We start from the raw sequence: 131538 nt of genomic DNA, 5'->3' as shown, positions 1-131538 counted from the left end.
ATCAAGTCTGGAGTGTGGCCAGGGTGAAATGGAATAGAGGTGCAAGGTCTTGAAAATGAAGCTTGCAAATTAATGCAGGGGAAGTGCAGCAGACGGCAGGTGGAGATGTGGGATAGACGATGAAGTTCAGTTTTTCAAAAACTGAACACCATAGAGGAGTAGAGAGGCTCAGGGGAAGAGTCCTGTGAGTGAACCACATTTCCACTTTCTCTAGGAGTCTGTCTTTTCCACTACACCGTGAACTCCTTGAACAATCAGGGCTTTTATTCTGTTCCTACTTTGTGCTCAAAATTCAGATAGACTGAATATCTACTTCTGCTGGCATTGTTCCCTAGTTCACAGTATCACAAAACCCCTTAAGATGGGGTTCATTTTATAGATGAAACCTAGAAAGTGTATTGTTCAACATCACACAGCCAGGGCGTGTATGATCAAAAGCCGGTGATTCTGCTGGAACCCACCATTGTCTCATTTTGAACCTCCCCAGGCATCTCCAGTTCATGAAGTCCAAAGTTTAACTGGTCATCTCTACTGTTTCGCCCAAACGTGCGTCTTCTAAGTTTTGTTTCTTACTGAATGGTGCCACCATCCACCCAGAGGTCCACACGAGAAATCGGGGAGTCTTGGGGCGCCTGGGTGGCTCAGTAGGTTGAGCATGTGACTCTTGGTTTCAGCTCAGGTCGTGTGATCTCTCTCAAGATAAACAAATAAACTTAAAAAAAAATTTAAAAATACAGTTTTCAGAAAAAGGTAAAATGATGACAGTCATGCTGCTAAAGAAACATTTATTCTGACGACAGTTGTTCAAATGGTAAGGAAGACTTTTTTCAGGACCATTGTGATAAGCGTAAAGACTATCCCAGTCAGAGAGGTTGGGTTCCACTCTGAGTACAATAAGGACAAGGGGCTATTTAGAGCCAATGAGAAGTATGAGAGGGTCAGTGGATGGAAAATTACATCGAGGATAAGGAGATCCTGGCTAAACTGACTTAGCAGGGCTCTTGCTGAAAGTGGCTGGTGGTCCAAGGATGAGGCCTATTTGAAAAGAAACCTCAGAGGAGCCCGTCTGAAGTTTGGTCGAGGAGAGTCTTTGTCAATATCTACATAAAAATGAACACGTGTGAAAGATGTTATTTAACTCACGAGGGAACTGGCAGATGGTATAGCTAGTTTAAAAGAAAATCTGAAGAACAGACATTTACAGATCAAGAGTACAGAATTGAATATGACAATGGAGGCGAAAACTGTTTGCTTGTTTGTTTGTTTTGTGTGATGTGGGGAATAGGGGGTTAATTGAACCTGATATTGGGACAAAATTTGCATGTCGGATCAGTTACCTACAGAGTTGTAAAATAGTTCCCATGGAAACAGAATCTCGTAAGGCAGCAGCAGGATCGTCACTTCTGGGAAGTGTTTCCCGAGTCTCTACGTGAGAATGGGTTGCAATTTCTGGGCAATCGTGTTTATCACACTATATTGTTTATATCCTTCCCTTCCTCCCATACACGCTCATGAACTTTTTGAGGCAGACATCGTGACTTATTCCAAGTTTCCTGGCTCTGAACAGCAGCTTCTTAGGAACATAACATGCTAAGAGGGTAGTGGAAGCCGCAAGATAAACATATTGGGTACTAATGGAGCGTCCATTTTATTCTAATATCTGGGAAAACGCAGTTTTACATTGAAGCTGGCGCTTCCCTCTTCACTCAATGTTTCCTTGTTTTATTAACTAACCGTTTTCTATTTCAAGGTCGCGGGACACCCTGGGGATACAAAAATGCGCCTGAGCAGTCGCAACGAGATACCCCGAGCAAGCAACAATTGTGAGACTAAATGGCACTAAGTGGCAGGGGCACCACGGACACGCCGGGAAGGGGCTGGCCCGCCGTGACAGGTCTTGGGGCGCGCCAGAAACTGTCGCACTGGCCTCTGGGTCAGGCTCGGCCCGGCAAGAGAGCCCTGGTGGGAGCTGATGTCTTCCCAGTCTGAGGGGTGGGAAATGGCATCCGGGCCGGAGCGCGTCCAGGAAGGAGAGCCCCCCGCCGGCTCTCGGAGCGCCCCAGCCCCGCCCGCCTGCGCTCGGGCCTCTGTCGTCCTCTGTCCCCCTCCGTCTCGGGCGCCCCGCCCGCCAGGCCCCGCCCCGTGACGCCAGGCCCCGCCCCGTGACGCCAGGCCCCGCCCCGCGGCGCCCGCTTCCAAGATGGCGGCGGCGATGCCTGCCAGGCAGTCCGGGTGGCGGTGACGACGGGAAGCTGGAGAGCAGGTATGTGGGCTGGGGGTGATGGGGCGAGAGGCCCGGGAGAAAGGTTCGGGCGACTGGCGCGTTGAGAAGTTTTGGGCAAAGGCTGGAGACCAGCTTGAGCGGGGGGGGGGGGGGGAAAGCGTCCCAGGTGGACGTTCGGACAGAGGCCGGTGGGCTCACGTTGCAAATGCAAGAGGAGGTTGGGGTGGGATGGGGGTGCGCGGAAAGAACCGGTCTGTGACCCTCTGCAGCGCGCTGGCCACGCCCCTTCGGTGAGCCGGGCCAGGTATCCCCGACAGGTTCTGCCCAGCCCTCCCTCTCCCTGCCTCACTTTTAGCCGTAACCCTCCTCCCCACCCCCGCTAGGACGGGGATGGGGTAGAAAAGGTAGAGGAGGCCACCCCCACCCTCCTCCCCGCCGCGCTCCGGGGCTGTTTGCTTGCAGCTCCCAGGTGGTCACGCTGCCTGCACCTGCGGAGCTAGCTCCCAGGCACGTGAAGAACGGAAAGGAGCCTGTTTCCTACTCCGCCCTTGGTCCTCCTGAGGCCACTCCACAATCCTGTCGTGACTGCCTCACCCCTTGGCGAAAATAATGGCTCCATTAGCTGCCTTGTCCCTACTCCCCAAACAGGTTGGTCCTGTTGGGGTGGGGTATGGTTAAGTAAGCGTGAACCCGACCCTCTAGGCAGCCGGGGCAGAGGCCAGGGACCTACGATCTCTGGCTTTCTCCCCTTGTCTTTCCAACCGCTTTCCCTCACTTCCCAGTTTCACCCTGATGTTGAGCTCTGCCCCTCTGGGTGGGTGGTTATCCTTGACCACTTGTGTTACAGCTGGCCCCAGGATCGCTGTTGGAGTGTCGGATGGAGCCCTTCTCTGTCCTCTGTGACATTTCCAATTTTAGATAATGCCTCACATCTCTGCCCCGCCGGGACCCCCCGAAGCTCCCATGATCCCGAAGAAGACGGCTTGAACCTAGGTGAGTCTGTCCCCCTCTAAAATTGGAAGGGAGGTTCTCTGGGGACTCCTTTGAAAGGGACATGGGACCTGAATGATGTAAGCATTCTTGGGGGTGGGGACCGAGAGTAGTTGGCTGAGTGGTTTGGGGAGGAGGTGGAGGAGAGTGAAACTTGGGCTGGAAATGGCAGGTGGTAGGGCTGCTGGCGGTTACATTCTGTTTCTTTCTCGTGCCTGACCGTTCACCTGTGTGCTCCCTTCTGCGACTTTGTTCTTTGTCTCTTCTTCCTCTTAACTCGCGGCGCCGCCTTCATTCTTTTAAAATTTTCTTTTTTTGAACGTTTATTTATTTTTGAGACAGAGAGAGACAGAGCATGAACGGGGGAGGGGCAGAGAGAGAGGGAGACACAGAATCGGAAACAGGCTCCAGGCTCTGAGCCATCAGCCCAGAGCCCGACGCGGGGCTCGAACTCACGGACCGCGAGATCGTGACCTGGCTGAAGTCGGACGCTTAACCGACTGCGCCACCCAGGCGCCCCACCGCCTTCATTCTTAACTGAGGATCTCTCTGCTGGCTTGCTTGTTGCCTGCCTGCCCCCCAGAACTCTCCTCTCTCCCTCCTCAGACCTCACCCCAGGATGTTGCGGAGGCTGCTGGAGCGGCCCTGCACACTGGCCCTGCTTGTGGGCTCCCAGCTGGCTGTCATGATGTACCTGTCCCTGGGGGGCTTCCGAAGCCTCAGTGCCCTATTTGGCCGAGAGCAGGGGCCGACATTTGACTATTCTCATCCCCATGATGTCTACAGTAACCTCAGTCACCTACCTGGGGCCCCTGTTGCCCCAGGGGGTCCTCCAGCTCCTCAAGGTCTGCCCTACTGTCCAGAACGATCTCCTCTCTTAGGTGAGTGCAGAAAGGAGGAGGAAGTAAAGGGAAGGCCAAGGTGTGGGGACAGGGCTAGGGCGGCAGGAGTGGGGCTTGGATGATGTTAAAGTACCTGAAAGGTGGGCTGAGGTTGACGTGGAGCCCGTTCTGAATTTGGAATTTAGATTGGGCTCCTGGGTTGAGCCACAACTTTCCATCGCCTGGCCATTGTCGTGCTCTCCCTGCCTTGGGCTGGGAATTGCTTCCTTTGTAGATGAGCTCTGGTTTAGTTAGTTGCAAGTCCTGTGTTCTCCATCTTCTAACGGTAGCCTCCAGCCTAGCGAGGCAGGAGAGAGGGAGCGTGAAAAGAGGCAGGCCGGGTGGAGAGCCTGTACCTTCCACACTTTGTAAAGCTGTCCCAGTGACGGCATACACGAGGCTTGTGAGGTTTCTAACGAGCCCTCGGGAAAGCTGAGCCCCGGCACCAGGCTGCCGGGGCCAGAGGCGCTCCCAGGCCTGGGGGTCCTTTTCTCATCGCCCCTCGAATCCCTGACCTTGCCGTTCTCTCCCCGCAGTGGGTCCTGTGTCCGTGTCCTTTAGCCCAGTGCCGTCCCTGGCGGAGATTGTGGAGAGGAATCCCCGGGTGGAGCCGGGGGGTCGGTACCGCCCCGCAGGGTGTGAGCCCCGCTCCCGAACCGCCATCATTGTGCCCCACCGTGCCCGGGAGCACCACCTGCGCCTGCTTCTCTACCACCTGCACCCCTTCCTGCAGCGCCAACAGCTCGCCTACGGCATCTACGTCATCCACCAGGTACCCGGGCCCCGCCCGGCTCTCTCTGTGACGGAGCCTCGGGTCCCTGCCCCCCCACTCCCACGTAGTAGGTCCCTGGAACAGTTCTGAGGGGGTCAGACCGTTGAAGGTGGGGAAAGACGCAGCACTGCTCGGCCAGCTTGTCCGCCCCGTAACTCCCCCGGTTCTGTTTAGGGTGTTGTTCCCACGGTCTTCCGTGATCTCTTCCTTCGTTGAACTTGCAATGGTGCAAGTTTGGCACCGGCCAGACCCGGACTAAAGTTAGTTCTGCCATTTGTCCCACACGTGACCTTGAACAAGTTTCTTAACCCCCTAAAATGAGGCAAAGAGTGAAAACTAATAGACACCTGTTTTCCGTGGCTATTGGTTGTCAGGATGAAAATGCTAGACAGCGGCACGTAAGTATCAGACACATGCTGATGCTCAACAAGTATCTGCTGAACGAAAAATGAACGTTTGTCTTTCTCTCCATTCTGCTCGCCACCCTCCCTTCACCCGCCTTTGATCTCCCTCCTTTCATTTTTGTACTTGGGCCCCTCTTCTCCATGCTGCCTACAGACACGGTCTGCTTCTCCTCCATTACCTTCCAGGCTGGCAATGGGACCTTTAACAGGGCCAAGCTGCTGAACGTTGGGGTGCGGGAGGCCCTGCGTGACGAGGAATGGGACTGCCTGTTCCTGCACGACGTGGACCTGCTGCCTGAGAACGACCACAATCTGTATGTGTGTGACCCCCGGGGACCCCGGCACGTCGCCGTCGCCATGAACAAGTTCGGATACAGGTATAGAGGGCACGAGAGGGCGCGGGGAAGTAGGGAACCCCACCGTCCACTGGGGGCAGAGCCAAGGGGATGTGGGTGGGGATGTCTCCCCAAAAGACTTGTGGAATCCAGGCACCTTTCTCTCCCTAGCCTCCCGTACCCCCAGTACTTTGGAGGAGTCTCGGCGCTCACTCCTGACCAGTACCTGAAGATGAATGGCTTCCCCAATGAATACTGGGGCTGGGGCGGTGAGGACGACGACATTGCTACCAGGTCAGACTTCCTGCCACCACTCCCTACCCCCACCTCAGCCTGGGGGCCTGTCCTCGGAGAGCACGCCTGACTCTAGCGAGCCGGACCCACACCGTGCCCATTCTTCTCAGCTTTTTCAGTCCACCCGGGTCAGGCTTTGCGTGCGGGTCTCCATTCTGTCGTCCCCCGGTCTCCTAGATCCTGATGAGTTATGTTTCTGGGAGAGACGATGAGATCAAGAGGCTACAGTATCACGGGATTCCTTCCAGAGTCGGAAGCGGGCCTAGCGACACTTCAGTCCTGCCTGCCGCCAGGCTTGCATCCAGACCACTTCCGGTGGGGCAGGGGAGGAGGGGCTCTGCTCCATAGAGCCCAGAACCACTTTGTTGGTTGGAGTCCGTGTCACTGGCACGGTGCCAGCTCATTTTTAGCCTGTGAAATGCTTTGACCTTCAGCCTCAGCTGACCCAGTTTCCTATCTGTGGCGTGAGGATTTGGGCTTGCTGTGCTAGACCCGTTGCGTCCCCTCCCCGCCTTGGCCCCTCCGGGACGAGCTCTCTGAATTCTTGTCCTCTGTATGTGTGTGAAGGACCCAGCAGTTTCTAAACGTACGTGTGCTTTCAGTACCTTCCCAGGCCATCTTCAGGTCTTGCTTCTGTGTGTCCCAGATGGGGTTTGTTTCCCTCCAGGTCCTGATTATTTGGTTCCGTTCTTTTCCTAATGACGGGGACAGGTGGAGGGGTCGGGGTGAGGGAGTTGAGGCAGCTCGGCCGCCGTTCTAGGTAAGAGTTGCCGAGCTTGGGTCCGCGACTCTCGGTCTTGCCCTGTCCTTTTGATCAGATGGCTCCTCTCCCTGCCCTTCCTGGACTGCCAGGGCGCTTCCCGTTAGCCACGTAGAGAGCAAAGGTGGGACCCGTTGTTTAACGAGGCCCCAGGGTTTGGATGCACTGGCACCAGCCCCAGGCTTTGGATACATCCAGCTTCTACGTTCTCTTGTGCCACTTCCTTCTTTCTCTTTGACTTTCTCTCTTCTTCCAGTACGTGGCACTTTTTTGCCTAACCGGTGAGAGTGGCTCTCTGTGTACAGAAACACGTAATCGCTTCCTTGCTGGCCGGACGTAGCTCCTGTTGGCCTGTCCGGAGCTTTCCTCCACTCCGGATCCTCCACGGTGCCCTCACTTTTCCCATAGGGTACGTCTGGCTGGGATGAAGATCTCGCGCCCCCCGACATCAGTGGGGCACTATAAGATGGTGAAGCACCGAGGAGACAAGGGAAATGAGGAAAACCCCCACAGGTAGGGAGGACCGCCCGCGAATGGTGACTGGGCCCTCAGGGTTCTGCATCCCAGCCAGGAAACGCCTAGAGGTCCCTAAGTCCCCGGCTGTTTCTCTCTGGGCCTTAGTTCTCCAACCTCTGACCCTCAGATTTGACCTCCTGGTCCGTACCCAGAATTCTTGGACACAAGATGGGATGAACTCACTGACATACCGACTGCTGGCTCGAGAGCTGGGCCCTCTCTATACCAACATCACAGCAGACATTGGAACTGACCCTCGGGGTCCCCGGACTCCCTCCGGGCCCCGTTACCCACCTGGTTCCTCCCAGGCCTTCCGCCAAGAGATGCTGCAGCGCCGGCCCCCAGCCAGGCCTGGCCCTCTGCCTACTGCCAACCACACAGCCCCCCAGGGCTCACACTGACTCCTTCCTGCCCACCTCAATCATGAAACTGAATCCGAGGGGTCGCATTCTCCCCGCCCTCGGCTCCTCACTGCTCTCAGAGGGGACGTGGGGGAACTGAACTCCAGTGCTGGGCTGGAGGCAAGGGCCTCTCCTCACTGCTGGACTGGAGCTGGGCTCCTTTAGACCTGGGGGTCCCTCTTTCTAGGGTCGCCTGCCAGGGCTTATGACTGTGAATCCTCGATGTCATGATTTTATGTGATGACTCCTGAGAGTCCCCGGCCCCAGGGGTAAGAGCAGGGCTGGACCCCAAGTCCCTTCCTCTTCCAGGAGAGAAGAGTGATCCGGCTTTTCCTGGGACCTCTGTGAATATTTATTCTATTTATGGTTCCGAGGAAGTAATGTTTGGTGAAGGAAACCCCTCCCTGGGTACTTTTCTGCCAGTGCTGGAGTAGCTTCCTCTTCTGGACCTGGCGCGGGGGGCTGGGATTTTGATATATTTTCTAATAAAGGACTTTGTCTTGCCTCTGCTCCTGCTTGCTGCATCCCAGGCACCTCGTGCCTATCTTTGCGACCTGCCCCCTGCCGCCTCGTGCCTGTAGGTGACAGAACAACCAGATCCAGCCAAGCTCCAGCAACTTTTATTTTCGTGGGTCAAGAACTGCCACCAGCGGGGCCAGGAGGAGGTGGGAGTTGGGGATCAGCTGTCCGGTTCCGAGCCCAGGACCCGGGCTGCTGCCTGGCGTCCGCTCTCTATACAGTCGTTGACGGCAACCCCCTCATAGGAGGCTCCGGCCAGAGTCAAGGGCAGCCTCTGAGAAGCCAAGAATTGCGTAGCTGCCTCTGGAAAGAAAAGATGAAAGGATGGTTAGAGCTGGGGGTCTGGTCTCCTTGCCCTCCTCAGCACACTCGCTCTCCCAACTCACCCAGTTTCTGCCAGTGGCCTAGTGTATACTGGGGGATGCAGTTCTGGGGAGAGAAGAGGGGATACGGGGAAATTTTTGCTGCTGATGTCCAAGCCCAGGTAGACGGTGACAAATCCACCGCTTCCTGCCTTCGGTGGGAGTCGAGGAGCGTTTGCTCAACTCACCTTGTGTAGATGGACCAAGCAGTGGCTGGGTGGCTCTTTCAGTCCTAACTGGGTGGCAGCTGCTTCCTGGGCCTGTTGTTGGAGCAGCTCCGGAGATAAGACGGCTCCCCTGGCTGCCAGCGTCTGTAACCAGGACCCTCCCAGCATCACCTAGGGAGAGGATATGGCACTGAGCAGCCTGGCCTGCGCTGGGCACGGAGGAGCCCTCTGGAAACCCCCGCCAAGCAAAGCTGTCGCTTCTCACAGTCACTCGGAGGCCAGGGGGGCTTCCGTCCTGCTCAGGGAAAGCAACCGAGTCATACACAATTCCCAGGACGCCTGGGTCTTCTGAGGATGGCACCAAATGTCCGAATCCCTGGGGCGAGGAGAAGACCGGGTCAGGAAGGAGAGGTTCTGGTGGAGCCCATGCCTCTTGTTCCTCTGTGTCACAACAGCTACCTGCACAGGCAGACGGGCTCCTCGGTACTGCAGGTTCACTACAGCCACAGACACCGCAGTGATGGCGCTCAGGGCCCGGGCCAGAGGCGCAGCCTCCGCAGGGAGCAGCTTGCCGAGCACTGGGGGGAGAGCAGGTGGAGGCCCGCGTCAGGAGGCCTTCCCACCAGTCTCGCCCACCCTCCCCGGGGTTAGACCCCCACAGGGATGACCAGTTCGGGGGCACAGGATGGTCCCATGGGTCCCGGAAGCTAAACTTTGCCTCACTCCCGCCGGGGAAGGGGACGGTGGCTACCTCGTTACCTGAAGCTGGAACAGCACTAATAACGTGGTCAGCATCCAGACTGCTGTCCCCTAGAGACACCTGACGGGATGAAAACATTTGAGGGACGGAGAGAATGGGAATGTTGCCCCACTTTCCCAGGCACCAAACGGGCAGGAGAGACGGAGTGCTGACCCAGGATGAAGAGACTGTGCGATCAGCACAGAACCCCCGGCCCCCCCTCCCCCCACCCCGTTACTCCAGGAAGCAGACCAGACAAGCCAGTGTGGCCTCTGAGATGTGTAATGGAGCTGGGCTGGCCCTTCCCCTATCTAAGCCACTTACAAGCACTACTTCTGTCTAGAGTTGGATCAAGCAGATCTCGGAGAAAGCTCTACAAATAAAGTCTAAGACCCTGGGGTGGCCCGTACTTAAACAGCATCTAGGAAAACCACGAATAACTAGTCTGGCCCACCCCGGCCTGGTTAAAACATAGAGGCAAAGATGGAAACTCTAATTAGACACACATTCCACACCAGGGGCCTCTCCTACCTTCCAGCGCCTGTCTGCCTGGAGGCTGAGCCCACAGACGGGCTGGCCTCTGAGAATACGGACTCCTCTACTAGTCAGGTGGGTGTTAAGGGCTTGGGGCAACGTTTCCAGCCCTCCTCGGAGGGACCACTGGCTCCAGCGCTCGGCTCGGGCCTGGCTAATGAGTGCGGAGTCTGGCTGCGGGCTCTGCCCTGCACAGGAGGAGGCAGGGAAGAATCATTAAAACAGCACCCTGGCCTCCAGTCCCTTACTCTGGCGGTCCTTAATATCTTCACCCCTTGAACCAATCCCCACTCACCTGCTCCCAGCAGCAGCCCCAGTAAAACGGAACGATGGGTTTGCTCGGCTTGGAAGAGACTGGGAAAGCAGGACCTGACGCTGAGCTCTCGGCTGTTGCCTGCAAACACTCCTCGGCAGAGGCTGTCCATGGCTAGAGACGCCACCTTAAGGGTGAGACCAGGATTGAGAGGCCAAGGAAGAAGCCGCACAGCCTACTTCCCACTGGCCCTGCTAGGTAGGGAACAGGGGTGGGGTAGGGTTTCGGTTGGGGAGCAGCCGGGCTATAGCAAAACAATGGGAAGCAACGGAGGGCATCCACTCCCGACTGTTCTGAGGACTACTGGATGTGAAGAGAAGGGGGCATCCCTAAGCCCTACAGAAGAGCCCCCCTAGGTGGCAGGTATGAGTGGAGGGCTCTGCAGCTGGTTAGGAGGGGAGGGGTTTCGGGGCCTCTGGGGCCACGTTACCTCGGGTCCAAGGCGGCGCTGGGCAAAACTGTGCACAGTCTCATCAGGGTCTTTGCCCCTGGGCGCGGTCAACTCCCTCAGCCCAGCCCAAAACAGAGGTTTGGAGAAGGGCGGTGAAGGGCGGAAGAGCCCCCTGCACTGAGGAAGGCATAGTCATTTCCATGCATCTGGCTCCTCTTGCCGGGAGGGCTGACAGACTGGGAGATGCAGTCGTGGAAGGGGTGAGAGCCAGGCGGGCAGGGGTGCAGTAAGGAGGTGACAGGCGTTACCTGAGGCCGGAGGGCAGCGCATGCAGGGCGCCACCTACGTACAGGAACCTGTTCTTGGCAGCTGGATGGTCTCCCCGGACAGGCAACACTTCTGAGTCCAAGCCAAGCTCAGAAACCTGCTCTCCACACATCCTCAGGAAGAGGAGAAACTAAGGAAAGGACTGGCCCACCAATGCTCCCTCCCAAGCCTGTCCTCTAGTGAAGGGCCCTCCGCAAGCCCTCCTAGGCATTCCATAGCCTTCTCACCAGGAGCAGGGTCCGGGCCCCCAGCGCTCCCGCCGGCCGAATTCCTCGAGGTCCAAGTTCAAAGATAGCACCACCTGGCCCTCGGACTGAGCGGATCCAGCCTCCCAGACGCTCGCTGGCCTCCACCAGGACCACCTGGGAACAAGAGGGCGGCACGGCCTACATAGCCTCGGGGTAAATGGTCTGCAGGGGAAGAGGGCAGCGCACTCCCTTTTGCTGGAAACGGGAGGAGGGTATTAAAGCAGCCTCCCTCTGGCGCGACGGGGCACTCACCTTGGGGGGACAGGGGGCCCGGCTCAGGTGGTAACTGGCGGCCAAGCCGCTGATGCCTCCTCCCAGCACGACCACGGTCCGGCCCATTAGGAAACCTGGGCGTAGCCTGGGTAGGGGGCGCGGTGGGGGAGGGGGATCGGACAGGCTGACGGGGCTGCACCTGCTCTGCGGCAGCCCCCCAGGTTCCACGTTCCACCCCCGGTCCGGGCCACTGCTCCAGGGGAAACCCGCAGAGCCCGCGGACGGGGTGGGGCCGGTGAGGTCCCCGCCCAGGGCCCAGGACCCACCCGCGAGAGGGCCGAGGGAGCTGGAGGGAGAGGTCTCCGGGTTCCCCGGCCGGCGCCCGGCGTGGAGGCGGATAAGGACCCCGCCCGCGCTATCTGCCAGCGCAGGGTTCGTGGCGCCGTGAGGGGCCCCAGGCCCGCGGCTCCGGCGCGGCCGCTCCGGCCGCCCCCTTCGGGCCCTCAGACTCCGCGTCCACTCCCTCCCGCCTCCGGATTGGCGGGCCCTGGGAGGCCCCGGATCACGCCCACCAATGAGAGCACAGAGCCGGAGGTGGCTTCCCCCCCCCCCGCCCGTGCCCCGCCCCGCGGAGGCCGGCCCTGCGTGCGGCTGCGGCGCCGGGCGGCGGTTAACTGCTTAGGTGCCAGTTGGAGAGGGCGGTCGGTCGGGCCCTGCCCTCCCCCGGGGCTGCGGCGGCGAGGGCTGGAGCCCGGTCAGCGGGCCCCGGCTCAGGCTTCCCAGGCCCGGCGACGGTGACAGCCCAGAGGCGGGGGGGATGGGAGAGAGGCGAGCGTTGGGTGCAGGGAGAGCGGACAGGGACACGGGCCGCTCCGTGGGGAGGAGGCTCCGTAAACAGCTCCTTGATGTTAGCAACAGCCCGGGCCTACGGGAGCCGGGGCCGCCCGGCAACGCGCCCCGTGTTTGTCAACAGGGGTCCTCGGGTGCCTCGCCCTCGAGGGGCAGCCCCGTTCCGGGCAGAAGACGGCGCCCTGAGCTTGCACTGGCTTCCCCGTAGCTTCACGAGTCGCAGGTGTGCCTTCCCTCTCTGCCCCCACGTTGGCACCCGCGTGTCCGGGTCCGGCACCCCCACCACCGCCCGAGAGCGCCCCCGTCTGTCCAGAGAAGGAACTGGGTCCCAGGGGGACTCCCGTTCCGCCGGTTCTCTTATCTGCCCCCTAAGCACAAATACAGAGAAGGACATCACTTTTTCTTAATAAATTTATTCACAAAAAGTGAGGTTGTAGAGGGTCTGGGGGCTGTACACGGGCAGGGACCTGGGCAGCTCTGTACATGGGGCTGGGAGACGAGGGAGCCTCCAGGTGGAAGGGTACTTCTTAATAAAAAAAATAATGGGAGCTACAACCACCGCCTCCCCCCTCCCCGATTAAAAAGACACAAAAATAGACGTCTCTGAGGTAAATGGGGAGCCTGGGGCTTAAGGGTGTTGAAAGGGCGTCACAGGTGCCAGGGCGTAAAGGGGGTGTCACAGGCACCGGGGTGGCTCCTGCATCAGTTGGTAGAACAGCACGTAGCCCTCACTGGACGCCACCTGGTTTTCACTGACAGGGGAGACACTGGGAGGAGGGGAGAGGGCACGGGGCTTGTGACCGCTCCTGGGTCTTCCCTCCTCCCCACAAGATCAACCTGGGGCATCTAGGAAGAGCACCCTGCCCTTCTGGGGCTTCACATGGGGGACAGGGGAGCGGCGGTGGGGATGGGGCAGGAATGGGGGGGGGCGGGTCTCACCGAGAATCATTGTAGACGTGCCAGCCAGTCTGGCACCGGCACAGGGCCGTGTAGTGGCCGTAGTGGACGCTGCCCGAGTGGTTGCAAAGGGCATACAGCTGATAGATGGGGCTTCCTGTAGGGTGAGAGTCGACCACGTTCCAGGGCCAGAGCTGGGCCCGTTCCGCCCGCTCTCCCTCCCCTTCAGAGGAGCTCTTCAGGACCTTCCCTTCCAGACTTACCGGCTTTGTCACTGGCAAAGTCCCCTAGGCTCAGTCGCTGCAGCGGGAAGTCTACACCTACTGAACTTTTCTTGATGGAGCCTCGGGAGGCAGAGAATCGATTAAGATCTAAGCCCTGGTCAAGGAGCATGTGCGTGGCGGGGGGGGGGGGGGGGGGGCAGAGGGCATTTGAAGGGGACTGAATGCTGTCCATTCCCCTCCGGGAGCAGGGCAGGAAAAGGCGGAGTGGCAGGCTTTTCCTAAGGAAAACTCGACTGCCAAACGTCCAGCCTCGGCAGACATGGAAAATGAGGGGGGCCAACCGGATGGGACAAATAAGAATTTGAAGATTAGGATACGGAGCACGAGGATTCGGGGGAATCTTTGTACTGTCAACTTTTTGGTACTTCGTGTTTTCTGCCGACATCGATCACACACCTGAATGAATGTCAAATAACGTCATGTTAATGTGCTCCGCCCCTCAGCCGGCTTTTCCGACACCTTAACTCACAAATTTACCACGCTTCCCATTACTCCCTTCTCCCCGGGGCCACTCCCCTGCGCCCTAGGATTCCTAGGCCGTATCTGAGAGCCCAACACAAACCCAGACATACAAATATTATGCCCGTATCAAAGCATCATGCGACCCCTTGTACTCAGATGGGCCCCCTCCCCAGGCCTCCCACCCTTACTGTATCCCTTGTGGAACCCCACATACTGGAGCATTCTCTGACTCCAGCTCTTCTTCCTTGGTGAAAAGGTTGAAACAATCCCGCAGAGATACCTTGCCCCCGGCAAATCCTTTCTGGGGGGGGGGGGTGGGAGGGAAACAGGAATGAAAGGTCAGCATGTTCTGGATTTGCTTCTCCAACTCATCTCCATCAATCCAGGCTTCAGTGCTTCTCCAGACACCCACAGGGTTCCCTCCCACGCTCTGGGGGTGGGCAGGGACGGGTCACAGAACCCACGTCCCATCCAACCCTGGAATCCTCCGGACTCCCACCTTGGGGATGGGCAGGGACAGGTCACAAAAAACCTCGAAGGTCGTGGAGCGATACCCACAGGCCTGGCACTTGAGACAACTTTTCAACTGGCCCACAAACAGGTCTAGACAGAAGCGAAGAGGCGGGACAGACAGTCATTCTGGGATGCCAGAGGTGCTCCCTTGGCCCCTCCTCTCTTCCCACCCCTCTTCCTGACCCTTCTTTTCCTAACCCCCTCGCCCCTCGTCCGCATTTTCACCCTCTAGCCTCGCTCCCACACCCCTTCATGGTATCGGTCTTTCTCCCAAGCCTGCACCCCTCCCCCACGCTGATTTGCCCGCCTGGCTTTGCCCGGTTCCGTACCCACAATCTTGCTGTCTTCTCGCTCCAGGTAACGCTTCCACATTAGGTTGGCTCGGTCATCATCACTGCCACAGGTCAAGGGAAGCGAGGAGCACCCATGAGACGGCGGGGACACCGGGGGCCCCCCAACACCACGGAAAGGACTCACGCAGCCCTGCACCCCACCCACCCCCAGCTCCTTCTCTACATTTCAAAGAAGCGTCAAAGGAGTAGGTCAAAGGAGTTAGGAGGCTCAGACGGCTTTCCGGGGAAATCCAAGGTGAGGGAAAGGAAGGGAATACGGAAGGACGGGGAAAGAACAGCTGTCTTCACCTGGCTTGAAACTCTTTAGGTCCCTGGTTGTAAATTATCCCCTCTGCCTCAACCCAGGGCCATCCCAGCACCGCCCTCTGCCTCCAGCCCTCCCTCCCTCCTCCGACCTCTTCGCTGCTTCTCAAACCAGCTTCCAGGCTAAGCGGTTCCCTGGACCCTACATCCTCCATCTGGACTAGCCCAGTTCTGTGTGGGGTGAAGGCTGCCAAGCGTGTACGGGAAGGTGAAGGAGGGAGAGTGACCTCACCTCAGCTCCGGTTCTTCTAGCAGAGCCCCCCCGCGGCGGGGCTGAGAGGCAGCTGCACCACTGGCCAAGATTGGTGCAGCCCGGCGGCCGCGTCGGTTGATTTCGAGGTGCAGCCGCTCCATGAGGAGCTTCAGGAACTCTTGGGCATCCTGCTGGCTGCGGCCAGAAACAGGGTGTGGGCCACCGACCCCCACCTGGTCCCCAGACACGACCCCCCGCCCGCACGTCGGTCCCCACTTCTCGGATGAAGGACATCCGAGGGCCCCGAACAACGCTGCCAGGGCCCCTGCTCGGCCCAGAGAGGAGCCTCCTCCCCTCCGGCTCTCCCACCTGTATCCAGAGAAGGAGGGAACGTATTTCTGGAAGACAGCTCGGAATCGGGTGGGATTCACAGCTTCACAGGAGTCAGGATGCCACAGGGCACCGATCACATCCGCAAAGGCTGTCGGGGCAGGCGTGGGGAGACCAAGGTTAGTGACTAGAAGAGGCGGGCCAGGGGTGGCTCAGAGGGTGGAGAACCACCTCTAGGGAAGCAGGCAGCAGGAAAAACAGATGGCCAGATGCAACGGTCGTCGGGGCCACCGGGACCGGCAGGCGGACCCAGAGGTAGGGGAGAGGACCCGGAAAGGGGGGAGCAAGAGGTGTCGCCCTACCTTCAGTGAGCTCTTGCGCTCGACCCCCTCCAGGCACCTCTTGCCGGAAGTCCCTCCGCAGACAGAAGTCCCGAAGAGGCCGAGTGCTGCTCAAACACTGTAGCACTGCATTCAGGAAGCACTGGGAGGCGCGAGAGACACGGCCATCATTGCTGCAGACCGCTGACCTGACGCCTAGAAGGGCTTCGGTGCGCTCCTTCCCCACCTCCCCCAGGTCGGCCCCCCGCCACCCCCACCCCGCACCATTTCTCATTCCCGTTAGGGAGGAAGGACAGGAGGCTGGCTCTCACCGTGTTCCCCAGGTTTCGCAGGCCAACGTGACCAGAGCCCAGGAGCAGTGTGTGATGAGCCTGGAAGGTCAGAGTGGAGTCAGCGGTTTCCCATCTATCCCGCCCAGCCCTCCGACCTTTCAACAGCGTGCCGCCCACCGCTTCCCCACCCCTGCACTGCGCCCCCAAGCTCCACCCTCTTCCCCCCACCGGGTACTGGGGGCTCCCCTACCTCACTGGCCATGAGCATGTAAGCCCATCGCAGCTGAGCGCAGCACCGACTCGGCCGGGGCTGTCCCACCTGCTCCCCACTCACTCGCCTGCCCAGCTGGCCGGCGCTGCAGCTCCTGGGGCAGCTCCCGAAGCACGGGCATGGCTGCCCAGCCGCTCCCCATGCCCACCTTAGGCTTCCCCCGCTCCCGCCCCCCCGGGGCCCCTTCCTGAGCCCTCTCCTGATGGGTACAACTGCAGTCAACCTGGCTCGCTTAGCTTGGGAAATGGACAACCACCCTAACTCAGATGCTCTGAGCCCGCCCCTCTTCGGCTCCAGAGATTAATTAGGCCCAGGCAGCACCCTAGGAGAGAGGCAGAAGCAAAGGAGAGTAAGGGCCCGGGGACCGGGGATGTGGAGGAGAATTGCAAATGGTTGGGCTAATTCTCTGGGGACTGGAATGGCACACCGTGCCGGGGACTCACAGACGACCCCGAAAAAAAGGCCTGCGCGGCTCGAGGGTACTTAAGGAAAGGAGAGGAGAGTCCCAGCTGCTGCAATGAGGGACTGGGAAAGGAACTCGGGGGAAAGAGGGAAAGGAAAGCCACCCGATGGCAAGAAAGCCGGAGGCACAGAGGACCACGGGCCACAGGCACGGAAGGGCCACGGGTGCCGGACAAGTCCTCACCATTTTGTCATCGGAGTAGAAAGACTCAGAGGGCCGGGCCGATATGACGTGAAAGGAGCCATGGGAAGTAGGGGGCTCCGTCCGTATACTGAGCAAGGTTGGGGGGCCGGGAAAGCCCCCGAGGCGGCGGAGAGAAGCGCTGCGTCTCAAAGCCGGTGGCTCAGGCCGGAGCGCCAGGCGGCTCAGCGCAGCCCCGAGCTCCCCAGCGCCACGGTGCCCTCCCAGGGCAATCCCCATGGGCCGCAAGTCCCCACTGCTCACAGACTTGGAACGGGCTAGGTTGGTCCTGGAAGGGAGAGGCAGAGCCACGGTGGTCGGGGGTGGTGAGCCAGGCAGGGGAACTCCATGATCTGCCCGAAGGGGTCCTCTGGGACGAGGGCCTGAGGTCCGACCCCGTCCCAGCTCCAGTTTCTTGAGCCGTTCCTCAGGGGGCCCCGGCCGGGGAGGCAGAGGTCTTAACATGGGGTTCGGCCCAGGGGCTGGGTTTCGGCGCTCCTGGCTTCGGGCCCGTGGGGCAAACGGTAGCTTGGATCCCACTCGGGGCTGGACATTAACAGGTGGCTCTCGGGTCCGGCCCAGGCGGTGCTCAGAGGCCTGGGGCATTGTGGACACCACAGGCTGGACCTGGGAGGAGAAGAGAGGGTCAGTATTTGCATGTGGACGGAGGTGGGAACCTAGGTTACCACACGAGCTTCTACATACTCCACAGGCAGGAACCCCGTCTGTCATGTCAGTCACTGTATCCCCAGCACCTCGCATCGTATTGGGCACAAAGTAAATACTCTGTATCCGATGAGTAAGTGAATGAATGACAGCAGCCCCCCGCGTTGGCTCTTTCTGTATTCCCCGTCCCCTTCCTGCAGAACACAGCTTGACTGAAAAGCCAAGGATAGTCTCGATCTCGGCGGTCTTTATGATCTAAACGCTCATGACGAGGGCCCCCATACCCGGCTAGTCAACGGGAGGTGCCCTGGGTCACTTAGAACCTCTGGACAAACGAGGGTGTGGATGTAAGGAAAACAGCCCCAAAGACAGCGTCCCACCCTCAAACCCCTGCCTGCCCTCCGGGCTGCACTGAAGCGGACTGAATGGGTGCCTGGCGAATCACTCCCTCCCCCACCTCTGAGCTGCAACGAGGTGTTGGGGCTCAGGGGCAGTGGCGGGGAGGGAGGTCGAACAAGACCCTCATCTCCGCACCTCTCCCACCACCGCAGGGCTTCAGCCGGGTCCGCCCCCCTCGAGGGCAGAAAGGCCGAGGCCGCTGATTGGCTACGGGGTCCGGCGGCGTAGTCCCTGCGGTCCACGGATGCTGTCCCTCCAGCCCGGATCCCCCAGGCCTGCTGGGCCCCCCGCGCCCTGCCTTTGTGGAGGGCGTCCTTTCGGGTCTGGAGCGGTCTTCCCGCGGCCCCCCACCCCCACGCCATAGCGCCCCGGCCCGTACCTGTCCCCCGGTGAGGCGACGGGGGAGGCCAGCCGGGGCCAAGCCCCAGCTCAGGGCCACCCCCTACTACCCCCGTGCAGCCCCCCGGAGGGCCGGGCTGCAGCTTTAGCTGCAGCTGTTGCCCAGATCTCTCCCGCCGCAGGGGCCGCCGCCATCTTTGTTGGTCCCGCCCGGCCACCGGCCACCGGCTTCACCGCCTCTCACGGCGCCTGCGCACCCACACTCGGAATCCACCCACCTCCTTCCTCGGCGCTTGCGTGAACCCGCCCCCTTGGCTCCGCCGCCGCCACCATGGAAACGCAGCCAACTTTAGGACCGCCGGTTCCCAGATCTGCTTTGAATGGTTTTTAAACCGTCTCTCCAAGTCCCTGCAGCCGTAAGGGTCCTGTGACCATAGGGATGAAGATCCGAGGGTCGTAGTATGGCCCCCAGGCTTGCAGACAGATCCTTGCCGGGGAGCCCGGGTGCCAGCGTGGGAAGCTGCGATGCTTGGGTCCGGCCCGCAGACCGGTGGAGAAGCATCCAGCACTCCACACAGGGATGGGAAGATCCCTGGAGGGCGGGGAACGCTGGTCCTGCAAAACCATTCCTCAGGCATCTTGCAGACCAAAGCAGTAGGCACCCCGCTAAAGGACACCAGCAGATCTCTGCAAGCAGATCTCAGCAGGAGGGAGAGCAGTCGAGATTTCCTTTCATTTCCCAGCTCCTCACCACAGCACCCCCCATCTACCCCTCCCTCCACACCAAGGTCGTTGTACATGTGCCTTGGGTCTCAGCCGGCTCACCGTCTCTTCACAGTCACCAAAGAGAACCACGGGTCATCAGAGGAAGCAGCTTTTATTGCTGAGTTATCTCCAGAGACCAAAAAGACTATGCACCCACTTTGCAGCCTGCTTCCCATCCTTCCTGGATCTCACATTGTTCCACCTGGGGAAGGGATATGAATTGCCTTGGGTTTCCAAAGCCCCCGTCTTTCCCCTCCCTGTGTAGCCTGAGAAATTCAGTGGCGATTGCGTTGTTTATTTTTTTTTTTCAGCAATGCCTGATGCAGCTACTTAGTAACAATTATGGGTGGAGGGGCTTGGGGGGGGAAGCAGGTGGATGAGTAGGAGTGAGGCACAGAAACAGGAACAGCACATAGCCCGTCAAAGGTCCCTCTGTCCTGCCCCAGTGGCTTGATCCTTCATGGGTTGCCTTTCTCTTTATGCTGAATCACGCCCTTCTGAATCAGATCGGGGATTTCCACTGCCAGCCATGGACCCAGCTGCAACACAAGGGAGACCCTGTGAGATTACTACCACCGAGTCAGTGCCTCTTGTCCCATCAGAAGCTCCTTCCTAGACAGATTTTTATGAGCGTGCCCACGGAAAACACTGTTATTCCCTGTTTACTCTCAGTTACTTTTCTTACATTGCTCAGTGCCTAATTTCCTCTCCCTCCCCTAATATGCCAAATATCCCAAACTTACCCCCAGAGCCATGAGATGAGCTAGTCCAAACTTGGGCACGTTCCTGGCCCACAAAGGCTTAAAGTGATCAGTCAGGCATATTTTGCCACCCCTATGAGAGGGACAGGAGGAAGAAGGTGTTGACATGCGAGGTTTACCATAAAGCATAGCAGCCTCTTGGAAGCACAAGATGATAGCCAGTGATCAGAATTAGGCCCAAGGTTAGCGGAGTACTTTGCCCAGGTGCGGTAGAGGGGAGCCTGGAGGCCTTCTAGGCGCTAGGACAATTGTTGTCTCCCAGAGGTCTTCCCTAAGGCCTCTTAGACCTTTTCCCATCTCCTTTTGAGTCCTACCTGTACATCTTTGCTGTTTTTCCATCCAGTTCAGGGACTGCAATTTCTGGAGCAGTAGTGGGGTATGTGATAGGAATCTGGAGGAAATATAAGGCCTTAATGACACAAGCATCGGGATAGAAAGGAACTAATCCAATCACACGTATCTCTTGGTTGAACTGAAATGTGCGACAAACCCCCCAAGCAGCATGCCGACGCAGGGATGCTGGACATGGAGAGGAGTAGCTGTCCTCTATGCTTGCTCCAATCCTTAGCGTTTCCCTCCCATTTTGAAAGTTTTCTCTGGTTCCTCCAAGAAAGGTTAGCTTGTTAACAGCCACCTAATCCCTCCCCTTCCACTAACTTCCATATTTCCCATTCCATCAGACTCACGTCAAACTCAATGTCAAACTCATATTTGAGCAGGTCATGGATGTACCAGCATTTTCCAAACCACCTGTAACAAAGACCAAACCTCAGTCCAATCTGCCCATTCTTCTCATGCTCAAATAACATCTTCTTGGCTTAGGTGATCAGCCTGGGAGACTCATGGGATGGGAACTGGGGCACTCTGGACTGTGGGCGGGAGACAGCTAACAGGAGGCAGGGAAGGCCTGGCAGTGGGCTTTGGGACATTAAAGTGCTCAAGCCATGTAAGATTCCCACTCCCCCAAACGATCAAGAGGGTCTGCCTACCGAGTCCCTTCCTTGTTGGACTCCAGTCGGAACCAATCATTGTCGGCATTCTTGTTGTTCTCCACGTACTAAAAGCAGAGAGTGAGGTCTTTGAGGAGGGAGTTGAGGCCAAGGGCAGTCCTCTTCCCTCAACAGAAAAGTGTGTGGTTACTTTCTTAGTGTGTACCCAACTTTTTTTTTTTTTAAAGCTCATTTATTTTGAGAGAGCATGCACACAAGTGGGGGAGGAGGAGGGATAAAGGCAGAGAGAGAGAGAGAGAGAGAGAGAGAGAGAAAATCCCAAGCAGGCTCCTCGCCAACAGCGCAGAGCCTGACTCGGACTGCATCCCATGAATCATGAGATCGTGACCTGAGTCAGAAGCTTAACCAACTGAACCACCCAGGTGCCCCTGTAAGTTGAAATGTTTACTTTCCCTTCACAGACACCTCAAACTCGGCATTTCCCCCTGGTCCTTCAGGCCATTTCTTCACTGCACCAATTTCGATGACCGCATTTACTCAGTCATGCAAACCAAACCCTGGGAATCATCCTTGACCTTCTCTCTCCTCTCCTCTCCCCAGACCTTCACGATGTCCTGCTGATTTGACCCTTTGAAGGTTCTTCAAATCTACCTCTTCTCTCTATCCTAACTATACCTATCCAGCTTAGATCATCACCTTTCTTTCGCCTGGATTAATGACAGCCTCCTAAATTTGCTTCCTCCCTTCAATCTCATCTCTTTCAATTCCATTTTCCTCTCCACTGCCATTGTGATTGACCTAACCCCAATCTGACCATGCCATCCCTCAGCTTAAAATACTGTAAAGGTATCCCAGTGCCTACAACAGAAATTTCAAGAGCTCAAGCCGATCTCTCAAGCCTTGTCTACCATTCCCCGCCATAAGCTTGATGCTTTAGCAACTCTGAACTGCTTCCATTTCTGTTTCTTCATAGGCATCGTGCCCTTTCTAGCTTCTATGCTTTTGCTCATGCTGTTTCTTTTCCCGTGAACATCTTTCTCTTATCCTCATGTTGATCAGATTAACTTATGTTTACCCTTTCAGGCTCAGCTCAAGCACTGCCTCTTCGAGGAGAAGCCCTCCCGGACAAGACCCAAGCTGGATTAGGTATCTCACCTTCTGCTCTCAAAACATCCTAGCAATCTTTCCCTCCCCCTCTCCCGCCCCTTAACGAATTGTAATGATTTGTTTCTATCCATCTCAGCAGGCTCCAGCTTATTCGGCTTTGGATCCCGTTCCTAGGTGCTAGGTTACAATAAATGTGGTGGGGTTTTGTTTGTTTGTTTGTTTGTTTGTTTGTTTGTTTGTTTTTTAGCGAATAACGTGCTGCTGCCCTTAGAAACAGAGGCCACGGCAAGGAAGACAAACTTTCTTCCTTTTCCACAGAAGGGAGATGAGCAGGGAAGATAGCTCATTCCTGACTGTGAGTTTCACTCCTCAACTCTTGGCAACTAACGCCTGAATTTTCAGCCTTAGCCTGTGCCTCCCTCAGGAAGAGTGAAGGAAGGAGGAGAGCGATGAGCCAGGGACTTGGAGCTCCAGGAATCCCTTTTGACTGCCTCCCCTCCATCCAGGAGGGACACGTCACCTTCCGGGGAGGCGTATCCCTAAGACAACTGCTGCTTTGGCCCCGCCTGGGCTCCCAAGCTGAGTTTCCTTTGCCCCCTCCCCACCATACCCTCCTAAGCCCCCCCAGCCCCACAATCGTCCAGTTTCTCTGAATTTGGGACTTAAACTTTATAACCGGAAGCGGCTTCCACACGGAGCGTATTCCCAAGGACACCCGATTACCCGCAACCCTTCGGCGACGCGGTCGGCCGCAGAAGCACAACTAACCCGGATAAGAGACTGATATTCCTCTTTGAGTCGCTGCACCCACAACTCACGATCTCGAGGTCCGGCGTTAGTCTTCAGCACCGGGATCTCAGACACCACACGCCGGGTAGCCTCGTCCGCCATCTTGGACGAGGGCGCCAGAGAAACGCGGAAGTGGTACTGCCTGCAGTTTACACTCAGGGGGCCGCCATCTTTACTGTGGGAAGATGGGCTGTTGGGCTGCCTTCGGACTTCTTTGAGTGCGGTCTTTATTTTCTTGTAACGAAGACAAATTTGTCACCTGGTCACTTGCTTGTGGGTGCAACGGAAAAAAGAGAACGTAACGGATTGCTTCTTAATATGGTACCTATTATTTAAAAAACCCGCAGATTGCTCAAAGGGTGACTTCCGCTCATGCTCAGAGAAGGAGTTTCAGAAAACTCGGCCGCCTTCCCAAACTTGGGAGAGTTGTTAGAATTTCAGGCTGGTGTAGGCACTGTGCGGGGCACTGTCTTCCTGAAACGCGCTGTTCACGTGTTTGGATAAGCTTCCTTAGCTTCCATGTAGTTCGGTTCAGGTAGCAGGGGCAAAGCAGTCATCCAACAGGAGGATATTGAACTCGTGATAATGATTGGAAACCATGGGGAATCAAAGTATACACACCCTCGGTCCTGAAGAATTAACACAATCGAATTAGAGAATTCTTAATAAGTGCCCAAGCAGTTTAAAGATCGCAGGAAAACTTGCCTTAGTCTAGCCTAGACATTTTTTGATCTGGATTTAAATCACCCAGGAAGGATTCTGGTGCATGGCACACAGTAGGTATCTGGTCATACTTTTGCAGAATTTTGTATCTTCCTGTTGGCTTTTCAACCCAAACACAATTTTGGCTTTAATTTACATATCATGTTTACTCCCTTAATCAGCCTGTGGCAGTAATTTTGAATCAGATTCGTCAAATTGTATAGTCCATTTACAAAGCTATATCTTAATTATAAGCATGCTATATCTTCATTTCTAATGGCTGTAACTTCCAGTACAATGTTGAATAAAAGTTTTGAGGGCATTCATCCCTGTCTTGTGATTTTAGGAGGAAAAGCATTGGCTTTTTTCATTATGATGTTAGCTGTAAGCTCTTCATAGATGGCCCTTTATCAGGTTAAGAAAGTTCCCTTCTATTGTGGTGTTGAGGGTTTTTTATCATGAATGGATGTTGGATTTTTTCCAAATGCTTTTTTTGTATGTGTTCATTAGGATGATAATGTGGTTTTTGTCTTTTTTTAGCATGCCATATATTTCTTTCTTTTTTAAAAAAAACATTACATATTGGATAAAGCTAAGTCAAAGCCTTGCAATACCTTACTAGCAACCTCTCTTCTCTGGGAAGTAAAGATGTATTCCCTTTTGGGTGTAGGGACTGTGGAGTGGTACAGATTACAGAGATTAGGAATGAGTCTTTGCAATTTAATTGTCATATGACTTTGGTGATGGGGTGAGGGGACGATGGGGAAATGTAGGTTAAATGGTGCAAACTTTCTAATAAAAGGAATAAATTCCAAGGATCTAATGTACAGCATGATAACTATAGTTGATGATATGGTATCGTATATTTATTTGAAAGTTGTTGAGAGTAGATCTTAAGCATTCCCACTACACACACATACACATACACACACACACACACAAAGAATTAACTATGTGAGTCAACTATGTGAAGCATGTGTTCATTATCTTGATCTTGATAATCATTCCACAATGTATATGTATTTATAATCATCATGTGTATATGTTTATGATAGATATACATGCATGTATATCAAATCATCACTTTAAATATATACAAAAATATTTGTTAGTTACTCCTCAATACAGTTGGGGGGAAAAGATTTTGGAGAGTAATTGTGCAAACAGTATTTTCTCACGTGCAAAAGGAGGATAGTAGGGTGCCTGGATGGCTCAGTTTAACCTGCAACTCTTGATTTCAGCTCAGGTCACAACCTTGCAGTTTGTGAGATTGAGCCCTGCATCCCAGCTCCTGCTGAGAGAAGCCTGCTTGGGATTCTCTCTTTCCTCTCTCTGCCCCATTCTCAGTCTCTCAAACAAATAAACTGAAAAAAAAAAAAAGCTTTATTGGTTGTTGTTGTTGTTTTTACAGTTCTGTTGCTATGTTTTATTAAGTGTTTATTTATTTTTGAGAGAGAGAGAGAGAGAGGGAGAAAAAACACACACAAGCAGGGGAGGGGCAGAGAGAGAGACACAGAATTTGAAGCAGAGCCCGACAAGGGGCTCAAACTCATGAACTGTGAGATCATGACTTGAGCCACAGTCAGATGCTTAACCAACTGAGCCATCCAGGTGCCCCTGAAGAAAAAATGTTTTAAAAGGAGGATAGTAATGCTTATAGGGTTGTAACTATAAATGCAATGTCTCTTTGTTCATTCATTCATTCATTCATTCACATAATAGGCTTTCAGGATGAAATTCAGATTAAATATATAGCAGTAATTTTCAAACCTTCTGTAGTAGCAGAGCCAAATTTACAAACAAAATCTTAAGTTGGAATCTCAAAATACAAAAACGATCAATGCAGACCTGCCCTCTCTCAACTGCAGCCAGACCTCTAGTCCTTAGAATACTTCCCCTATGTTAAGGACTCATCACACTTTGTTAATTGTTTAATTGTCTTAAAAGACTGGAAGTTCAAGGTAGGGACTGTGTGTCTATCTGGTTCGTTGCTGTATTTCTAAAATGTAATAATGTACTGTAGCGCCTGTCACAAAGTAGGTGCTCAATCAGTATTTTTAAAAATAAATGAAAATCTGGGACATCTGGCTGGCTAAGTCAGAAGAGCATGTGACTCTTGATCTTGGGGTTATAAGTTTGAGTCCCATGTTGGGTGTAGAGATTTCTTAATAAATAAATATTTTAAAAATAAATAAAATGAATGAAAATCTTAGTGGGTAAGGTAAGCACTAAAAAAGCTGTCTTTTAAAATCTGAATCTTGGGGCGCCTGGGTGGCGCAGTCGGTTAAGCGTCCGACTTCAGCCAGGTCACGATCTCGCGGTCCGTGAGTTCGAGCCCCGCGTCGGGCTCTGGGCTGATGGCTCGGAGCCTGGAGCCTGTTTCCGATTCTGTGTCTCCCTCTCTCGCTGCCCCTCCCCCGTTCATGCTCTGTCTCTCTCTGTCCCAAAAATAAATAAACGTTGGAAAGTACAAAGAGCCATCCCTATTGTAGGCATAGTTGCAACTCTGTAGGGTTTATTTACTTTTGTGAAATATTTATTTTTAAATTATGGACTTACGCTCATTCTTGCTTTGTGTAATTCTGATAAGTGATGAGAAGCTAGGACCTAGAAAACTGAGAGAAGAGTATGCAGGCCTGAACTTCTTTTTTCAAAGGAAGAACTCATTCATGAGCAAATGTTTATGGAGTCCCTATTACTTCCAGGCACTGGGAATACAGTCATGTACAAGGCAGGCAGAGTCCTTGTCCTCATGGAAATGACCCTAAAACAGCTATAAAAAAGAATTGATCAGGATTGATTGGATAATTCAAGTCTAGAACATTCACTGATGTGAGACCATTATTTTGATGGGATAGTACAGTTGGGTATATAGGGGAGGCCCCAAAAGTAGTTGAAAGTCCCATTGTCAGCCATCATAGGAAAAGGTAGCTCCCGGACGGAAGGAGAAATAGACCACGGATTAGAGAAGAAATTGAAAGTTTTCCCTGCTCTGGTCTTTATGGGGTTGGTCCAGACTCCAATATGCTGGAAGACACCTCAAAATGGTGAAGGGAATGCTGGCTCTATTAGAGGGAGGGAGCCATCCTAAAGAGGATACGTGCAGATGGGCAGCCAATTTTGGAAATTTTCCTGTTATTGCCTAGCAAAGAATTATCATAAATTATAACATTGTCTCCGTTATGCCGTGGGGATAACATTGTCTCCGTTATGCCGTGGGAAAAATCGGGTCGCACTTAGAAGCACTTGGTAAAGAGAACCGTAACAACTAACGTTTATATAGTGCTCACTATGTGCTAGGCACTGTCCTAAGCATTTTGCAAAATCAACTCCCTTACATCTGGCCACAACCTCAAGGCAGGTACTCTCATTGTCCTCATTTACATTGGAAGAAAGTGAGGCACAGTCAGCCTCCATGAAAGAAAGCCTTGGGGCGCCTGGGTGGCTCAGTCAGTCCTACTCTTAATTTCAGCTCAGGTCACGATCTCACGATTTGTAAAAGCGAGCCCCGAGTTAGGCTTTGTGCTGACAGTGCAGAGCCTGCTTGGAGTTCTCTCTCTCCTCTCTCTCTCTCTCTGCCCCTACCCCCACTTGCACACGCTCACTTTCTCTCTCTTTCTCTCTTTCAAAATAAATAAACTTTGAAAAAGGAAGGAAGGACGGAAGGAAGGAAGGAAGGAAGGAAGGAAGGAAGGAAGGAAGGAAGAAAAGAAAGAAAGAAGGGAAGGAAGGAAGAAAAAGAAAAGAAAGCCCTATATTACATAGCCAGTAAATGGTAAAGCTGGAATTCAATCCTGCTCAGTCTGCATACAGAGAGTCTGGTGGGTCTGAACTAAGCACTTCAGAACTGCAGGAACACGTATAAGACCACCAACCTCTTCCCTGGAACGGGCTGACGTGCGTGTGGACCCCCCTGAGGTGTGCATAGGAACTTTGGAACTGTGGACTCTGAGTTTCACTATTAATGTGACTTCCCTTCTACCTACCAGCTGGGAAGATCTGGGGGCGCCAGAGGAATTGGTTAGCAGAGATGAGAAGACCTCTTTTCATTGGGGAGGAGAAACTAATATGCAGACAATTACCATCAAAAAAAGTCTCTGTTCCCCAGGTGTACAAAGTACTGTCTAAGCGACAATGCCTGAGAGAACAGGGTAAGGCTGATGGCCTTTGAACCCCAACTCTTAGGATGAATCCCCTGGATGTGCAGGCGAGGAGAGAGCAGGGGAGGTATGGCGTTCTAGGCAGACCGAGAGCACCAGTAAGGCAGGAAGCCACAAGGAAAGATCATTATTTATCACGGAAGGGGGAGAATGCTCGTAGGAACCATTAATATTATATTAATTCTATGCGATATGCTATATGAAAATAGTTATGAGACAAACATCAGAACACAAAATTTTATATACCTGGAGTTCAAAAATATTTGCTTTTGAATAGCTAATCCATGCACCTGCACAGAATTCAAAAGGTACAAAAGCATGTAGAGTCAAACGTTAAGTCTCCCTCTTACCTCATTCCTTGGCAGCTTAGTTCCCTTCTCTAGGGGCCCTCTCCTCCAGCTAGTTATATATGTTATTATAACATATAATAATATATAATAATCTATTATAATATATAATAATTATTAATATAATGCATATACAACTATCTCATTTTTCTTTTCCTTCTCTCTCCCCCTCTTCTTCTTTAGGAAATACCCCCATGGTAGGGATTCGCCATAACTTCTCCAACCAGACCCTCATGGAGAGATATTTAGATTGTGTTCAGTTTTTTGCTGTTGCAAACAGTGCTGCAGTTAATAGCCTGGTCTATCCACCATTTTGTACATGTGCAATAAATACTCACATATGGAACTGCTGCCTCCAAAGATGTGTGCATTTTATGTTTTGCTAAATATTGCCAAATTACCGTCCAGAAAGATTAAAGCAATTTGTAGTATTGTTAGCAATAAATGAAACAACAAGGTCTCCCCCCGTCCCCCACCCCCAAACAGGTCACGGTTAACAAAAGAGCTGTTTTTGCTAATTCCGTGATTGAAATGGAATCTCAGAACAATTTTAATGTCCATCTACCTCTTTTATGAAGAGTGAGGCTGATTTTTTTTTCTTTTTTTTTAAGTAAGCTCTGTGTCCAATGTGGGGCTTGAACTCAGGACCTTGAGATCAAGGGTCACATGCTTTGTCAACTGAGCCAGCCAGGCGCCCTTAGCTAAATGTCTTCTGATAAGCTTAGCGTTCATTTGTATTTCCTTTTTCGTTTTCTGTGAATCCTTATAGCTTTTGCCTCTTTTAAATTACCATTCATTTTTTTCGTAGTGATTTATGTGAAGGCTTATTGTTTTCTTTCTTTCCTTTTTTGTATGAAAGCAATTAGACATTTGTGATGAGTTATAAATAATTTTCCCAGTTTACTGTCAGTCTTTGCTGTTCTTAACAGCATTTTTAACCATTTAGAAAATGTTCAGACATGAGGTGGAGTGTACCAGTCTTTTTGCTTATATGGCTTCTGGTATGTCGCTACAAGAGTCTAGATTATTTTATAAAAACAACACCCAGGGTGGGAATGCAAGCTGGTGCAGCCACTCTGGAAAACAGTATGGAGGTTCCTCAAAAAACCAAATAGAACTACCCTACGACCCAGCCATTGCATTACTGGGTATTTATCCAAGGGATACAGGTGTGCTGTTTCAAAGGGACACATGCACCCCCATGTTTATAGCAGCTCTATCAACAATAGCCAAAGGATGGAAAGAGCCCAAATGTCCATCGATGGATGAATGGATAAAGGAGATGTGGGATATGTATACAATGGAGTATTACTCGGCAGTCAAAAAGAACAAAATCTTGCCATTTGCAACTATGTGGATGGAACTGGAGGGGTATTATGCTAAGCGCAATTAGTCAGAGAAAGACAAATATCCTATGACCTCACTTATATGAGGACTTTAAGAGACACAACAGACGAACATAAGGGAAGGGAAACAAAAGTAATATAAAAACGGAGGGGGACAAAACAGAAGAGACTCATAAATATGGAGAACAAACTGAGGGTTACGGGAGGGGTTGTGGGAGGGGGGATGGGCTAAATGGGGAAGGGGCACTAAGGAATCTACTCCTGAAATCATTGTTGCACTATATGCTAACTAATCTGGATGTAAATTTTAAAAAATAAAAAATTAAATTAAAAAAAATATGTATGCAAAAAACCCCACAAAAACCAAAAAACCAGGGCACCCGGCTGGCTCAGTCTACAGAGCGCGCAAGTCTTGATCTCAGGGTCGTGAGTTCAAGCCCCATGCTGGGTGTAGAGCTTACTTAAAAAACAACAACAAAAAGATTATCCTGTGTTTTCCTCTACTACTTTCTTTCCTAATGTGAAAATGGCTTTGTTTGTTGTAGCTTATTTAAACAATATAGAAAAGTGAAATTAATTCAAAATCCTACCCCAGGAGATTAAAAACTTCTATTATTCTGAGTATATGTCCTTCCCGACATTCTGCACGCACACTTTCTTTCTTCTACTTTCTTTGGGTTTAATTTACTTCTAGGTTTTTGAGATAACACGAGGCTCACCCATCGTCAGCTTTTCTTTTTTCCTAATGTATGCATTTAGTATACATTTCCTTGGTAAAGCATAGCTTCAGCCCCATCCTGTAAATTTTGTCATGTACTATTTTTATTATCATTCAGTCCAAATTATCCTCTAACTCCAATTATAATTGGGTGTTTTTTTCCAAGATTTTATTTTTGTTCATTTATTTATTTTTGAGACGGAGACAGACAGAGAGTGCAGGGGAGGGGCAGAGAGAGAGGGAGAGAGAATCCCAAGCAGGCTCCGTGCCGTCAGTGAAGAGCCGGATGGAGCTCAAAGCCAAGAACCGTGAGATCGACACCTGAGCTGAGATGAAAAGTCGGATGCGTAACCGAAGCTATTTCCTAATTTGTAAAACAGAATTTATAGTTACCTTGTTACTGATTTCTAGCTTACCTGCAATGACAACAAGAGACATGCTGTGTATACGTTCAATCCATTGAAATTTGTTCTACAGCACAATACCGTCGTTTTTTTATTTTTTAATTTTTTTTCTTTTTTAAAAAAAATTTTTTTTTTCAACGTTTATTTATTTTTGGGACAGAGAGAGACAGAGCATGAACGGGCGAGGGGCAGAGAGAGAGGGAGACACAGAATCGGAAACAGGCTCCAGGCTCCGAGCCATCAGCCCAGAGCCCGACGCGGGGCTCGAACTCACTGACCGCGAGATCGTGACCTGGCTGAAGTCGGACGCTTAACCGACTGCGCCACCCAGGCGCCCCTAAATTTTTTTTTTTCAACATTTATTTTGGGGACAGAGAGAGACAGAGCATGAACGGGGGAGGGGCAGAGTGAGAGGGAGACACAGAATCGGAAACAGGCTCCAGGCTCCGAGCCGTCAGCCCAGAGCCCGACGCGGGGCTCGAACTCACGGACCGCGAGATCGTGACCTGAGCTGAAGTCGGACGCTTAACCGACTGCACCACCCAGGCGCCCCTACCGTCGTTTTTTTTTAAATGTTCCAACTGCAGGGCACCTGGGTGGCTGTCAGTTGAGCGTCTGACTTCAGCTCACATCACGATCTCATGTGTGACTTCGGCTCAGGTCATGATCCCACAGCTGGTGAGTTCGAGCCCGGCATCGGGCTCACCGTTGTCAGCATGGAGCCTGCTTCTGCTCCTCTGTCCCCCGTTCTCTCTCTGCCCCTCCCCTGCTTATGCTCTCTCTCTCTCTCTCTCCCAAATAGACATTAAACATAATAGTAATAAAATGTCCCAAGTGTGCTTGAAAATAATTTGTAATTTGCAGCCGTTAGGTATAGTGGACTATACGTGCTTGCTGAATTCCATTTGATCCTCATATTATTTAAGTTTTTTTCTACCTTACTGATTTTTTTTTGGGGGGGTCTACTGATTCTGAAAGAGATACTCTCTATCAGTTTAGCTTTGCTGTTTACAGTGAGGTGAGTTCAGTCTCCTCTTATGACTATAAATTCGTCCATTTTTTCCTTATAGCTCTGTTGCTGTACGTAATTTGAGACTGTTATTAAATATATACAAATTTACAGCTTCCTGGTAAGTTGGAGTTATTGATATGAAGTGCCCTTCTTTATTTCTAGTAATGCTTTTTGCCTTGAAGTCTACTATATGTACTTCACATAATTTTCTTTTCGGCTTATGTTTGCGTGGTATGCCTTTTTCCGTTCTTTTACTTCAGCATTGTTGTGCCCTTAAGTGTAGATAGCTTCTAGTATTTTACATTAATTATGATTGGATATTCATCTATACGGGATTGATTTGGATGAAGGGTATGCGGTATGGACCCAACATTTTCCCCCTAGATGTTGATTCAGTTGCACCAACACCACTCATTAAATAACGCATATTCTTGGGGCGCCTGGATGTCTCAGTTGGTGAAGCATCCAACTCTTGATTTCGGCTCAGGTCATGATGTCCTGGTTCATGAGCTCGAGCCCCGCATCAGGCTCTGTGCTGACAGCTGCAGAGCCTGCTTGGGATTCTCTGTCTCCCTCTCTCTCTGCCCCTACCCCGCTCGCTCTCTGTCTCTGTCTCTCTCAAAATAAATAAACATTTTAAAAAGTAATTAATGAATTCAATAATGCAAACCTTTATCAATACAAAATTTCTACATGTATTTGGGTCTCTTTTCATTTCTATTCTGTTCCATAGAGTTGTTCACACACAGGACATCACCCACAGCTTTAATTATTGTCGCTTTATAATATTTTTTTCTTTTTTCTTTTTTAAAGATTTTAATTGTATTATTTTTTAATGTTTATTTATTTATTTCGAGAGAGTGTTAAAGGGAGAAGGGCAGAGAGAGAGAGAGGGAGACAGAGGATCCAAAGCAGGCTCTGAGCTGACAGCGGAGATCCTGATGTGAGGCTCGAACCCATGAACTGTGAGATCATGACCTGAGCTGAAGTCAGACACTTAACCCACTGAGCCCCCCCAGGGGCCCCTAGATTTTTATTTTAAAGTAATCCCTACGTCCAGTGTGGGGCTCACACTTACAACCCCGAGATCAAGAGTCACATGCTCTATGGACTGAGCTGGCCAGGAGCCCCTATAATACATTTTTCAATCTGGCTGGGCCAGCTTCTCTGTTACTTTTCCAGGATTTTCCTTTCAATCCTCTTTTATTTCTCCATGTAAACTTAAAATAAGCCTGTTTAATTTTAAAAACTCCTGCCAATATTTTTCTACAGATCATATTAAATTTATAGACAACTTTGGAAAAGTGACATCATTATACATTCTCTCTATCCAAGAACATGATGTTACTTTCCATTTGTTCAAGTTTTCTTTTATGTGGGTAGCATTTTAAAATTCATACAGATCTTGCACATTCTTGTTAAGGTTATTCCTAGGCATTTTATCTGTTTTGTTGCTATGGAGTCTTTTCTTTAATTACATCTTTAACTTAGTGTTTATATATATAAAGGATATTTATTTTTACATGTTGCTTTCCTCCCACTTTACTAAATTCTACTATTATTTGCTGTAATTTTAAAGTTGATTCTCTAGGGGCGCCTGGGTGGCGCAGTCGGTTAAGCGTCCGACTTCAGCCAGGTCACGATCTCGCGCTCCGTGAGTTCGAGCCCCGCGTCGGGCTCTGGGCTGATGGCTCAGAGCCTGGAGCCTGTTTCCGATTCTGTGTCTCCCTCTCTCTCTGCCCCTCCCCCGTTCATGCTCTGTCTCTCTCTGTCCCAAAAATAAAAAAAAAAAAAAAAAACGTTGAAAATAAAGTTGATTCTCATGAGTGATCTAGGTAAATAAGATATCTTCTGTAATAATGCTAATTATATTATTATTTTAACGGTATGGAAACGTATATAAATAGCTAAAGCTTGGAACGTGAAGAAATGATGCAAAATGAGGAGTGAGGAAAATTCTTTAGGTTAGTTATAAATTCATTAATGATCAACTAAAACAGTATTTTAGGATCCTTGGCATTTGAAACGACAGGATCCTTAGCATTTTAAATGAGTTCAGCCCCTGGACACATGGTATTCTAGAAATCAGAAGTATTATGTAAGTGAAATTTGGTCCCCTTTACATAATCTGAAGAACTCACAATACAGCAAATGTCCACATTTTCAAAGGGTGACATTCTAGATGGTGAATTCTGGAAACTGAAAAACAGATGATTGATTCTTAGTAAAATTCTAGAACGTGTATTAAAAAATGGCTTATCAAAACCACAATGAGATACCACCTCACACCTGTCGGAATGACTAACCTTAACAACTCTGGGAACAACAGATGTTGGCGAGGATGCAGAGAACGAGGAACACTTCTCTCTGCTGGTGGGGACGCAAACTGGTGCAGCCACTCTGGAAGACAGTGTGGAGGTTCCTCAAAAAATTAAAAATAGAACAACCGTACGACCCAGCGACTGCACTGCTAGGTATTTGTCCAAAGGCTACAAGAGTGCTGATTCAAAGGGGCACATGCATCCCAATGTTAAAGCTATCAGCATAGCGAACTATCAACAATAGCGAAAGGATGGAGAGACCCAAATGTCCATCAAGGATATGGACATGATGAATGGATAAAGAAGATGTGGGGTGTATATATATATATACCTACACGTATACATATCCTACACGTATACATATATATATATGTATACTTGTAGGTATATGTGTATATATATACATACATATATATATATATATATATATATATATATATATGTGTGTGTGTATACACACACACACACACACACACACACACACACACACACACTGGAATATTTCTCAGTGATTGAAAAGAATGAAATCTTGGCCTTTGCAACAATGTGGATGGAACTAGAGTGTATTGTGCTACGTGAAATAAGTCAGCCAGAGAAAGACAAATATTATATGATTTCACTCATATGTGGAATTTAAGAAATACAACAGATGATCATAGGGGAAGGGAAGCAAAAAGAAGATAAAAACAGAGAGGGAGGCAAACTGTGAGAGACTCTTAAGTACAGAGAACAAATTGAGGGTTGCTGGAGGGGGGATGGGCTAACTGGGCGAGGGACATTAAGAGGGACACTTGTTGGGATGAGCACTGGGGGTTATATGTAAGTGATGAATCACTAAATTCGATTCCTGAAATAATTATTACATTACATGTCAACTAAAAAAGAAAAACAAAGTGATTTATGCGCACTGAGAAAAGAAGGCTGTGGTCCCCAGATGCCTACAGCTGTTTACCGCAATCCACTACGCAATGTTAAGGCTTCCTTGCCTTTGGTCCTCTTGCCTAGGTATCCTCAGCCTAGGAGTATCCTATTCTCTGCAGGGTGGTTAGCTGCTTTGTGGCCTTTGGGGCTCAGTTTCCAAGTCACCTCTTCAAAGAGAGACTTTCCCTGGGGCACCTGGCGGGTTGAGTCAGTTAAGCGTCAGACTCTTGGTTTTGGCTCAGGTCCTAATCTCACGGTTTGTGGGTTTGAGCCCCTCATCGGGCTCTGTGCTGATGGTGTGGAGCCTGCTTGGGATTCTCTCCCTCTCCTTCTCTCTGCCCCTCCCTGCTCGTTCTCCCTCTCTCCCTCTCAAAATAAATCAACAAACATTTAAAGAGAGAGAGAGAGAGAGGGAGTGAGACCTTTCCTGATCATTTTTCTGTCACAGACTTCTGTTCTTTTCCTTCCTAGCACCTCTCTCAATTTAGAATATTTATTTTCTTTCCTTAGTGTCTGTATGCTCATGTAAACAGTGAGCTCCATGAAGACCTACCTGTGTCTTTTTTTAAGATTTTATTTTAGTATTTTTAGAAATGTTTTATTTATTTTGAGAGAGAGAGAACAGAGCACACACATACGGGAGGAGCAGAGAGGGAGAGAGGGAGAGAGGAACTCCTAAGCAGAGCCTGACGTGGGGTTTGATCTCATGAACTGTGAGATCATGACCCGAGCCGAAACCAAAGAGGTGAATACTTAACTGACTGAGCCACTCAGGCGCCCCTAAAGATTTTATTTTCAAATAGTCTCTACACCCAGTGTGGGGCTCAAACTCACAACCCTGAGATCAAGAGTCACTCCACCGAGCCAGCCCAGGCGCTCCAAGTTAAGTAAATTTAAATGACATTCTTTGCCCGTGTTACTTTGTTACAAACTAGGAGAATGTCATAGACGGTATATCCTTTTTTCTTTAATTTTTCAAGTTTATTTTGAGAGAGACAGAAACAGCATGAGTGGGGAGGGGCAGAGAGAGAGGGAGGGAGAGAATCCCAAGCAGGCTCTGCACTGTCAGCACAGAGTCTGATGCGGGGCTCGAACCCACAAAACTGTGAGATCATGACCTGAAACTGACAGTCGGGCAACACTCAACCGGCTGAGCCACCCAGGCACCCCGATGGTATATCTTGCTTTCAGAAAAACATAGGTTTCCTGACATGTTCCTTTAAACAGAGAATGGGCTAGAATATAGAAGCATTTTTATTTGACTGAACAACCAATCAACCAAAGAATTGGTTCTCTAATTAGCTAGCTGGGGAGGCTGGTTTAACAGGGCCGTTTTGGGTCATGGCCTATAGGATACCCAGTGGCTTAGAAAAAGTCATCCACATGGGGGCAGCAGAGAGCACTGGTAAAGAACCCCAGGGATTTCTGAAAGCTGCTGAAAATTCTAATCCATAAATACTGGGTAACATTGATAGCGCACTTACCATGGGCTAGGTCCTATGCTAACAGTTCATATATATTAACTTAATATAATCACTAATACAATGACCTATGGGACGGATGTTATATTTTCCCTTTTACAGAAGCTCAGAGGAGCGAAGGAACTTGCCCAAAGTCATTATCAGTGAGTCAGAGCAGGGGAACGAGCAAAGGGAACAGGTTAAGGAGATTTTTACACAGGTCACTAGGATTCATGACTGATTGTGGTCCCATTCAGAAGCCAGGAGATACTGGAGTTCTAGCTAAGGGCTTATAGTCAGGTTTGAAGTTCAAATGAAACTAGGAGCTAACAAGATGTCTGGCTGAAAAAGAATAACATGAACAGATTGCAGTTAACAGACCCAAGAACTAGAGAGAACTGTCAGGTCCACAAGTCGCTGAAGGGCCAACATTCAAGAGTAAAGCCCAGGCAGGGACACAGGAATCAGAGTGGTCCCGGAAGAGTCAAGAGGATTTTTTTTTTTTTAATGTTTATTCATTTTTGAGAGAGAGAGACAGAGACAGTGAGTGCATGCGCATTACGGGGCAGAGAGAGAGGGAGACACAGAATTGGAAGCAGGCTCCAGGCTCTGAGCTGTCAGCACAGAGCCCAGTGTGGGGCTCGATCCCATGAACCATGAGATCATGACCTAAGCTGAAGTCCGACGCTTAACTGAGTGAGCTGCCCAGGCGCCCCAGAGTTTTGTTTTGTTTTGAAGTGAGTTTATTTTGAGAGAGAGCACGGGCAGGGGAGGGATAGAGAGTGAGGGAGAGAGAGAATCCCAAGAAGGCTCCGCACTGTCAGCACAGGGCCCAAAGTGGGGCTCAGACTCAGGACTGCCCGAGTTCACGACCTGGCCTGAAACCAAGAGTCGGATGCTTAACTGACGGAGCCACCCAGGTGCCCCAATTTCCCCAAATTTCTAGTGGAAGCAAGGAGGGGGTAGAAAGGGATCATAAGGCAAGAGACGAAGTTGTTGCTTTCACTGTAGAGATGACGGAGAGGTTAAGCCAAGGGGGAAATGGTTTAGCTATGGCTAACACAAAACCTTAATGTGTTCGAAGCACTTTTTCAGGTGACAGGTGTGACAGTGCCCGTTTCCACACGGGTCTCTCTGCTTTAGCTCGTGTTTTTACAGTTCATCTCAGGAAATCTGCTCAGCTCTGATGTGGCCATTATGACCTCTTCAACACCTATTACATCTCAAGGCTTCATGTCGAGAGAGTGAACTTCCAAGGCTCCCCAAACAAAACATTCCTACAGATGCAGCCACCAATGGATTGACTAGCTTAGGGACAGCCGGCCAGGCCCTGGGATTGGTAAAGCTCAGTTGCTAAGTTGAAGGGGAGCCCCAGCCCTCCCTTTTGTTTTCCATTCTGAGCTTAGAGGCACTGTGGTTTCTCCCCCGTACACTTCAAGGGGCACACTGGACACCACACTATTGGAGAAGGCCGTCCTCGGCACGCCATTTCCTCTCTGATCCTCTCAATGCGGTTGCGCTAAGTTTGGAGACGACGGGTGGGCTCATGGAGAGGCATTACTGCCATGACGTCCACATCGCCAGCATGTCAAGCCACTTTCAGGATGTGGGTATGGAGAGAACGTGAGGTTAGTTTTAGTAGTAGACCTGTTTTTCTTTTGGGGGGACTTACGTATTTGGGGGCACCCCCCCCCGACATCACAGCTACCTACGTCCTGATGAGTCTCCTTCGAGGGAAAGCGAGGGAGCAATCTATGAAGAAAATGAGGTGAGAGAGGAGGCTGTTTACAAAGGAGGAGTTCCCATGGGTTCAAGGGGGGAAATGAGTGGGGTAGAAATTTTTGGCTTTTTCTAAGGGAGACCTCTTCCCTTCGACCTTCTTTTTTTGATAATGTTTATTTTATTTCTTTTTTTTTTTTTAATTTTTTTTTCTACGTTCATTTATTTTGGGGACAGAGAGAGACAGAGCATGAACGGGGGAGGGGCAGAGAGAGAGGGAGACACAGAATCGGAAACAGGCTCCAGGCTCCGAGCCATCAGCCCAGAGCCTGACGCGGGGCTCGAACTCACGGACTGCGGAGATCATGACCTGAGCCGAAGTCGGATGCTTAACCGACTGAGCCACCCAGGTGCCCCTCTTCTTCTTTTAATTTTATTGTATTTTCTATTTTATTTATTTAATTTTATTTTATTCATTTTTGAGACAGAGAGAGACAGAGCATGAGCAGGGGAGGGGCAGAGAGAGGGAGACACAGAATCCAAGGCAGGCTCCAGGCCTTGAGCTGTCAGCACAGAGCCCAATGCGGGGCTCGAACTCACATGACTGTGAGATCATGACCCGAGCTGAAGTCGGACGCCCAACTGGCTGAGCCACCCAGGCGCCCCACCCCATTCCTTTCAACCTTTTTTTTTTTTTTTAAACGTTTTATTTACTTTTGAGACAGGGAGAGACAGAGCATGAACAGGGGAGTGTCAGAGAGAGGGAGACACAGAATCTGAAACAGGCTCCAGGCTCCGAGCCGTCAGCCCAGAGCCCGATGCGGGGCTCGAACTCACGGACCGCGAGATCATGACCTGAGCTGAAGTCGTCGGCTGAACCGACTGAGCCATCCAGGCGCCCCCCCTTTCAACCTTCTAAAGTAGAGGCTGTTCATCTTCAGAGGACTGTGCTTTCCTCATCTCGCTAAAACCCGTTCCCCCTTGAAGCTTCAGCCCTCCTGCTTTTTGAGGACCCCCAGCACCTATTTCAGTAACCTCTGTCTGCCAACTCCCCTATCGTTCTGGGTGGTTTTAGGAAAATCCACGTGACCTCTAGTTAGTTCTTTTTCTTTTAATGAGTCGCCCCCGCCGCCCCCCCCCCCCCCCCCCGTTACTTCTTGACTTGCTCAACTCCAGTCTATACCCCTACTTTCCTTATCTTCACCATTTCGGCAACACAGGGTTTTCTTTCTTTCTTCCTTTTTTTAAAGAGAGAATCCGCTTCCAATTTTTAAAAAAAAAAATTTTTTTTTTACAACGTTTTTTATTTATTTTGGGGACAGAGAGAGACAGAGCATGAACGGGCGAGGGGCAGAGAGAGAGGGAGACACAGAATCGGAAACAGGCTCCAGGCTCTGAGCCATCAGCCCAGAGCCCGACGCGGGGCTCGAACTCACGGACCGCGAGATCGTGACCTGGCTGAAGTCGGACGCTTAACCGACTGCGCCACCCAGGCGCCCCTGTTAGGTGCCTTTCTGAGGACATCTGACACTTTTAACAACTGTGATCCTCTTGAAACACTCACTCTCTCCCCTCCGACTCTACAACAGTTATCACCCCATTTCTACTCTTTCTCATTGGCTGTTCCTCTTCAAAGATTCTCCGAGGGCTCTTTTTCTACTTGGACTTTACAAAAAAATTCTTTTTTAATGTTTTTTTTTTGAGAGAGAGCAAGCAGAGAAGGGAGACAGAGAGAGAGACAGACAGAGAGAGAGAGAGAGAATCGGAAGCAGGCTCCAGGCTCTGAGCCGGCAGCACAGAGCCCGATGTGGGGCTCGAACCCACGAACCGTGAGATCATGACCTGAGCTGGAGTCAGACGCTCAACCAGCTGAGCCCCCCAGGCGCCCCTCTACCTGTACCTTAAATGTTGGAATTCTCCCCAAAGCACTCTCCTTAGCCCTCTGCTGTTCTCTGGAGTTGACCCAAATCTATAGCTTCGACTGCCACTGAAATGTTCGTAATTCCGAATTTCTGAGCTATATATCACTAAAGTTTAAAAAAAAAAAAAAAGTAGTTTTCTGTAAAGACCACATATGTACATAGGAAAACAAATTCAAGGGGCGCCTGGGTGGCGCAGTCGGTTAAGCGTCCGACTTCAGCCAGGTCATGATCTCGCGGTCCGTGAGTTCGAGCCCCGCGTCGGGCTCTGGGCTGATGGCTCGGAGCCTGGAGCCTGTTTCCGATTCTGTGTCTCCCTCTCTCTCTGCCCCTCCCCCGTTCATGCTCTGTCTCTCTCTGTCCCAAAAATAAATAAAAAACGTTGAATAAAATTTTTTTTAAAAAAAGGAAAACAAATTCAAACAGTAAAGACGGATCTAAAATAAAAAGCATAAATTCCACCCTGCTCAGGCCCACACTCTTCATGGTCAATTTTTTAATGCCTGTGTAAATGTGCTGTGTGGATTCTTCTGGCATTGCTTTTTTTTTTCCCCAGGTAGTAATTTCCATTTAATTTACTTCTACTATTAGATCTGTATATTCAATCGCCATTGGTAGTTCTGGCCATCCCATAGGCAGCGAAAACTCCTTCCCTTTCTTTGGAATTCAGCCTTGGGCTACACTCGACTGCCAGCCCCCCCTTTTTTTTTTACAGATGACACCGTGAGAAAACGGTCTACACTGTCCCTTTCCAGTCGCTCAATTCAACTTACTCTGGTTCCTATCCCACCGCATCTCTGGAACAAGGTGCTTCAAAATTACTAAAGGCAATTTTGCAATACCCACTGGTCACATTTTAGTCCACGTTTACCTAATCGCTTACGTTTATCACTTTGACCAGGTTCCCTGATACTTCTCTCCTGGATTCCTTCTTCCCCTCGTCTGCCCCTTCTCAACGCCCCCCTTTCCTGTTCTCTTCCCTCATCTCATTTTTCAGACGCAGACATCCCTCTCCAGGACGTCTTATCCACTTCCCCGGCTTCAACAACTATCGACCTTCACACGCTCGCTCGCGCGCACGCACACCTCACACTTTTCCGTCGGGCTTCCAATCCACGTTACCGAATATTCAATTGTCTGATAGGCATCCCACAGGCACCGAAAACTCATTCTCTCCCCCAAAACAAAACAGAAAATGGCATCACTTTCCCCCAGTTGTCCAAGTCAGAGCACTGGGAAATAACCTCGGCCTCATCCCCATCCCCGATCTAGTTCTCTCCGCCTGCAGTCGCCCTTCTCTAGGGCGGACCACCCCCGTCTCCTGCCTGGGTAAAAAACTTCCCAACTGGTCTCCTTGCCTCTAACTTCGTTCCCTCCTATCCATTCTCCCTACTGCAACCAGCGATCTTTAAAAAATGCAAACACAATTGTTCCCTTCTCGGCCAAGGCTCTTCGAATAAAATCACGGCCCTTCGGATAAAATCAACTAATTTACAAGGCCTTGCGCAATCGGCCCCTCCCATTCTCAGAGGCCTCCTCTGTTACCTCTCCTTTAACCCACAGGCTGCTGACAGCTCCAGAACGTAACCGGCCCCCCCCAGCCCCAATTCCCACCAGTCCAAGGTTCGGCTCTGGCGACACTTCCTTCAGGAAGCGGGCGCTTAAAAGGCAAATGCTCAAAGAATGAAATCCGAGGGGGCATCCGAGCAGCGCTCTCGGCTCCGGACTAAGGTTTACGGAAAGTCCGGATTTACCGGAAGTTCAGGGCAAAGGTCAAATCCCGATCGTGAACCTTTCCCGAAGTTCGCGGGGCAGTCCGACCCTTGCTAGATTCCGCCCTTATGAGTCATGGCTGCTAGTCCCAGTCTTTCGATGGGTCTTGAAGTCGACACCGGCCGGCTCCGGCGCCGCCAACGTCCTCACACTCGAGAACGCAACCCGCACTCCCTCCTCGTGACGGCCCTGAAGCCGCCGTCGGGAAGAACTTGCGTTGCCCGCTTGCCCCAAAGCAAGATGGCTGCCAGTCTCTAGTCTCTCGACCCAAAGTGAAGCTATCCACGCCCCGGTTAATGCCGCTGCCAGGCTGCCCACACCTAGCATGGCCACCCCGGCTCATGCCTCACTATGGTCTCGAAGCCGCCGCTAACCGGCCAGGTTCCGGGAGGCGCTGCTCCGGACGCGGCCGCCCCCCCCCCCCCCGCCTCCCCCGCGCCCGCGGCGGCGGCGGCGGCGGCGGCGGCCGGAGCCCGGATGCGGCGGCGTGCGACGGCGCGGGAGGGCGGCGCGGATGGATCCAACATGGCGGCGCCGAGCCTGAGCCGAGAGTGAGGCGGCGGGGCGGCGGGGTGGGGAGGGGGAGGCGAGCGGGACGGGGCGGGGCCGGGCGGGGCCGCGGAGGGCTAGGGGAAGGAAAGTGGAGGGGGAGGCGGAGGCGACGTCCAGCCCGAGAACCTCGAGAGAGGGAGGTGACGGGACGCTGCGAGGTGGGGGAGGGGAGCGGCCGAGGGGGCGTGCGGGGGAGGTGGCAACTGTGGGAGAGAGCAGGGGCGAGGCGGGGGATTGGGCGCGGGGAGGGGCGTAAACAAGGGCCGGGCCGGGCCCGGCCGGGGGTGCTGGCGCGGCCGAGGTGGGAGTGAGGCTGCGATCCCGCCGGATTGAGGGCGGTGGGCGCGGGAGGGAGCGGCCGAGGGTGCGGAGGGGAAGAGGCTGGTGGCATGTGGTGGGAGGGACTGGACTCTGGAGAGCGGTCTTGGGAGGGGGTGGGAGAGGGTGAGGAGGGGACTTCAGACGTGTGGGGGGGCGGTTTTGAAAGTGTGAAATTGGAGGTGGGAGGGGGAAGGGCCTAGGGGAGCATTTGGGTGGAAAAGGAGAGCACGGAGATTGGGGGGAATGGAGAGCGTGGCGGTGTGACGAGGTAATGGGGAAAGTGAGAGACTAAGAGGAAAGTTTGGGAGGAAGGGGAATGGGCTGGGAGATAGGACAGTGGAGCTGCCCGGGGGATAGAGGTTGGGGGTTTCCCTTTCCCCGTGGAAAGGAAGGGAGAGCAGAGTTAAGCAGCCTCAGTTGCAACCAATTCCAATTGTCAGGCCTTTAGCTTTTAATAGGGTGGGAAGGGCAGAAGGGAATGGTTTGGAGAAATGGGGAATTGGGAGAATTAGGGAATTTGGAGAACGGATGAGGGTTCAAGTGGATTTGCTTTCCAGAGGCTCCCTGACTTACTGCTCCCTTGTTTTTCCTGGTTAGGGAAAGAAGGGAGAACGGGGAAGCCGGTGTCACCGCCACCGAAGTGTAGAAAGAGTAAAGGACTTTTCTAGTTTCTAGCAATTAGCAGTGTAAGAATGGGGAAACAGCCATGCTGGTTTGGAGCCCTACATGCCAGGGTGGAGGCTCTGGAAGTCTGAGAAAGGGAACAGAAAACAGGATGGCATCTGGGCAGCCTGGATAATTAAATGATTGCTTTAGTTTCCAGACTTTTTTTTCTTTCTTTTTTTTTTTTTTTTTTCTGTTTAAGTGCTAAGAGGGAGGGGTCAGCGTTCACATATAGGAAAGGTTCCCTGGTGAAATGTAGATGTATCAGGAAGCCGGGCCTCAGTGGATATTTTGTTTTCACTGTGTGTAAAGGGAAAGGGTGAAGACAGAATTTGGAGGCTAGCTCTGGTCTGATAAGTGAAGGGATAGAAAGTGCCTTCTTTGGCTGTAATCATTTCCCTGTCTCCAGTTCTCCCTAAAGTTGAAAGTCAGTGTTAAAATGTAACAAAAATGTAACGAAATACGTGGGTCTCATAAGGCATTGAGGAGTCCGGTGAGAAGGTATCAGAGGATGATTGGTTTTCCTGCAAGTTGTTGAATTTGGGACCTTTCTTGCCATGAGCCACCCAGGCTGGAAATTCTGGGAGTTGGTATTGTTTCGTGAATTGGCCAGTAGAGCGTTAGGGAGGCCTGGGGACTTGGTTGGGAGTGAGTTCTCCCCTTTAGCTCACAGTGGATCATTTTAATCGAAATGGCTTTAGGTGTGTCTGTGTATTTTTGGAACTGGGACTGACTAATTCTTTGGGCCTTTGATGTTTCAAAATCAGGCTTGAAAATTGACTCTTTCCCCCTCATTTGTTTTTGTTTTGCTGCTGGCTTCCAACCTTGTGCTAGGAAGAGACCTGGGAAATTAAGTTTCTTGCAAAGGTAAGTCTGGAACTTTTTATGTTTTGTTTTGTTTTGTTTTTTGTTTTTTTTTTTTTTTGAACAATGGAAGGGGATGGGAATGGCAAGAGAAATGCATTGGGGTTGAGCCCAGTAAGGGGTTCCAGGCCAGGGAACGTGTGTTTTCACCTACCCAGCTGAGTGCATAAGACCTGTTGCAGTCACTGTGTCTCTGGGTAACTGGAAATTGGTAAGAGGAAAAGGAGAGCAGAAATCAGGTGTTTGGGGGCAAGCCCCCAGCTTTGGTTTGTCATTATCTACTCTTCTTGGTGAGCTCTGAGAAACACATTTTTTTTTAACATACGGAACTAGTACTCTAGTACAGTGTCTCTGAATGTTACTCTTGGAGGGCTGCTGAGGCACCTCACCTTTAGAGTCTTTTCGTTGTTCAGGGTTCCTGGAATCTTCCTTTTGAAAACATACTGTGTAATTCTGACTTCCAGATATTTGGTTACATTTTCCCTATCCCACCAGCAGGAAAGCTCTTTCTGCACTCTTCAGGCTTCTCCATGCTGTTTTCATTCCAACTTTCAAGACCTCACTCTTTTAGTTCTTCCACATGACTTTCGTCCCTCAGGGCTTCGGCGAGAGTCAAATACCTCTAGCTCTACGAAAATACAGATGTCATCCTTGTTGCGATGATACCAGAGTTGCGTCTTCCTTTCAAGAGATCATTCTTTTTTGTTTCCTCCACGTGACTGTCCTCTAAGGGCTTCTGAGAGAGCCAAGTACCTCAAAAAATACGGATGTCATTCCTGGTTGGGATGAGACTAGAGTTTGCCTGGAAGTAGAAACCAGACAGACAATTCTGTAGGTATATAGGCACGGTCTGTTGGCCCTGGGCTGGCTTGGGCCTCCCTAAAGAAAACGAACTAGCAAAAAACTACAGCTCCAGGAAATGCGGCAGTTCCTCGGAATAAAGAATTATTCTTGGGGAACTGTAGCGGGGGGACCCCTGTTAGGTTCTCAAGTGGACTCGAAGCAGCCCGCGGGATCAGGACTCTCGTTGAGCGGAGTGTTTGGTCTGTTTCTTGTTATCTGGCAATATTTCAGATACCGGGACTCAGAAGGTCTCTTAATTCTGTTGTTTAGAGGGGGTATGTTCTCCTCACGACTCTGATATCTCTAGGATCTCTGTATAATTTAAGCTGTGTTCCCAAGCTTCACTGCCACAGAAAGCCGAGTATATTTTGGTTTAAGAGGAAGTTGGGCATGTTCTTTCAGCACTGAAGTTAGATCGATTCTTGGAACCCCGTCTGGATTGCTAACCGAGTGAACTCACCATCCCAGATGATAATTAAGTGGGGTGGGGGGGGCTGCGTATTAGCTTGCCCGTCAGCCTCCTGACAGTTCTCTCAAGGACACGGCCTTGGGAAACTCTAGCCTCTTCTACGTTTTGCTTCATAGAATAAGCAGGAGGTCTGATCAGCAGTCAAATAAGGAAGGGTCTGCAACTCTAGGTTCAGGACTTGAAAGGTGGCTGTGAGGCCTGAGGGCAGGATCCTTTTTGTTTGTCTTGCAGAGGATGGCATTTCTCTTATCTTCATAGAGATCCAGATTGAACTGGGTCACGTTCGACCTCCTGGGATGGGGCCGAAGAGAGTGTAGGCCCACCGCTTGCTGCTCACCTGAATGGCAGCCGCAGGTGTTAGAGAAGCCAGGGTTGGAGTGGGTGGGACTCCTTCGGGTTCGTTGGACTTACGAGTTTATAGTCTGTGTCTGACCGGCTTTGCTTTTCTTCTGAAATACTGTTCGATGGGTTTGGGTCAGAGGGACCCAATGGCTTCCATCTCTAGATCTAGGGGGGAAGGTGACATACTGTCTCTCTTCTTTGGCCCTTTTGTGTCATGGTCCATCGAGAACAGGGTTTCTCATCCTCAGCATTATTGACATTTGGGGTTGGATAATTCTTTGTTGTGGGGGCTCTTCGGGGCATTCTAAGATGTTTAGGGACATCCGTGGCCTCTACTCACTGCATGCCACTGGCACAGTCCTTTACCCTTTCCAGTCATAACAGTCTGAAATGTCTCCAGACATCGCCAGATGTCCGGGGGGGGGGGGGGGGGCAGCGTCCTCCGTGGTTGAGAACCACTGACCTAGAAGCGCTGATAATTCCTGGCACTTTGAATGATCCAGCCTGGGGTCTAGGACTTAAGGTGGCTGTTTCTTCCCTCCTATCTAGGGAGTTAACCCTTAGAGGACTGAGGTCTATTACAGAATTGCATCCATTGATATATAATAATTAGGACCATAATGCTTTCCTGCATTTTGCCTCATTTTCCAGGGGCGAGGTATGTAGGGACCATATTTCTTCATTTCCGGGGACTTAAAGTCAGAACACTTTGAATTAGGGAGCTCTCTAGCAACCTGCTCTTAGGATTGGTTGAATGTGAAAGCTGCCCATCTGCTTTTTCTGAGATCCTCATAATCAGCAGCTGGCCAAGAGGAACAGGTGGGACAGGGAACAGGGAGACGCCTAAGGAGGCTCAGTTTTCTCACGTTGCCTGCTATGAGCAAGGAGTTACTTTCCTTCAGCACCCCCCCACCCCGCCCCCATTTGTACCCAGTAAGTACAACAGGTGAGAGGAAGATACAGAGAAAACTACCCTGTAGTTGGGTAGCTGTTTTCCCAGCTGTTCCCATGCTCAGCAGGCGAGTGGGGGGTGGGGGGCATCTGGGCTCTCCTAAGTAGCTGTGAGCCATATTTCTTGTCCGTATATCAAACCGATGTTTGGGGGCTAAGTGAGTGTGGGATGGAGCTCCCCTTTTCTTATGGGTATGAGTCTCTGCTTCCCTTTTAGGTTCTTGAGGAAGGGAGGATTGGGTTCACTTGCTCTGCAGTTTTCTAAGACCCCATCAACTTGGCTCTTTGGAAGTGGCTTGTTTTATTCTCTCTCTCTTTTAAACTTTATTTTGCGAGAGAGAGCGTGCACACACACACTCTGAGCAGGGGAGAGGCAGAGAGAATCCCAAGCAGGTTCCATCCTGTCAGCGCAGAGCCTGACCCGGGGCTTGATCAAACCGTGGGATCATGACCTGACCTGAAATCCAGAGTCGGACGGCCACTTAACCGACTGAGCCACCCTGGCGCGCCTTATTCTCTTTTGTAACTTAGCCTCAGTGTCTCGGTGTATAAAACAGGACCACCAGTCTTCTTGTTTAGTAGGGTGCCGTGGTATGGGTGGTTCCACACAGTGTAGGGGAGGCTGCGGCTAGCTAGAGTGTATGCGTGGTAACCAGGCTGTGTGTATCTGTTTTTGTTTTTGTTTTAATTTTTAAATTTATTTCTGAGAGAGAGAGACACAGACTGCAAGTGGGGGAGAGGCAGAGAGAGGAGACACAGAATCCGAAGCAGGCTCCAGGCTCCGAGCTGTCAGCACAGAGCCCGACGTGGGGCTCGACCTCACGAACTGCGAGCTCTTGACCTGAACCGAAGTCAGACGCTCAACCGACTGAGCCACCCAGGCGCCCCTGTGTGGGTTTGTTTCTTAATTGATGCTGCTTTTGATGATCTCTTGGAGGCTAAGCTCGGTTCGGTAGGTTGTGAGTACTGTGTACCAACCTCTATGCATTGCTAGGCACTGAGAATATAAAGGTGAATGTGACTTAGTCCATGTCCGCAAGTTGCTTAAGATGGGCTGGGGTGATAAATACACAAATGGGGCTTAAAAGAAATACGCATGATGTTCCATAGGAGCACAGAAGAGGATTACGTATCCCAGCATGGAGGTGTGGAGAATGAATTTGAAGATGGTATCTGAGCTGACTCGTAAAGGACGGGTAGGAGTTAGCCATGTGAAAAAGAGGAGTGGTATAGGGGGGTAGGGTACAGAGGAGGGAGAGGGGCACTCAGGCAATGGCAGTAGCCTGAAGAAAGGGACAGAGAAATGAACTGCCTGCTGTATGTGAGTTATAAACAAACTGATAACGGTAGAGAATCAAAAGTGGGTTATGAGGTTGAAAAGGTAGGCAGGGCCTGATCTCAGAAGGCTTGGTGTGTGGTGTGAGGAGTCTGGAGTGTTCTAGGTAAGGAGGGGGCTGTAGACAGGTCTTAAGCAGAAAAGCGATGTAGTCAGCTGTGCATTTTATTTTTAAAAATGTGGGTTTTTTTAATGTTTTTATTTATTTTTGAGACAGAGCATGAGCAGAGGAGAGGCAGAGAGAGAGGGAGACACAATCTGAAGCAGGCTCCAGGCTCTGAGCTGTCAGCACAGAGCCTGATGCCGGGCTCGAACTCACGGACTGTGAGATCATGACCTGAGCTGAAGTTGGATGCTTAACCGACTGAGCCACCCAGGCGCCCCCCAAAAAATGTTTTTTTCAATGTTTATGTTAGAGAGAGAGAGACAGAGCATGAGTGGGAGAGAGGCAGAGAGAAACAGAGACACAGAATCCAAAGCAGGTTCCAGGCTCTGAGCTGTCCGCATGAGCCTACACAGGGTTCAAACTCACAGACTGCAAGATCATGACCTGAGCTGAAGTCGGACGCTTAACCAACTGAGCCACCCAGGAGCTCCTCAGTTGTGCATTTTAGATAGCGAATTCAGCAGGATATGAGGGATGGACTTAGGTGGGTTAAGATTGGTGGGCAGGGGAGCCCTCGAGAGGCTGTTGCCATAGTCCAAGTGAGGGATCATCAGGACCTGAAGCAGGGCAGTGGCGGTGGAGGTGACTGGAGACATATTTAGAAGTGGCTTCAATAGGAATATATAATGGATCAGGTGATTGGAGCTGTGGTTCGGTGGAACAGTATTGGGCAGCACGTGTGTGTGACAAGTGTGGATGTGGAAGCCTGTGGACTTCAGGCTTGGTCACAGGTCATTGACATTACCCAGCTTGATGCTGAAACTTGGTGAACCAAACACTGAATTATGGGGGCGCCTGGGGTGCCCAGTCGGGTGAGCGTCTGACTCAATTTTGGCTCAGGTCACGATCACGACTGTGAGATTAAACCCCGCGTCAGGCTCTTTGCTGAGCGTGGAGCCTGCTTGGGATTCTCTGTCTCCCTCTCTGCCCCTCTCCTCCTCCTCTCTCTCTCGTGCTCTCTCTCTCTCTTCCAAAATAAATAAATATTTAAAAAAACCCCACAAATGCCAAATTATAGAACGAGTGTCGGCTGCTGTGGGTCATTGCGAGGGGGTGGGGAAATGACAACCACGAGGAAGAAGTAGAAGGGGAATGTATCCAAATGGTGCGTGAACATCACTGGTGAGTTCACCTGGCACAGGAGGGTCACGAGCGTGCCCAACGTAGTAATGTTCGTTGATGTAAATCCATGAGTTTGGGTGAATATTATTGGTTAGCCTCCTGTGCAGTTAGGCTTTTGAACTTGGTTGGATTGCAGGAAGTATGAGGATAAGGTTGGGGGAGGGGGTGGCTCTGGGCTGCGGAGGTCAGGGGTGCTTATCTCTTTGCAATCTCTTTCACAATCATCGCCCCAGCAGTTTCGCATGTATTTTCTAATTGGATTCTTAACAAGTCTGAGGAGTAGCTTCTTTCCTTCATGTTTTGTACATGGGGGACAGTGCGACTTTGAAGTGAGGTGACTTGCCTGAAGTCACACAGCTACACAGCTAGCTTGTTAATGATACAGGCAGAATGAAAACTAGGTCTTATCGAAAGATTTTCAGTTTCCCTACTGTCCGTCTGTAGGTTTGTCTCCCGCAGCTTCCATATTGGTTAAGGGCGAATTCTTGGGGCGCCTGGGTGGCTCAGTGGGTTAAGCATCTGACTTCAGCTCTGGTCACGATCTCACAGTTTGTGAGTTTGAGCCCCGCGTCGGGCTCTGTGCTGACAGCTCAGAGCCTGGAGCCTGTGTCTGATTCTGCGTCTCCCTCTCTCTCTGACCCTCCTTGGCTCACACTCTGTCTCTCTCTCTCAAAAATAAATAAACATTAAAAAAAGAAAGTGAATTCTTTACTTTTCTCGGGATTGCCTACCTTTAAGAGGTGAGATGGTTGGGGGTAGGAGGGAGAGCACAAAGGGACCAAAAGCAGTATTTGGGGGGCAGGGGAAGAATCGGGGTAACCTCTAACAGCAATTCCTGCTGAGTCTGCAGCCTGAAGTTGCATATAACACTCTCAGGGAACGCGACCCTGTTTCTCCAGTAGGGTCTGGACTTAAGGTAACAGCTGTTGGATGTGGAGAGCTCTGGGCTTTATTTTGCAATAATCACTTTTTAAAACGTGATAAACCCTCAGTGTTGCCGTGCGCCAGGCACGGCGTTAGGCACTGGGGGTTCGGGAGCGAACGAGACCAGTTCTTCCACCGGGTGGCTCACAGGCTCTGTTTCCTCGTCCCTGCAGTGTAGCGGGGCCCGCGGCCGCCGAGCGGGGACTCTGGACCGCGCCGCGCACCTGAGCCCCCGGCATGGCGGGCCTGAAGCGGCGGGCCGGCCAGGTGTGGCCCGAAGAACGCGGCGAGCAGGAGCACGGGCTCTATAGCCTGCACCGCATGTTTGACATCGTGGGCGCCCACCTGACACACAGGGACGTGCGCGTCCTTTCCTTCCTCTTTGTCGATGTCATCGATGACCACGAGCGTGGCCTCATCCGAAACGGACGTGACTTCTTGCTGGCGTTGGAGCGCCAGGGCCGCTGTGATGAGAGTAACTTCCGCCAGGTGCTGCAGCTGCTGCGTATCATCACTCGCCACGACCTGCTGCCCTACGTCACCCTCAAGAGGAGACGGGCCGGTGAGGGTGCACGAGGGGCCGGACCGCAGGGCCCGGGGACCAGTCGTGGGAGGCCTGGAGCCGGCAGCACAGGAGCCCGGGTGGGAGGAGACGATGACCCTGGGGGCTACCTAGGAGGAGTTAGGAGGCCCGTGGGAGGGTTGGACCGGGGGCGGGGGGTGCATCTTTTCCTGAAGGACCCCCTCCCCTCCTATAGTGTGCCCCGATCTTGTAGACAAGTATCTGGAGGAGACGTCAATTCGCTACGTGACCCCCAGAGCCCTCAGCGATCCAGAACCGAGGCCTCCCCAATCCCCTAAAACAGGTAAGAAGATAGGAACTCCTCTGAATTTTCCTGGCTGGCTCGGTCAGCGGAGCATGCACTCTTGACCTTGGGGTTGTGAGGTCAAGTCCCATTTTGGGAATAGCGCTCACTTGAAAAAAAAAAAAGAAGACCCTAAACTCGTCATTTTTCCAGCCTCGCCAGCCTGCGTGAAAGGGCACTGGGTCTCTCTCACCCCCGCTCCCCCCAGCATCTAGCCCTATAAAAATTAGGTGAGGTGTTAATGCTGCACCTGCGTCCTGTGATTGTCCCCACATCGTGTGTCCTCTTTTCAGGTCCTGTAGGCTTTTAGTGCTAAGTCTTAAGTGATTCCTTCCTCATTCCAAGAGATCGGTTTGTATTTCTACTTTTCCCCTACTATGTTTTTTCCCCTTTTCCCCTCTGGCCAGTGCCTCCCCACTATCCTGTGGTGTGCTGCCCCACTTCGGGCCCTCAGATGTGTAGCAAGCGGCCAGCTCGAGGGAGAGCCACACTCGGGAGCCAGCGAAAACGCCGGAAGTCAGTAACACCAGATCCCAAGGAAAAGCAGACATGTGGTGAGGAAGTTTAAGGGTTCTGGAGGTGGAGCAGATGGGAGGGGGAAATACAGAGAAGTGCTGAGACCCCGGGCAGTTTATGCTGTTTAGTGCGAGGCTCGCATCGAATGGGTGATTGATTTAGTGGGATTGAACGGCCTCATCTGTGGGGAGAGAATTCCTCTGTCTTTGTGGCAGAGTCCAATTCACGTCTTTCTAGTTAATACGAGATCAAAGGGATGCTGTTACAACATCCTTATTGTAGGATGGACCAAGTTTTGATCGAATACTAAAATGAACTCGTGTGCCTGGGGGCGCCTGGGTGGCTTAGTCGGTTAAGCCTTGGACTTCGGCTCAGGTCATGATCTCAAGGTTCATGGGTTTGAGCCCCGGCGTCGGGCTCTGTGCTGACAGCTTAGAGCCTGGAGCCTGCTGTGTGTGTGTGTGTGTGTGTCTCTCTCTCTCTCTCTGCCCCTCCCCCACTCATGCTCTTTGTCTGTCAAGAATAAATAAAGCATTTAAAAAATATATCAAAAACAAAATGAAAACAATTAAATGAACTTGTGCCTGTTAGGAACATACTGCCTAGAAGCAGGGTGCTCCTTGTGAGGGATGGCAGTGGTCTGGCCTGGGCCTGGCCCGTTTAAAGGAAACTCGTGTGTTCAGGCGAGGATCTCAGAGGTGCTTGGAAAAGAACTGGTCCCGGGGGAGAGGTAGCAAAGCTGTCAGGTGACGCTCCCAGCTCTGCTCCTCCGCTGGTCTTCCAGCCTCCCGCGCCCGCTTGTCCGCGCCCCCTCCGCAACCGCTTGTGCGTGTCTTCTCTTCCCCACAGACATCAGACTGCGGGTTCGGGCCGAATACTGCCAGCACGAGACCGCTCTGCAAGGCAACGTGTTCTCGAACAAGCAGGACCCACTGGAGCGGCAGTTTGAGCGCTTCAACCAGGCCAACACCATCCTCAAGTCCCGGGACCTGGGCTCCATCATCTGTGACATCAAGTTCTCCGAGCTCACCTACCTCGACGCCTTCTGGCGCGACTACATCAACGGCTCGCTACTAGAGGCGCTCAAAGGTGTCTTTATCACAGACTCCCTCAAGCAGGCTGTGGGCCACGAAGCCATCAAGCTGCTGGTGAATGTGGACGAGGAGGACTACGAGCTGGGCCGGCAGAAACTCCTGAGGAACTTGATGCTGCAGGCACTGCCCTGACCTTTCCCCTCTCACCTCTCGGGGGACTGCTCCCCCCGCCCACCTCTGGAGCTCACATACTGTTCTGGGGTTTGTTCTCTACCCTTCCGACCAATCACACCCCTGCCTTTTTTTTTTTTTTTTTTTAAAGGAAAAGACAAAGGAAAATGGAAGCGGTGTTCCCCACCCCTCCCTGCACCCACGTGCCTGGGCTTCCCCTGTTTCCCTTTGCCACGTCCCCTCCTCCTGATGTGCGCCTACAGCCACCTTGCCACTGAGCCGTAAGACAAACGTAGAGGGAGAAGCAAAGTCTATAGAACATAGTCTTTGTAGGGGATCGAAGTGAACACTGCTTCCGGGTGCATTGCGGGGTCGTCAGTACTTCTGGCTTTCTGAGGGCTCTTACATTTTGTCTGCAAAAACCAAAGGGCTGAGTGAGGGAGCTGTGTGGAAGGTGGGACTCTGAAGCGTATTTTGGAAACTAATCACCACCCTCTCCCAAATTATAGAATTTTTAAAAAACAAAGAAGCTGTGGCCCTTTCCACTCTCTGCCGGCCTCTGGTGCTGCTCCTCTCTGCCTCGTTTTCCTCCATTCCATGGCTTGAAACCTCTGCCTGGTGTGGCGCCTTCCTTTTCCCCCTTTGGTCAAACCCTCCGAAAGGGAGTCTGAGGTAAGAGGACTAGGCCAGCCTAGTTCCCTGCTCCCGCACAGGGCGGATGGCAAAGGGGTTGCTGATAAAAATACACTCCCCCTGGAAAGGGGAAGGGGGAGTGTGAGACTTCCCTTCCATGTTCAAGTGAAAATAAATCATGTACCCTGCAGCCCTTTCCCCTTTGCTTTCTTCTGGCTTGGGCGAAGGGCAGTCTAGGTGAAAGCGAAGTCATTCAGTACCCACCCCTCTCTCCTTTTTCCTCCCCCACTCTCTACCCCACTCCCACGCTCAAGCTTGGGAGCGTGGGGCCGGGACATGCACTGAGTGTCGCACTTTGATCGGGGCAGGGAGGCTTGTCGAAGGAGCCAGAAGGCCTAGAACCGGAGCCTCGTCCGGCTGGTACGACCCCACCTCCCCCTTTCAGCTCCCAAAGGAGATGTCCAGACACAGACTTTGTGATGATTCTATTTTTTTCAATGCCAGTGCTGCTCAGCCCTCCGCATAACTTCAGTTTTCATGAAATAAACAGTGACTGTAGAAAATTCCACCTTTCTGAAACTGAAATGGGAGCTCAGGCGAAAGTTTCTTCTTTCTCGAGAAGCTGAGCCTGTGTTCCGCCAAGGCAGTCCGAGCTTCTCCAAGTGAGGGGAGCCGCGCCTGGGTCCCGCCATCAAGTCACGGCAACGCCAGCTCACGATGGGAGTGTCAGCTCACAGAAGTCAGTCTTAAGACCGTGGGTGGCCCAGACTGCCGTAGAGGTCAGGCCTGCGGTGCTGGAACACAGGCAGCTGTTGGCGCAGCTGTCGCAGATAACTGAGGTCGATTCGGGCAAGGCAGAGGCCCGGTCCTTCAGAGCAGCGGGCCACCACTGTACCCCAGGGATCCACCACCATGCTATGGCCATAACTTGCTCTCTTCTCGTGGTGGCGTCCACACTGTGCTGCTGCCACGACGTAGCACTGGGTTTCAATGGCACGGGCCCGCAGCAACACCTGGGGATGAGGAGACGTGAGTTCACTTACGTACATGGAACGTCCAGTGGGGAACTGATAGGTGACGGATGTTACGGGCCAGTCTACTCCTTGTGACCATTCTGATAACTGCCTAGGAATGATTTACTGTTACCTGTTCTCTAATGTGAAGGGCAGCAATCTAGGGAATGAATGCTTCCCCCTGGGTGGGAAGGGGAGGAAAATCTTTTCTTCGGCTGGTAGGGCCAAGGGTGGAGAAGGAAGTTTAGAGGAGGCCCTTGGGTTTTGAAGGGAGGGTCTCTTACCTCCCAGTGGGCTGGGCCCGTAACAGATCCGAAAGCTGAAGGGTAGGTAAGTATTTCTGCTCCAGCCTGAGCCAATGCCAGAGAGAGTTCAGGAAAGCGCATATCGTAGCAGATCGCTAGACCAATCTGCAATGAAAAAGAGCCTGACACCCCTATTCTGTTCGTCACAGCATCTAGTCGTTACCTCCCTACCCCGCTCCTTAGGGCTTTCCAGCCTCTGTTACCACCTCAGAGTGTTCCTACTCTCCTCCCTCGTGTTCCTGATCCCGCATCTCCTCCTCTCACAACTCCCACCTTGCCTGCTGGTGTGCTGACAGGAGACTCAAGACTGGGCCCCGGAATGGTAGAGTTGCTCTCACGCATAGGCCCCTGCCCTGGAATCTCCACGTCACACAGATGGGTCTTCCTGTAAGTGGCCACTACTGACCCTGGAGCAAGATGGAGAAGGAGTGCTCAGTGCTGGTGCCCTAGAAGCACCCAACTTCGTTCCTCTCCTCCCAGGGAGCTAGCTTGTAAGCTAGGATGCGAAGTACAGATGCCCCTTGACCAAGCAAAGAGTTGCGTAACAGTTCTGGAGGATCTTACTTTAGGTAGCAAAGCCTGGGAAGAGGGAGGCTGGAGAGTTCTGAAGTCTCACCCTTGTTGTCCAGAAGCACATGACAATTGTAGATTTTCTGAGTCTGTTCCCAGTCCTGGCCTCGCTCGTGGAAACCACCCAAGGACAGCCAGAGTCCACATTCCCTGGGGGAGGAGGGGGGCAGGGGGAGGAGGCGACACGACACGGACGACCCTTCTCAAGGTTCTACCCTCCCACCTGGCAACTCAGGGACAAGTGCCCAACAAAGAAACTACCTTTTCCTCCCCCTTGCCCTGATACCTGGCAAGCTGGGTATATCCTCCTAAAAGGTTCCCATCCAGTGGCTCAGACAGGCGGAGCGTCTCTGCAGGGTCCCTCGCAACGAAGTCAAATGCCTCCGGCAGGAAAGCCAGGCAAGCACCCAGTCTGGCAGCCTCTCGAACAAGCTCTGCGCATGTTTTAAAGTTCTGCTGCTTGTCTGGGGTTGAGGTTACCTGGCACACAGCCACCAGCGGTAGTTCCCAGGAAGAAGAGAAGATGGCCATGGCTCTGGGCCTGTGAATGGCACAAGGCAGGACTCAGATTTCCCAGCACGGGAAAATCCCAGTTTAATGATAAGGGTCTCAAATGGGGAGGCGGGAGGGCTGGACTGCCCTTTGATTTGTGCTCTTAACGGGGCACAACCACCCACTGATGAAATGTTCTGTGGATGGTTGGTACCCCAGTGTTTCCCACCATCTGGTCATTTAACAAACATTTACTGAGCATCTACTGAGGCACTGAGGACAGAACAAAACGTGTTACCTGGGCTGTGCACAAAGTACTGACGGTCGAGGGATCCGGAGTCCAGGACACAAAAGAAGGGACAGGAGCTGGTGAGGAGGCCTGATGATGAAGCCCAGCCTGAAGATGGTGAGAAATCAGGACACCGGCCCCTCCCTCAAGGAGTACATTTCTAGGCTTCTCTGACTTTTCACACTGTGGGGCCGAATCAGGGCCCTGCCAGTAACACCCCCTAAGTCTTCAAAACACTCTTTACTGTAAGTAATTATGGGCTACAGGAAGAGATCATAAAGTGGGAAGATGGAGGAAAGGGCTCTACTGGGCACCTGAATACCTCGACTTCCAGTGATCTCATATTAAACTGAAGCCATTTTCCTCAGCCAAACCTATCCGCGCTTCAAAAGTCATCTCCATGAAACTTCCTTGTTTTTCCCAGCCTCTCTTTCTGACTGCACACCTGCACAGCTTTGCTGCTCAAAACCTATCCCCCCCCACCCCCACCCCTTACCCCGGAATCTCTTGAGGGGAAATTCACCTTCCCTCCTTTCCCACCGCCCCGTGCTGGGCAGAGGGCACTGGCACCCAGATCCCAACCCGCGCCCCCACTCTCCGGTTAACCCGTCCGAAAGGGTTCTGCCCCTCTCCCAGGGGCAGTGTCTCTGTTGCACAAGTTAAAGCACCGCAGGCGGAATTCACCGCGGCCGGCGGGGCAGACGGTAGGTCCTACATGAAGACACAGCCAAAACCATCCGCAGGATCCGAACCGAAGAGCGGCCTGGAGGCAGAGGCACCGGGGCGAGTGGGCGGTAACTCCCAGACCGGATGTGACGCACGGCGGGGCGGGGCTGCGCAGGCCGGAAGCCCAGCAGGCGGCGAAGATGGCGGAGAGCAGCGGTCGCGCCGGCAAGAGCAGCGGCAGCGGCGCGGGGAAAGGGGCGGTGTCGGCAGAGCAGGTGAGGAGCGGAGAACGCGAAGGAGGGCAGCCAGGCCAGGTCCGAAGTCGATGCGGAGAGAGGGGGGGGAGCCTGTGGCCGGTGCAGGCCTCACTCCAGTCCCACCTTTGCGAGGCCGCCCAGAGAGGGGAGGGTCCTTGGAGAAGCTGGCCGAGCCCCCAGGGAGAGAGCCAAAGGGTTGGTAGGTGAAGGCCACGCCTCCCTTGGGGGTGTTGGGTGAGCCAGCAGGAGGCGAGAGCCCCGAGATGCGGGGTGTGGGAGGATGCGCAGTTGTGAGGGGAGATAGGTCGTCACTTTCCCCACTTCTCCGCACCCTCAAACAGGATAGGCTGGGCAAGGCAGCTCGTAACGAATCCCAGGGGATTAGTCAACGGGCTGGTTGTATGTGGTCTGTTACGTGACCCTGAAACCACGTTGACAGTCGCCCTCACCCTGCAGAGCCACGTGACTCACATACTCGAACAGTCTAGTGTTCCATACTGTTTTGATTCGGGACTCATTGTAAGACTGAATTTCTTTAGCGACCAGAAACCCGTTCCTAACCCGAGTTTGCATTTCCCCCAGTCTCTGGCATCGCGAGATGTTTGATAAATAACTCAGAAAGCCTTTTGTGGCATGGGAGCCATTTGCTAATAGTGAGGCTAGTGTTTTAATGGGAGTGGGAAGAAATCTCCATGATAGAAAGGGAAACATAAACAAGAGCTCTTCTAATTACAGGTTCACTTATCATTTATTTGTGGAACAGTTGCTACAGGCAAAGGTATCTGCATAAGGGTTTTTCAAATTGCCCCATGCAAAGAGCCCATAGTAAAATAACACATACAAAATGCTAATATGAAGCAGAAGGTGAGTGTTCTAACAGGTATAAAGTGCTGTGGGGTTTTGGCGGGGGGGCGGAGAAAGAGTTTCTGCAGGGGAGGGGGGAGAGAGATGGAAAGGAAGGGAAAAGAAACCTAATACTTTCTGAGGGTCTGCCTTGTGCCAGGCCCTCTGCTGTGTATAGGGAAACCTAGATCTTGTTCTCAAGTTAGCTCACAGACTCAATGTACAGTATTCCACACGGGCCCCTCTTTATGGTAGCTAAAGGAGGGATCCCCTAGCAAGAGGTTATGAGATTCGAGGAACGGGTGGGAAAGGGAAGCTGTGGTATAGTGGGGTGGCTAAGAGCGTAAGAAGTGCACTTGGGTTTGACAGATCTGTGTTTGAATCACATTTCTGCTATTTATTTTGTATAGGTGACTTCTTTCACCTTGCTCTCCTGTAAAAATATAATGGTGCAGGGGCGCCTGGGTGGCTTGGTCTCTTGGGCATCCGACTCTTGATTTTGGCTCAGGTCATGATCCTAGGTCGTGGGATCGAGCCCCAAGTCGAGCTCCGTGCCAGGCATGGAGCCTGCTTAACATTCTCTCCCTCTGTCCCGCATGTGCACATGCTCTAAAATAAAAATTACGTATAATGGTGCGTACCTCATCACTATTTTGATTATTAGTCAAAAAAGGTATTCAGGGTGTTTTTGCACAGTGATTGGAATATAGTATGTGCTTAATAAATGCTAGGGGTTTTTTTTTGTTTTGTTTTGTTTTTCTTCTTTCCCCTTCTGGAAGAGATATTCCTTCCAGTGAATTCTAAAGGATGAGAGGAGTTAGTCAGGCAAAGAAGGAATTGGGGAATTTCCTAGGTAGAGGGAATAAGGCACTTAAAAGCACCGAGGCATAAAACTGCCTGGCATGTTTAGGGTGCAGGTAGACAAAGTATAGCATGGGGTGCAAGACTCGAATGTGGGGAAAAAGGGATAGAGAGGGATCTGGGATATTTCTCAGATCTCTGTCTTTGATGGATGCTGGTGCCGTAGGGAATGTAGGAAGACCGGAAATGTCTGGGAGGGAAAATACGTTTATTTTAGGGGGTTGAGTTTGGGTTTCTTGTGGGACGGTCAAGTAGAGACATCTAGTAGTTGGTTTGATTTATAAATCTTGAGTTACGGAAACCTGAGTCAGAGATACGGATTAGAGAATTACAAGCTTATGGACGGTAGACAAAGCCATGGTTGTGGGTGAAATCCTCTAGGGTTTGTACAGAAAGTGAGAAAAGAAGCAGAACGAGGGTGGAGCCAATATTTAAGGGGTTGTGGAGGAAGAAGAGAACCCCTCAAAGAGGGCTGAGCGTTGTGATAATTGAGTTCGGAGGCTGTTCTTGCTTAACATTCTGTGGTCTTTGTGTTCTAGAGAGAACACTGGGTAAAAAACATAAGATTTATCAGGGTGCCTGGCTGGCCCAGTAGGTGGAGCATGTGACTCTTGATCTTAGGGTCATGTGTTCAAGCCCCACGTTGGGCCTGGAGCTTACTTTAAAGATGTGTGTGTGTGTGTGTGTGTGTGTGTGTGTGTGTGTGTGATCACTGCTGCAAACGTGAGCCACGTAGGTCCCTTATAAACAAGATAGAAGGAAGTAACATTGTACTAGGCATTTGTTTTATCTTCTGTTAATTTATTATGCCATTTGGGTAGGTTATGTTGTCTTCCTATACCTTACCTACCTATATTGTAGGTAAGGACATTCGAGTTTCAGAGACTTTGGTTAACTCACCCAAAGTCAGTAACTGGAAGGGTGGGGCTTTTAACTGAGTGAGCGAGTTGAGAATCAGACAGATCTATTTTTCCATTTACAGCACGACCGTATTGAAGATATTTGAGCTGGGCCTGAAGGATTGGATAGATTTGAACAGGTGGTAATGGAAATAGAATATAGGGAATAGGATGAGAAGAAGAGACCTAGGGAAAGCACAGGCTGACAGTGAGTGGTTAGTTTAGCTAAATCACAAGGTATAAGAAAGTTGTGGTGCTTCAAGCAAGCTGAGTCTTTGCCTGGCAAAGAATTTGGAACCTTTTTTTTTTTTTTTTTTAAGTTTATTTTGAGAGAGAGAGAGAGTGTGTGTGTGTGACAGAAAGAGAGAGAGCATGTGCGAGCAAGCAGCGGAGGGGCAGAGAGTGAGGGAGAAGAATCCCAAGCAGGCTCTGCACTGTCAGCTCAGAGCCCTATGCGGGGGCTTGAACTCATGAACTGTGAGATCATGCCCTGAACTGAAAGCAAGAGCTAGATGCTCCACTGACTGAGCCACCCAGGTGCCCCAAGAATTTGGAACTCTTTAATGTAAGCAGTGCCCGAGTCACAGAAGGATATATGGTATACTATTGTTTTTTTTTTTTCTGCTACCTAAAATAAGGCATGTTTATTATGGAAAATGTGGGAAACACAGGAAAAAGCACAAAATAAGTGAATTTACCCATGAGCCTACTTTCCAAAAGATAACTATTATTACCATTTTGGAGTATATCCTTTGATATGCTCCAAAAGAGGTTTCTCCCCCTCTTTTATGTTTTTGTATATGCATGTGTAGATGGAAAGGGAGGATGTGTGTTCTTTACATACTTGCATACTTTATAATATTCGTCCAGTACAATAGCATTGTACAGTATATACCATTTTGCAATCTGCATTGTAAACCTAATATGTCACGAACAGTTTGCTGTGTCATCCAAGTGTTAGGAAAATTAAGTTACCAGCAGCGTATAGGATGATTTTGGAGAGTCCAAAACTAGGGAGATAATTTAGAAGACGACAGGAGTAGTTTAGACAAGAGATAATGAAGGCTCGAAGTAGGGTGATGTCAGTGAGCCAAAGAAAAATTGCTGAGGTTGATGCAATAAACTTGGCAGTTGTTGCGATAAAGGTGTGTTTAAAGATGAAACCAGGGTTTCCTACCTGGAGGGCCAGGGTGGTGTCATTAGCAGAACTAGGGGAGACAAGAAAAGGGAACAGTTTAAAACGGGGTAAAAGATGATCAGTTCAGCTTTGTTTTTTTTTTTGTTTTTTTTTTTAATTTTTTTTTTCAACGTTTTTATTTATTTTTGGGACAGAGAGAGACAGAGCATGAACGGGGGAGGGGCAGAGAGAGAGGGAGACACAGAATCGGAAACAGGCTCCAGGCTCCGAGCCATCAGCCCAGAGCCTGACGCGGGGCTCGAACTCCCGGACCGCGAGATCGTGACCTGGCTGAAGTCGGACGCTTAACCGACTGCGCCACCCAGGCGCCCCTTTAATTTTTTTTTTTAAACATTTATTTATTTTTGAGACAGAGAGAGCGAGAGAGAGCATGAACAGGGGAGGGTCAGAGGAAGAGGGAGGCATAGAATCTGAAACAGGCTCCAGGCTCTGAGCTGTCAGCACAGAGCCCGACGCGGGGCTCGAACTCACAGATCGCGAGAGCCTGACCTGAGCCGAAGTCGGACGCTCAACCGACTGAGCCACCCAGGCGCCCCTGTCCTAAGTTCTTGATGTAACTAATTGATCTTCACAAACATGCTAGGAGACTGATATTACCTTTATGTTCTTGGTGAAGAAACTGAGATTCAGAAAAGGGGTAACTCGCTCACGGATTTTGAAGCCATTTCTGACTGACTTCCGAATGCCTTCCTCTAACTTGAAATTTGGGTCTAGAATTTCTGAGGCCTGGATTTGCAGGCAGTCAAATGAAGGCAGTTGTTGGAACCACAGAGGTAGCTAAGAATACCAGTTGAAATAGTATAGGTAATAAAGGGAGAAGTGCTGTGAAAAGAATCTTAGATCCTTCTCCACTGTTGGGATGAGAGGAAGAACTTCAGGAAGGGGAACGGAGTGTTAAGACAGGTTGGAGAACCAAGGAACTGAAGGGTCCTGGAAGCTAAAAGTGAGAAGAGAATGTACATTACACTGGGCCTCTCAGTTCAGTCCTCATTGCTACCCTGAGACAATGGTTCTCCGCTTGCTGGGACTCCCCCCCCCCCCCGCCCCCCCAAGAAATTTGGCATTGCCTGGAGACATTTTTGGTTGTCACAAGTAGGAGTTGCTGCTGGCTTTTAGTAGGTGGAATCAGGGAGGTTGCTAAATATCTTACAATGCACAGGACAGCCCCCCATAAGAAAGTATTTTCCTGCCCAAAACTTCAGTAGTGCTGACTTTTAGAAACCCTGCTTTATGGTGTATTAACTCCATTTTATAAGTGAGGAAACCAAGAGAAGTTAAGTAGCTTGGTCATACAGCAAGTAAACAGCAAAACACTAGGATATGAACCCGTCCACAATAGACTCAGAAGTTTGGGCTAGTTCCACCTTACCGTGTGCTACTTAAGAGAGTTTCAAAGCAGCAGAGTGAACATTGAGAAAAAATTGTTGGGTTAGGCGGGAGGCCATTCATGATCTTTGAGAAGTTAGTTTAATAAATAGTAATAGTTTAATAACTAGTGTAGATAGAAAGCAGTTTAAAGTGGGCTGGGAATGAATGGGAGGTGAGGAAGTCGAGGCAGTGAGTATAGACTAGTCCTAAAAACATGATGAAGGGGCGACTGCATGGCTCAGTCAGTTGAGTGCCCTACTCTGGATCTCAGCTCAGGTCTTGATCTCTGGGTTGTGATTTGGGGCCCACAACAGGCTCCATGCTGGGCGGCAAGCCTACTTTAAAAAAAAAAAAAAAAAAGATGAAGAGAAGGGCTTAGAACCATTATTTTTTGGAGTAATAAGGTCAAAGAAGTTTTCTTTTTTCTTTTTAATTTTTTTTAATGTTTTTATTTATTTTTGAGACAGAGACAGAGCATGAACGGGGGAGGGTCAGAGAGAGGGAGACACAGAAGTGGAAACAGGCTCCAGGCTCTGAGCTGTCAGCACAGAGCCCGACGCGGGGCTCGAACTCACGGACCTCGAGATCATGACCTGAGCCGAAGTCGGCCGCTTAACCGACTGAGCCACCCAGGCGCCCCAAAGAAGTTTTCTTTGACAGCTGAGTATGTTCGTCAGGAAAAGAGGGCACTGAACTGAAAAGAAGATATTTAGTGAGTGATACCCTATAAAATGCTTTTCCAGACACACCCAGTCGTAATTCTTGACCTGTTATTCTATTCTTCAGTGAACCAATAAGAGTAAATATCATGTAGGTAAGAAGACCAAAGGACAAGAAAAAAAAAAAGACCAAAGGACATTTTGGGGATAAAGGTATTGATTGCAGATTTTTTGTAAAGTTACCAAAACTATACGGTAGTGATTAAACAAAAGAAAAAAGAAAGAAAAAATAAAACAGGCAAATAAATCATACAAAACTAGTTTGACTTCTTTTTTTTTTTTTTTTTTTTAAGATTTTATTTTTTAAGTAATCTCTCCATCCAGTGTTGGGCTTGAACTCACAATCCCTGGGTCAAGATTCACATGCTCTTCCAACTGTCTCAGCCAGACACCCCCTAGTTTGACCTCTGTGAGAGGTGACGTATGACAAGCCGGGAATAATACATCAGTTAGAAAAGGGTCCTTAGAGTTCCACAGAGCTGGGTAGAGGTACCAGTTCTGCAGCTTGCTGTGCTTACACATTCTCTCTCTCTCTCCCTCCCCCCTCCCTCCCCTCCCTCCTCCTCCCCTGCTGCCTGCCCCCTCCCCTGCTGCCTGTCCACCCCACCCCCCCATCTCCTCCCCTCCCCTCCCCTCCCTCTCCCTCTCCCTCCCCCTCCCCCTCCCCCTCCCCTTCCCCTCCTCCCTCCTCCCTCCTCCCTCTTTGTCTCTCCACCATCTTTGGTCTACTGACCCATAAAATGAAGGTACAGGTCTTATACTGTGTTTTTGTTTGTTTGTTTTAGAATTAAATGAGATAGAGTCGAGCAGAGTGCCTGGCATATAGTAGTGTTCTTTTCCTTACAAACCTTGGGCGGAAGGTGCAATATTGTAGGACTGTGGAAAAAACAGGTATTTAAAAAGAGGTTGCAGGGGTGCTTGGGTGGCTCAGTCAGTTGGTCCGACTTCGGCTCAAGTCATGATCCCAGGTTTCTTGAATTGGAGCCCCGTGTCAGGCTCTGTGCTGACAGCTCAGAGCCTGGAGCCTGCTTCAGTTTCTGTGTCTCCCTCTCCCTCTGTCTCTCTCTGCCCCTCCCCTGCTCAGTCTGTCTCTCAAAAATAAACATTAAAAAAATTTTTTTAAAAGAGGTTGCCTTTGCATATTTAAAATTTCAAAGAAGACAACAGTAAAGATTAGAAGGCAGGCCTGCATAGTTGAAAATTAGAAATGCACTAAAATTGGAAAGCTTTTCTACCAAAAAATTTAAGGAATTGATATGCATTTATATGTGAACACACAGAGAGGGTTAACATATGGGATGTATTAACTAACTTTATTATCAATCATTTCACAATATATACATATACTAAATCATAATGTATACCTTAAACTTGTACAATGTAATATGTCAATTTTATGTCAGTAAAGCTGGGGGGGCGGGGGTAGAAAACCATGTCCTGTATAAAATTGTGCCAAGAATGTAAAGAGCTCTGTATAGTTGCCAGGATTGAAGTTACTTTTGAATAGGATAAACAGTTGGTATTTTAATTTAATTGGATTCTTTTTCAGTCGGGATGTTTACATGTAAGATGAAGATTTTAGTAGGGCTGAGGGAATCAACACTGACCTGGCCATAAGGGAAAAGACCGTTAGAAAAGTATTTTCAGAGGAAGAACGTGGGAATATATCACAGCCTTTCTGTCTTCATTGGCAGTTTACTATGCATCTAATTTACAGTTAGGTTATGGTTAGCTGCTAAGAGATTTCATTTCCTTTAAGGGCACCAGTGGCTGAAATTTTCCATAATAACTGTAGATAACTCATACACTGAAATAGATTTATTTTAATTTGCCATTTGATTAAAAGTTCATAAACTGGGCCAAGAGGAAGTAGGGGTTGTTAATTAGCAATAATGTTTGAACAAAAATTGGAGTTGAAAACAAAACCTCTTCTTGCCTTTAGTTGTGTTAAATTGGTGGTTGAAAAGTAGATTCCTACTAATTACTAAGGGAAATAAGTCTGGGCCTCAGAAATTTTAGACTCTTAAGCTGATTTCACTGATGTGTTCAACAAAATACATCCAGAAGAGAGGGTCATTTGGATGCTGGGAGAGCATCGAGAATCTGGTTTCGTTGTGGAATTTCCATAGATGAAATTACTTTGATCTGTAACATCGATAGCGAAGGAAAAGCTAACCATAAATGGAATAGTTTGGTATAGGTAGTGGAGTTAGGTTTCAAAGCGTTTGTTGCGATGAGTGCGAGAAGTACACGGAGATCAAAGGTTGGTGGCCGGGAGGAGGCAGCATACGACTGGGGCGACGGTGTCCTAGTCAGACTTATTTCTTGGTTTTTTGAGCAGGAAAAGAGATGTAGGGGTGGCACAGGCCAGCCAGCAGGGTCTTATCAGCTGTAGATGAGCCTTGTGGAGAGAGGTACGGGGATGAAAGGTCCTAGTAAAGATGAGGCGGTCACCAGTAGCGTGAGACTGGGCAGGATCTGGCTGGGAGCGAGAGCGTGGGCGGGCCCACGGCCCTCAGCCGATCAGGAAGGGCCAAGGGGGCACTTGGGTTTGGGGAGAAGGCCATGACAGCAGTTAATGCACTTTTCCTGCCTACGAAGCCCTTTCCTACTAGCCCGCACCATGCAACAGTTCTATGAAGTAGGTGACCCTGTGTGTGTCACAGGTGAGGGAACTCAGGCCCAGAGGGGGAAACCCGGTGGTTCTCCTTTCTGGATGCACATTAGAATTATGGGGGAGTGTTAGAAGTGCTGAGATCCCAGGGGCCTCACCCAGTGATTGTGTAATTGTTCTGAGGTTCCACCATTCATGTTTTGAAAATGCTCTCCTGGGGACTTTAACGTGTTGCCAGGGTTGAGAACCATCGGATTAAATGTCCGAGGCCATAGAGCCAGTATATGGCAGAGACCAACTTGAACCTGGTTTTTTGTCTCTGGGCCTCATGTTTCCCCCCCACACACCCCCACGATTTTCTTTCCTCATTACATTTTCCGCCTTTTATCTGGTACTTCTTCCCAAACACAGTCATCAGAGCCCTGTACTGAGAGTGACGGAGGTGGTGATTTTAGTGCCCAGTCTGGCTTTCACGCTGTTTTAGGTTCCCTGCTCTGTTTCTGGGGAACAAGGAGCTGGTAGTAATCATTTCTCTGGGCCTTTACGTGTGTTACTTCTTATGCCTCCTTTGCACCCTTTCCTCCCCCAGTTTCCCATCCTTCAGGCTTCAGTTAAGGCCGTGTCTCTCAGGAAGCCTGTGTTAGTTAGGGTTTCCAGGCTACAGACATGGACTCTGACCAACTTTTTCTTTTTTGAAGTAGTGTTTTGGAAGGATAGCGGGTAGTTCACAGAATTGAACACAATGACAAGAAAGGTTAAATAACTGGGTCCCACCAAGTTCAAGAACTAGGGCAGCTTTGGGGATTTCAGGAGGAGGAATGGAGGATCATCTCTGCGGGACAAGTAGTTGCCTTCGCTGCACCTGTCTTCTGTGCCTGTTTCTCTCTACCCCCAAAATCAGTGCCTGTACAGAGGCTCTGGTGTAGAACAACAGGTCACTGCCCTTGTGGTCAAGGGCCAAGGGTCCTGTGAATAGTAGCCCCACAAGCACCCCCTGAGCTAAGGAGGGCGGCTCCCCTGTGGGAAGAATGCTGGCTGGGCAGGTCCAAACAGGAGTTAACTCACTACAGAGTCTTTCCGAACAGGCTTCTTTACCTGCAAGTCTAAGCCTCTCTGCAGGTGCCCCAGTAGCTCTCCACCCCATCCTGAATTACACATGCCTATTCCTCACCACACGGGAAGCTGCGAGAGGGACTAGCAGAGCTCTCTCTCACACAGGGCAGGCTCTCAGTGCAGGGTGAATGGCTTCCGGACAGATTGAAGGTCGAAATGGCAGACGTGGGTTCTACTCCTTTTCTAAGGGAGGTGTCCAAAGCTCGCCATCCTGTGTTGTGTCTTGACCCTCTGCCGTGCCCGCTGTCTCCTCTCTCACTTAACTCTTTCTCACCTTCTAAGGTTATTGCTGGCTTCAACCGCCTTCGACAGGAACAGCGGGGTCTGGCATCCAAGGCAGCCGAGCTAGAGATGGAGTTGAATGAGCACAGGTGAGGGCGTTGGGGAGGCGCCGACAGGAGAGGTGGGCAGGCCGCGTTGTAAGGGCGGGCTGCCGTGGAGCGGGGCTGGATTCTCCGAGCGGCCTTGTCCTCCCACCCCAGCCTGGTGATAGACACCCTGAAGGAGGTGGACGAAGCCCGCAAGTGCTACCGCATGGTTGGAGGCGTGCTGGTGGAGCGGACGGTCAAGGAGGTGTTGCCGGCCCTGGAGAGCAACAAGGAGCAGGTGAGCGGGAGTCCCTGCGGACAAGCTCTGGGCGCCGAGGGGTGAGGGAAGGGAGGCCGGGACTGGGGGAGCGTGGTGGAGGAAGTGGGTGGGCACCCATGTTGAAGACGGCACACGTAGCCTGTTAGCCTGTGCTTTTTATGCTGTGCAAAGTCTTACTCCTCACACAGGAGGGACTGCTGGCTGGCGGCCTCTTCCCTGGCACTCTGTGACCTGGCTCACAAGCCTGGCTCTCCCAAGGGGGAGAGGCGGCAGTGAGAGCAGGGTCTCTCACAGTGTGGTCCGGGGACACCTGCATCCAGGTCACCTGGAGGCCTGACCCAAAATGCAGCTGCCTGGACCCACCGATTCAGAACAACTGGCTAGGGGGCCTATGGGGTGGCATCCTTTTTTTTTTTTTTTTTTTTTAAGTCCTCTCGGCGCCCAGTGTAGGGCTCGAACCCACAATCCCACGATCAAGAGTCACATGCTCTACTGACCGAGCCAGCCAGCCGCCCCACAGAGTGGCATTTTTTTTTTTTTATTTTTTTTTTTTAAATTTTTTTTTTCAACGTTTATTTATTTTTGGGACAGAGAGAGACAGAGCATGAATGGGGGAGGGCAGAGAGAGAGGGAGACACAGAATCGGAAACAGGCTCCAGGCTCCGAGCCATCAGCCCAGAGCCTGACGCGGGGCTCGAACTCACGGACCGCGAGATCGTGACCTGGTTGAAGTCGGACGCTTAACCGACTGCGCCACCCAGGCGCCCCCAGAGTGGCATTTTAAACATAAACAGCCCAAGCGGTTCTTAACGTACATTAAAGCTCATACGCCGTTGTGTTTGAGAAAGGCATACTTTTAGGCTCTCGGCTCTACTATTGATACTTGGTAAGAGGTGAGGTTACAGGTGTCCTCTCTCCTTCCCGTCCCCCAACTATAGTCCATCCCAGGTAGGGGAAGGTGGTTCCTGAAATCCTCATGTAATCCTATCGCTGGCCCTCTAGATACAGAAGATCATTGAGACACTTACACAGCAGCTTCAGGCAAAGGGAAGAGAATTAAATGAGTTCCGGGAAAAGCACAACATTCGTCTCATGGGGGAAGATGACAAGCCAGCAGCCAAGGAAAACTCCGAAGGGGCTGGGGCCAAGTCCACCTCAGCCGGAGTGTTGGTCTCCTAGGGACCAAGGCCTTTGCGTGTTTTTTTTCTACCCTGACTCCCACTTCTTCTGATTTCTCTTTATTGTTATTATTATTATTTTCTCTGCTATTGTAATATTTTTTTGTTAATTAAATGTTTTGGTCAGAATGCTCAGCTCCAGCCTCAAGCTTTCTCCCAGTATTAGGGGCGGGATCTGCATGAGGCATGGAAAAAAGCCCATGATCTGTGGGGTTTGGCTCCATCAGGCTAATGGTTCACAGTTTCAGAGGAGGCCCCATATTTTATCCTTTCCCTTGCAAATAAAGATGTATCTCCTTATTCACTGCCTCCCCCACCCGCCCCCCCCCCCAAAGATTCAGAGACAAATGTTGACTCTCAGGTTGAAATTTAATAAGCAGGTGAAATGAGGCAGATCGCTCTGGTGGTAACGCGCTGCGAGTTTGCAACAAAACGGGAGCTTGGCGATGTGTCTTGGCATATTCTTTAGATAAAAAGGTCCAGGATGCAAACCTGTGGACAAGGCGTCCTGCCATCCTCACCGAAACCCCCAACCAGGTAAAGCTGGTCGTTCCAAAGGCAGGTGCGATGGCCCACGCGCTTCAGCCCTTGGTCTGCGCAGGGGAAGTGGAACCACGAAGGAGGAGACCTGCCTGCTGGCGAAGAGCAGAGGGTGCTTATTGAGGCGGTACCGTTTTGGCACCATGGGGCTCCTCCTCGTCTTCCCACCTTCTCCCCACCCTCTTCCCCCCCTCAACCAGCCGGCCCTCACGGGTGTCATAGATGTACAGGTCATTGCAGATGGTGTCTCTGGCTCTGGTCAGAGTTTCTCCGCCAAACAGCACGGCAAAGGGCCCCACCACGGAACACGAGTGATGCCGCAGGCCCCGGGGCCCCTGCCGGGACCCCTGCCCAGTGCTCACAAGCCTGGCAAGCTGCTCCCTCAGATGGGGGGCAGCAGGTGGTTCCTCCTTGCGGGAGAAAGAAGGGGTGTTGGCTGGAGGGATTTGGGCCTCACAGTTTTTGCCCCTTTCCACCCTAACAAGTTGTGAGTCGACAGGTACCCCAAGCTTCCCGTGACTCCAGTGCCCGGCTACTTCTGGTTCAGCTGAGTTGCAGCCCCCAAAGAGCAGGAGCTGGTGGCCTGGGCGGGGCCCGGGAGTTTGGAGCAGGGCAGCGCAGTGACCCGAGCGTGAGGCTGTGTGACAGCCCTCTTCCTTATAGCTGTGGATATGCAGCAGTTCGGGCCTGAGTTGGGTTTTCTGGAAAATACAAGTGCTGTACTGCCCTTTCCCCAGCCCCTTTCTGTGGTGCCAAGCATGGAAAGGAGGCAGGGACCGAGCAGCGGTCGGATGAGAGAGTAGCACCGGCAGAGAGCGAGCTCGCTATCGTAGTCACGGTGGGTGCGGGGGGAGGCGGGTGCCGGGGTGCGGCTGTGGCCGGGGTGCGGCTGTGGCCGGAGTGCCTGCGATTCTGTTCCCCTGCGCTTTTCCAGAGCACAGATGAAGGGACGGGGGACGGTGCGGGGCCCGGGATGCCATACCTGTAGGTGCGGGCGCCGGGGTCCAGCCGTAGCGTGTAGACGCTGCCGTAGCGACGCTGGGTGCGGGTCCCGCCCTCCCGGCCCGCCACCCGCAGCTCGCGGTCGGAGACGCGGGTGCAGGTGTGGCTGCTGAGGCCGGCGGGGGGGCGGCTGCCGGGGGCCGCGCTCCACGCCTCCCACGCTCCGCGCTCCGTGTCCAGCGCGGCTACGGTGGCCACGCGGCGCGACCCGTCCCAGCCGCCCACCACGCAGAGCCAGCGCCCGCCCACCGGCGCCGCGTCGTGGTGGCTGCGCCGCGGGCCGCCCCGGGCCCCCAGCCGTAAGGCCTGGCCCCCCGCCGGGTCGAAGACCACCGTGTCGCCGCTCGGCTCCGTCGCCCCTCCGGCCGGGAGGCCCCCCACCAGGTAGAAGCGTCCCCGCAGCTCAGTGCAGGAATGGAAGGCCCGCGCCAGGAGCGCGTCCCGGGCCACCGGCCGCCAGGTCCAGCCCGCGCCCCCCGGGGACCCCGCGAGCGCCATGACCCCTCCCCCCGCCTGCCCCCCAGGAACAGCCCGCTTCCCTGCCACGCGCCGCCGTCGCCCAGCAACCACTGCCGCACTGGCAGCGCGACCGGCTGCAAACCGAAGGTCGCAAAGCACCGGTTACCGTGGAGACCGGGAGACCCGGGTAGCTGCGGGAAGGGACGGTGTTGTCACCGCGGCGACGGGAGCTGCGCGAAGTCCAGAAGAATCCTGAAAGACTGTCAGAGGGCGGCCAGGTCCTCAGACGGACCCCCGTTATCAAAGCCGCGAGCTGATTTGAGGTGCAGGCGTGGCTCTGCGGGGGGCGACGAGGGACACCCTTTTCCAATTGCACCTGTCCTCCCCCGGGATGAGTCTGGGGGAAGGGAAGAGGGGGCGTGAAAGTGGGAGTCAGGAGACTTGGGTTCTGGTCCCAGCCGTGCCCCTGACTCTCGGGGTGACCGCGGGCACCCTCAGCTTTCTCATTTATAAACTGTGCTGTGGGTTTTCTGTCTCAGCCGTCTTGCAGACGACTTTCCCTGCTGAAGATCCCGGTTGAAGATCCCGGTTGGCTGGGTGGGAGCGTCCTTTCTGTTCTGGCCACTAGAGGGTAGTAGAGCCTGCTCTCAGGGCACACCGCGCGTGCGTGCGTGTGTGTGTGTGTGTGTGTGTGTGTGTGTGTGTGTGTGCGCGCGCGCGCGCGCGCGTTGGGGGGCGGGGTTGGGTTGGGGTGAGGGGGAATGCCTGAAACTTGGAGAACTTTCCACTACGGTGTCCCGGGAAGAATAATTCCTTATTTTAGCTCGCCTCATAGGCTCGCAAGGAAACTGAGGTGCTGTGGCATCTGGAACTCGAGGTTAAGGGCAGGGAGTTTCTCCCGAGGAGATCCAGGCCAGCAGCCGCCCAGCCCTGGAAGCTGGAGGAGGCGTAGTGGGGGAGGGGGGAGAAGAACAGAAAAACCAGCATCTGTTACTCCCTGGTATCTCCCTTTAATTCCAGCCAGGTCCCCTGCCCTTCCTCCTGACTCTGTCCCTCCAGGACCCGGTGAGGGACCAAGAGGCCCGGATCCAAGCTGAGGAGTTTGGGCCCCAGGAGCCAATGCAGACAGATTTCTGCTCCCAGCACAGAAACCGGACGTGTGTCCCCAGCCCTGGGCTGCAAATGCGGGTGATGGCTGCTATTGTCGCCTGTGGTCTCCACATATCAGCTCGTTCCCCATCACGCCCCAGAAATGGAGGCACGAGGGAGACCAGGACTGCGGGCGGGGAGGACCTGTGATTCAGGGGTCTGATGGTGCGCGTCCTCTGAGCACACGTCCTCTGAGCACACAGCATGGTGACAGTATGTGCGGGAAGGCGCAGAGAGACTGGAAGGTTACCAGACCCGTTTCCCATTTGTCCTTGAAGCCGAGAACCAGCAAGAGATTCGAAAGTCCCCGTCCCCCCCCAATTCCAGCTTTCCTTGAGTCTGGCGGAGATGATCCTCAGTTTTGCCAGATCATGGTAACGAAATCTCTAGAAAATCCCCAACTGCTAACATTCCCGACTGAAATCTGAAAGCCAGCCTTCTCCCTAAGACTGCTCTGACTGGCTAGCCTCCAACCAGCTAGGACTTAGGCAAGGAGTTGCCTGGGATGAGGGGGGCGGGGTGGTCATTTCACTTAAGCCTTGTGGGCCTATATGTCCATTTTGCCAGACTCCTTTTCTTTTTTTCTTTCCCAAAGATTTAATTTAACTTCCTTCCTTCCTTCCTTCCTTCCTTCCTTCCTTCCTTCCTTCCTTCTTCCTTTCTTCTTTCTTTCTCCTTCCTTCCTTCCTTCCTTCCTTCCTTCCTTCCTTCCTTCTTTCTTTTTTCTTTCTTTATTAGAGAGAGAGAGCGTGCACTCCAGAGCAGGGGAGGAGTAGAGGGAGAGGGAGGGAGAGAATCTTAAGCAGTCTCCATGCCCTGCATGGAGCCCAACTGTTGGGCTCGAACACACAAACCGTGAGATCATGACCTGAGCCAAAATCAAAAGTCAGATGCTTAATCGATTGAGCCACCCAGGCGCCTCCAAAGATTTTATTTTTAAGTAATCTCTACATCCAAGGTGGGGTTTGAACTTAACAACCCCAAGATCAAGAGTCACATGCTACTGACTGAGCCCGCCAGGCGCCCCTTGCCAGAGTCATTTTCTGCCTCTCCTGGGTAGAGCCGGGAACTCCCCACCCCAGGGGCCTTTCCAGCTTCTCTCTCACAGCTTTGTGTTCCTTCCCTCAGCTTCCACCCTGGCTCTGAGCCCTCAGCGGTTTGCATTTTGCTTGGGTGTAGAGCCTGAACCCCACATCCTCCTTGGTGGTACCCCCTCCAGGGCCATCTAGAAGCTTGAGGTATTTAGCCACTGCTGTTCCAGACATAGACCCAGGGGAGGAGCTGCTCAGGACTCCCACCTCCTTTGGTTAGTCTGAACCAAGCCCATAGTTTGGAGGAGGTAGAAAAGAGTCTAGGGGAAAGAAAGAGAGAGAGGAGGGTGGGAGGGAGGGAGCCAGGGATGGAGGAAGGAAGGAAGAAAGAAAAGACAGAAAGAAAAAACACAAGCCAGTCTGCCTTTTATGACTTATTTTATACCCAGAGCAGCATCTAAAGTGGTCTATGATGACCCTGTCAGTGATCCAGAAGCTGAAGGGGCATTAGGATAAAGTGAAGGGTAGGCCTGACAAAGGACTTTGAGAGAACAGGAGAAGGGCAGCCAGAAGGGCCCCTCCTTTTCTGCACCTGCTTCCACCTGCTGATAATATCCAGGGACAATGTCTGTCCAGGGCTGGGGGCTAGGGCAGATCATTCGGAAAGTCTCACAGTCCTGACACGATCCCATGAGCTTGGTCCCAGTTGGCCATTTCTGGTACAAGGGTGCCCACTGCCCAGCTTCCCAGTCTCAGATGTCCTGTCCCAGCCCCAAGTCTGTACCCAATCTGTCTTCAGAAAACCCTCTTTTCTCCTTCCCTTAAATTCAGTCTGGCCCTGGAGCCCTCCCTGGTTCTCAGCATTGTTCAGGACACAACCGCCCGCTCGGGACTTGCTCAGTTCCTTCTGCCGATGTGTCCCAGGCTGTGCCACCCTTCAGGCCGGCCCGCACTGCCTCTTCTACTGTCCTCTGACCTTTCTACATTTTTTCCCACAGCTCACTCTGGCCAGCTGTCTTCCTGGCTCCCTGCTTCCCTGGCCCAAATTCTGGTGCTTTGCTCTCAGATCAGCCAGAATAAGGACACGGATCAACAGAAAGGCAGAGGAATGGCCGGGAAAAGAGACCGCAAGAGGCCAGATCTTGAGAGCTCATCCGATTGTGACATGAGCTGCAAGGGGTTTGAGAAAAGGTGGACCTGTCAGCAGACGGAGTGGGGGGTGGGGGGCGGCATCAGTCTAACTGGAGAATGGTGGAGAGATGGGGTAAGGATGGGGAATATCTTGAATTTTTGAAAAAAAAACTTAAATGTTTATTTTGGAGAGAGAGAGGGTGGGGACAGAGGATCTGAAGCAGGTTCTGTGCTGACAGCAGAGAGCCCGATGCGGGGCTCGAACTCATGAACCATGAGATCATGAACCTGAGCTGAAGTCGGATGCTTAACTGACTGAGTCACCCAGGTGCCCCCAAAATTTTGAGTATTTAAGGGACTTGGTGGTATTGAAGAGGAAACATCGTTGGGTCCCACTGTTGAGTGGCTGAAACTGAGGTAGATGAGGACACCTAGGCATTCAGAAATTTCTCTTTAGGGTCTTTGCGTCTCTGCTTCAGGCCTTGTCTCAGCGTCTTTGTCTCTGAATTACGCCCCCTCCGTTACTCCGTGTGTGTGTGTGTGTGTGTGCGCGCGCGCGCGTGTGTTTCTGCCCCGACTCCTTTCTTTCTCCAGGTTTCTACCTGGTCTCACTGTGCCTTGAGATCTGTCACCATTTCCAAGTCTGCTCTTCCCGCCCCTCCCCGCTCCCCCCGCCCCCCCCTTGCTGAACAGAGGCAACCATCTGACTTTCCTTCAAGGAGCTCTGGAACCTTCCAGGAGTGACCAGGCTTCTCCCCTTTGGCTGTGTTCTAGACTGTACACTCAGTGTGGGGTCCCTGGGCACAGTCAGAGGGTATATTGATGACTAACGAGGACCCGAGGGAGCTTCGATGTCCGGGGCCTTTTCAGGGAGTAGGATTTCCCCACAGGAGACCTTGGAGGGTGGAGGCCTAGGCCCAGGGAGGGAAGCCAACAGGCAAACGGAGACAGATTCCGGTCTTTACTCCTCTATCCTTTCCTTTATGGACCTGATCTTGCAAACTGTCGCAGGAAGGAACTCGCGCTCTGTTTCCTGATCCCTAGTCCTTTTTTTATGCCACTTCTAGAAATGAAGGAGCAACTGGGGTTCAAAAAGGCTTCGGGGTGATGCTGGAGGGCAGTCACTTAGGGGTGCCTGCAAGGGGAAGGCACGCGAGCATCTTGGGGTGTGCGGGGTTGTGGGGGGCGGGGAATGCCCAGCAGGGGAGTGGGGGGCCTGCTCGGCTTGCACCTCTGCCTCCCGGGACTTCTCAAGCTCCCGACCTCGCTGTGTGTGGGGCTGAAAACCGACGCAGGATAGAGTCCAGGTCTCCCAAGTGTGGTGGGAGCAAGGCCAAGAACGAGTTGTGCTGCCCCAGGGCGGCCGGAAACCGGAAGTCCTGGCCCCTGCTTCCTGGGGGCCGGGGAGGGGTGGGGGGCGCAGACCAAGATGGAACCTGTGCGCCCGGGACTGGGCCCCTCGACGGCTGTGACGCGTCCTGGCCTCTGACCAGGGCAGCCACGCGGCTGCTGAGTGCTGGCCATGGAAACAGGCCGGGCCGCAGGTCTGAGGCCACCTGGGTCTTGGAGGGGAGAGGAGGAGGGAGCTTGGATTTACAAGACGGACAGGTGAATGTTCCCAGGCCACACAGAAGGAAGATTATGCCAACAAACTTCAAAAGAAGATGTGCCCTCAAATTACGGGGAGTCCCCAGCTCCTCCCCGTTCCCCCCTCCCCGCCCCCCGTGCCCCGCTCCCCCTTGGCCCCCATGCTCTGTCAGCTTCGGCCCTTCTCTGCTCCTGTATCCCCTCGAGAACATCCACCTTTCCCCTCAGGGGCTTCTCCACTCTTCTCCGAAGCTCCCAGCCCTTCCAGGCTTCTCCCCGCGCTGGGCCTTCTGGTCTCCTGGATTCGCGGGGCCATTTTCCGCTCTGCAGCTGTCCTGCCGCCCCCAGCGCCTGGTCCAAGGCGGACACTTGATGGCAGGGCCTCTGGAGGCTTGCTTTCCCCTGGGGCAGCTGCGCCGGGTGGTGACAGGGGCTCAGGCTGATGGCGGGGGGTGGCTGTCTGGTTTGGACAGGCACCTTGCCCTGGGCATCCAGGCCGCTGTTTGGAGGGGAGCAGAAGCCCCAAAGGCCGGGAGCACCTGAAGGTACCCGTCTGGCCCCTGGGGAGCTCCCCCTCATGATTCCCGGCAGCCGGGCTTCCCGGGAGGAGCCTCCGCGGTTGGGATGGAGACTGGGAGGATGCATGGGGAGCACCGCTTGGGGTCCGAGCTCTCAGGATCCTGCCTGCCTTTGCTCCTACTTCCTCCTTTGCTGCTACATCTCTCGCTGCTGCTCCAAAGACTCTGCTCTCCGTGAGGGCTCCGACTCTTGTCCTAGACCTGCCAGCACCCACTTCTAGAGCCTTCTAAAAGGGCCAGCCCATCCAGAGACAGGGGGTCAAAGAATAAGGGCATCTGTCTCCTACCCCATGCTCGAGGTCCCTGAGTTCACGGTCCTGTATTTGCAGATGCTTGGGGGGTCCAGGGGGTGACAGCCAGCAGGTGGGGCTGCGCACGTGGAGGCCTACTGAGAAACGGGGCCCACGGGCACGCCTTTAGCTGAGCCGTCGCCCCTGGGTGGGTCACCCCAGCTTTAGACCTCTTTAGCGGCAAACAAACCTAGCCCCCTGGGCTCCGAGGGATGTTGTGAGGCAACCAGAAGTGTGGTTGTCGTTGAAGGACCGGGGCTGGGTACCCGGGATCCCTGGGCCTGCAGAACGGGGCGAATGGGAACAGCAGAGCACGTGCCAGATGGAACGTTTAGATGAAACCTTCCGGAAAACTGGGTGCCACCATCCTAACAGTGGGCACAGCGAAGCTCCGGCTGCAGGGGTGGGGGGCGAAGGGGTGTCTCCGTGGCGGAAAAGCTCCGGGAACCCCTCCTCTGTGCGGGACCCTCTGTGTGAGGGGGGCAGCCCCGGAAGGAGCAGAAATGAGCTTGAAGCCTCTACCTGAAGGAGCCGCGGTCGGTCCCGGGGGACGGAATCAAACCCCGTGTCGGGAATCTTCTGCCACGGTGTCGGTCAGCGCCCCCAAAGCCTCCCTGTGCAAACTGCAGAAGCCAAGGCGACGAGCGCATCGGAAGCAGCTTCGTGTCGCGCAGGGCCACACAGCCGGGCAGGACTGGGTCGCAGACACGCCGTCCACCCTCGTGCCTCCGACTCGGCCCACTCTGATTGGACTACCCCGTCTCTCCCAAAGCCCAGGGTTCTCCCCCCACCCCCACCCCCGTGTCCGCCCCTCCTCCCCCTCGCTCAGCCTGACCCTCGCTCTCACTCTCCTCGCCACCCCACCCCACCCCTCCTCGTCCCTCCCTGACTCACCTCCCAGTCCCACTGACACAAACAAAACTTTCAGCACGACCCACCCCGACCGGTTTGGCCTAGGTGTGCAGCCTGCCGCGGGGACAGACAGGAGTTGCAAGCGGGTGCCCGGCCACAGGACGGTAAGCATCCGCAGGTCCGCTCGCGGAAACAGCCCTGAGCCTGGAGGCGGCACGTGCACGAGGACGCGAAGGGAACGCACGGTGGCGGGACTACGACGTGGCGTCTGCCGGCCGACGCGGCCCCCTCCCCCAACGGAGGGGCTCGCGGAGGGCAGGGGCCGGGTGTTCTGCGGCCCCGTCCCCTCCCTGGAGCCTGGTGCTCAGCGGTGCTCACTAAGTGTCCGTAATTGAACCGAGGCAGGCAGGCCCGGTGACGCCGCTCAGACACGTACGCACGTTAACGATGCCACCGCGGCTTGAATTGTTCCCATTCTTCGGGCCCAGAATGTGGGTGGGAGGGAGGGAGGTAGCGAGGCATGAGGGGAATGGGGGTTCGATGGGGAGCAAAGAACGGAGGGCAGGAAACCAGGCACTGGTCTAGAAAGGCTTCCGCAGCCAGGATTTTCTTCCAGCCCCAGCCCTAGAATCTGCCTTCCGCAGGACTCATCCCAAAAGAGGGACAGAAAGGCCTGCGAATGAGGGCTTGTCCCCCAAGCGCATGGCCCTGGTGAGACACGCAAGATGGCCCCGGGAGCAGAGAGATTTGGAGACGGATATTTGTTTGGTGAGGGAGGGCAACACTTCGACTTCAAGCAGAGGCCTGGCTGGACCACCTTGGGTCCTCGGCCCCAGCGACACCTCGGGCAAGTCCCGCCTCCCGTCAGCTCTCCACACGGCTGGAGCTGGGGGTGAGTGGACCAGGGGCTCACAGACTCCCTGACTGGTTGCACTGTGGCGGGGTTGGGGCCATATGGTGCATGGGAAGGCTGAGGAGATGCGGGAACCAGAACTGGAAACCCACTGCTGTCCCCCCTGCCCCCCCCCCCCATGCCTCGGTTTCTCTGGTGGTTTCCGGGACCAGGAGGGGTGAATCCGTGGGAAGGAAACCGTGTGATAGGATCCGAGGTGTGATAATTATAATTATAATACAGGATGCTCCCCCCTCCCATAGCCCCTGGCCCTACCCCACCCCTGTGACACTGCATCTCAAAGCAGCATCGGGGTGAGGCCGCTTCCCCTGGCACAGGTGGGAACCTGAGTCCTAAAGAGGGGAAGGGGTTTGCCGAGGTGGAGGTGGAGAGGAGCTGGGGAGTTTTGGCATCTGGCCTGGCCCTTGAGGAGGGCCTGCCGGAAATAGCCCTTGAAGAAGGGGTCACTACCAAGGTCACTGCCAAGAGTTGGGGCCATGGTCCTGAGGCCAGGGTTAGAGTCCGGGTGACGGCTCAGGTTCGGGAGAGTCGGGGTGTTCCCTTCCCTGGCCCTCCCTGACCACCCTTTCCACACTGACATCCATTCATTCATGAACGCGCGCCCTCGACAGAAGTGTGTCCCGTGCGGGCCTGGGCGACTGCGACAAAGGCTATAAAACAGGCCTGACTTTCCAGGAGCTCACAGACTACAGCTGCCCGTCCTGGCCCCCGGTTTCACATGTTTAACTGAGTCCCTGGCACGCAGCAGGCTCCAATCCATGTTTCTTGAAACCCAAGCTTACATTTAGTCAAGGAGATAAGATGTGCACAAATTATGGGCGCACAGGCTATAATAAAGGGACTAGCAGAAGCTGGGGAAGGACAGAGGAAGATTCATTTTGGGTGGGAGGCGCTGAGAAAGCCCCACGGAAGACGTGGCCTGTGAGGGCAGCTTTGAAAGATGAATAAGATTGTGACAGAGTTGGGGGTGTGGGGTGTGGAGAACACAGTCTAAGCAAAGTGACCCTCCCTTATTGCCCTTGAACCCCGCTTCCTGCCTCCGGCCAGACAAAAGGGTCCTGCTGCAAATTGTAACCTATATATATATATATATATATTTTTTTTTTCTTTCCTCCCGTTTAGCTCAGTATTTACTTTTTTTTTTTTTTTTTTTTTTTTTTAGCCCCAGTCTGACAGTGAGCTTGTAGCTCCTCGTCACTCAGTGTTCAGGGAGTTCAGAGCCTGCCCCCGTCCTCTGGCTATCCCACATTGGCCAGGAAGGTCTCGTGTCACTTGGTGGTTATATTGTGTGCATCCGGAATGGAATCCCAGGGGCTTACAGGTAGGAATAAACTTACAGGGATACAGGGGCAGAGTATTTGAAATCGAGCTTGACCTTGCAAAGTCCAGACATGTGGTCTTGTCCCATGACCGTGGAGTGTTGGGCTGGTGCACTTTGGGGACTCCTGGCCAGGTGACGAGGAGGCCTTGAAGTGGAGAGAGGATCCAGTGAGGGAGGCCAGGAACCCGTGGGGCTCATTTCTCGGTCAGTCCATCAGCTTCTATATACGGTGGCATTGGGGACGGTGTCACTTAAGCTCCTTCTCGGGCGTCTTGGAACCAGCCCCCTGTCTGAGGATACAGGCGTCTGAGAAAACCGTGTTCCTACCTAAGCTGTGTGTCCTCCAAGGCCGTTCCCCTCCCTGGGCCTCTGTTCTCACCTCAAGCAAGAGGTATATGGGCCAGTCCCGTACTTCCCAGTTCTGGCCCTTCTCTGGTTCTCAGCTTCAAAGCCGAGCCCCTGCAGGAGACTGGGGAACTTGGCAAGGCCCCCGGGAGGCAACGAGGCTGGCTGGGGTGTGGGATGCTTGGGCTCCTTTGCACCCACAAGGGCCTTGCCCCTGTTCCTCCTGGCCTGGTGCCTCCCTCTTTGAGCCACCCTGGGCCTTTTCCTGCCCCGCCCCCCGCACCCTGCCTCTCCCTCCCCAGCCCCTGCCACACTGCCCGGTGAAGCCTGGAGCTGACGATGGGATCCCCCCCCACGCACCCCACCCCCCCGCCGCCACCACCACCACCGCCGGGTCCTTCCCTCCTGCCCTCCCTCCCTGGCGCCCATTAGCTAGCCCAGGCCGTGGGGGCGGTGGCTGGTACGTCTTCGTGCCAGGCCCAACCCCCGGAGACGCACCTGTTCTGACCTGCTGAGCAGGTTCCCAGGTTTCTGCCGTCGTCGTCGTTGGCCACGGCGTGGGAAGCAGCTCTGGGGGAGCTCGGAGCTCCCGATCACGGCTTTTCGGGGGTAGCCGGAGCTGGGCGGGTAGAGGAGGGCTGGGTCCCCAGCAGAGACCCCGGAGGGATAGGCAGGCGAGGCAGTGCCTGAGGACTCCGCGATTTCCTGCCTTCCGGGTCGCGCCCTACCCAGCTCTAGAGCCGGCTCCCAGGGAGAACTCAGGGGACCGTCAGAAACACTGGGCGGCTCTGCCTTTCCACCGATGCCCCTGTCCCTGGGAGCCAAGATGCGGGGACCCGAGGCCTTGCTGCTGCTGCTGCTGCTATTTCCAGGTAGGACTTGCCCGAACCATCGGGACCCTTGCTTCTGAGCCCGAGCCAGCACAGACACGCACACGCATGCACGCACACGCACACACGGACACACGTACACCTAAACATTCTCTTCCCTTTGACTCTGGACTGAGCGACCAATCTCTCTCTCCCACCCCCACCCCCCCACTGCCGATGGCGCCCCCAGAAGGGCCAGCCTCACTCTTTCCCTTCGCGCCCTCTTCCAGCCCCGGGCCACAGCCCTGCGTCTGGGGGCCCTGACCTCCTCTGCCACAGCCTTGCCTCAGCCCGGGAAGCGGACGCGTCGACCCAGTGCAGATGGGGCAGGGAGGTGGCACAGGTGGGGGGCCCTCTCCCCCCAGGGTTTCCTGGAGGCTCCTTCGCCTGCTCCCGGGGCTCCAGAAGTGCTGACTGGAGCTGGGCTGACTCAGGGCGGAGCTGGTGTCAGCAGTCATCAGGGTGCAGGGAGCCTGATGCCCAGACCGTGGACAGGGCCCTTCTGTTCCCTTCTTTTTATGAGGTCCTACAGCACCGGCTTTGGAGCACCTGCTGGGAGACAAGGGGGGAGCTGGGGCGCCTTCACTCGGGCCCCTCTCTTTCCCTGGAGACACTATTTATTTATTTATTTATTTATTTATTTAAAAAAATTTTTTTTTCAACGTTTATTTATTTTTGGGACAGAGAGAGACAGAGCATGAACGGGGGAGGGGCAGAGAGAGAGGGAGACACAGAATCGGAAACAGGCTCCAGGCTCCGAGCCATCAGCCCAGAGCCTGACGCGGGGCTCGAACTCACGGACCGCGAGATCGTGACCTGGCTGAAGTCGGACGCTTAACCGACTGCGCCACCCAGGCGCCCCATCACTATTTAATGGGGGCGGTGATGCTTAGATGAGGGGAGGTCTAGGGTAGAGTATCTTCTAGATAGGGTGTGGTCTCCTTTTGTTTATTCCCTGTCCCCTCATTTTCTCAACTGGATGCCTTCTGTTACTCCTGTCTAATGTGTATATAGTAGATGTAAATTACAGGAATTGACAATCTCCAGAGTGGGGGACAGAATGCGTGTGTGTGTGCGTGTGTGCGCGTGCGTCTAAGCATGTGTATGCACAGTGACCCCACAGTGGGATTCCCTAGGCTCTTTCCAGAGTAATGAGCAACTGAGGAATCTTTGTCCTGGGAAAACAGAGCCCTGTCTGGATAGGCCCGGGAGCAAGGAAGTGTCATTGTCCAGCAGGGCCCGGCAGGGATTCCTTCTCTGTCAGCAGCTGAAGCTGTCAGGAGCATGAGGCACGGATGGGGGGCGGGGGGGGGGGGCACTGCTCCCGTCTGATCTTATAGTGGAGGGGGATGCAAGGGCATCGGCCAGTCTCTAGTCACAGGGTCCTGAGCTCCAACCCCTCTGCTTTCCACCCCTGCCTCAACTCCCATCTTCCAGACAACCCTCCTCACTTGCTCAGGCCCAGAGGGTGGGGTCTGGTCGCTGGGGCCAGAGAACTCAGCAGCCGCTTTTCTGGGGGACCTGGCCACCCTTGAAGAATGGAGCCACAATGTCTCAGGACACGGAAAGGGTCAGAGAGGCCACCGCTCTAACTGCCTCATTTTACAGACAGCAAAACTGAGACAAACAGGCAAGCGACGTCTCAAGACGACTCAGTGTTAGCAGCAAGACCAGGGCGAGTGTCCGGGTCTCCCAGCCTCTGGTCTGTTAAAGGCTAGTAGGTCTGAGTGTGCACGGGGCACAGCCAGGGGACTAAATGCTGGAGATGCGGAGGCAAACAGGACGTGGTCCTGCCTTCTTTTTCCAGGACGTGAGGCTGTTCTAAGAGAAGCCCAGGGAAGGGGAGAGGAGACCTCCTGCAGTCAGGGCATCACCCCGACCTTGCCCAATGCCCGATGGACAGGTGCCATGGCTACGGGGGCACCCTAACTCCAGAATTATCCGGGGTAACTGGGGCCCGGTGAGCCCTCCCCCCTCCCCCCCCCCCCCCCCCCCCGCCATGGCTGCGAGGACCTGCACAGAGCTGGAGGGTGCTCTGAGGCCTGCAGCGTGGGCCCCAGGTTCCCAGCCTGACGACCGCATCCACTGCCGCCCCCCCTTCTGGCTCCTCTCTGTGGAAGCCCCCAGAATGCCGGAGGTCTTGCCTCCAAAAGAGCTTTGGGCTGGGAGTCCGGAGGCTTGCGTTGTGGCCCCATTTCTGGTCTCCATTTGCTAGGTGACCTTTGGCAACTAAGAACGTAGACTTCGGCAGCCCACGAGGTGGGACCCCGGGATCTCTATGGGCCTTCCAGCTCTGCAGTCCTGTGGCGGTGTGCCTGTCCAGCCGCTGCCCGAAGGGGGGTGCTGGGTGCAGGAAGAGGCGGTCAGTCTGGCTGCGGTGATGGCGGGGGGAAGGGTCCTGGCCCATCTCTCAGTGGGGACCAAGGTAGCTTTATGCCGGATGCTGCCTTCCGCCCCTGCCCTGCTGCAAATCAGTGCCCCCCCCCCCCAACTCCTGGGTCATTAGAGCTCTGAGCCCCAGGGCCCTGCCCCACCCCTGACAGGGAGAGGAGCCCAGGCTTGGGAGGCGTCTGACACCACAGTTCTTTGTCTCTCCTTAATGGGATGAATTTCCGGGTAAGGTCCCCTCCCTACTCCCTCCATCTCCTGTCCTGCAGCCGACGGGCTCAAATCTACAGACTACCCTCCAGTGGGATGCTAGTTTCTAGCTCTTTGTCTGGACCCAATCGGGTCCTGTAGGGCCAGAGTGTTGGGGGGGGGGGGGTTGCCCTGAATTCTGTGCCCTCCAAGGATTAGGATCGGCTTTCTACCTGAGGTTAGTTTCCTAGAAAGGGAGGGGCCCCCATCCCTGCTTTTCTGTTCCTGTTTACAGAGGGGGGCAGGCCCTTTCCTGCAGGACCTACCCTAACCCAGGGAAGCCAGAAAGGGAAGCTAGCTTCCCCACCCAAGGTAGCGGGGACTAGGAGAATCACAAGGGAAGCCCCGTGGCCTCAGTGACCTTGGTCCCACCCGGGTGTTTCGCCGGGGCTGGGCTCAGAGGACCCCAGCTACAGAGATGGCGGTGAGGAGTTTGTGGCACAGCGCACCGTCCCAGCTTCTGGAGCATCATCTCGGGGCCCTGGAGTCCTCCAGGCTGAGGAGGACAGCCACTGTAGGGAGCTAGGCCTCGTGAGGAGAGACTACCTGGGCTTTCCGGCCTCCAAAGCTTACTCTAGCACTGACCAAAAGCTAGCAGAGTAGAAGGCTGGGGGTGGGGTGGGGAGCTGAGTCAGGAGGGAAGGGAGGACAGGAGCCTAGGGGCTGAATCTAAAACCACACGCGAAGGTCAAGTTCAGAACTGGGGCCGGGCCACCAAGCCTCGTAGAGGAGGGCTGTGAAGGAGGTGGTTTGGATCGTCTCTCTCTCTGGGACGGGGAGCCTCTGGCCCCAGGAACTTTTCCCAGAGTTTTCTGGCCACCCCCTCCTCGCTTGCCTTTGTAACTGGTGTCCTGAGAGCTGGGTTGATTTGGGGTGGGGCAGAGCTGGCCCCCACTTTGGGGGGAGGTGGCTGGCAGGATTTAGGGGTGCAGGGTGGCTAAGATCTCAGGAGTTTGGGAGAAGCTGAATTCTGGGTCTCCCACCCACAGTGTGGCTGTTGTGGTGACTCAGCCGGGCTCAGACTCTGGCTCCGGGGGGGGTTTAGGGGACTTATCTGTGCTGGGAGCTGTGTCTGGGCCAGAGCCGGGCTGCCTCAAGGCCTGTCCTCCCCCCATTGTTCTCAGCTGCCTTTGTGATTGGTGTGGCCCCCCTCCCCAGACACTAATCTGTGGGTGGGCACTTTGCCCGGGTTGGGAAGCTGTCACTAAGCTGGGGGGCTTAGGACGATGGGGGCCAAGTGAGGGACGTGGATGAAGGCAGACGGAGAGTCTCCTGGTTTTCCAGGCTCCTTAGCACCTCCAAGGCCAAGGTTATGGGAGGAAGGGTGGAAGAAAAAAGGGCTTGCTGGGTGGTTGATGTCACCTGTCTTGAATGGGGGGCTTCAGGGCTCCTCCCAGGTTCTTTCTTACCCCAAATACCCATTCCAGCTCTGTCTGGTAGAGGCTGCCACTGTGGGGCGAGGGGAGGCAAGAGTTAACAAAGGAGCCTGAGCCCCTGGACCGCTTGGACCCCTCCCCCTAGCCCTAAGCAGGAGTCCCCCCCCCCTTCCCACCAAACCCACACCAGACAACCCTCACCCCAGGCCCGGAGCTAGAGCTGGTTTTTCTGGTGGTGGCAGCAGCAGAGGCCTGACAGAGATTCCCAGGGAGAGGCCTCCTGGGGGGCCGAGGGAGGTGGTTGGGGGGTCGGGGGAGGGGGGGGAGTCCTTCTAGCAGGAGCCTGAGGAGCCAGGGGAGGGTGAGCCTCTGTTTTGCTCTGCTGAGGAGTCCTTGACGGCAGTTTCCCATCACCTGGAGGGGCAGTGACCTCATCTCTGGGTACCTCCGCCTGAGATGAATCTGCCCTCAAGTCTGGGGTGAGGTGGGGAGGGGTGCCTGGCTCCGCTCCAGACGGGCCACAGAGGCGAAGGGGCAGAGCCAACCCACCACTGACCATGGGCAGCTAAGACAGACAGACACGTGGAAGCCAGGAAGGACCAGCATCAAAACATTTACCCTGTGTTCAGAGTCCCGCGGGACGGGAGCGCGCACGCGCACACGCACACGGAACAGTGTCCGCACACACACTTGCACACAGACCACTCCGCGGCTCTTGTCTCTGGAGGCAGGCGAGCACAGACACCTTACTAACGATAACACGTGAGCGCTTAGAAGTGCAAAACACCCCCAAGTTCAGCAAGGAGTCGGCCTCACACCCGCCAGGCCCTCTCCCAAAGTCATCAGACATTCACGCGCAAAAGACCCATGCACAGACTCATCGCCAGGACCCCTAGATGCAGGGATACTGAGGGAGAAAGGCCCCTCACAAAGGAAAGCCTCCTTCCCCAACGACGCTGTTATCTGCAGCTGCTAGCCTCAGTTTCCCCTCCTGAGATCGGAGGCCAGGCCCCCCACACAGAGGAAAGCTGGGACCCAGGCAGCCAATCCAGACCAGGAATGGAGGGCCTGTCTGGGAGCGGGCGGGGTACACAGAGGGCAGGGCCCCAAAGAGGCCCGTGGGGGCCTGGCCAGGGGTGGGGGAGGCCGAGGGCAGGGATCCCGTCTGGCCAGTTGGGCCTGTTCTTTCCTTGCGCAAGGTGGTGGCTGGTGGCGGCTGTGGCTGGGCCTGCTGCTCTGTGGCGGCATCTGAATCACCAGGGCTCCTGACCAGCGTCCTGTGCTCCCGGGAGGAGGGGTGGGGACGGTCAGAGGGAGGAGTGCCCAGCCAGCAGAGTCCACCAGCCTCGGCGAACAGTTCGCAGCAGAAGGGTCCGTGGGCTTGGCCCGGCCTGGCAACTACATGCCCACGGGGTGACCTCACCAGGCGGGCGGCGTGTCTCCTTCGCTCTGGTGACATCATCATGCTGACGCCAGGCGGGCACTGGGTGGGGGAGAGAGGGAGGAGGCAGGGCCGGCCTGCCCTGGCCTGGGAGTCTGGGCTTCTGGGTCCAGTTTAGTCCAGGATGGGGATTCTAGAGCCCAAGTTCTCTCCTCCTTCTGTTGCAGCCCCTGTGTGTGTGTGTGTGTGTGTGTGTGTGTGTGAAGTGTGAGGGGCTGTTGCCCGAAGCTGTGATGCTCCTGGTGAATAGGGGACTTAGGACAATGCGGGGCTGTGGGAGAGATCCTGAAAGGACTCTGCTGTTTTGCTGGGTTCTTCATCCTGCGAAGCATGGGCTTGTTGCTCGGCGGTGGGGATCTTGGACTTACGGGGAGGGACGCAGAGGACCGCGACGCAGGCATATGGTCTGTTGTGCCCTAAGGGAGACGTATGTTGGGGAAAATGTGGGCGATGCGTTGTGGAGAGGGGCCGGATGGTTGGCAAGCATAGGGATAGGGATGGGAAATACGCCATCCGACGGTGTCCCGTAGAAGGGTCTGAGTGTCCCAGCGGAGCAGGGCTTGTGACCCCTGTGCCTGTGGAAACCAGTGCTTGAAGCAGAGGATGTGCTGGGGGCTGAGCCCCCATCTCCAGCCCACCTCCAGCCCTTCCTTGGCAGCCCTGCTCCCTGCCAAGGAGGGGTGCAGGCGATGAGCCGGACTCCCAGGCCGGGCTGGGTGGGACCGACACCAGCTTAGGCAGGTCAGGGCCCCGGTATCTGGCCCTGCAGGTCTGTCCCGTCCCGTTCGGGTCCTCCCAGCTCCCGACAGCACCCTCCCTCCCTCCGCCCCTGCTCACAGGGTCACGGGACCCCCTTCCTCTGGCCTATGCTCAGCCTCCCCGGAGCCCTCTGGTCCACCCGAGTGGACCACTTCCTCCCTCCATAACCGCCCCGTCCAGCCCCGGCCTTCTCCCTGTGTGCGGTCAGAGCTGTTCCCTCTGGCATCGAACCCAGGTAGCCAGCCCAGCCTGCCTCCACCCCGGGCTGCCATGCCACCCCCCTCCCTGTCTGCCCAGCCCAGCCCAAGGTTCATTCCTGCTCGCTCTACCTTTTCCTTCTTCTCCCTGTCTCTCTCTCTCTGTCATTCATTCATTCATTAACATTCATTCAATAAACATTCAATTCATTCAATAAACATTCATCGAGGTCCCCTTATGTGCCAAGAAGGCAGACCACCTGCCACTGAGCCCTAAGTCAGAAAACCGTGTTTCCCTATGTGATGTGAGACCCAGCTTCTTCTCTTGGGCAGCTCCGTCCAGCGGGACAGGCAGACGGGAAGCGCCCAAATGCAATCCAGGGGGGATACAGTACGGTGGTGAGGTCAGAGCAGGGCGCTAGGGCAGGAGGGAGCGAGGGCCCCTCATTCTGCCTGAGGTGGGGGTGGGGTGGCGGAGGAAGCGTTGTCTAAGCGGAGTCTAAGGCTGAGTAGGAGTCATCCCTCCAGACACCGGGAGGAGCGCCTCCCGGGAGGGGCCCGGGTGAGCCAGGCATGTGTGGCCAGAGGCAGGGGCTGCGCGCTGCGGGGAGCTGCTGGATATACATCCCAAGGCAGAGAGCTCTTGGCTTCCCAGAGAGAACCCTCCCTCTGTCCCCAGCCCTGCGTTTCACATGCCTTATTCCACGAATTTATTTATTCCTCCTGGACCATGAGTTTCCCCAGGCCCCGCCCCCCCTCCTACATCACTCATCCTGGAACCGGTAGGAGTTGTCTTTGTCCGGCCTCTCTTTTCTCTCTCTCTCTCTCTGGTCAGTGATCAAATCCTGCCGAGGGTCCTCCAGGACCGTCCCCTCCTCCCTGTCCCACAGCATGAAGGGTTCCTAGAGAGTCTCGGGGCTTCAGTCTCCCTGCTTTCCAGCCGGAGGGCACACAGCCACTGGCCTCTTGCCACAGTGATGGCTCCCCATGAGTTCCTTCCCCTGGTGTGCAAGGCCCAAGCACGCGTACCTGTCCTGTTGGACGCATACCGCCTGCCTTAGGTGCGTTCTTTCCACCCTGCTTCCTGAGCCAGCCAGCCTCTCCACCTCTCTGGGTCCCTCACCTGGAATCCCTTTCTGGGGTCGCCCCCTCCTGGTCCTACCCAACTCATGCACGAGGCCCTCCCGCAGACTCGGGTCCACGGTGACTGTCCCATCCCCCAAGTGGCCTGCAACACACCCTGAGCACTAAATCAGAGACCGTCACGCCTTTCCATACACGTCCACAAAATGTGTCTCCAGACCTCAGGTTCCATGAGGACAAGACAAGAAAGGGATCCTTCTTTTTTTTTTTTAATTTTTTTTTTCAACGTTTATTTATTTTTGGGACAGAGAGAGACAGAGCATGAACGGGGGAGGGGCAGAGAGAGAGGGAGACACAGAATCGGAAACAGGCTCCAGGCTCTGAGCCATCAGCCCAGAGCCCGACGTGGGGCTCAAACTCCCGGACCGCGAGATCGTGACCTGGCCGAAGTCGGACGCCTAACCGACTGCGCCACCCAGGCGCCCCAAGGGATCCTTCTTTGAAAACGAGGTGACCTGATAGATGCCCCTGGGTGCTGCGTGCTGTCCTTGTCGATGCACAGAACGCTCGCCCTTCCCTGCTGGTCCCCGTCTCTGCCTCTCTGATTCCTGGTCGCTCGCCACCGTTCTGACCCTGTCGCTGGGTGTCTGCCCTGACCTCATCTCTCTGGGCTTCTGACCTGGGGCCTTTCTGTCTTCAATGACTTGTCATACCTGTCTCTGAGCCTCCGTTGCGGCCATTCCTCCCACAGAGAAGGCCTGCTCTCTGGGAATCCAGATCGGTCATCTTGAAGCCATGAAAAGAATGTTCTGAAGGGCCCCTTCGCCCCCTACATGCCCCATCCCAGCCGCCAGCTGCCTTCCATCCCTGCCTCGTCTCCTGGCCACACTTCCTGAAAGCGTTCACTTTCGCCCCCGCCCCCGCCCCCTCCTTGGTGGGTTGAACCTTCTGTGAAAGTTTGCCCAGGGCTTCCCCGGTCTCTGCGCCCAAAACCCATTTCCGTGAGAGGACTGGGAACTCCCTGAGGGCGGAGGCTGGCTCTCTCCAGCTGCAGCCTCCCGCCTCTCGCCTCCTCTCGGTGGCTCAGGACACACTCCTGGGCTGGGAGAGGGTGTGGCTCTCCCACCCGGCGTCCCCGTGGCCTTAGGCAAGTCACTTCCTCTCTCTGGGCCTCAGTTTCCTCATCTGTCAAATGGCGATAATAACGCCCACCTCGGGAATGCTGTGTGGATCTAATGAGGTAATGGACTGAACGCGCTTGGCAAGCAGAAAGTGCTCCAGGAGTTCCGGTGGCCTCCTCGCCCCCGGGCGTCTGCATCAGGAAGTCCTCCCCCCCCCCCCCCCGGGGGTCCCGCCGCGCCCCTAATCTAGGCTGCTCCTGTCTGCCCCCTGCAGGCCGCTGCCGGGCGGGCGAGCTGGAGACCTCGGACCCGGTGACCGTGGTGCTGGGCCAGGACGCCAAGCTGCCCTGCTTCTACCGAGGGGAGCCCGGCGAGCAGGTGGGGCAGGTGGCGTGGGCTCGGGTGGACGCGGGCGAGGGCGCCCGGGAGCTCGCGCTGCTGCACGCCAAGTACGGGCTGCACGTGAGCGCGGCCTACGAGGGCCGCGTGGAGCAGCCGCCGCCGCCACGCAGCCCCCTGGACGGCGCCGTGCTCCTGCGCAACGCGGTGCAGGCCGACGAGGGCCAGTACGAGTGTCGCGTCAGCACCTTCCCCGCAGGCAGCTTCCAGACGCGGCTGCGGCTCCGCGTGCTGGGTAAGTGGGGTGCGGGGCGCACAGGGCCACCAGGCCCTCGCCCGCGGCTTCGCAGGCGAGAGCAGGGGTGGGGGGCGCCGAGAGGCGTGGGGCAGCGGGCGAGCGGGAGTAAGAGGTGGGGTCCCGTAGGGGTGAGGGAGCCCGGCGCAGTCCATCCTCCCACCCAATCCAGAAATTCCCTCCGAGTGACCTCAGCAGCTTGCCACGCACACAGCAGTCAGCCTGGGGGAAGAGTCCACGCAACAGAACATTCTTCTGTTGACTTGCACCACCCTCCCTGGTCGCTGTCGCCCTCCGAAGCAAGGTGGCACAGGCTCATTCTCTCCTCTGCCCGCGAGCCTTTCAAAGAGCTGAGGACCTTTGCCATCCCCCACGCCCACCCCAGCCCCCAGTCTCCTCTTCTGGAAGCTACACTTACTAGTTCCCGCAGTGGTTCTACCAAAGGCACTCCTTCGCAGCCTCCCTGGCCATCCACGGTTTTAAAATGTGGGGCCGAGATATGGACCACGGGGACCCAGCCCCCCACGGGCGTGGCTGTGCCTGACCAGTGGGGCTCATACCTTTCCTGGTCTGGACCTTCAGTGAATGTGGCTGGAGATCACAATCACCTTTTATTTTACTCTATTTTATTTTTAAGTTTATTTGTTTATTTTGAGAGAGAGAGAGCGAGCGAGCGCGTGCACCAGCCTGGGAGGGGCAGAGAGAGGAGACAGAGAGTCCCAAGCAAGCAGGCTCTGCACCGTCAGAGTAGAGCCTGACACGGGGCTCGATCTCAGACCGTGAGATCATGACCTGAGCCAAAGTCAAGAGGCAGACGCTCAACCAACTCAGACACCCAGGCGCCCCTCACCATCACCTTTCTTTCTTTCTTTTTTTTTTTTTATTTTTTTTTCAACGTTTTATTTATTTTTGAGACAGGGAGAGACAGAGCATGAATGGGGGAGGGTCGGAGAGAGAGGGAGACACAGAATCGGAAACAGGATCCAGGTTCTGAGCGGTCGGCACAGAGCCCCACGCGGGGCTCGAACTCACGGACAGTGAGATCGTGACCTGAGCTGAAGTCGGACGCTTAACCGACTGAGCCACCCAGGCGCCCCCACCTTTCTTTTAAACCACCATTTTGGGGGCGCCTGGGTGGCGCAGTCGGTTAAGCGTCCGACTTCAGCCAGGTCACGATCTCGCGGTCCGGGAGTTCGAGCCCCGCGTCAGGCTCTGGGCTGATGGCTCAGAGCCTGGAGCCTGTTTCCGATTCTGTGTCTCCCTCTCTCTCTGCCCCTCCCCCGTTCATGCTCTGTCTCTCTCTGTCCCAAAAATAAATAAACGTTGAAAAAAAAAAATTTAAAAAAATAAACCACCATTTTGCGCTGTGGGCTCTTGTGGTCGATGGATGCCCTAGACCTATGGTCTACTTAAGGCTTTTGCATTTTGTGCTTGAGCTGTTCATGTCAAGAAGATAGGAATAAAGAACCTTCTTCAGTTTCCCTTTATCTGCGTGGAACTTAGTAACACTAGCCTTGGGGGGTGAAAATCCTGAGTGTGAATCTGGGCCCCATCCTCCAACAGCTGACCATCTGGGACAAATCCTCTAACCTCCCCAACGCGCCGCTGTCCCGACTTGTAGAACAGGGGTAGGGATGCCCACCTCGCTGGCCCGCCGGCAGGATTAATGAGATAACATCGATCGAGTGTTTAGCACGATACCCGGCACATAATAAGTGCTCACTAAGTGCTGGCTATTATTATTAGGACAAAGATGTTGTCTGGTCAGCTCTTTATTTACTTCATCATTTCTTATTAAAAAATGATCCCTGCTCATTGTAAAAAAAATTTTTTTAAATCAAAACAATGGAGAAAGCTGAAAGCCTACCACTCATCTGGTGGTGTCCACGTTGGTGAGATAAGACAACGAATAGGGCCTGAAAATGTTTCCTTGCAAGACCGAGCTGGGACGGGCCAGGGCCTCCTGACGGGTGTGCAGACCGTGACCCCTGCCTCCTCCCCCCCTGCAGTGCCTCCCCTGCCCTCCCTGAACCCTGGTCCGGCGCTAGAAGAAGGCCAGGGCCTGACGCTGGCAGCCTCCTGCACAGCAGAGGGCAGCCCAGCCCCCAGCGTGACCTGGGACACAGAGGTCAAGGGCACCGCCACCAGCCGCTCCTTCAAGCACTCCCGCTCAGCTGCTGTCACTTCGGAGTTCCACCTGGTGCCCAGCCGCAGCATGAATGGGCAGCCACTCACCTGCGTGGTGTCCCATCCGGGCCTGCTGCAGGACCAAAGGATCACCCACATCCTCCAAGTGGCCTGTGAGTACTTGGATCTTGGGTAGAGACTCACCAGTCTGGCCAGGCTGGATCGTGAAAGGCGGCCTTGTGTGGCCGGGAGACCCCTAGTGCAAAGGTAGAAGACCAGGAGGCCGTCCCGGATGACCTTGACAGATCGCTCAGACCTCTCTGGCCTTTGGTGTCCTGTTTACCAAGGGGGTTGTCCTGTGCCACAGGGTTGTTGGGAGAATCCGGTATAAACACAGACTTGAAAGCACTTTGTGACGCACACGAAGAGAGTCAGCTTCGGGCCCCACAGCTTGACCCTGGTTCTGGTCGGACAAGCCCTATTTCTGCCGTGCACCGGCTGTTAGTCAATCTTGTCCGTCTTCATTTTCCTCCGCAGCAGGAGTATAATTATGCGAACTTTACAGGGTTCCGATGGGAATTAGAAACCACAAACGCGAAGCATCTCACACGACGCTGAGGGCTTGAATGGTCCTCAGTCCGCAGCGGATACCGTTTTCCCAGCACTAAGCTCAGAGCCTCTCCGGGCACAGGGCTGTTTTCTATTCACACGAACCCAGCATTTGGCACAAAGTAGGCCCTCGACAAATGTTTGTCAAGGAAATGTACAGACAAGTAGGATCGTTACGTCTTTGGAGAATCAGGGAGCATTGACGGAACACCTGTTCCGTGACTAGCACTATGCCGGGGACCACAGGGGATTCCGAAAAAGCGTGACTCTTTGCTGAGGGACTTCTAGGCTCGTTGCCCAGACAAACCACACTGGGCTCTGAGCTCAGAGCTCCACGCGGGAGCCGGGGGGCCAGGACCCGGCGGCCAGGCTGGGCTGGGCTGGGTTTGGAAGCAGATGAGAAGGACAGAGAAGGGCAGGGTGGGGCCCGAGCAGGGGGGCCCCTGGAGGAGCAGATGATGGAAAGCCTCATTCCCCTTCTTCCTCCTCCCTCCTCCCACTCCAGTCCTCACCGAGGCCTCTGTGAGGGGCCTCGAAGACCAAAAGCTGTGGCAGGTGGGCAGAGAAGGTGCTACCCTCAAGTGCCTGAGCGAGGGATACCCTTCTCCCTCGTACAACTGGACACGGTAAGGGCCTGGCCCGGGGGGAGGGCCTCGCTTGTGGCCAGGGTCCTTCCCTCGCAGGGCTGCCGTGTCCTCGTTAGGGGCTGGGACAGTATATTCTGGACCCCGGATAAAGTGGGGCACGTGTTCAGGCCCACTCAAGAATACGCATGGTCACCAAATATCACGATTGGCTTGCACCCGGGGGCCCACGATGCACGCGGTCGTTGGGAGGGAACAAGCTAGTAAGTCCTCGGCTTTTCCCCCTAACTCTTCAAACGCGAGACATAGCGCAAGATTTAAATATTAATGTTTTATATGTTTACGTGAGTACCTGAGGCGGAGAGGACAAAAAGGCACTGCTGTGATCTTGTAAGACCCTTGTAAGCACCTTAGAAGTGCCAGCCGCCCGCCTCTGCCGGTTCCTTGGCTTTTTCCCGGGTCTCAGGTGTCCAGGGGGTTGGGGAGAGGTTAGGTGCACACGTGTGTGAGCCCCCGACAGGCACATTCTCACACGTGAGCGGATGAACCGTGCGTGTGGCCTCGTGCATGCCCCGGGCTCCGTTCAGGTCCCCTGCCACGCAATGTCGTGGGTGTTGGGGCGTGCGGTCACACTCTCCCAGTCCGTCTGAGCCCAGAGAGGGACGGGGTGTCCTGCGGTGTGGACCTCATACCGTGTCTACCTGGTACCCAGTGCCGGGTGACGTGTGTGTGGGGGGGGGGGGGGGTGCCCGGGTCAGCCTGGGCGGCAGGGAGCAGGGGCCTCTGCCCAGACCTGCCCGGGGGAGGGAGGGGCACCGTGGGAACAGCCAGCGGCTCGGGTGACGTCACGGGGGCGGGAGAGGAGAGCTGCCCGGGCACGTTGGGTGGGGGCAGCCTCGGGCCGCCGCAGCCTCCCTGTCGTCCAGGTTGGACGGGCCTCTGCCCAGCGGGGTGCGAGCGGAAGGGGACACTCTGGGCTTTCCTCCGCTGACCCCCGAGCACAGCGGCATCTACGTGTGCCACGTCAGCAACGAGCTCTCTTCGAGGGATTCCCAGGTCACTGTGGACATCCTTGGTGAGCACCGGGGCAGACACGGGGCGGGGGGGCCCGGCCGAGAGCCCGGAGGGGCAATGGTGACAGACAGAGAGGGTGAGCTGGGGGCGGGGGGGGGGGGGTGCTGGACCGCGTGTATTTTGCAGAGGGTCAGGCTGAGGGGGTGGTTTGGGGGGAGTGTTGGGAGGACACGGGGGCAGGGTTGGGGAGGGCGGGGGTGTGGGCAGCCACCCCAGACCGAGGCCTGTCTCCCGCAGACCCGCAGGAGGCCCCCGGGAAGCAGGTGAACCTGGTGTCGGCCTCAGTGGTGGTGGTGGGCGTGATCGCCGCACTCTTGTTCCTCCTGCTGGTGGTGGTGGTGGTGCTCATGTCCCGGTACCATCGGCGCAAGGCTCAGCAGATGACCCAGAAATAGTGAGTCGTGGCCGCTCGGGGTGGGGGGGTGGGGGGGGCGGAGCTAAGCTGGGGGCAAAGCCGGCCGGGCGGAGCGGGAGGTGGGGGCCCCGGCACCCAGGAGAGAGGGGAGGCGGGCGGGGGGGGGGGGGGGCTGACGGCTGGGGAGCTCATGGACCGGAGCTGGGCAGGGTCCTTCGGGGAGCCAGGGGCGCTGGGGCCACAGCTGAGTGGGGAGGGAGGCCCAGATCCACGTGCCCGGGTATCCCCAAACACACACACCCTAGCGGGGCTCACGCTCGCTCTGCAGCCACTCACTCACACTGGGGGGGGGGGGGGACAGCACAGCCCCCACACCCTCCAGCCCCGGCTCACATAGGCTCTCGGCCTGCCCACCTTGGGAGCCACCAGTACCCTCAGCTCCTAACAAGGGCGTGTCTTTCCCAGTGAGGAGGAGCTGACCCTGACCCGGGAGAACTCCATCCGGAGGCTGCACTCCCATCACTCGGACCCCAGGAGCCAGGTGTGTGCCAAGGTCGGGTGCATCTGGGAGCGGGTTGGGGGAGGGGAAGGGTGGGGAAGAGAGGTGGGGGGAAGGGGGGCTCGGGGGGCCCTTCTGCAGACCAGGAGGACAGACAGCCCTCGGCCAGGTCTGGCCACTGACTCGCGGCTTGGGCTGGGGGTAGGGCTGTTTTGGGGTCCACTCTGGGTCCACCTGGCCCCCCTTTAGCACTGGCCCCCGGGGCTGCTCGGGGAAGCCGCCGTCAGCCCTGGCTCCAGGGTGGGGCCGGGTGGGGGGGCGAGGACGGGCGTCAGGGAGAGCAGACAGGCAGACAGGTGGACAGGTCAGGTGGACAGGTCGGGTGGGGGGAGAGGTGATGACGGAGGAGGCTGAGCCCTGTTCTGACTCCTCCCCCATGTCCGGGCCCCACAGCCGGAGGAGAGTGTAGGGCTGAGAGCCGAGGGCCACCCCGATAGTCTCAAGGACAACAGTAGCTGCTCTGTGATGGTGAGGCCCCCCGGCCCCACCGGCGTCCCCACCACTGTCCTCAGGCCCCTCTCCTGCTCGGGGATGTGGCGCGCCAGCCGCCCCTCACCAGACCCTCTGTCTCGGGCCGGCACCTCGGCCGTGCCTTTGTTCACCCGTGGCTCTCCTTCCCCCGCTCCGCGCCTGACGCTCATTCCTGGCCCCCCGCGTCTGAGCCCCTGACCTCTGACCCTACGGCTCCCCACCCGGCCCCCCTCCCGTCTGGCTCCCCTGCCTGGGGTCCTGACTTGCCCTCTGCCCTTGGCGTCCAGAGCGAAGAGCCGGAGGGCCGTAGTTACTCGACGCTGACCACGGTGAGGGAGATTGAAACCCAGACGGAACTGCTGTCTCCAGGCTCCGGGCGGGCAGAGGAAGAGGAAGATCGGGACGAAGGCATCAAACAGGCCATGAACCATTTCGTCCAAGAGAACGGGACCCTGCGGGCCAAACCCACGGGCAATGGCATCTACATCAATGGGCGGGGGCATCTGGTCTGACCCAGGCCTGCCTCCGTCCCCTAAGCCTGGCTCCTTCTGCTGACCTGGGGATTTCTGTTCAGGGAGAGGGGGCTCTCTAAACACCCTATTTCTTCAGGAAGATGCTCCCCATCCCGACTGCTCGACCTGTTCCTCCAGCCCCTCTGTTCGACCAAGGTGGGGGGGGGCTCTGCTGGTTGAGTCCTTCCCTGTGTGTGTGTGTGTGTGTGTGTGTGCGCGCGTGTGCGTGTGCACGCAGATCACCGTGTGCATGTGTGAGCATTCGCTGACCTTGTGCGTGTGCGGGGGTGATGTGCCCGTGCTTCATGTCAGCGTCCAAGTGAACTGCGGTGGGTTTGCTGGCGCGTCGTGTGGCTGCGTGACCTCTACCCGTAAGCACAGGTTATCTCCTCGGACCCCAGAGCAGTATTAATGACGCAGAGGTTGGAGGTGAGAGGTGGAGACGGTGGGCCAGACCCAGGTGCACGGGCCGGAGCTGGATTCTGGCCTCCTCTGAGTTGGGGAGCTGGGCTCCCTCCACTTGAAAGCCAGCGGGGGGCCAGTGTGAACGGCCAGCTCAGGGGCCTGCCAGGCTAACCCCGTTCAGGAAGAAGCCCCTGGCCATCTGGTGGCCTCTGGTGGCCTCTGGGCCCTGCTGCACCTGCTTATTTTCTACAAATAGACCTGCTGGGGGAGTTTCTGTAGGGAATACTGCTCCGAATACTTTAATACGAGACACAAAAATTTGAATTTCTTTCAAATTGTCTTTGAAAGAAAATTTGCGCTGCCTCTGGATGTTTGTTATTGCTTGGACTGCTTGGAGTATGATTAGCCGACAACCCTGGGAGTCAGCCACTGGTCAGCCACCCCCCTCCCGAGAGACTGTGCTCAGACCCCAGCAGGGGGCCAACGCCCATGGTTCTGAAAGGTGTTCCTGCTAAGACACTTTAATTTAGGCAGCCTCTTGGGAGGGAGCCTGGAGTTGTGGAGTCTGAGTCAACGGTGTGAGCCCCTCGGTCAGGGGCTGCAGGAGGACAGGGTGGGGTCCCTGGCCCTAGAGGCTCCCCGGTCCCTTCCCTACCGCGTCTTTTTTCTTAGTTGCGTCCCCAGTTGTTTGTGGTCCCTTGGGGGGGGGGGGTGCGGGGACTGGGTGACAAGGGCTCCTGGTTCACAGGTGGTGTAAGGGAGGAAGGGTCGTGATTACAGACCGGGGGGAGGGGGGGGTCAGGTGGGGCAAAGCTGCCGCTGGAGGCAAGAATGTCTCCTTTCCCCCAGGGAACTCTGGGTCACTAGCTTGGGGCTCTTTTGGAAGTTTTGGGCGGGGGGTGCTGGGGTTAGATACGGTCCACCGTTGCCTTGCCCACCCGAAACACACTCGGCCAGAATGCCAAGATTTTGTACCCAAACCCCACTTGGCCCAGAAACAGCTGGATTTCACCCCCTGCTCCCTGGCCAGCTCAGGACTTTGGATGTGGAGCCCAAAGATCTGGGGTCCTAGTGTGTACATTTTGTGTAAATATGTGCATATTTGTATATAAAATGATATTCTGTTTTTAAATAAACAGATAAAAGCTGTTCTGCCTGGTTCCTGTCTTGCCCCTGAGCTGTGTAAGCCTTGAACAACTCGATTCTCCCTCTGCATCGTCCTCCCTGCAGCCCCGTGTAGGGCAGGAGAGAGCGTGTCTGTGGCTGGGAGGTAAAGGGGAAAGACGTGTCCCCGCCAGGCCCTCTGCCGTCTCCCAGAGTCCCCGGGTCCTTCTGGGACAGCCGGCGCCCTTGTGCGCCCTGTTGTCAATCCTGTGTCGTGCCCCAGCGTCACCAAAATGGGCCTGGGAGGCAGAATGCTGTGCACGCTCTTTCCAGACAAAGAAGCTGGCCCTCCAATGAGTTCCGTGGAAAGAGCTGGAAGGATTAGAAATCACCTAGTTCACCCCCTTCCTTGTCACATGTGTGGAAACAGGCTCAGCGAGGTAATGGGACTCGTCACAGGCCCGCCAGGGGCCCAGCCTGGTATCCTCCTGGGGGCTCCGCACGGCCCTGTGCCACCTCGCTCTCAGGCCGGCCCCCTGTCTCCGCCTCGGAACCCCGAATTCTGATCTCCGAGGGTGTCAGGCACCTGCTCACGCCCCAGGCGCCGCCACCCCACCCCGGGGCTCTGACATCACCTCCCCTTGACCAATGAGCGAAGTCCCAGCGCTGGGTTGAGGATGTGAATGTCGGCTGCCTCCCCCACCCCAGGCCCTGTGGTTGCAAAGATGCTCTAACAGGAAGCGGGTTTGAGGAGCCACACGGCTTCCTGCTCCCCCAGGGCTGAGCAGGGCCGGAGGGGCGAGTGCCAGCCTGGGCCACGAGACACAGCTTCTTGCCAGGGTCCTGGTGGCTTCCTCTTCCACGGCCGCTTCCGTGTGGCCGGGGCCCCCAGAGGCGTGAGCTGCGGCCCGTGGCCCAGGCCACCCTCCACCCCGCCCTGGTTCGGAGCCCTGCCCCCTGGGGCCGGGCCAAGCCCAAAGACTGGCTTGGGATCCTATGGGGGACCGGTAAGGCAAAGGTCTTGGGGGGCAGAGAGGTGGCTGGGCCAGGACCTGGGGGCTCCAGCCATGAAGTCTCGGCAGAAAGGGAAGAAGAAGGGCAGCTCCAAGGAGAGGGTGTTTGGGTGCGACTTACAGGAGCAGCTGCAGCGTTCCGGCCAGGAGGGTAAGGAGGTGGCTCAGGGCTGCTGTTGGGTGGGGGGCCCGGAGCCTCTCCAGCCCGGTCCGGCCTCAGGGACGGAGGCAGCTCCCAGGTGCCCGTGGCGAAGGGGCAGTGGCTCGGGGTCAGTGCCCAGGCGGCTGTCAAGCAGGCGCGGCAGGAAATGTGGCTCGGTGGCAGAGGAGACAGGGGAGCCCCCTTGTGTAACTACCTGTGGGTGGGGAGGCCGGAGAGCTGGGAGACCGAGAGGCGTAGGCAAGAGAGAGGGGAAGGCATCACTGCTGGGGACGGGAGGCGGCGGGACAGGGCCAGGGCCAGGGGACGAATGGCGAAAGGGCCCATGGACGGGCCTTGGGTCTGAATGAAAGGGGACAGGAGAAGTGTGTCAGGGGAGTTTGAGGGTGGCGCTGGGGCGCACGGGGGTTTCCTGGTTGGAGGAGAGCACCCCGGGGCCCTGGTCGCAGGGCTCGGGGCCCTCTGCAGCCTTGCCGGGCCGCAGGTGAGGGTGTGGGTTGGCATCTCCCTCTGCCAGTCTCTGTGACTCTCCCTGTGCAAAGGAGGAGCGGGTTTGGGTTGGGAGTGGAGGGGCGAGGGCAGAAGCGGCTGAAATGTGGGCTGCGGAAAGGGTCAGAGAGATGCCCCGAGGCTGGTCGGAGGGCAGGGGTGCAGGGTGCAGGGAGGTGGGTGTGGGGCCTGTCGGCTGCCTCCCTGAGTTCCCTGGAGGGGCTCAGAAGCCAGGAGGACGGGGGCCCACTCTGGGCTCATCCCCGCATGGAGTGGCCACTCACAAACTCCGCCTTGATTTGAAATTGAACACAGGTATCCCGGTGGCCCAGCCCAGCTTGTTTGTGCCCCTCTGAGCTCCTCCCAGAGAAGGGCACGATTTCCACCCCCCCACCCTACCCCACCCCAATCTGTCATTTCCTCTTCTCCGCTCTGGGTTGTGGTGCCTTCAGTCCGGGAGGGCGATGGTGGTTCCCGGCTCATTTCCTGCTCTTAGCCCCGCCCCCTCATCCCCAGACACCTCCTTCCCCTTTTCTCCTCCCCCAGGGGCCCCCATCCCCACCGGCCTCCGTTCAGGGAAACCCAGGGCCCCAGAGAGTCTTAGCTGAAGTCCCAAAGGCTTTGCTCTGCCTTTCTCTTCTCACCGTGAAGAGCCTGCCAGCACAGGGCTGACTCCTTTACAAGGGATTCCTCTTGAGAATGATGACTTCTGGGCCAAGCAAGGGCCACGTGATCCAATGGGGCTGATGTGCTTCAAGTTCTCTGCAAACCCTCAGTTCAGTCTCCTCATCCTGGGGCTGCCCTTCCCCGTGGCCCCCGCCAGTGCCATGTTGAAACATGGAACCCCCAGCCGGCCCAGACCCCACTCCTGTATCCCCTCCTGGCCTGTCTGCATTCCCAGCAGGTGAGGGGCATGTTCTCTGGAAGGTTGCTGGGGCCTGGTCCTAGTGAGACCCAGAGGAGGAGAGGAACACCCCCTTCCCTTCCCCAGCACCTCACCTGAGCCCAAGGGTGGAGTGATCTCGGGCACCTCTCCCTATCCACCCCTTCCCTGGGCACAGACAGGTGGACAGTGAAAGGTCATAGAGAGGCTGGTGATGGCTTCTCTCTTCAACCCAAGACTCACGGTCTGTGTTTCTGCTTCATTTATCCTCCCTGAGGATCTTGGTTTTTCTCCAACTGTCTTCACTCCGTCTCAGCACCCTCTCCCAGCTCCTTGCCCCGGGGGCCATCTCTTCCTTCCCCAAGCCCTACCTCTACTGAGTTCTTTCTTTTCCTAACGTTTATCTCTTTGCTACCCTGGTCAGGTAGCATTTCTGATCCTCGAAGTCTCTAAATTCTGGGCCCTCCTCCCGGACCCCGCCTCCATTCCCCGATGTCTCCAGCCCTTGACTCCATCACCTCAGCCCTGTCTCTTACTTTCGTCTCTGATGCCATGGCTCTGATCTCTATTTCCTTGACGCTCCCTCCCCCCCCCTTGCCTCTCGGCCTGTTATCTCTCCTTTCATCTCCATGACCCACCTCCTCCGTGGCTCTGACTCCTTAGGCTCTCTAATACCTTCTTTAAGGGCCTTTTCTGGAGATTCAGAATCAACAGAGAAGGGCAGGATGGGGAGGATCTGGCTTGGATGTAGTTCATGTCAAAAGGACCTAGGCCTTGGGTGACAGCGGACTATCTATGAGTCAATGGAGTAACATGGCGGCCAAGAGAGTTGGTGTGGCACTAGGCACCTGAGGAGGGTCCACCCCATTTCTTCAGTGCTGGGAACCTGAGGTCAGGGGGCCCTGGCAAATGGGCACAGGTCGTGGAAGGATGGATGGTGAACTGTAGGGCCAGGACTAAGGTGAGGCAAGAGAGGTGACCAAGGCGCAAAATTTAAGGAAGCCCTCGACCTAGGGCCACCACAGTACCCAGGGTGCCCCTTTCTTTTTCCCTCCCCCTTCCTTCCTTCCTTCCTTCCTTCCTTCCTTCCTTCCTTCCTTCCTTCTTCCTTCCTTTCCTCCTTCCTTCCTTGCTTCCTTCCTTCCTTCCTTCCTTCATTCCTTCCTTCCCCTCCCTCCCTCCCTCCCTTCCTTTTTTAAAAAGTTTACTTATTAATTTTTTTAGTACTCTCAATGTGGGGCTCGAACTTATGACCCTGAGATCAAGAGTTCCATGCTCTTCTGAAGGTCGTGTTTGTGCACAGTTGGCACTTGCACAGCTCTAGGAATGGGTGCTTCCGTAAATTCCGCACCTGTGCCTTCCTTGTCTCACCCAAGTCCTGGCTCTGGGGTGGGGGTGGGGGACAAAGGGTGTGGACACCAGGCCACATGAGGAGGGTTTACAATAGTGAATAATGGGTTTATTGATTATTTCCTTCATTCTATATTTCTCTAATTAATTACTTCATCCCACCAAGAACTTGGCGTGGATGATTCCAAAAGCTAACACTTTACAACATAGAATAAAATGACTGAGGGAATTGGGTTGAAGGGGGAATGAGAGGAAGGTCAAGATCCGTGCCCAGAAGCGCGTATCGGGTGATTCTATACGGTTTCTAGATGCGGGCTCTGAGCTTCCTGGTAACTAAAGAGGTGAACATAATCAGGTCTAAGACTCATAAAGCCCAGAAGGAAAAAAAAAAAAAAAAACAGATGGCTGAGGAGAGACAGCTTTTCGTGACACTGACACGGGAGAGGGATTTCTCTGGAAAGTCTCGGTGAATCGAACTTAGTGTTTTGTCTTGGGCAATATTCTCTAGTTCAACCTCCAGGGGATGTCAGTCATCCTCATACCTGATGGCTTTCTTCCCCAAGTCGTCAATACACCACTATTGAGCACCTGCTGTTTCCACACCGTGCTAGATGCTGGGGAACATGTCACTGGTTTTCAGAGGTGGAGACACAAAGGAAAGTAGTGATAACGAAGTGTGGTAAGTGCCACGATACAGATACAAGCAAGGGGCTCAGAGTTGGAGGTGATCTTTGCGGCGTGTTTTGGCGAACGCATCGGAGTTCACCCATCAAAGACAGAGGGGAGGGTATTTCCAGTCAAGGGAACGACACGAGTTACGGGGCCAAGGCGTGTTCACGGAGCAGCAAAGAGCCGGATCCCAGGGCTTGTCGGAGAGGCAACCGGAACCGAGGCTGGGAGAGCAGCTGGGCCCGGCCTTTGCAGGGCCTTATGCACCAGGCTGAGGGGTTTCTATTTTATCCTCCATCTGTAGGCCGAGCAGTGAAGACTGGGCTGAAGCAAAGTGTTTATGGAGCAGAAGATTTAAGGCAGGGAAAGCTTTCGCAAGAGAAACCTTCTGGAGACAGGGTTTCACACAGGGCGTTGGAAGGTTTCCCGAGTCTGAGATATCATGTCAGAAAACATGAGGGATGTTGGGGCGCCTGGGGGGCTCAGTCGGTTAAACGTCCGACTTTGACTCAGGTCATGACCTCTCGGTCCGTGAATTCGAGCCCCGCGTCGGGCTCTGTGCTGACAGCTCGGAGCCTGGAGCCTGCTTCCCATTCTGTGTCTCCCTCTCTCTCTGCCCCTCCCCCGCTCATGCTCTCTCTCTCTCTCTCTCTCTCTCTCTCTCTCTCTTTCTCTCTCTCTCAAAAATAAATAAACATAAAAAAAGAAAAAAGAAAACATGAGGGATGTCAAAATCAGTAACATTCTGTTTGGGCCTCAGAGAGGGTGCACACACACACACACACACACACACACACACACAGAACCGGTCGCACTTAGATCTTGTCCTTCAGGAGCTTACGGTCTGGCAACAGGGGAGGGGGCCCAGGGTGGGAAAGAGAACGCAACTTTTGGCACCCCTGGATGGGAATCCTGGCACTAGCTGGTAATACGGGGCCCTCGTTACTTCTCTGACCCTCTGCAGAACGGGGACTAGGATACCTAATGCACAGAGCTTGGCACATCGCTGCTTCTCTCCTGCACCGACCTGTGTGCAGGTTTGCCACGATCTTGTGCGCCTTCCTATGACCTATGACAGACCTACTACGCACGCGCTGGCCTCCTGGCTTGACAACACTCCCCGTCAGCCCTGCGCCTTGTGGGTCCGGACAACTCATGCTGCTTCATTTTCTATAGAGTGTTAAATAAGTGTACTTTCCTTGTTTTTTTAAGTTTAGGTATTTCCTTTGAGAAAGAGAGAGAGAGAGAGAGAGAGAGCAGGGGAGGGGCAGAGAGAGGGGGGAGACAGAGAATCCTAAGCGGGCTCCGCACTGTCGGCACAGAGCTCGATGTGGGGCTCGAACGCATGAACCGTGAGATCGTGACCCGGGCCGAAATCCGGGGTCAGACCCTTCATTGACTGAGCCACCCGGGCGCCCCTAAATAAATGCACTTTCTTTTTTATTTTTTTTTTTTTATTTATTTTTTTTTTTTTTTTAAATTTTTTTTTTTCAACGTTTATTTATTTTTGGGACAGAGAGAGACAGAGCATGAATGGGGGAGGGGCAGAGAGAGAGGGAGACACAGAATCGGAAACAGGCTCCAGGCTCTGAGCCATCAGCCCAGAGCCCGACGCGGGGCTCGAACTCACGGACCGCGAGATCGTGACCTGGCTGAAGTCGGACGCTCAACCGACTGCGCCACCCAGGCGCCCCAATAAATGCACTTTCAAGACCTGTCCTTTTACTCCGAGTCTCCTTCCAAGCAGACTGCTGCCCCTTCGAAGATTCTGGGGTCGCAGCTAGTAATTACAGAGAGACAGATTTCAGCTCAACAAAAGGCAGAACTTTCTAGCAGCAGTGGGCGGTCTGGACAGGCAGTGTGCTCCCCCCTCACCTGGGGGATTTTCGCAGAGGCTCTGGACCCAATGGACGGAGAGACCGGGGGCCGAGGCCCTCTGAGACTCCTTGCGACAGGGGGCTATTCCGCGAGCTCCGCCTTCAGTCTCCCCAAACCCCCCCGTCCCCGATGCTTCCATTTCTCAGATCCCCTGCGGTCTCTGTCCTCCCAGACCTGCTGATCTCTCTTCTCTGTGTCGTCTGTGTCCCCAGTGCCACAGGTGCTGAGGAGCTGTGCAGAGTTCGTGGAGGAATACGGGGTAGTAGATGGGATCTACCGCCTCTCGGGGGTCTCCTCCAACATCCAGAAGCTCCGGTGAGTCAGGCAGGGAGGGGAGGGCTCCGTGGGCCAGGAGGGGCGAGGGAAGCGGGGAGAAGGAAGCGTGGACTCTGGAGTCTCCTCAGGAGGTGCGTGTCTCCACTCCCATACACGCCCACCCAGTTTTAAAAAATTGGATATAACTCATACACCATAAAACTCACTATTTAAACATGTACGACGCAGGGGCGCCTGAGGGGGCTCAGTGGGTTGAGCGACCGACGTCGGCTCAGGTCATGATCTCACGGTCTGTGGGTTCGAGCCCCGCGTGGGTCCCTGTGCTGACAGCTCGGAGCCTGGAGCCCGCTTCCGATTCAGTGTCTCCCTCTCTCTCTGCCCCTCCCCCCCCCCTCAAAACTAAATAAACAAAAAAAATAACACTAAAAGTAAATACGTACGACTCAGCGATTTTTAGTGTATTCACAAGGCCAGGCATGCCACCATCACCACTCATTCCAGAACATTCATCAGCCCCCGAAGCAGTCGCTCCACATTTCCCCTTTCCCACAGCCTCTGGCAGCCACGCGTCCACCACCTGGCTCCGCGGGCTCGCCCGTTCTGGACGTTTCATACAAACGGAACCGTGTTACGTACCCTTTTGTGTCTGGCTTCTTTACGTGGCGGGTCTGCAGGGGCTCGTGCATGTTGTCGCACCTGCCGCTACTTCATCTCCGTTTCCGGCTCGACCGCATTTGGTTCATCTGTACATCGACCGATGGACAGTGCGCCTCTTGGCTGCGAGGAACAGCGCGGCCGCGAACGTTTGCCCACCGGCCTTGGTGCCGACGGGCGGCTTCAGTTCTCTGGGGTAGACACGTGGGAGCGGGCTTGCTGGGTCGCATGTCGAACTTTTTAAGGAGCTGCCGGACCGTTTTCCGTGGCCGGGCGTCAGTTCACACCCCCAGCAGCCGGGCACGAGGGCTCCAATTTCCCCGCATCCCGCCGGCCATCCCAGCGGATGTGAAGTCATGTTTCACCTGGGTTCGCATCTTCCCTAACAGCCAATGACGCCGAACATCTTGTGTGCTTCTTACTCCCTTGTAGATCTTTTTATTTTTTAATTTTTTTGAGGCTTAGTTATGTTTGAGAGAGAGAGACAGAGACAGAGAGACAAAGTGTGAGCAGGGGAGGGGCAGAGAGAGGGAGGCACAGCATCCGAAGCAGGTTCCAGGCTCTGAGCCGTCAGCCCAGAGCCCGACGCGGGGCTCGAACTTACCAGCCGAGCTGTGAGATCCTGACGCAAGCTGAAGTCAGATGCTTAACCGACTGAGCCACTCAGGCGCCCCTCCCTTGCTCGTTTTGTTTTTGTTTTTTTAAGGTTATCCATTTACTTTTTGAGAGAGAGAGAGAGAGAGCCCAAGTCGGGAGGGGCAGAGAGAGAGGGAGAGAGAGAGAGAATCCAAAGCAGGCTCTGTGGTCAGTGCGCAAACCCGGATGCAGGGCTTGAACTCACGAAGCCATGAAATCACCACCTGAGCCGAAATCAACAGTCAGATGCTCAGCTGACCGAGCCACCCGGCCACCCCTCCCCCCACCTCCCTGCCTGGCTCATTTTTAAATTGGGTTATTTGTTTCCTTTGAGCTGTAAGAATTCTTCACACGGTCCAGATACTAAACGCTCCAGCAAATCTATGCTTCGCACATGTTTTCTTCCATTCTGTGGGTTGTCCTGGCTTTCGTGACACTGTCCTCTGACGCCCAAAAGTTTGTCACGTGACGCTCCGTGTATCTGTTTGTCCTTTGGCCGCTTGTGCTTTTGGTGTCTTATCTGAGAACCTGTGGGCTGACCCAAGGCCACGAAGAGTTACACTTACGTTTCCTTCCAAGAGCTGCGTCCCCTCCACCTTTTCACGAGCCCAGAAGCCCGTGCAGGCGCACCCCTCCACCCTTACTGGCTCGGACGCCCCCCTGCCTTGCCGCTCACCCCCTGCGGCTCCATCCCCGACGCGCGTCTCCCTGTGCCCGCACGCACGGGTCCCTTTCCCTACCCACCCGGCCGCCTGCACACCCCCCGGGCACCGCGACAGGTGCACCTGCGTCTGCTGCTCACGGACACACACGCCCCAACGTCCTCCTCCCAAGTCCCGAGCCTGCTGACCGCTGACCCTGCCCGGACCCACCCGCACAGCCCCCGCCTCTCCCACTGACCCCCCACCCCCCTTCCCCCACTCCTCACACTCCGCACCTCCCCAGGCAGGAGTTTGAGGCAGAGCGGAAGCCGGACCTGCGGAGAGATGTTTACCTGCAGGACATCCATTGTGTCTCTTCCCTGTTAAAGGCCTACTTCAGGGAACTTCCAGACCCTCTGCTCACTTACCGGCTCTATGACAAGTTTGCTGTGAGTTGAGAGGCCGGGGGGGGGGGGGGGGGGGAGAAGACGAGGCTGAGGGCTGATCGTCCTGGCGCCAATGTCCCAAGTGGGTGTTCAACGGCCAGACAGAGTGCTGGCGATCCCGAATGACAGAGACCACGTGAAAAGGAAGACACCCCCCCTGACAATCTCCCCCCTCTTCTCTTCACCTCCCCTCCTTCCCTTGGGGCCTGCGGCTCATGCACGGTGCAGGGACGAGGCTGGGGGATGTAGAACCCAGGCGGAGAGCAGAGGGCCCTGGGAAATCACCTGGGCCAGAGCTTCCCTCCATGGGAGAGAAGGAGAACCCTTCTTAGAAGTCAAAACTTGTCCCGGAGCGCGCCTCCACCAGCGGACTGGATGCTGGACAGCTTTTGAGTGAGGGAACGCAGGACAAAAATGCTCTCTTGAGTTCAGTAGCATTTAAACAGTGAGTTGCATTTTGTCGAGCACGATAGGGTTGTAGGAGCGGGGAGCAGCGGCCCACGCAGTTCAGCCCACGCCGGCCGGACCGCGTGGGCGCAGGCCTCCCTGGGCACCTCGGAGTAACTCCACGGCCCCTGGAACACCCGCAGGGAGGGACCACGGAGGTATTCCTGTACCGGAGCGGCACCGGGGGAGGAGGCCAAGGCAGAGAGGCAGGGAGTTGCTCGAGGTCGCAGAGCTATGGGGTGGCAGGGCTGAGATCCAGCAGCAGGTGCCGTGGGCCCCGAGCTCTGGGCTCTGTCTGCTCATCACGTGGCTTCCGAAGAGCTGGGCTGAGGGATGGGGTGGGGTGCAGCACAGGCCGTTTCCGTCGGTTGGGCTCAGTGCTCCGAGGAGTAAGCAAGGGCGGCGCAGGCCGGCTGACCCGGTTCTTGAACCTTCCTCCCCACCAGGAGGCCGTGGCAGTGCAGTTAGAGCCGGAGCGTCTGATCAAGATCTTCGAGGTGCTTGGAGAACTCCCTCTCCCAAACTACAGGTGTGTGGGGTTCCTCCCTCCCCAGAGGGCCGCCCCACGCCCCACGCAACCCTGGGGCCTCGATTTGTCTCTTCCCTTCCGGCTCCCAGACCTCAATCCTACCCCGGCCCTGGGCGTCCCCTGTGTGACCCCCGGCCCACAATGCCCCCCTTCTGCAGGACCCTGGAGTTCCTCACGCGGCACTTGGTACACATGGCCTCGTTCAGTGCTCAGACCAACATGCACGCCCGCAACCTGGCCATCGTGTGGGCCCCCAACCTGCTGAGGTGGGCACATGTGCGAGCAGCCTGGGGGGGGGGGTCCTGGCAGAGCCCAGTCCCCAGAGGCTGCCCCAGGAACGGGCGTGGCTGTGGGGGTGCCCTGGGGAGGGGGGGGTGGGGCCTCCTAGAGCCCGGTGAGAAATAGGGGGTTTCGCAATTACGTTGAGCGGGACGGGACTTACCCACTGGACACGAGGACTTGTGTCTTCTGGTGCCGTGTCCCCGAGCTCAGAGTCCTTGTTGAAGGTGTGTCGAGCAAACGTCTCGCGGTCTATTGGAGATCTGGCCTGTATATCACCCCCCGTGGTGTAAGGCAGACTATGAGAAGTCCTGAGAGTCATTATAACGAGGCACCCTCGCGTGCAAAGGTTAGAGATGAATTCTGACGGGAGTGAATTCCCAGAGGGCTTCCTGAAGGAAGACATTTGAGGCTTGAATCACGCATGTGGTTTAAGAGGTGGGGACGAGGTTAGGGGCACGCAGGGGAGGGGGGGTGGGGGTATTTTTAGGGAGAATTCAGACGGGGAAGTGTGGTGGGGCTGGAGGGGAGTAACTCCACGTCTCCACAGGTCTAAGGACATAGAGGCCTCGGGCTTCAATGGGACAGCAGCCTTCATGGAGGTGCGGGTGCAGTCCATTGTGGTCGAGTTTATCCTCACGCATGTGGACCAGCTCTTTGGGGGCGCTGCCCTTTCCAGTGAGTGTCCCTCCCAGCCACCACACCACCACAGTCTGTCTGGGGAGTCATGTCAGGGTCACAGAGGGCCTCAGAGGCCACCTCGTTCAGTCTCCCCATTTTGCAGATGAGACAGCTGAGACTCACAGCTGTGGTCACGTGGAGAAGATCCTGGAGAGGTGATGGCCTAGTCCGTTCTTGAGCAAACCTCTCCTGCATAGCCTGACCTTCTAATCACCATCCTGGCTCTCGGGGCCAGTGACCGATCATTCCTACCCCAGCCCACCTGGCCGGTGTGCTGGGATCTCCTGACCCTTGTCCCCGAGGACGCCCTCTTGAGGAGCCCAGACCCAGAGGGTCTGTCTCCCAAGACCTCTGAGTATATCCTTAGCCTGGCGGTTAGTTGGTGGGTGGGAGGGTTCTACAGGGAGCTGAGGCCCTCTTTCAACTCTTTTTTTAAAAATGTTTATTTTATTATTTATTATAATTATTTATTATTAAAAAATTTTTAATATGTATTTATTTTTGAGAGCGAGAGAGCGAGACAGAGTGTGAGCAGGGGAGAGGCAGAGAGAGAGGGAGACACAGAATCCAAGGCAGGCTCCAGGCTCCGAACTGTCAGCACAGAGCCCGACGCGGGGCTCAAACTCACGAACCGTGAGCTCATGACCTGAGCCGAAGTCGGATGCTCAACCGACTGAGCCAGCCAGGCTCCCTGTCATCTCTGTTCTTGGCTGGCCAATTCCTCTTCTTTCCCTAGGTGGTGAAATGGAGAGTGGATGGCGATCACTTCCAGGGGCCCGGGCATCAGGCAGCCCCGAGGACCTTATGCCCAGGTCCCTGCCCTACAATCTGCCTAGCAACCTGCAGGCTGGTGATGGACCCCCGCAGATACGGCCCTACCACACTATCATTGAAATTGCGGAGCACAAGTAAGGTCTCCTTCCTGGCCCTCCTCCCCGACACTGACCGCCAGGCTCCAACCCCAATGATTTCTCCATTCCTTCCAGGAGGAAAGGGTCTCTGAAGGTCAGGAAGTGGAAATCTATCTTCAATCTGGGTCGCTCTGGCCATGAGACCAAGCGTAAACTTCCGCGGGGCGCTGAGGACAGAGGTGAGTCTGGAGGGACGTAGTGGGGGGGGGGTGCTCTGCTGAAGGCGAGCAGGACCCTGGCCCTACAAACATTCATGTCTTGCAGAGGACAAATCCGATAAGGGGACTTTGCGGCCAGCCAAGAGCATGGACTCACTGAGTGCTGCGGCTGGGGTCAGTGATGGTGAGTACAGGTGTGCACGTGGTGTGTGTGTGTGTGCGTGTGTGCGCGCGTGCATGCAGAGGCTGGCGAACACCTGCGTGTGCGTGTGTGGGTGTCTCTGCAAGGGAATAGCAGTGTTACGGATGAGACAGACCATTGTGTGTGCACTGCTGCGTGTTTGTGTGTCTGTACACGTGGCTGTGTGCTCGCTAATTTCAAAGAAAAATATACACGTAATGAGTGCTTATTATACACCAGCCACAGTACCCGATGTTGGGTTTACAATAGTGAGTTGATCATCTGATCAACAGGTGTGTTCAAATGAGCGTACAAAGGGGGAGAGAGCGGGGTGTGGGTTTGTGGGGGGGAGGCAGGGACGGCCGGAGGGACGGAGGGGGGGGTTCCTAAGTGTCACTGTGGGAGGTTCGCAGCGGTGGCCAAGGGAAGCCGGGCCCGGTGCCTTCCAGGCTGTCCTAACTCTCAGGCTTGAGAAAGCAGGGCCCGCTCTCCAGAGCCTTCCTGAGGTGTCCGGGCCCCTTTGCCGCCCTGCGCTCTCTCCCGCACAGAGCCGGAGGGGCTGGCGGGACCCAGCCATCCCCAGCCGAGCGCGTTGCTGCAGGACAGCTTGGAGAATGACTCCGGGGAGGCGGCGGAGGGTGACCGGGAGCGGGAGCCGGAGGCGCTGGGCGGCACCAACTCTGAGCCTGGCACGCCGCGGGCCGGCCGGTCGGGGATCCGCGCTGGGAGCAGCAGCCGAGCAGAGCGCTGTGCTGGAGTCCACATCTCGGACCCCTACAACGTCAACCTCCCACTGCACATCACCTCCATCCTCAACGTGCCCCCAAACATCATCTCCAACGTCTCCTTGGCCAGGCTCACCCGAGGCCTTGAGTGCCCCGCCCTACAGCCCCGGCCAAGCCCTGCCTCCGGCCCGGGTCCTGGCCCCGGCCCCGGCCCCGGCCCCCCAGGTGAGGCCCCGGGGATCTCCCAGGCCTGGGAGAAGGGACTAGAATTCCAGGCTGAAGCTCTGATGCAAGGTATCTGTCCTGAAAATGGCAGACGCCTCAGTCCTCAGGCTCGGGGTGGTCACCTTCGGCTGCCTCCCTGACTTCCGGGTTGGGGGGGGTGGGGAATCCAGTAATATTATCAGGTTCTGTGAGATCCACAGAGAGAGGACCCCCGGCAGTCTTCAGATCACTGATGTACGCGAGACTGGGAGTCCGGGTCAGACTCAGACAGTAGGGATCACGGAGTACAAGGCGGGGCTATATAATAGATGCTGGTGACAATATAGGATTAACACTAATCGTTAACATGTATTGAAGGTTTACTGCTTGCCATGTGCTGTGTTAAGGACTTTGCAGGCATTCGCTTGTTTTCTTCTTTTGCGATCTTATGACGCCATCACTGTTGCTGTGCTTCTGTCACAGCGGTGGGACTGGAGACCTAGGTTAAGCTATTTGCCGTTGAGTTAGTTCAGAGGTTCTGAAGTGTCACTGATGAGAAGTATTGAGGCAGCACAGGGCAGCGGGGAAGGACTCGGGCTACAGAGTTAAGTAGACTTGGGTTCAAAATTGGGCCGTGCCACTCACTGTTTGCGTGACCTTGGACAGATCTCTCTGGGTCTCGCTTTCCTCATGTGTAAAATGGGGATAAATACCCTACATTATGGGGCTGTGTCGTGGGGGGACAAAATAAGACAGCGCACTGTAAAACGTACAGGATGGTGCCTGGCACCAGGCGGGAGCGATAAGCCAGTAGGTAGGGATGCTGGTCTGAAAGCATTGGCCACAGGCCAAATCTGTGCCGGGGGCGTTGGTCCCGATACGGTAGCAATGCTAGGAAGATCCATTTTGTAAAGGGTCGAGGCTGGTCTTGACCTGTGTGTTCCTGGGACTACCTTTCTCTCGACAGATGAGAAGTTGGAGGCAAGTTCGGCCGCAGGTCCCCCGGCTGACTGTGGCCCGGCGGACGTGGCCCCTGCCCTGGAGGACTGCCTGTCCCAGGAGGTGCAGGATTCCTTCTCCTTCCTAGAGGACTCAAGCAGCTCAGAGCCCGAGTGGGTGGGGGTGGAAGATGGGGAGGTGGCCAAGGCAGGAACTGCAGGAGCAGCCTTCTCCCCTGGGGAGGACGACCCTGGGATGGGCTACCTAGAGGAGCTCCTGAGAGTCGGGCCTCAGGTAAGAAGGAGCTGTGCTGGGTTTGGGGGTGCTGGGGAGGCCAGAGGGCGGACAGGGCCCCCTGGTCCTGAGCCACGGTGCTATGCCCGCAGGTGGAGGAGTTCTCTGTGGAGCCGCCCCTGGATGACCTGTCTCTGGATGAGGCACAGTTTGTCCTGGCTCCCAGCTGCTGTTCCCCGGACTCTGCGGGCCCCGGGCCTGAAGGAGAAGAGGAGAGTGGGGAGGATGTCTTCCTGAGTGCCTACGATGACCTAAGTCCCCTTCTGGGGCCCAAACACCCAAACTGGGAGGGCCCAGGGAGCCTGGAAGAAGAGGCAGCAGGATGCAGGGGACAGGGGGCTCCAGGGCAGGCTGAGGGAGAGCAGGCATGCCGGGAAGGTGGGGAGGACAGGGAGGCTGAGCCTGAAGGCAGATGGGACGTCCCAGAGGAGGCTGAGGGGAGTCCGGAGAGCGAGGTGGAGGATGGAGAAGCAGGTGAGGGAGGAGGGAAGGCTGGGGAAAGCCGGGAGATGATGGTCAGTGTGAAGGAAGGGGGTGGGGAAGAGCCAGAGGCCAAGGGAGAGGAGTCCCGTGGTCAGCAGGAGGAGGGCAGTATGGAGGAAGCTAAGTGTGCGGTGGGAACAGGAGGAGAACAGGGTAAAGACGAGGAGAAAGAAAGGAAGGAGAGAGGGGAAGAGGCTGAGGAAGCAGAGGAAGCCCAGGTACAAGCCAGAAGGGACCCGGAGTGCGGGGCCCAGGAAACCCAAGTTGCCGAGGGGAGCTGGGAAGCTGTACACAAACAAGAGGCTGACGGAGGCAGAGAGGACGAGGCCAAAGGACAGAAGGGGCCTGAGAACCAAGGGGCAAGAGAAGCCCAAGGAGGTGGTGAAGACGGCAGAAGCCCTGAAGCAGCAGCTGAAGGAGGAGCAGGGAAGGTCAGCAAGGAACAGGAGAGTGGGGACGGGGAGCGTGAGGGAGACCAGAGTGCTGGAGGTGACCGTGTAGAGAAGGACGCCCTTCCTGAAGGGTCACACGCAGAGCCCCTGGAGGTTGGCAGTGCCGAAGAGGGCAACCCCCAGTCCTCTGAGGCAGAACAGGCGGTCCCGCAGCCACCCCGGCCACAGGAGATGGAGCCCGAGGGGCCGCTCGGTCCAGAGGGCTGCAACCCGTGTCCCTGTCCTCTTGGCTCAGCTGGTGGTGTGGGCATGCGCCTGGCTTCCAGCCTGGTTCAGGTCCAACAGGTCCGCTCTGTGCCTGTGGTGCCCCCCAAACCACAATTTGCCAAGATGCCTAGTGCGATGTGTAGCAAGATCCACGTGGCACCTGCAAACCCATGCCCGAGGCCTGGCCGGCTTGATGGGACTCCTGGGGAAAGGGCTTGGGGGTCCCGAGCCTCTCGTTCCTCTTGGAGGAATGGGGGCAGTCTTTCTTTTGATGCTGCTGTGGCCCTGGCCCGGGACCGCCAGAGGACTGAGGCTCAGGGAGTTCGGCGGACCCAGACCTGTACGGGGGGTGGGGACTACAGCCTCATCCCCAGAACCTCCCCGTGTAGTGTGATCCCTGCCTATTCTCGGCCACTTAGCTGCCTGGAGCTCCCACCCGAAGACACAGAAGGGTCTGGACACCGGAGTCGGCTTAGTCTGCCCCCCAGGGAACCCCAGCCCCCCGACCCTCTTCTGTCCCCCCAGCGCCGATCATATGCGTTTGAAACACAGGCCAACCCTGGGAGAGGTGAGGGACTGTGAGTAGGACCACAGTGCTGGGCAAAGGGGACAGTAAGTTGTCTTGAATCTCCAGATTCCCAGACCGGCTGTTTCTCCCGCAGCCTGAGCAGCTGAAGTGTCCAACACCATAGGCTTTGACCCTCCAGCTTCTCTTTTCCACTATGGGAAGCATTGCCTCCGTTGGGTTTTACTTGAGCTTGTCTCGGACACAAAGCACTTATCCCTTAGGATATTCCCAAGAAAGTCACCGAGATCCTGTTACCAAGGAGCGGGGTCATTGGTCAAGGGGAACAAAGAGTAGGCAGAAAACTTAAGAGGCTTCTCAAAGTGAAGAATGAAGAGGAAACTCCAGCTAAGTTCCTGCCTCCTCTGGGGCTGTGTACTTCCCTTCATGGAAGCCCAGGGTGGAGGAGGGGAGGGTGGGGCCAGGTCAGAGGCTATCACACATCAACACTTCTGAGTTGCCCACCCTTATTCTGCTCTTGGACCCTTGGGTACCTCCTGACTCTCCTAGCTCCAGATTAGGAGAACCATGTCGAGGAAGCTCTCTGAAGTCCTCAAAGTGTGTTGGAGGGACTGGACTGGCTCCCTCTCCAGCATCCCCACCCTCTGCCTCCAGTCACCTTTAGGAAGAGAGATCTTCTGCAGATCTCCCTGGCTTCTCCTTTTTCCTTTGGAATAACTTCCTCCTATTTCAAGGAAGGGGAATAGCGTAACTCAGGCCCTGGGACTGCTTCTCCAGACAGGCTGGGGCCATATGTTCCATCCTAGTAAGAAGCAATCTCAGGGGGCGCCTGGGTGGCGCAGTCGGTTAAGCGTCCGACTTCAGCCAGGTCACGATCTCGCGGTCCGTGAGTTCGAGCCCCGCGTCAGGCTCTGGGCTGATGGCTCAGAGCCTGGAGCCTGTTTCCAATTCTCTGTCTCCCTCTCTCTCTGACCCTCCCCCGTTCATGCTCTGTCTCTCCCTGTCCCAAAAATAAATAAATGTTGAAAAAAAAAATTTAAAAAAAAAAAAAGAAGCAATCTCAGAATAAAAGTTGTACTTTTATACCTACACAGTGTGAAGCCTCGTTTTTTTTTTTTTTTTTTTTAACTAGAGTCTTAGGTGACGGGTATTACATTTTCGTATTTGGCAAGATGTCTTCTTGCTGTTGTTGTTAGGGTGCTCTTCCTCAGTTGTTGTCATGGAGACCTGTGGCTAGAAACTAGAGCTGGGTTCATGGTGGTCAGGAAATGGGGAAGAGAAACTTCTATTTACATAATGCTCATCATCTACCAGTAAAGGCGAGGTATTCTACGAGCGTAACATCTATACCCTTGATTTTACTTAGTCCGTATAATGATTCGGTAAGTTTGGTATTGGTGTCTCCATTTTACAGATGAGAGAACTGAGGCTAATTAAGTCAAAAGGCTTGCCAATGTTCTCAGCGGTAAGAAGCGGCAGAGGCAGGTTTGAGATCCGAGTTTGTCTGGCTCCAGAGGCTAAACTCTTCTGGTCACACCACACTTCTCCCAATCCATTAAGAGTAGGTCTTAACCAAGAAGGAATGGGAACCAAGATCCCTCTCACAGAAACGGAGGGCCTCACAAAAACTGGAAGTTCTGGGGGGGTCTTTGGGTGAGCAACTGCTGACGCTACTACAAAGGAATATACCCAAATCTATCTTCGTCTCCACTGGGCAGCAAAAAAGCGTCCCGACCCAAGATGGCCTCCCAAGTAGCCCTTGTTAAAGATGGCGCCTCCGTCCGACGTCTCTCCCTTGATCTAAGCCAACCTCCCTCCCTTCTGCCCCTAAAAACGCCTTGTCCAGCAGAAAGATGGAAGCATGCATCAGTCGTCTTTCTCCCGTTCTTGCCGAATGCCACAAATACTCCAGTGTTACTCTCCGCGGACCCCAGGAAGTGACTTCTTCTTTGCCCCGGCGACACCCCCACCCAACCGCTTCTTTCCTCAAACGGGAACGACCGGAAGTGGGGCCGCTCAGAGCCTGGGCGGGTCGAGAGAGACACTTCCGCCCCTCAGCAACATGGCCGCAGGCCGGGAGTGCGCATGAGCAGCCGTCCATGGAGCTCTCCGAGTCCGGAGAGGGAGAACACGGTCGGGGGAGATCGGCGGCTGAGGCGGCCTTGGCCGGTGAGTTCGGGACGGGACGCGAGCCGGGAGTCTAGGGGCTGGGTGGGCCGGCGGGCAGGGCAGCGTGGATTTTGTTCCCGTTTTCAGGTGGCGGACCTCCCGGAGAGGAAGCCTTTGTTTTGCGGGAGGGGGCCGAGCCCGGTTCTTTCTCTCCCGCCCCCCTTTGTGGGCCGAGCGCACTCCCCGCCCCCGAGCGCGCGCGTCCCCGCCCTCCTGCGCTGCCTGCCGCGGGGCCGGGACCGCGGGCCCGCCGAGCCCCGCGCCCTTTCCGGGCCGCCGAGCGCAGCGCCGGGCCGCCGAGGGAGCGCGGCGGCCGCCCGGGCTCGCGGGCTCCCGGGCTCCCGGGCTCGCGGGCTCGCGCCTGCTGGCTGCGGGGCCTGCAGGGACGCGCCGCGTTCTTGGGCAAGGTCGGGCGCCCGACTTCTTTCGGGACCTGGTCGTTCTCCCCTTTGTGTCCAGACGTAGCAGGGGCTCTTGCTGGGCCCTGCTGGCCCGAGCGTGCACGCCACAACATCCCGTCCGCGTTTCCGTGTCGCATCCCCTAATGCTCAGGAAATGCTTCCGGATGTCCAACTAAGATTTGAATAAGCGGCCTGACCCCGTTGCTGGGTGTCCTCCGAGGCTGCCCCTGGCTGACAGCTGTGGGCGATAGAGACGCCTCCTGTGCCCTGCCGTCTCTTCCATCGCCTCCTCCTGCAGTCAGCGCAGCAAGCCTCGGAGGGGCACTTCCTCCGTAGGTTTGAGGATGGACAGGTAGGTGGTCCCGAAACCCTGGTCCTACTTCCCCTTAGGGACTGGGATCTTCTCGCTGCGCTGCTTCCTCCGGACACTTTCGCTTTCGGTTCTTCTTCTTCTTTTTTTTTTCTTCGCCCTTTGTTTTTGTTTGTTTGGTTGGTTTTTTTTCTTCTCTTTTCGGTCAATACTTTCCTTCGACGCGGGCTTTTCAATCATCCGCTGAAGATTTCCCTTGGATAGGAGAGGTTTGGGGGACCTTTGACCAAAAAGCTTACCCTCTCGTGCGGGGATCGTTTTGTCGTTTTGTACGTGTAGCTGGATCTTTCTGGAGACATTGGTCTTCTCCGCTCTTTGTGTTTCCTGCCCTCCGGCCGGGTGTCAGGGTCCTAAGGCGGGCACCTTGCAAATGAGTTCCTTTTCCATTGTCTCTCCTTCCCGAACCTTGAGCCTGGAGTGTTTTTTTTTTTTTTCCCCCTTCTTGCTGGGATTCAGTTGATTTGGAGTTGTCATGGCAACATTTTAGCAACCGTGTTGTTCCACGGGAAGGCTTGGGGAAGAAAATAGAAGGGGCTTGTAGAGGACACACTTGGACTCTAGGGTCTTTAACAGATGACACAAATCTGGACACCCCAAAACAAGAGCCCAAGGGGCTAAGCAGAATGAGGCCCAGGGGCCACGGATGTTCTTTATGGTTCAGGGAGGTGTGCCAATAGCAGTGGGTTTCAGGTGTCCCCTTCCTAGATTTGAAAACAGAAATTTCTTGGTACGGTATGTGGCTGAGAAGCGGGAAGAAGCACCAGTGCCCACATGACTTGGAGTGATCGTGGAGGGCCGAGGAGCACTATTTGTAGAGTTACTTTTTCTTTTTTTAAAAAAAATTTTTTTTTCAACATTTATTTATTTTTGGGACAGAGAGAGACAGAGCATGAACAGGGGAGGGGCAGAGAGAGAGGGAGACACAGAATCGGAAACAGGCTCCAGGCTCTGAGCCATCAGCCCAGAGCCTGACGCGGGGCTCGAACTCCCGGACCGCGAGATCGTGACCTGGCTGAAGTCGGACGCTTAACCGACTGCGCCACCCAGGCGCCCCTAGAGTTACTTTTTCAAATACTGTAGCCCACCTCTCAGCATCAGAACGGAGGAAACTGTCCCCTGTAGATGACTGCACTTTGTTCCTGGCTGAGTCTTCATGGAGCCCGGCTTCTTGAAACAGGCTGTTCAGTTTCTTGGCCTCACCGCAAACTCCCTGATTTCTACCAGGACTTAACACTCTGGCCTGTGAGGCGGGAGATACAAAGGCTTCCAAAGAAGGACCAGTTCCTTGGATGTGCCCCCTTACAGAGAGATGAAGGGGTGAGTGAAGAAGAGGTAGGGTCTGGGGCGGGAGGTGGGAGGCCGGGGAGGACGCAGAACGGCTGAGAGCACTGGCTCTGGAGTCAGGCAGACCTAGATTCCGGTTTCAGCTCCATCACCTACTAGTGTTGTGATCTGGCTCCCCATCTACAAAACGCAAGTGACGCTGCTTAGCTCATCGTGCTGTTCTTGGTATGAGCTAAAATAACGCGTGTTCAGTGCTGAGTTCGGTGCTATGCACACACAATAAACACTCAGTAAATACCAGTTAGAGTGTTATTCTTACCTAACCCGGCATCTGTTGGGAAGGCCATGGGAGTTTGGGAGCCACATGGAACTGGGTCAGTGAGCTTTTTATTCACTTCCTGCCTTATTCCCCCACCCCCCCCACCCCCATCACAAACAGGCAGCAGAAAACAGCTGAAGCGGAAGAGGGGACAGTGCAGATTCAGGAAGGTGAGTGGTAGAAACAGACCTGAGACCCAGAGCCCATCATGGCCCCTCCCCGCCCCCCCCCCCCAACCGCGGGCGCACCTCCCGTGCACCCTTGTCCTTCGTGGAACAGAGGGAGAAGGTCCATACCTCGCAGAGTTTTCCTTCGCTCTTTTAATTCAGGAGCGGTGGCAACTGGGGAGGACCCCACCAGCGTGGCCATTGCCAGCATCCAGTCAGCTGCCACCTTCCCTGACCCCAACGTCAAGTACGTCTTCCGAACTGAGAATGGGGGCCAGGTAAGGGAGGGGGCCAGGCGCCTGCAGGTGTTACCTGGGGTTGGGGTTGAGGGAGGTAATCGAACCCTCAGGGGGAGACCTGGCTTGGAGGTGGGGGTGGGGCGAAGGTGTGGACCCCGGCGGGGTGGGGAGGGGCTTGGAGGATGAGGTTTGGAGTAGGGATTGGGGGTGGGAGGGGCCGTGCTGAAACTTCTGGGGAAAGGGGAGAGTGGCTGAATCTCTGTCTCTGACGCACTCTTATTTTGGGGCATTATCTGAGAGAAGCTTTATGAGGGTCCTGGGGTCCCCAGCATTTACTCTCCTGCTCTCTCTCCCTCCCCACCGCTTCCCTTTCCTCCTGCTTCTAGGTGATGTACAGGGTGATTCAGGTGTCTGAGGGGCAGCTGGATGGCCAGACTGAGGGGACTGGCGCCATCAGTGGCTATCCTGCCACTCAGTCCATGACCCAGGTACCAGGGTACGGGCTGGGGAGGGGGCCCCAGAGCTCCGCGGAGGAAAATGAAGCTGAGCCCATGGGCTGGGGCTGGGGCTGGGGCTGGGGGCGGCGAGGCACCTGGGGCTGCTTTGTCCCAAGGTGCTAGGTTCTCCCTTTCTCGATATTTCTCCCTCCTTCCTCTCGGGGATAGGAGCTGTGCAGTGAGTACTTCGGTGGGAAGTACCTGACTGTCGTTGAACTTTGTTCTCATGTTCCCTTTTCCAGGCGGTGATCCAGGGTGCATTCACCAGTGACGATACGGTTGACACCGAGGGGACAGCTGCCGAGACGCACTACACTTACTTCCCCAGCACTGCCGTGGGCGATGGGGCCGCGGGTACCACCTCGGGGAGCGCGGCCGCGGTTGTCACGACGCAGGGCTCAGAGGCACTGCTGGGGCAGGCGACCCCTCCCGGCACCGGTGAGACGTGTGAGGGTGCGGCTGGAGGGACAAGGCTGGGGGCAGGGGGCTTTTCCTCATGACCCCATAACGATCGCTAAGACCCGGGCAGGCAGTGAGTCTGGGGCTGCCCTTCCAGCAGGAGGAAGTATGTCCTTCTTAGAAGATCCTAGGGCCTTGGCCTCAGAGCTCGATGAGGTTCCTGGTCCCACGTCCTGACAGAACCGACCCCGCATCTTCACAGGCCAATTCTTTGTGATGATGTCGCCACAAGAAGTGTTGCAGGGAGGAAGCCAGCGCTCCATTGCCCCAAGGACTCACCCTTATTCCCCGTGAGTGACCCCTGGTTCTTCTCGGCTGCCGTGGTGTTCTTGATCCCCGCCAACTCCTGTGTCGTCCCCTAACCCCACCTCCAATCTTCTCTCTCGTCCTTCCCTTACCCTGGCCGCCCTGGGCTCTGTCGTCAGGAAGTCAGAAGCTCCGCGGACCACTCGGGATGAGAAACGCAGGGCTCAGCATAATGAAGGTGGGTACTGCTTGGTGGCATTGGGGACAGCGTGGTGTCTGAGCGAGAGAGCTTGGGGAGTTGGACAGGGCCGGGGGTGGGGGGGGCGGTTCTCACAGAGTCACCTTGACCTCCACTCTGCCCCACAGTCGAGCGCCGCCGCCGAGACAAGATCAACAATTGGATTGTGCAGCTGTCCAAGATCATCCCAGACTGCTCCATGGAGAGCACCAAGTCTGGCCAGGTCACGGGAGGGCCCCGGGAGTGGGCCGGATGCCTGGGTTCTGTGTCCTGGTATCGTCTGCAGAAATGGTGGAGAGGGCACACGTGGCAGGAACCCGTGCTTCTCTCTCTCTGAGGTTCCCCGTGTCCTTGTGAAAGGTTACCCCACCGTCCTTAGGGGAAAACGAGGCCTAGGGGGTGTGTGTGCTTTAGGAAGGCCAGGCAGGGAGCACCTTAGTCCTCATTTTGTTGGCTTCTTCTTGCAGAGTAAAGGTGGGATTCTCTCCAAAGCCTGTGATTATATCCAGGAGCTTCGACAGAGTAACCACCGGTTGTCTGAGGAACTGCAAGGGCTTGACCAGCTGCAGCTGGACAATGATGTGCTTCGACAGCAGGTCAGACCCCTGTCCTCCGTACAGCCCTCCTCGACTCCAGGGCCCCTGAGCCAGTTTGGGACTCCCTCCTTTGGTTTCCTTAGAGCGGGCCTCATCCTCTTCCCCTCACTAGTGGATGCCTGAAGAAGGTCAGAAAAGTGCCAACTTTTCGACTTACTCTCCTCATCGCCTCCTTTCCGCGTCAGGTGGAAGATCTTAAAAACAAGAACCTGCTGCTTCGAGCTCAGTTGCGGCACCACGGAGTAGAGGTCGTCATTAAGAACGACAGCAACTAACTATGGGGACTCCGGGGCTTTGGGCCCGACAGCCCCTTTCTGAGAACTACAGATAGCCCAGGAGCAGCAGGCCAACCCCGTGCCCCTTTCCTCCACTGCCCACTTCTGGCGTGGGACCAGGGGGAGTCAGAAGGCGTGGCTTTGAACTGAGGCCCTGTGATCCGGCAGCCTGCAGTGGTGTGAAACACACGCGTGGGCTGGCGCGCACAGCCTTGCCCGGCCGCGCGCCATGCAGCCCCTGGGCCCTTGTGCCCCTCTTGCGCATGCATGTGCTGTCTCCATGCTGGATACTGGACACACAGAACCGGGGGTGGGGGGAGCTTGCCCCGTGCTCGCTTAGAGTGCCAGCAGAGGGTCCGCTAACGAGTGATGCTCTGGCCTGCCCCAGGACTCTGGCGCTCTCTTCCACTGGTTCTTCCTCACCCTGGAGCTCAGATGTGCACCTGAGGACTCTGGGGAACAGGCTTTAGCAAGAAGTGGGGAAAAGGATGCTTAGCAGTGGCCGCTGCCCCCAGGAAGAGGAGACTGGCCGGCAAGCATCTAAGGCCTATGCAGAAGTCTCTGGAGCCGGGGAGAACAACAGACAGGGGCCCACTTGGGGCCTTCCCCCTTGTGGGGACGGTTTTTCTTTTACTTTCTTTTCTTTTCTTTTTTTTTTTTTTTAAAGATAAAATGTTCAGAGCCACATTTCTCTCCTGGTTTTCCTTTTTGTGGGCCCCAGGGCGGAAGGGGGGGGGGCACATTGCACTTTGCCCAGGAAGGGTTGGTCGGCCCAGGTTAGGGTGGGGTGCCACTCCCGTGTTCATGACTCTCAGTCCCGGTGCCTGGGCCAAGCCTGACCGTCCGCGCCGGGCAGTCGCAAGAATCTCGGGCCAGCGTGGGTATCAGCTGTACCGCGCGCGAACAGGTGCCGAGGGGGCAGATCGGGAGGCGGTGCCTTCGCTTCCGGTTCCGGTCCCGGCTCCGGGAGGCGGGGGAGATGCTGCGGGCACGGAGGGGGCGGCCCGGGGCCGCATTCCTGCAGCTCGCCGTCGCGGCGCGCGCCATGGCCGGAGGTACCTGCGGGGAGACGTGGGGCCTGGCCCCGACCCCCGGGAGCGCGCGGAGCCCCCGGGAGGAGGCGCGGCGGCGGGGGGCGCGGAGGTCCGCACGCTCCCGCTCCCGCTCCCGCTCCCGGGCTGGGGCGCCGCGCTCCGCTCCAGGCTCTCGTGCCTCCCTCCTCAGCGCCCACGGTCTCGCTCCCTGAACTGCGTTCGCTCCTGGCCTCGGGCCGGGCCCGGCTCATCGATGTGAGATCTCGGGAGGAGGCGGCAGCGGGGACCATCCCGGGGGCGCTCAACATCCCGGGTAGGGGGCCGAGGGGACGCCCGCGAGGGTGGCCTAGAGGCCGTGCAGGAGGGGCGTCTAGGGCGGCGTGGGGGAGGCACGGCTGCGGGGGTCCCGCCTTGCCTTAAGCCGCCCGCACCCACCCACCTCCCGACTTCCTGGAGAAGCGCCGGTGGGAGGCGGATCCTGGCAGCGCAACCGGCCCTTCCAGTTTGAGCGGATCGCAGGCGGCGAGGAAGGGGCGGACCCGCTGCTCCGCGCTTGACCTCCCCGAGGCCGGGCGCCCGCCCGCCGCTCCTCCTCGCCGCAGGGGAGGTGGCCCCCGTTCAGCTGTGTGCGGCCGCCTTCCTGCGCGGGCGGGCCTGCCCTGTCCTTGAGGTTGGGATGTGGCGTGGTCACCGGGTGTGGTTTGGGGGAGCTCCGGAGACGCGCTCGGGCCGCAGGAGCCAGTCCTGCCGGGCCCGGTGTGAACCTGAGATCGCCAGCCGCCGGCTTCCCATTCTGTCCCCTCGACTCCTCCCAGTGTCTGAGCTGGAAAGTGCCCTGCAAATGGAGCCCGCCGCTTTCCAGGCTTTGTACTCCGCCGAGAAGCCGAAGCGGGACGATGAGAATCTCATTTTCTTCTGCCAGATGGGCAAGCGGGGTTTGCAGGCCACGCAGCTGGCCCAGGGCCTTGGATACACAGGGTATGGGGGAGGTGTGCATCGCCGGCTGGGGGTGACTGGGGACTGCCTCCCGGGCCTGTCCTTCCCTCACCCCCTCCCCCTTTTGTCTCCACAGGGCTCGCAACTACGCAGGGGCCTATAGAGAATGGTTCCAGAAAGAAGGTTAGGTAGAAGGTGGCTTACTGATGGTGGCCTTCTCTCCCTCCCCACCGCGGCCACCGTAACTGCGGGTGGTGGAGGGTCTGACTCTCCAGCTTGGGCACTGCTTACAGTGCTCTGCGCGCAAAAGCATCAAATAAAGACCGTTTACTCGAAGCATTGGAAGCACTTAGTTTGTCAGGTGCACTGCGAACACTCCCAATCTTAATCTAGACTTCACTTCAGCCCTGGGTCCTTCTCCAGCATCCTCTGTCCCCACCCCCCCACCCCCACCCCAACCTCCCAACCCCCTGCAGTTTCCTGAGAGGATGATTCTCCTGGAACAACTGTTTTCAGCTCAGGATGCACATCAGAATCAATTGGTACCTTAAAAAAAAAAAAAAAAAAGTGTGGGTCCCCTTCCAGATTTGGAATCTTGGGGGTGAGACCTGGGGAGTGGTGGTTTTATGAGCCCCCGAAGTGATTTTTTTTTTTTAATTTTTTTCCATGTTTATTTATTTTTGGGACAGAGAGAGACAGAGCATGAACGGGGGAGGGGCAGAGAGAGAGGGAGACACAGAATCAGAAGCAGGCTCCAGGCTCTGAGCCATCAGCCCAGAGCCCGACGCGGGGCTCGAACTCACGGACTGCGAGATCGTGACCTGGCTGAAGTCGGACGCTTAACCGACTGCGCCACCCAGGCGCCCCACGTTTACTTACTTTTGAGAGACAGAGACAGACAGCGCACCAGTGGGGGAGGGGCAGAGAGAGAGGGAGACACAGAGTCCGAAGCAGGCTCCAGGCTCTGAGCTGTCAGCACAGAGCCCGACTCGAGGCCCGAACCCGTGAACCATGAGATCATGACCTGAGTGGGAGTCGGATGCTCAACCGACTGAGTCACCCAGGTGCCCCAACTACAGTTCATTTCTGTCTCCACTTAGCTGGACAGCGTTGGGTCTACAGATACAATCGAAACATGTGAGTCTGGGCTAAGTTCTGGCAAATGGTCCCTGCCGTTTCTTCCTTCAAACACCCACCTCCCTTTGGTTTTCAGACTGCTTGGAAGGTTTTCCTGGGGTCTAATTTCCCTCCCTGTTTGACTCTCAACTGTTCTAGTGTTCTTTTTTTGCCTCCTCAAATATTGTAATTTGATTGTAGCATTTCTTTCTTCCTTTTTTTTTTTTTTTTTTTTGAAGCATAATTTACCTCCAATAAAATGCACAGTTCTTAAATGTACAGTTCATTGAGTTTTGGCAAGCATATGCTCACTTGTAACAACCACCCTGATAAGATCTAGAACACTGACATCCCCGAGGTTTTTCTGGGGCCCCTTTGCAGTCAGTTCCAGCCTCAATCTTTTTCTAGGCACCATGTCTATCTTCTATCACCGTAAACTAGTGTTTTAGCTTCCTTCCCAGCCTGCCAACCTACGTTATTTGCTTTCTTCAGTTTAGCTGGTGAGGGTCAGAGAGGGCCCCGGAAGTAAACTGGCCTGCTCTCCATGACCGACCATGCCCCCTGGCTTGGTCATCATGAAGAGATCTTTCCTCTTTCTCCCTCATTAACTGTTTGGTTCATAAACTTGATAAGGCTGTTCCAACCCATTCCTTTGCCCTTTAAAATTCTTCCCTTTCAGGGGCGCCTGCGTGGCTCAGTCGGTTGAGCATCCGACTTCCACTCAGGTCATGATCTCATGGTTCGTGGGTTTGAGCCTCGAGTCAGGCTCTGTGCTGACAGCTCAGAGCCTGGAGCCTGGAGCCTGCTTTGGATTCTGTCTCCCTCTCTCTCTCTGCCCCTCCCCAGCTCGTTCTGTGTCTCTTTCTCTCAAAAATAAATTTAAAAAACATTAAAAGGGTTTTATTTATTTATTTATTTATTTATTTATTTATTTATTTTATTTTAATTCTTCCCTTTCCTCATAGCTAACTATTTCAACAGGTGAAGCCGGGAGCTCGAGCGGACCAGCTGTCTGTCCCCTTGCCTTCTGTCTTCCTTTCCAGACTCCACTGGGCTCCTCCCTCTCACCAAATTTTGCCCCACGTTGTGTGGACCAATACCTGTGTCCTATCTGTCACACTCCATTTTGTTGTTAACTCTTCCCAGTCGGTGTGACCTCCTTAAAGACAGAAGTGCCCCAAACGAACGCGAGTTCTCAGTGGGTATTTGTTGAGCCTCACTACCCTGCCAATGTTCAGAATCTTCTGACTTCAGCCTTTTGGAAACACCGCTGGCTGAGCAATCTTAAAATAACATTTTTGGGCGCCCAGCTGGCTCAGTCAGTAAAGCATGCGACTTCCTGATGTCAGGGTGAGGAGTTCAAGCCCCATGTTGGGTGTGCAGCTTACTTAAAACAACAAAACAACAACGATTGGTTCCTTGGGGTGTGTGGCTGTGGCTCAGCTGCAAGACCATGTGGCTCTTGATCCCAGGATTGTGAGTTCAAGTCCCACTTTGGGTGTAGAGATTGCTTAAAAATAAAATCTTTTTTTTTAATTTTTTTTTTTTTGTTAATGTTTATTTTTGAAGGAGACAGACAGAACGTGAGTGGGAGAGGGGCAGAGAGAGAGGAGACACAGAATCCAAAGCAGGCTCCAGGCTCTGAGGTGTCAGCACAGAGCCTGACAGGGGGCTCGAACTCACAATCAGTGAGATCATGACCTGAGTGAACTCAGTCGCCCAACTGACTATTTTTCATTTAAAAATAAAATCTTTTAGTGGCAACTGGGTGGCTCAATCGGCTGAGCGTCTGACTCCTGATTTCGGCTCAGGGCATGATGCCAGGGTTGTGGGATCAAGCACCGTGTCAGGCTGAGCTTGAATTCTGCTTCGGATTCTCTCTCTTCCCCTCTACCCCACTGGTGCACTTTCTCTCTCTCTCTCTCTAATATAAAATAAATAACTAAAAATAAATAAATTCTTAAAAACATTTTTTAAATGTTTGTATCTTTTATTTTTGAGTGAGAGAGAGAGCGTGCAGGCAAGCAAGTAGGAGAGGGACGAGAGAGGGGGACAGAGGATCAGAAGTGGGCCCCGTGCTGACAGCAGCAAAAGCCCGAGTGGCGCTCGAACTCACGAGCCATGAGGTCATGACCTGAGCTGAAGTCGGTCGCTCACCTGACTGAGCCACCCAGGTGCCCCTGAAATTTTTTTAAAAATTAAAAGGGGGCGCCTGGGTGGCTCAGTCAGTTGACCGTCCAACTTTGGCTCAGGTCCTATCTCACGGCTCATGGGTTCGAGCCCCGTGTCGGGCTCTGTGCTGACAGCTCAGAGCCTGGACCCTGCTTCGGATTCTGTCTTCCTCTCTCTCTTCCCCTCCCCCCACAATAAATAAATAAATAAACATTAACAAAATTTAAAAAACTAAAAGAATAACATTTTATCTTATCGGTCAGAGTCGATAATTTTACAAGAAGTCCTTTTTGCCTACTGGCTCGGGCACGCATCGTGGCCCGGCCTGCTGAGCAATCTGTAGCCTAGATCTGGCGTCACCCTGCCTTTCCAAACTTCCTCTTCAGCACCTGCCCCCACCAGGCTGGGTGTTTTTAGGGGACTAAGCAGCCTCTACTCCCTCCTCACCGTGGTGGCGCCTGCTCGCCATTTCCCCCGTTTGGGAAGCCTCCAGGCTCTTTTGTGATTACTTTGAGTTTCACAAGAATTAGAAGAATGTATTTGGCAGGACACTTGCTGTCCTCATCCAGAGGGCTCTAAAACTAAAGGAGGAGGGAGGAAAGTAAGTAGATGATATTGTATCACTGAATTCCACAAAGGCCATGAGACCAGGAGGACAGGGAGGAGGCACGCACTTCTCATGCTGTGTGATAACTTGCATGGATGGCTCTTTGCTTATGCTGACTCCATTTTTGTGTGGCCAACAATTCAACCAGCACCGGGCTCGTAGGAGGTACTTCCATAAACGTGGAATGTTTCCTGAGGTATTGAGTAACTCTCAGAGGGAAAAATGCAAGGGGAGAAAGTTGGGACTAATACTCATGAAGGGGAGCACGTTGTTCTGTAAAAAGGAAAGGCTAAATAGGGGTCACCACTAGCTACTTTTTAACTATTCCAACCCTCACTTTCTTTATCTGTAAAAATGGGGGTTAGAACACGCCGCTTTGGATAGTCGTGGAAGTTTATTTATTTATTTATTTAATGTTTATTTTCGAGGGAGCGTGTGAGCGGGGGAGGGGCAAGGAGAGAGGGAGACGGAGGATCCAAAGCGGGTCCTGTGCTGACAGTAGTGAGCCTGATGCGGGGCTCGAACTCAAACTGTGAGATTATGACCTGAGCCGAAGTCAGATGCTCAACCGACTGAGCCACCCAGGTGCCCGGTTGTGGAAGTTTATTAAGATAACGTATGTAGGGGCACCTGGGTGGCTCTGGTCTGACTTCGGCTCAGGTCACGATCTCACAGCTCGTGGGTTCGAGCCCCGCGTCGAGCTCTGTGCTGACAGCTCAGAGCCCGGAGCCTGCTTCGGATTCTGTGTCTCCCTCTGTCTCTGCCCTTCCCCTGCTTGCATTCTTTCCTTCTCTGCCTCAGAATTAAATAAGCATTAAAAAAAATTTTTTTTTTTAATGATAACACATGTAAAGTACCTGCCATGTAGAAGGTGTGGATATATATATGAATAATGAACACAAGAAGGTAAATAAAATCGCATAGGTATTTTGAAACTTGATGGAAGGGAACGTGTGACAGGCTGTAGGAAAGTATGTCATATTAAAAAGAAAATATGTTTAATAGAAGAGCCAGACTTCATAAGCGTGCATCTGGATGGATTTCTGCAAAGTGAACACAATCATTTTACCACCCCTGTGCTCAGAAAACACACACTGCATGTACAAACTTAAACTCTGTTGTGACTGGCTTTATGGCCAATTGTATGGTCAATTTTTGTAGATGTTCCATGAACGCTTGAAAAGAGGGTACAGGGGCACGTGGGTGGCTCACCCGACACTTGGTTTTGGCTCAGGTCATGATCTCACGGTTTGTGGGTTCGAGCCCCGCGTTGGGCTCTGTGCTGACAGGGTGGGGCCCACTTGGGATCCTGTCTCTCTCCCTCTTTCTCAATAAACAAATAAATTTTTAAAAATTATTTGCAGGGGCGCCTGGGTGGCTCAGTCGGTTAAGCGGCCGACTTCGGCTCAGGTCATATCTTGCGGTCCGTGAGTTCGAGCCCCGCGTCGGGCTCTGTGCTGACAGCTCGGAGCCTGGAGCCTGTTTCGGATTCTGTGTCTCCCTCTCTCTCTCTGACCCTCCCCCGTTCATGCTCTGTCTCTCTCTGTCTCAAAAATAAATAAACGTTAAAAATTATTTGCAAAAAAAGAGGGTATATCCTGCAGTTTGGGAGTGCAGTGCTCTCCATGTCCGTTAGGTCCAATTTATTAATTATAATTATATTTATTAATTAATTATTAATTAATAGATTGTTCAAATCTATTTATGTCTCTAGAATTTTCTTGTCTACTGGTACTCTCAGCTTCTTACAGAGGTATGTTTAAATCTGTCACTATGATAGGGATTTGTCTATTTCCCCTTTAGTTCTGTCACCTCTACTTTGTATATTTGGAGACTGTGGTATTAGATTGTACACAGTTAGAACTGTAACGCTTCCTCCTGATTGGATTCCTTTCTCATGTCCCCTTCATCTAGTTTCAAAGTCTGTTTTGTTTCATATCAGTGCAAGTATACCAGCTTCCCTATAGGAAGGGGCACCCGGGTGGCTCAGTCGGTTCAGCGTCCGACTTCAGCTCAGGTCATGATCTCCTGGTCTGTGAGTTCGAGCCCTGCGTGGGGCTCTGTGCTGACAGCTCGGAGCCTGGAGCCTGCTTTGGACCCTGTGTCTCCCTCTCTCTCTCTGCCCCTCCCCCACTCACACTCTGTCTCTCTCTCTCTCTCAAAACATAAACATTAAAAAAGTAAAAAAAAAAAAAGAAGTGGACTCTAGGAAAGCATATTTTAAAACTGAAAGAAAACATAAGTTAAGCTCATTGCTAGAGACCCCAAAGAGAACATGAGTCGGGAAAACTGTGTCGTCAGATTATCCAGAGGGACGTCCTTCCCACTCATTCACTCTGCTTCCTATTCCTATTCCTATTTGTCACCACGTTCCTCAACCTACCAAGTCATCCAATTCATCGACCTTACCAACATTTTGCTATTTATTAATTTCCTCATGCCTTTGTATTCCTCCTAATGCAGTAGATTCTACGTGTGGGTCATTGCTATCACCGTTCCTTTGCAGAACCAGGGATAAACTTATCAAGAAAGCTCAAGCTCAAGTCCATGGGCGCCTGGCTGGCTGAGTCGTGGAGCATGTGACTTTTTTTTTTTTTTTGAGAGTGGGGGAGGGGCAGGAGAGGGAAAGAGAGACTCTTAGGCAGGCTCCGTGCCCAGCGAGGAGCCCAAGAAACGTGCTCTCTTCTCTCTCTCTCAAAAACAAAAACAAAAACAAACAAACAAACAACACAAGCAATCAAAAGCCTTCTGTCTGCATGGCAAAGACAGACAAACATCACAGAAATCAAGTCAAAAGACAAGCAGCCAACTGGGGGGAAAATCAACTCAGTGTGTACACAAAGGTCTAATTCCTGACTATATAAAGAGCCCTTACAAATGGATAAGAAAAAGACAATTACTCCAATAAAAAATGAGCGAAACGTATGAAGAGAAATGAAAAACAAATGAAGAGCTCACAGAATACACAGGACTCTTGAAGTTATGAGGATGCTCACTTTGAGATACACAAGTTACACTAAACCCCAGGGCAGCTGGGGGTTCAGTCGGCGAGGCGTCCAACTCTTGATTTCGGCTCAGGTCCTGATCTCAAGGTTTTGAGATGGAGTCCGCATTGGGCTCCATGCTGGGCTCGCAGGCTGCTTAAGATTGTCTCTCCCACAACAGATGCTGGCGAGGATGCGGAGAGAGAGGATCTCTTTTGCACTGCTGGTGGGAAGGCAAACCCGTGTAGCCCCTCTGGAAACAGTATGGAGGTTCCTCAAAAAAATTAAACATAGAGCTACCCTACGACCCAGCAATTGCAGTACTAGACATTTATCCACGGGATACAGGTGTGCTGTTTCGAAGGGACACATGCACCCCCAGGTTTATAGCAGCACCATCAACAATAACTGAAGTATGGAAAGAGCCCAAATGTCCATCGATGGATGAATGGATAAAGAAGATGTGGTATATACATACAACGGAGTATTACTCGACAATCAAAAAGAATGGAATCTTGCCATTTGCAACTACGTGGATGGAACTGGAGGGTATTATGCTAAGGGAAATTAGAGAAAGACAAATATCATATGACTTCACTCATATGTGTAATTTAAGATACAAAGCAGATGAACAGAAGGGAAGGGAGGCAAAAATAACATAACAACAGGGAGGGGGACAAAACATAAGAGACTTAAAGACAGAGAACAAAATGAGGGTTGCTGGAGGGGCTGTGGACGGTAGAATGAGCTAAATGGGTAAGGGGCATTAAGGAATCTACTCCTGGGGCGCCTGGGTGGCGCAGTCGGTTAAGCGTCCGACTTCAGCCAGGTCACGATCTCGCGGTCTGTGAGTTGGAGCCCCGCATCGGGCTCTGGGCTGATGACTCAGAGCCTGGAGCCTGTTTCCGATTCTGTGTCTCCCTCTCTCTCTGCCCCTCCCCTGTTCATGCTCTGTCTCTCTCTGTCCCAAAAGTAAATAAAAAAAAATGTTGAAAAAAAAAATTAAAAAAAAAAAAGGAATCTACTCCTGAAATCATTGTTGCACCATATGCTAACTAACTTGAATGTAAACTAAAAAAAAAAAAAAAAAAAAAGTTGGTCTAAATAAATAAATAAATAAATACATAAAAATTAAAAAGATAGAATGTCTCCCTTAAGATGTCTCTCTTAAATTTTTTTTTAAACATTTATTCATTTTTCGATAGAGAGAGACAGAGCGTGAGTCAGGAAGGGCCAGAAAGAGAGGGAGGCACAGAATCTGAAGCAGGCTCCAGGCTCTGAACTAACAGCACAGAGCCTGATGCGGGGCTCAAAGTTATCACCTGAGCTGAAGTCCGACGCCTAACCAACGGAGCCACCCAGGCATCCCCCAAATGTCTCTCTTTAAAAAAAAAAAAAGACCCACAGGGCACCTGGGTGGCCCAGTGGGTTAAGCCTCTGACTCTTGATTTCCCTTCATGTCATGATCTCACGGTTCCTGAGTTCAAGCCCACATCTGGCTCTGCCCCTACTCTGCTCGCACTCTCTTTCTCTCTCAAAATAAGTAAATAAATACAATTTTGAAAAGACACTAAAAATGACACAAAAGAACTAAACTCATTTCACATTAATCAGGTAAATGCACTAATGTAAATTGCACTTCAATTTACATTGATCAGTTTATTTTTTTTTTTTTTACGTTTATTTATTTTTGAGACAGAGACAGAGCATGAACGGGGGAGGGTCAGAGAGAGAGGGAGACACAGAATCCGAAGCAGGCTCCAGGCTCAGAGCTGTCA

At 54.3% G+C, this 131538-nt stretch overlaps 12 protein-coding genes and 1 long non-coding RNA gene across 34 annotated transcripts; 7 read left to right on the top strand and 6 right to left on the bottom strand.

The window, feature by feature from the left end:
- The first annotated feature begins 2146 nt into the window (after positions 1 to 2146).
- B4GALT3 (beta-1,4-galactosyltransferase 3) lies at positions 2147 to 8087 on the top strand. 3 transcript variants are annotated; one of them, XM_086693600.1, is made up of 8 exons: positions 2147 to 2263; positions 3143 to 3217; positions 3821 to 4095; positions 4632 to 4867; positions 5458 to 5648; positions 5778 to 5900; positions 7069 to 7173; positions 7304 to 8087. In XM_086693600.1, exons 3-8 carry the CDS (start codon positions 3834 to 3836, stop codon positions 7575 to 7577), a joined length of 1191 nt encoding a protein of 396 aa, XP_086549726.1. In that variant the 5' UTR covers positions 2147 to 2263; positions 3143 to 3217; positions 3821 to 3833; the 3' UTR covers positions 7578 to 8087. The 3 variants fall into 3 exon arrangements, with proteins under 3 accessions (XP_086549726.1, XP_086549727.1, XP_086549728.1); XM_086693601.1 differs by lacking the exon at positions 2147 to 2263 and adding an exon at positions 2485 to 2872 and having other exon boundaries at positions 3072 to 3217; XM_086693602.1 differs by lacking the exons at positions 2147 to 2263; positions 3143 to 3217 and adding an exon at positions 3308 to 3503 and having other exon boundaries at positions 3740 to 4095.
- A 94-nt stretch (positions 8088 to 8181) lies between these two features.
- Positions 8182 to 11907, bottom strand: PPOX (protoporphyrinogen oxidase). Of its 5 annotated transcripts, none has more exons than XM_086693595.1 (13): positions 11717 to 11906; positions 11430 to 11535; positions 11157 to 11291; positions 10911 to 11059; positions 10642 to 10774; positions 10194 to 10338; positions 9896 to 10086; positions 9385 to 9445; positions 9085 to 9203; positions 8891 to 9001; positions 8647 to 8796; positions 8483 to 8525; positions 8182 to 8399 (listed from the first exon to the last, which is right to left on the bottom strand). In XM_086693595.1, the coding sequence occupies exons 2-13, from the start codon at positions 11514 to 11516 to the stop codon at positions 8257 to 8259; spliced, it is 1467 nt and encodes a 488-aa protein (XP_086549721.1). In that variant the 5' UTR covers positions 11517 to 11535; positions 11717 to 11906; the 3' UTR covers positions 8182 to 8256. The 5 variants fall into 5 exon arrangements, with proteins under 5 accessions (XP_086549721.1, XP_086549722.1, XP_086549723.1 ...); XM_086693596.1 differs by having other exon boundaries at positions 10911 to 11026; XM_086693597.1 differs by lacking the exon at positions 8483 to 8525 and having other exon boundaries at positions 11717 to 11907.
- A 725-nt stretch (positions 11908 to 12632) lies between these two features.
- On the bottom strand, positions 12633 to 18744 carry USP21 (ubiquitin specific peptidase 21). 2 transcript variants are annotated; one of them, XM_086693874.1, is made up of 13 exons: positions 18546 to 18744; positions 17105 to 17728; positions 16227 to 16286; positions 15937 to 16057; positions 15614 to 15725; positions 15284 to 15439; positions 14725 to 14789; positions 14382 to 14485; positions 14097 to 14183; positions 13738 to 13816; positions 13400 to 13507; positions 13179 to 13293; positions 12633 to 13006 (listed from the first exon to the last, which is right to left on the bottom strand). In XM_086693874.1, the coding sequence occupies exons 2-13, from the start codon at positions 17705 to 17707 to the stop codon at positions 12916 to 12918; spliced, it is 1701 nt and encodes a 566-aa protein (XP_086550000.1). In that variant the 5' UTR covers positions 17708 to 17728; positions 18546 to 18744; the 3' UTR covers positions 12633 to 12915. The 2 variants fall into 2 exon arrangements, with proteins under 2 accessions (XP_086550000.1, XP_086550001.1); XM_086693875.1 differs by having other exon boundaries at positions 17366 to 17728; positions 18546 to 18743.
- Positions 18745 to 19366: 622 nt separating this feature from the next.
- On the bottom strand, positions 19367 to 23484 carry UFC1 (ubiquitin-fold modifier conjugating enzyme 1). The gene is made up of 6 exons (XM_025915228.2): positions 22857 to 23484; positions 21021 to 21088; positions 20718 to 20781; positions 20346 to 20422; positions 20014 to 20104; positions 19367 to 19809 (listed from the first exon to the last, which is right to left on the bottom strand). The coding sequence occupies exons 1-6, from the start codon at positions 22977 to 22979 to the stop codon at positions 19729 to 19731; spliced, it is 504 nt and encodes a 167-aa protein (XP_025771013.1). The 5' UTR covers positions 22980 to 23484; the 3' UTR covers positions 19367 to 19728.
- A 6446-nt stretch (positions 23485 to 29930) lies between these two features.
- On the bottom strand, positions 29931 to 42013 carry LOC147572284 (uncharacterized). Its single transcript, XR_015246043.1, has 4 exons — positions 41521 to 42013; positions 33873 to 33966; positions 33708 to 33765; positions 29931 to 30514 (listed from the first exon to the last, which is right to left on the bottom strand). It is a non-coding gene; the product is annotated as an uncharacterized LOC147572284 (long non-coding RNA).
- A 79-nt stretch (positions 42014 to 42092) lies between these two features.
- DEDD (death effector domain containing) lies at positions 42093 to 53642 on the top strand. Of its 2 annotated transcripts, none has more exons than XM_086693881.1 (6): positions 42093 to 42230; positions 44050 to 44082; positions 50406 to 50794; positions 50991 to 51098; positions 51506 to 51652; positions 52464 to 53642. In XM_086693881.1, exons 3-6 carry the CDS (start codon positions 50470 to 50472, stop codon positions 52838 to 52840), a joined length of 957 nt encoding a protein of 318 aa, XP_086550007.1. In that variant the 5' UTR covers positions 42093 to 42230; positions 44050 to 44082; positions 50406 to 50469; the 3' UTR covers positions 52841 to 53642. The 2 variants fall into 2 exon arrangements, with proteins under 2 accessions (XP_086550007.1, XP_086550008.1); XM_086693882.1 differs by lacking the exon at positions 42093 to 42230 and adding an exon at positions 42288 to 42389.
- Positions 53643 to 53922: 280 nt separating this feature from the next.
- On the bottom strand, positions 53923 to 56951 carry NIT1 (nitrilase 1). 6 transcript variants are annotated; one of them, XM_025915252.2, is made up of 7 exons: positions 56806 to 56951; positions 56131 to 56229; positions 55627 to 55881; positions 55387 to 55490; positions 55044 to 55177; positions 54750 to 54875; positions 53923 to 54465 (listed from the first exon to the last, which is right to left on the bottom strand). In XM_025915252.2, exons 1-7 carry the CDS (start codon positions 56856 to 56858, stop codon positions 54199 to 54201), a joined length of 1038 nt encoding a protein of 345 aa, XP_025771037.2. In that variant the 5' UTR covers positions 56859 to 56951; the 3' UTR covers positions 53923 to 54198. The 6 variants fall into 6 exon arrangements, with proteins under 6 accessions (XP_025771037.2, XP_086550003.1, XP_086550004.1 ...); XM_086693877.1 differs by having other exon boundaries at positions 56837 to 56949; XM_086693878.1 differs by having other exon boundaries at positions 56790 to 56921.
- Positions 56911 to 68560, top strand: PFDN2 (prefoldin subunit 2). Its single transcript, XM_086693883.1, has 4 exons — positions 56911 to 57062; positions 66942 to 67030; positions 67142 to 67265; positions 68250 to 68560. The coding sequence occupies exons 1-4, from the start codon at positions 56988 to 56990 to the stop codon at positions 68424 to 68426; spliced, it is 465 nt and encodes a 154-aa protein (XP_086550009.1). The 5' UTR covers positions 56911 to 56987; the 3' UTR covers positions 68427 to 68560.
- Positions 68561 to 68775: 215 nt separating this feature from the next.
- On the bottom strand, positions 68776 to 71091 carry KLHDC9 (kelch domain containing 9). Of its 2 annotated transcripts, none has more exons than XM_086693876.1 (4): positions 69948 to 71091; positions 69469 to 69628; positions 69177 to 69375; positions 68776 to 69053 (listed from the first exon to the last, which is right to left on the bottom strand). In XM_086693876.1, the coding sequence occupies exons 1-4, from the start codon at positions 70463 to 70465 to the stop codon at positions 69007 to 69009; spliced, it is 924 nt and encodes a 307-aa protein (XP_086550002.1). In that variant the 5' UTR covers positions 70466 to 71091; the 3' UTR covers positions 68776 to 69006. The 2 variants fall into 2 exon arrangements, with proteins under 2 accessions (XP_086550002.1, XP_025787259.2); XM_025931474.2 differs by having other exon boundaries at positions 68776 to 69057; positions 69948 to 71072.
- A 5921-nt stretch (positions 71092 to 77012) lies between these two features.
- Positions 77013 to 97584, top strand: NECTIN4 (nectin cell adhesion molecule 4). Of its 4 annotated transcripts, XM_086694002.1 has the most exons (10): positions 77013 to 77208; positions 79120 to 79278; positions 89381 to 89740; positions 91750 to 92040; positions 92982 to 93102; positions 93987 to 94135; positions 94372 to 94528; positions 94955 to 95042; positions 95442 to 95516; positions 95807 to 97584. In XM_086694002.1, the coding sequence occupies exons 2-10, from the start codon at positions 79257 to 79259 to the stop codon at positions 96029 to 96031; spliced, it is 1488 nt and encodes a 495-aa protein (XP_086550128.1). In that variant the 5' UTR covers positions 77013 to 77208; positions 79120 to 79256; the 3' UTR covers positions 96032 to 97584. The 4 variants fall into 4 exon arrangements, with proteins under 4 accessions (XP_086550128.1, XP_086550130.1, XP_086550129.1 ...); XM_086694004.1 differs by lacking the exon at positions 95442 to 95516 and having other exon boundaries at positions 77194 to 77208; positions 94955 to 95030; XM_086694003.1 differs by lacking the exon at positions 77013 to 77208 and having other exon boundaries at positions 94955 to 95030.
- A 748-nt stretch (positions 97585 to 98332) lies between these two features.
- Positions 98333 to 114740, top strand: ARHGAP30 (Rho GTPase activating protein 30). Of its 2 annotated transcripts, none has more exons than XM_086694001.1 (12): positions 98333 to 98704; positions 104195 to 104297; positions 106498 to 106638; positions 107529 to 107611; positions 107770 to 107877; positions 108441 to 108568; positions 109308 to 109479; positions 109558 to 109661; positions 109747 to 109824; positions 110370 to 110771; positions 111718 to 111983; positions 112076 to 114740. In XM_086694001.1, the coding sequence occupies exons 5-12, from the start codon at positions 107804 to 107806 to the stop codon at positions 113705 to 113707; spliced, it is 2856 nt and encodes a 951-aa protein (XP_086550127.1). In that variant the 5' UTR covers positions 98333 to 98704; positions 104195 to 104297; positions 106498 to 106638; positions 107529 to 107611; positions 107770 to 107803; the 3' UTR covers positions 113708 to 114740. The 2 variants fall into 2 exon arrangements, with proteins under 2 accessions (XP_086550127.1, XP_086550126.1); XM_086694000.1 differs by having other exon boundaries at positions 98467 to 98704; positions 106494 to 106638.
- Positions 114741 to 117809: 3069 nt separating this feature from the next.
- USF1 (upstream transcription factor 1) lies at positions 117810 to 121598 on the top strand. 2 transcript variants are annotated; one of them, XM_086694006.1, is made up of 10 exons: positions 117810 to 117908; positions 118315 to 118364; positions 118524 to 118639; positions 118987 to 119088; positions 119340 to 119535; positions 119759 to 119846; positions 119982 to 120040; positions 120169 to 120263; positions 120508 to 120636; positions 120822 to 121598. In XM_086694006.1, exons 1-10 carry the CDS (start codon positions 117901 to 117903, stop codon positions 120909 to 120911), a joined length of 933 nt encoding a protein of 310 aa, XP_086550132.1. In that variant the 5' UTR covers positions 117810 to 117900; the 3' UTR covers positions 120912 to 121598. The 2 variants fall into 2 exon arrangements, with proteins under 2 accessions (XP_086550132.1, XP_086550133.1); XM_086694007.1 differs by lacking the exon at positions 117810 to 117908 and having other exon boundaries at positions 118314 to 118364; positions 118524 to 118608; positions 120720 to 121598.
- A 147-nt stretch (positions 121599 to 121745) lies between these two features.
- On the top strand, positions 121746 to 123217 carry TSTD1 (thiosulfate sulfurtransferase like domain containing 1). 3 transcript variants are annotated; one of them, XR_015246117.1, is made up of 5 exons: positions 121769 to 121966; positions 122136 to 122258; positions 122761 to 122923; positions 123018 to 123122; positions 123175 to 123217. XR_015246117.1 is itself a non-coding variant. In XM_086694009.1 (4 exons), the coding sequence occupies exons 1-4, from the start codon at positions 121891 to 121893 to the stop codon at positions 123071 to 123073; spliced, it is 429 nt and encodes a 142-aa protein (XP_086550135.1). In that variant the 5' UTR covers positions 121746 to 121890; the 3' UTR covers positions 123074 to 123159. The 3 variants fall into 3 exon arrangements, 2 of the variants coding, with proteins under 2 accessions (XP_086550135.1, XP_086550134.1); XM_086694009.1 differs by lacking the exon at positions 123175 to 123217 and having other exon boundaries at positions 121746 to 121966; positions 122761 to 122934; positions 123018 to 123159; XM_086694008.1 differs by having other exon boundaries at positions 121772 to 121966; positions 123018 to 123217.
- Positions 123218 to 131538: the final 8321 nt, after the last annotated feature.

The sequence above is a fragment of the Puma concolor genome, chromosome E4 (genome assembly GCF_028749965.1).
Source record: "Puma concolor isolate L17-30 chromosome E4, mPumCon1.1.hap2, whole genome shotgun sequence".
Classification (NCBI taxonomy): domain Eukaryota; kingdom Metazoa; phylum Chordata; class Mammalia; order Carnivora; family Felidae; genus Puma; species Puma concolor.
Note: the sequence above shows the minus strand (reverse complement) of the source record. Positions and strands in the feature narration are given on the sequence as shown.

What these genes read in the sequence shown, in the direction of transcription:
- USP21 (XM_086693874.1), bottom strand. Translation starts at nt 17,707, where the DNA reads ATGCCCCAGGCCTCTGAGCACCGCCTGGGCCGGACCCGAGAGCCACCT. An exon ending in CCCTCCTTCTCTGGATACAG is followed by an intron (nt 15,440 to 15,613) that starts GTGGGAGAGCCG and finishes TTCTGGCCGCAG; the next exon opens with CCAGCAGGATGCCCAAGAGT. An exon ending in CCCCCGAATCCTCGTGCTCC is followed by an intron (nt 13,508 to 13,737) that starts GTATCCTAATCT and finishes ACCAGGGCTTAG; the next exon opens with ATCTTAATCGATTCTCTGCC.
- PPOX (XM_086693595.1), bottom strand. Translation starts at nt 11,516, where the DNA reads ATGGGCCGGACCGTGGTCGTGCTGGGAGGAGGCATCAGCGGCTTGGCC. An exon ending in CCCCTGGCCTCCGAGTGACT is followed by an intron (nt 8,797 to 8,890) that starts GTGAGAAGCGAC and finishes TCCTCTCCCTAG; the next exon opens with GTGATGCTGGGAGGGTCCTG. An exon ending in AGGCCACTGGCAGAAACTGG is followed by an intron (nt 8,400 to 8,482) that starts GTGAGTTGGGAG and finishes TTTTCTTTCCAG; the next exon opens with AGGCAGCTACGCAATTCTTG.
- PFDN2 (XM_086693883.1), top strand. Translation starts at nt 56,988, where the DNA reads ATGGCGGAGAGCAGCGGTCGCGCCGGCAAGAGCAGCGGCAGCGGCGCG. An exon ending in GGGCGGTGTCGGCAGAGCAG is followed by an intron (nt 57,063 to 66,941) that starts GTGAGGAGCGGA and finishes TCACCTTCTAAG; the next exon opens with GTTATTGCTGGCTTCAACCG. An exon ending in TGGAGAGCAACAAGGAGCAG is followed by an intron (nt 67,266 to 68,249) that starts GTGAGCGGGAGT and finishes CTGGCCCTCTAG; the next exon opens with ATACAGAAGATCATTGAGAC.
- UFC1 (XM_025915228.2), bottom strand. Translation starts at nt 22,979, where the DNA reads ATGGCGGACGAGGCTACCCGGCGTGTGGTGTCTGAGATCCCGGTGCTG. An exon ending in AGTTTGACATTGAGTTTGAC is followed by an intron (nt 20,423 to 20,717) that starts GTGAGTCTGATG and finishes TATTTCCTCCAG; the next exon opens with ATTCCTATCACATACCCCAC. An exon ending in CTCATCTCATGGCTCTGGGG is followed by an intron (nt 19,810 to 20,013) that starts GTAAGTTTGGGA and finishes CTTGTGTTGCAG; the next exon opens with CTGGGTCCATGGCTGGCAGT.
- B4GALT3 (XM_086693600.1), top strand. Translation starts at nt 3,834, where the DNA reads ATGTTGCGGAGGCTGCTGGAGCGGCCCTGCACACTGGCCCTGCTTGTG. An exon ending in AGAACGATCTCCTCTCTTAG is followed by an intron (nt 4,096 to 4,631) that starts GTGAGTGCAGAA and finishes CTCTCCCCGCAG; the next exon opens with TGGGTCCTGTGTCCGTGTCC. An exon ending in GACGACGACATTGCTACCAG is followed by an intron (nt 5,901 to 7,068) that starts GTCAGACTTCCT and finishes CTTTTCCCATAG; the next exon opens with GGTACGTCTGGCTGGGATGA.
- DEDD (XM_086693881.1), top strand. Translation starts at nt 50,470, where the DNA reads ATGGCGGGCCTGAAGCGGCGGGCCGGCCAGGTGTGGCCCGAAGAACGC. An exon ending in TCCCCAATCCCCTAAAACAG is followed by an intron (nt 51,099 to 51,505) that starts GTAAGAAGATAG and finishes CCCTCTGGCCAG; the next exon opens with TGCCTCCCCACTATCCTGTG. An exon ending in CAAGGAAAAGCAGACATGTG is followed by an intron (nt 51,653 to 52,463) that starts GTGAGGAAGTTT and finishes TCTTCCCCACAG; the next exon opens with ACATCAGACTGCGGGTTCGG.
- NECTIN4 (XM_086694005.1), top strand. Translation starts at nt 80,426, where the DNA reads ATGCCCCTGTCCCTGGGAGCCAAGATGCGGGGACCCGAGGCCTTGCTG. An exon ending in ACTCGGACCCCAGGAGCCAG is followed by an intron (nt 95,031 to 95,441) that starts GTGTGTGCCAAG and finishes CGGGCCCCACAG; the next exon opens with CCGGAGGAGAGTGTAGGGCT. An exon ending in ACAGTAGCTGCTCTGTGATG is followed by an intron (nt 95,517 to 95,806) that starts GTGAGGCCCCCC and finishes CTTGGCGTCCAG; the next exon opens with AGCGAAGAGCCGGAGGGCCG.
- NIT1 (XM_025915252.2), bottom strand. Translation starts at nt 56,858, where the DNA reads ATGGTTTTGGCTGTGTCTTCATGTAGGACCTACCGTCTGCCCCGCCGG. An exon ending in GTACTTTGTGCACAGCCCAG is followed by an intron (nt 55,882 to 56,130) that starts GTAACACGTTTT and finishes TGCCATTCACAG; the next exon opens with GCCCAGAGCCATGGCCATCT. An exon ending in TGTGCTTCTGGACAACAAGG is followed by an intron (nt 55,178 to 55,386) that starts GTGAGACTTCAG and finishes ATCTTGCTCCAG; the next exon opens with GGTCAGTAGTGGCCACTTAC.
- TSTD1 (XM_086694009.1), top strand. Translation starts at nt 121,891, where the DNA reads ATGCTGCGGGCACGGAGGGGGCGGCCCGGGGCCGCATTCCTGCAGCTC. An exon ending in GGGGGCGCTCAACATCCCGG is followed by an intron (nt 122,259 to 122,760) that starts GTAGGGGGCCGA and finishes GACTCCTCCCAG; the next exon opens with TGTCTGAGCTGGAAAGTGCC. An exon ending in ATACACAGGGTATGGGGGAG is followed by an intron (nt 122,935 to 123,017) that starts GTGTGCATCGCC and finishes TTGTCTCCACAG; the next exon opens with GGCTCGCAACTACGCAGGGG.
- KLHDC9 (XM_025931474.2), bottom strand. Translation starts at nt 70,465, where the DNA reads ATGGCGCTCGCGGGGTCCCCGGGGGGCGCGGGCTGGACCTGGCGGCCG. An exon ending in CCCGGCGCCCGCACCTACAG is followed by an intron (nt 69,629 to 69,947) that starts GTATGGCATCCC and finishes GCATATCCACAG; the next exon opens with CTATAAGGAAGAGGGCTGTC. An exon ending in CCTGTACATCTATGACACCC is followed by an intron (nt 69,058 to 69,176) that starts GTGAGGGCCGGC and finishes CTTCGCCAGCAG; the next exon opens with GCAGGTCTCCTCCTTCGTGG.
- USF1 (XM_086694006.1), top strand. An exon ending in GACAGTGCAGATTCAGGAAG is followed by an intron (nt 118,365 to 118,523) that starts GTGAGTGGTAGA and finishes CTTTTAATTCAG; the next exon opens with GAGCGGTGGCAACTGGGGAG. An exon ending in GGCGACCCCTCCCGGCACCG is followed by an intron (nt 119,536 to 119,758) that starts GTGAGACGTGTG and finishes GCATCTTCACAG; the next exon opens with GCCAATTCTTTGTGATGATG.
- ARHGAP30 (XM_086694000.1), top strand. Translation starts at nt 98,608, where the DNA reads ATGAAGTCTCGGCAGAAAGGGAAGAAGAAGGGCAGCTCCAAGGAGAGG. An exon ending in GCAGCGTTCCGGCCAGGAGG is followed by an intron (nt 98,705 to 104,194) that starts GTAAGGAGGTGG and finishes CTGTGTCCCCAG; the next exon opens with TGCCACAGGTGCTGAGGAGC. An exon ending in TGGGGGCGCTGCCCTTTCCA is followed by an intron (nt 108,569 to 109,307) that starts GTGAGTGTCCCT and finishes TTCTTTCCCTAG; the next exon opens with GTGGTGAAATGGAGAGTGGA.